Source organism: Eleutherodactylus coqui, chromosome 2, assembly GCF_035609145.1.
Source record: "Eleutherodactylus coqui strain aEleCoq1 chromosome 2, aEleCoq1.hap1, whole genome shotgun sequence".
Lineage (NCBI taxonomy): Eukaryota > Metazoa > Chordata > Amphibia > Anura > Eleutherodactylidae > Eleutherodactylus > Eleutherodactylus coqui.
The window spans coordinates 9846773-9990951 of record NC_089838.1 but is presented as its reverse complement, the minus strand read 5'-3'; the positions used below and the strand labels follow the sequence as shown (position 1 = coordinate 9990951).

General features: G+C 46.9%; 6 protein-coding genes and 1 long non-coding RNA gene across 12 annotated transcripts; 5 read left to right on the top strand and 2 right to left on the bottom strand.

Annotated features, from left to right (window-relative positions):
* Nucleotides 1-16149: 16149 nt before the first annotated feature.
* LOC136611077 (uncharacterized) lies at nucleotides 16150-20523 on the bottom strand. Its single transcript, XM_066590326.1, has 2 exons — nucleotides 19569-20523; nucleotides 16150-16465 (listed from the first exon to the last, which is right to left on the bottom strand). Exons 1-2 carry the CDS (start codon nucleotides 20408-20410, stop codon nucleotides 16447-16449), a joined length of 861 nt encoding a protein of 286 aa, XP_066446423.1. The 5' UTR covers nucleotides 20411-20523; the 3' UTR covers nucleotides 16150-16446.
* A 9834-nt stretch (nucleotides 20524-30357) lies between these two features.
* Nucleotides 30358-32720, top strand: LOC136611075 (E3 ubiquitin/ISG15 ligase TRIM25-like). The gene has a single exon (XM_066590324.1). The coding sequence runs from the start codon at nucleotides 30361-30363 to the stop codon at nucleotides 31993-31995; it is 1635 nt and encodes a 544-aa protein (XP_066446421.1). The 5' UTR covers nucleotides 30358-30360; the 3' UTR covers nucleotides 31996-32720.
* An 18787-nt stretch (nucleotides 32721-51507) lies between these two features.
* LOC136611071 (E3 ubiquitin/ISG15 ligase TRIM25-like) lies at nucleotides 51508-54743 on the top strand. The gene has a single exon (XM_066590316.1). It carries the CDS (start codon nucleotides 51508-51510, stop codon nucleotides 53110-53112), a length of 1605 nt encoding a protein of 534 aa, XP_066446413.1. The 3' UTR covers nucleotides 53113-54743.
* A 12677-nt stretch (nucleotides 54744-67420) lies between these two features.
* LOC136611072 (E3 ubiquitin/ISG15 ligase TRIM25-like) lies at nucleotides 67421-97861 on the top strand. 3 transcript variants are annotated; one of them, XM_066590320.1, is made up of 3 exons: nucleotides 67421-68674; nucleotides 92866-94441; nucleotides 97004-97861. In XM_066590320.1, exons 1-2 carry the CDS (start codon nucleotides 67421-67423, stop codon nucleotides 92893-92895), a joined length of 1284 nt encoding a protein of 427 aa, XP_066446417.1. In that variant the 3' UTR covers nucleotides 92896-94441; nucleotides 97004-97861. The 3 variants fall into 3 exon arrangements, with proteins under 3 accessions (XP_066446417.1, XP_066446414.1, XP_066446416.1); XM_066590317.1 differs by lacking the exon at nucleotides 67421-68674 and adding an exon at nucleotides 82587-82738; XM_066590319.1 differs by lacking the exon at nucleotides 67421-68674 and adding an exon at nucleotides 82814-82982.
* Nucleotides 97862-104547: 6686 nt separating this feature from the next.
* LOC136611074 (uncharacterized) lies at nucleotides 104548-115834 on the top strand. Of its 4 annotated transcripts, none has more exons than XR_010790215.1 (3): nucleotides 104548-104767; nucleotides 106179-106340; nucleotides 106425-106524. XR_010790215.1 is itself a non-coding variant. In XM_066590322.1 (3 exons), the coding sequence occupies exon 3, from the start codon at nucleotides 114035-114037 to the stop codon at nucleotides 115340-115342; it is 1308 nt and encodes a 435-aa protein (XP_066446419.1). In that variant the 5' UTR covers nucleotides 104557-104767; nucleotides 106179-106340; nucleotides 114007-114034; the 3' UTR covers nucleotides 115343-115834. The 4 variants fall into 4 exon arrangements, 3 of the variants coding, with proteins under 3 accessions (XP_066446418.1, XP_066446419.1, XP_066446420.1); XM_066590322.1 differs by lacking the exon at nucleotides 106425-106524 and adding an exon at nucleotides 114007-115834 and having other exon boundaries at nucleotides 104557-104767; XM_066590323.1 differs by lacking the exons at nucleotides 104548-104767; nucleotides 106425-106524 and adding exons at nucleotides 105874-105893; nucleotides 114007-115834.
* A 4381-nt stretch (nucleotides 115835-120215) lies between these two features.
* On the top strand, nucleotides 120216-129994 carry LOC136611081 (uncharacterized). The gene is made up of 3 exons (XR_010790216.1): nucleotides 120216-121309; nucleotides 121391-121497; nucleotides 126620-129994. It is a non-coding gene; the product is annotated as an uncharacterized lncRNA (long non-coding RNA).
* A 3020-nt stretch (nucleotides 129995-133014) lies between these two features.
* LOC136611076 (E3 ubiquitin/ISG15 ligase TRIM25-like) lies at nucleotides 133015-135201 on the bottom strand. The gene has a single exon (XM_066590325.1). The coding sequence runs from the start codon at nucleotides 135196-135198 to the stop codon at nucleotides 133591-133593; it is 1608 nt and encodes a 535-aa protein (XP_066446422.1). The 5' UTR covers nucleotides 135199-135201; the 3' UTR covers nucleotides 133015-133590.
* Nucleotides 135202-144179: the final 8978 nt, after the last annotated feature.

The window sequence follows — 144179 nt, the reverse complement described above, 5'->3', positions numbered from 1 at the left end:
TTCAGAGAGGGGAGGGCAGCAGTGAATTATAGGCTGCAAGCTTCCCTGAAGTACTCCTTCCTTCTAGTGGCATAGCAAAGTCAGGTGGTACCCGGCGCAGAAATTTTTTTTTTGTCACCCCCATCAGCACATGGGGCAGCCAGCACCTGCCGCACCCCCCTTCTCACACAGCAGTGAGAACAGTGCTGTCTGCTTCCTGCACACATCAGTGCACTGATCCAGCGAACGGCAATCAGCACAGTTACTGCCTGCAGAACCTGTTGATCTGCTATCCTGTGGAAGGGCCGTCAATAGTTTTACAACGGCACGACCGCTTTAAGTCGCATCAGTAATGTCAGGTAGCCGCTTATCTTCCAACCTTGCTGAATCTGCAGGCATGCTTATGGGGCAGTTGTTGACTATCGCGGGCAGTCTATCACTAAGGGCTCTTACCCACTGGCGATAGGTATTCTTGCGATCTGAGAGTAAGTAAAAACACATGATTATGAAAATGATTTTCAATGGTTTCATTCTCATTTGTGATGTGTTCACTCAAGCCTCGCTGCGATACAAAAAAGCTGCTACATCGCTCATTGTTTTCAATGGGGCCGGGGCATTGTCTCTGTTCTGGCTTTTGGTGTGTCGCCAGTTAGGCATACAATTGTCTTTTTTGTCTGCTTACCATCCTGAGACAAATGTCCAGATGGAGAGATGTAACCAGAGTCTCGAGCAGTACCTGCAATCTTTTTTTTTTTTTTGGAGAATCAAGATCGTTGGTCTGGGTATTTACCTCTAGCAGAATTTGCTCTGAACAACAGATCTTTAGAGTCTACAGACACATCTCCTTTCTTTTGCAATTATGGGTTCCATCCGTGTTTTGGTTCATTTACTAAAAATTCGTCGGAGGTACCTGAAGAGAGTGAATTTTCGTCCAGCCTCAAAGCAGTTTTGGAGGAAGTGCAGAGAAATCTCAAGAGATCAGTAAGGAGCTATAAGAGGGTTGCGGATAACAGTCTGTCAGAGGGGGTTAGCCTTCAGGTGGGTGACTTGGTCTGGTTGTCCACAAGGAACATCAAGCTTAAACAACCATCCTTTAAGCTGGGTCCACGGTTTATTGGACCTTTTAAGATCACTGAGAGCATTAACCCGGTGTCCTTCAGATTGGAGATTCCCAGATGACTAATGATCACGGATATGTTCCACAAGTTGTTACTTAAGAGAGTAGTAAATGCCGGGCTTGGGTCGTCATCTCCTTCACCAGTGTTGGTTGACAGGAATCTGCAGTTTGAGGTCAGCCGCATCATCGACTCTCATCGAGTCAGGAACTTACTGCAGTATCTGGTGCATTGGCAGGAGTATGGTCCTGAGGGGAGGACATGGGTTTCAGCGGCTGAGGTCAACGCAGACTGTTTACTTGAAAGTTTTCATAAGTGGAATCATGGTAAACTAGGATCTAAGGGCCCAGGGGCGCCTCCTCAGAGGGGAAGTACTGTCGCAGCTTGTCGATCACGACAGCGTCGTGGCATGGTGGCCTCGATGCAGGCCAAGACCTGTCGCCTTTGTTATCTTTATTATATTGCTTTGTGGTGTCAGTTCATCTCTCCAGGGGTTCCTATAGGGATAGTCAGGGCCCAGAATGAAAACAGTGGGGGTGCCTTTATCAAGGCGATGACTCCGCTTTTAGGCATGGACACTTCACTTCCCGGTTAGGTTAGGGACAGGCTTCTATCTTCCTGGAGTGGTACTTACTGCCCAGCATAGCGTGGTGTACTATTATTACCATAAGTGTGTACATTATCTTGCTCCCATGCTGAGCGTGGTGCTTGTGTGCTGCACGAACATGACAGTACGTATGTATGTGTGTGTGTATTTGTGTACGTACGTGTATGTGTGTGTGTGTGAGTGAGTGTATGTGTGTGAGTGTGTGTAAGAGTAAGTGATATGTGGTGTCTGAAGGTGGGGGTGCAGATGTTCTTACTGACTACATAGAGAATGTCGTGTAAAATAGCAGAAATACCATAGAAGTGACTGAGTGACCCCAATGTAGGAAGAGTTCTGTAACAGCAACCATATACATATAGCTATAGAGCACTGTGCATACACACACAGTCACAGTCACACACATACACTCACATGTACAGTCCCACACATAGTCACACACACTCACATGTACACTCACACACATACGCTCACATGTACAGTAACATAGTCACACACTCACATGTACAGTCATACACAGTCACACACAAATAGTCGCACAAATACAATCACATGTACAGTCTCAGAGTTACATAGTCACACACATAACAAGTGGCATGGAGCTCCACCTACTGCTATCAGGTAGTATGCAGCACTTCACACTGACTGCGCCACTGGCTGCCACCTCCTCAGAGGGGATATGAGGAGCCTCTGCAGGACCTTGGTTACATGACTGTGATGTCATGTAAGGTCCTGGCTGCACCCCATTTGGACGGGTGAGATAGGGATGTACTAAAGAGCCACAGAGGCTGTCAGAGGAGGTGAACCCAGCTCTGTCCGTCCAGCAGCAGCCGCAACTTGTAGGGAACTGTAGCTCTTCTAAAAAGTTGCATAGCAAGATCACCTGGTGCGGAAATTGTTTTTGTCACTCCCTTAGTGATCATACCTGGGGCAACCCGCAACTCCCTTCCTATGCCACTGCTCCCTCCCGCTGAGAGACTGCAGTTGCGATTGGTCACAACTGCAGTCTATCAGTGCACTGCAGGCTGTGTGATTGGTCTGGCCAGCGATGAACAGACCAATCACGCGTCCAGCAGTGGCGGGGAGCGAAGTTAGAGACCGGAGGAGGTGGTAAGTACTGTACATACTCAAATCTATACAGCTGTACATTATAATTATATACAGGAGCTACCCAGGTTATACCAGCATGCTCCATGTAACTATGTACAGGGATATGTACATCTCTAGTATATAGTGATATGCAAAGTTGAATTCCCGCGCATGGGCACATCGCACAACAGTCAGTGAACTGGCAGCTGGAAGCGCTGTTGCAGTGTCCTGAGGGTGGTAGCATCTGTGGTGGACTTTCTGAAATGTGCGCACACGCGACGCACCTTGCTGAGCAGCTCAGACAAATTGGGGTCATTTTTAAGAAAGTGCTGAACCACCAGATTGAACACATGGGTCAGGCATGGCACATCTGTTAGTCTGCCAAGCTGCACAGCCGTCACCAGGTTACGCCCATTGTCACACATGACCATGCCTGGTTGGAGGTTCAGTGGCGAAAGCCACAGATCTGTCTACTCCGTCAAACCCTGTAACAGCTCTTGTCACCTAGGCTCAGGAGTTTCAGCACAGCCTGTTGACACTTCCCCACGGCAGTGCTGCCGCACCTCGAGCTACCGACTGAAGGCGACGTGCTCACAGATCGTAATTGAGAGGCGGAGGAGGAGGAGGAAGGGTTGGAGGAGGTGGCATAATAAGCCGGAGAAACCATGACTGAGGTAGGACCCACAATCCTCGGTGTGGGTAGCACGTGAGCGGACCCAGGGTCAGACTCAGTCCCAGCCTCCACCAGGTTAACCCAATGTGCCGTCAGGGAGATGTAGTGTTTCTGCCCACCAGCACTTGTCCACATGTCGGTGGTTAAGTGGACCTTCCAGTAACCGCATTGGTGATGGCACGTTGCTGGTGTAGGGCGGGGACGGCACAGCGGGAAAAATAGTGGCGACTGGGGACCGAGTAGTGAGGGACGGCCGCCGCCATGAGGTTTCGGAAAGCCTCAGTTTCTACCAGCCTATATTGCAGCATCTCCAGGCTTAGCAGTTTGAAGATATGCACGTTTAGCGATTGTGCATGCGGGTGGGGGGCTGCATATTTGCGCTTGCGCTCTAATGTTTGTGTGATGGACAGCTGAATACTGTGCTGGAACACATTGGTGGAGGCAGTGGAGGACCGTGCAGGTGAAGGGGTGGATGCAGGGTGGAAGACGCTCGTGCCTGCACCCTGGGAGGGGGATTGCATCTCAGTGCCAGCATGTGACACAAGGGAAGAGGCAGTGGTGTGACCCGCAGGCGGTGAATGTCCTTCGTTCCACCTCGTTGGGTGCTTAGCTATCATATGCCTGCTTATGCTGGTGGTGGTCAGGCTGGTAGTGGAGACTCCCTGCTGATCTTGGTGCGGCACAGGTTGCACACCACTGTTCGTCGGTCGTCCGCGCTCTCATTAAAAAAACCTTCAGACCTTAGAACACCTAGCCCTCTGCACGGGAGCTTGCTGCGTGGACGTACTGTGGGGAACAGTTAGGAGATCACTTGCTTTGGCCCTCCTTCTCCCTCTGGCCACCCCACTGCCTCTTCCAACCTGTTCTGGTGCTGCACTTGCCTCCCCCTCTGAAGCCCTGTCTTCAATAGGCTTACCAACCCATGTCGGGTCAGTCGCCTCATCATCCAGCAGCTCTTCCTCTGAATCCTCAGTCTGCTCCTCCCTCAGACTTACTGCCCTCACTGACAGACAACTGTGTCTCATCATCATCATCAACAAATACCTCTTGAGACACTACTTGGAAGTCCCAGCCCTCATCACCCTGAGACTGTGAAAGGTCCAAATTTTGGGTATCGGTCAAGACAAACTCCTCAGGTTGCTCATGAACCGTTGTTTGCGACTCAGGGAAGGGACCTGAGAACAGTTCCTGTGAGTATACCTGTTCTGAATCTCTTCTTTTCCTGGAGTGACCAGCTGGGAGGAAGGAGGGTCAGCGTGAGGATTGACAGGTCCAGTCCCTTGGCTAGCGTGAGTGGACTCTGTTGAAAAGACTTGGTGGTGGATAAATTACTGGACGCGTTATCCGCTATCCACGTCATCACCTGATTGCACTGTTGTGATTTTAATAATGGTGTACCACGTGGACTTGCAAACTGTGAGATGAAGCTAGGGAGCGTAGATACGCAGCGTTCTACTTTTCCCTCTGCAGCAGGCACTGTTTCACCCCGCCCAGGACCTCGGCCTCTGCCCGCACCCTCATTCAGACTCCCACGTCCACGTCCTCGACCCTTACCCCTAGTGTTGATCATGTTGTATAATGCACGGTGTCAAAATGCTACGCAAACTGCAAGGTATTTTGCGTATGCTTTAAGCCAAAAATAGACAGTATAAAATGAGTACAGCCTTGTTATATAGTGCGGATCGACAGGACATACACTTGGACCTACTATACAAATGCTTTCAGCAAAAAACAAATAAAAAACGAAAAATGAGAGGAGTTTTGTTAGTTCCTATATAGTCTGTGTACAACAATAGCAGTATACTGAATAGAACTGGTAACAGTATGCAGTATACAGCCGGGATGCTTGTAAATGCTTTGTGCGCACTACTGGTCCCAGGCAGCCAAACTGATGATGCACAAAAGTGGAGTTGTAGTCCTAAAAAGGACTGTTGAGTTCTTTGAAGATGGATCCCTGCCTAAACGCTCCTTCTAACCTACACTAACGCTCTCCCTCATTCACAGCAGCTCTGTCCCTCAGCTAATCCAGCCTCCGTGTGAGGCGAGCATCAGGTGACCTGAGTTTTTATGATCCTAGGTCACCTGATCCGGCCAGCCAATCACTGCTATACATCAGCTCTGAAAATAAGAATAAACTTACCCGCAGCGGACTGTGCAGATCTTCTCTTCTTCGCGGCCGAATCTTCTTCCTCCGGCCCGGCGGATGTGCCCGGCGCATGCGTGCGGCATGCCGAGCACATCCGCGGCCGAAAAAAGAAGATCTGCACGGTCCGCTGCGGGTAAGTTTATTCTTATTTTCAGCGCTGATGTCCGTGGGGCAGGAGGGACCCGCTACGGATTCTCCATTCCTTTTTGTAATAAGCCCCCCTCCTCTTCAAGTTGTTGTAAGTCCAATAAGGCCATCACCTCCTTAAATGATTTGTTCTCAAACTCATTGCAGGAAGCTTTTTCTTTTAATTCTTTCTCAGAATTATCATAATTATCATTTCTATTCAGAGAAAAATGTCTTTTGACCGTAAAGTTTCGTAGGAATTTTTTTATATCCATTAAGGTGTTAAATAGATCAAATCCATTATTGGGGACAAAGTTCCAGACTTTTTTCAGTATTTTCAGTTGATTTTCTGTGATAATAAAGGGAGTTAATATTATTACATTGTTGGTTAATGCCTCCTGTTCCGATTTGGGTATCTCTTAGAGATGAGCAAACCTACTCGGCCACGCCCCTTTTTCACCCGAGCGACGCGATTGTCGAGTACTTCCGTACTCGGGCGAAAAGATTCGGGGGGCGCCGTGGGTGAGTGGGTGGTTGCAGCGTGGAGTGGGGGGGGGGGGGGGAGAGGGAGAGAAAGAGGGCTCCCCCCTGTTCCCCGCTGCTACCCCCCACTCCGCCACACCTCCCCCCGGCGCCCCCCAAATCTTTTTACCCGAGTAGTGAAGTACTCGAAAATTGCGGTGCTTGATCGAGTAATTACTCGAAACTAGTAGGTTCGCTCATCTCTAGTATCTCTTTAAGTCCCCGACAGTTCGCTTTTTTGTTGTATTTTATGTCGGTTATCTCTATTGGGTAATTCCGGGCTAGATAAATTACAGCTGGACGAATTTTTCTCAGCTGTATAATCCTCCGTATCAGTTCCAAAAAATGTAACTTGGTTTTGCTTTTTATCATGTTGTTTTTTCTTGAGGATTGGCCTGAATTCCCTGTTAGATCTTCTTTTAAACCAGCTATACACCTCCTTTCTTTCATAATCTTTTTCATCCCGTTCAAATTTTCTTCTTTTAATATCCATTATTCCCTCCTCCATTTTAGTTTAAATAATCTTTAATCTTTTTATATATTTTATCATATTCCTCTGATTTTGTGGCTTTTAATAATTCCTTTTCTGTGCTGTGAATATTCTTCTTTAACTCTTTCAGTTTTTCTTCCTGATATTCCGCTATAAGACTCATCAGTTTTAGTGAGCAGTCTGTCAGTATGTCTTCCCATTTTTCCTTATTGTCATTCCACTGTTATTAATATAATTAGCAAGTTTAATATTTGAAACTCTATATAATACTGAATGTTATCAAGGTCATTATAATCTGAAAAGCAATACATATAGGTGGCAACTCCCATCGGAGCGGGGAGACCATGTTCTTGTGCTTGCGCTCAGGGATATGTATGGGTTAATTAACAGGTGAAAATGTTAATCCCCCTGGCCGAATTTGATGCCAAGTACTTTTGCTGAAGTTTGGGGCACCGGAAGGGTGTCCGGGGGATCAAACGCAGGATCCCCTCTTCCTAACCAGAGACTTTCACACTTATCCCAGTTGACCACAGACCCGGAAGCTTCCGAGTAGCGATCCACCTCCGACACCACAAACTCCGCCTCCTCGCTTGAGGACACAAAGAGTGTGACATCATTGTCATACGCCACTGCCCTCAGAGTAGCCTCCGGCATCGCCTGGTCCATCCCAACCCCTGCTATAGGTCCACAATCAACCCTCCTAAGGAAGGGATCTATCCCAAACGCATACAATAGGGGACTTAGAGGACAGCCCTGACGGACGCCGGACCCCACCTCAAAAGGGCGGCCGGGCCAACCATTCACCAGCGGGAACGTCTCAGCCCCTGCATATAATGTTCGCAGCCAATCAACAAACCCCACTGGCAGGCCGTATCTCACAAAGACTGACCAGAGGTACTCATGATTAACCCGATCAAATGCTTTGGCCTGATCCAAGGACAGCAAGTACCCCTCCCAGAGACCAGCCCTACCCTGCTCCACTGCCTGCCAGACACCGAAAACTGTACTAAAGGTGCTACGGCCTGGAACAGAGCAGTGCTGGGCGCCCGAGAGGAGCCGGGGTGCAAACTTCACCAGCCGATTAAACAGCACTTCCTGTCCGTATTGAGAAGCGCTATGGGACGCCAGTTCTCAATACGGCTCGAACCTTTACCCTTTGACAGAATGATCAAACCTGACCTCCTCATTGACTTTGGCAGAGTGCCCGAGGAAAGACACTCATTGAATACCTCAGTCAAGAGGGGACTCAAGAGGTCCTTGAAGGTCTTATAATACTCGGATGTTAGTCCATCCGGACCTGGCAACTTTTTGAGCTGGAGCCCATCAATCGCCAGTCTAACTTCCTCTACTCTGATCTCTTCTGTCAAAACACCAAGAGAGGTGTTTACCCCCGCCTCAGGGACAGTTTCAGCCAGGAAAGCCGACATCACTTCTGAATCTAGATCCCTCTTTCCCAAGAGTTGCGAGTAGTAGGATCTGATGACCTCCAGAATCCCTGATCTGGATCGATTCTGGGACCCTGTACTGTCAATCAGTCCAATTATCACTTTACTATTCACTGACATCCTACAGTTTCTGTAAGGGTTGGGCGAGCGGTACTTCCTGAAATCCCTCTAAAAAACCAAGGATGTGTGTCTGTCATACTGGCACGTCATAAGTAAAGATTTCACTCTGGAGAACTCCTCGCGGCTACCTCCAGTCGAAACGAGATGTTCGAGTTTCCTCCTCAGGTCGTTGTACAGGCGGTACCTGTCCAGGCATCTGAGGTTGGAGAGCTCACGGAAGAACCTCGCCGCCCTCCTCTTGAACATCTCCCACCACTCTGACTTACTGCTACAGAGATCCAGTAATGGTACCTGGCTCTGCAGAAAATCCTCAAAGGACTGTCTTATCTCTGCTCCCTCCAGGAGTGACGAATTCAGTCTCCACAAACCTCTACCCATCCGGGGGGTCTCTGCAACATTCAGAGAAAACAATATTAGACAGTGGTCGGAGAATTCCACCTCAACAACGGACACTTGTGAAGAGATGGCGTCCTCCTTCAAATAAAACCTGTCTATTCTAGACCTGCTCTGACCCCTATAAAAGGTGAATCCCTCATGGCCTGGGGTGTGCCGGATGTGGACATCCACCAGGCGAGCCTCGCTAGCTATGCTGTTAAGTGTGATGCCATCAAAAAGCCAACCGCCTGTCTCCAGAGCCTCCTATCACGGGCTCTTGTGACTGTATTAAAGTCACCTCCAAAGACAACTTGGCGGCTGGTAAAAAGGTAGGGCTTGATCCTCATAAAGAGACTCTTCCTTTCCTTTTTTAATTGGGGACCATAGATGTTAACAAGTCTCTTCATGAGGACATCTAAGATCAGGCACCTTTCCATTTCTAATTCAATTACTCGTTGGCATTTAACCGCTGCGGTAAAAAGTACCACCACTCCGCTATACGGCTCGGCCGCAAGAGACCAGTAGGAAGGGCCTGACCTACTCCCTTTTTGCTTTATGTAAGGCTGCCACATCGGACAGCCTGGTCTCCTGCAAAAATAAAATGTCAGCTTCAACGTGGCCAAGAAAATCAAAGGCCGCAAATCTAGCCGTATCCGACTTAATGCTTGCAATATTAATTGATGCCAGCGTCAGCGGAGTGGGTGCCGCCATCATGAGTGATTAAATTTGATGGCTTTCTTCCTCACACCCGCTTCTTCGGGGTCGGAGGAAAGCCCCTTGCTTCTTTTTTTTTTTTACACGGATGTGTCCATAGCAGGGGATCCCCTGACCCCATCGTCCTTGTTTCCAGGCTCCAGAGTAGCCCCCTCCCCTGAAGGAACTATGCCTCCACGAGGAAGAGACTCAGCACCCCCCGTTGACCCTTTCTTTGCCCCAGGCACCTTGCCCTTCGCTTCCCCCTCAGAGGAGGAAGAGATGTCTTGAAGGGCCCGGTACCTATTGGAGAGTCCAACTGGAGGCGAGCTGGCTTCTCCTTCCAGTACTTGGCCCGGGGTGGGAGAAGATCTTGAATCCCCCCTTCGCCTTCTCCTAGTGGCACCTAGCTTACGCCGTATCGCTAACCACCTCTGTCCTTCCTTACCCACACTCTCATAGTGGGAGGAATCTGAAGAGTTGGTCTTTCCCTCCTCCCTCTGGATCCTCCTGTCCTCTTCATCCACTTCGCTGTCCCTCAAAGCCTCAGCCGCAAAATTTGCTTCAGGAACAGGGGCCACCATTGATCCACCTGCCACGTGGGCTCCTGTCAGCTCCCTGCTCCGTCTGCATTTGTCCTGACGCCTTTGCTCAGCAGGCGTCTTTTGCTGGTTCTTCCCTGGCTCCTGAGCTCCTCCACCTCTGCTAGTCCCCTCACCCCCAGAGGCCGCACCATGGCTCCCATCCATAGGGGCTGAGACCGCATTGGCAAAGGAGCGTGGACAGCGACTGAATGGGTGACCAAGATCACCACACAGGTTACACCTAATCTCCGAACAGGAGGCGGCTAGATGACCCACACCCTCACACAGAGCGCACTTCAAGGTCTTACAAGCGCCGCTCAAGTGTGAGCGGTCGCCGCACCTGTGGCAGAGCTTCGGCTGTCCCTGGTAAAAGACCAGGATATGATCCCTGCCGAGAAAGGCTTCAGATGGAATGTGAGCCATTGAGTTACTTGAATGCTTCAGCTTAACCATAAACGTCCAGGCCCTGGACCAAATGCCGTGCTCGTCCCTGTTCTTTCTGGGCATGTCCGTCACCTCTCCATATCGACCAAGCCTCATCATAATATCAAAACAAGAAAGCAACTCGTTACGAGTCAAAATGGTCACTTTCTTGATATCGTTCTGGCGAGACACCACCTGGACGGCAAAGTATCGCCAGCCTGGCTTGCTTTTCATCAGCTTGTAATTCCCCCAAAAGAGTTCTAGACCCTCCGGGCGAACGAAACTGATGTCAAACTCAGACGCGCCGTAGGGATGGATCAGGGCAAAGATATCAACCGCCCTGAAGCCCATCTTCAGTAGAAGCTCCACTACCCTCGCCCTCGGGGGGCATGTATCATTGCCTTTCCAGCAAAGACGGACCACATTCCTATGACCTACGTCCTGCCCGGGTGTCGGTAGGGACCATACGGTCTCCCCCTTTTCTCTCGGAAGGCCCCTAAGCCGTGTCTCTCTGTCCAAAGAGATAGGTTCACCTCTCTTCCTCCAACTGTGATTGTACTCTCCCCCTTCTGTAGAGCCCTCAGGAGGCGCTGTTGCAAAACGTCCTCTCTAGAACCTGGAGACAAGGAGGACCCCTCCCCTCCAGCGGCGACACTGGCATAACTCCTACCAGCTGTTGTCGCCGCCGGAGGGGTGACTGGAACCTGTGATACACCCAGACTATTCGCAGAACCTGTGCCTATTTGTACAGTAGGTGTCCCTGTGCTGGGAACACTAGCTGCAACCCGTACCTCCGAGTGCATCGGAGCATCAAACACACGGGCCGCACCAAAAAATCCACACCTTTCACACCAAGACCCTCTGGACCAGACTTGGGGTTACAAGCGGGTTTTGTTTTGGCTTTGGTAGACCTGGGGGGTGGCACCACTGTCCCATCTTGTGCAGCTGCAACAACCGTAATGACCCCCATGGTCCGCACTCTGCATTCCGGCGCTTTTAGTATTTTTATTTTTGCTTTTTCCTTTACTTTTACTAGCAGCCTCCACATCACTGGGTGCCTGGGACCTAGACTGGGACCTAAACTGAGGGACCCCTGCAGACCGACCTGTCACACAGGGGACCCCCGTTCCCGATCCTACAGCACCCTCCCCATCACTGGCCTTACTGGCGCTGGCAGTTCCGCCACTGCCAAAATCTTTTGCCACCTTGCCTTGTCCTGTGCTGGCCGCCCTGCTGGCTGTTTCTGTCACTGCACTAACTGAAACAGGGACAGAGGACCCGGCCAGTTTATCTCCTTTATCCCTGTTCCCATGTTCAAAACCCACTGCAGAGTCATAAACCGGGGGTTCTCAGGGTGGGGGTGCCCTGATTTGACTTTGCAGCCAAATCAGAGCCCCCCGTCACATACACATATTTTTCCTGTACCAGATTCTTTTTTCCCTTTTTTCACCTTGATCTTTACATCCTCCTCTGGTAAATCACTACCAAACTGAAGGCCGCTTATATTGGGGGGAGGGGGGTGATTCCAGCAGCTGTATCTGCTGCATTATCAAAGCACCCCCATCGCTTTTATCTTCCTCTGGCTCCGAATCCCCGGAGGTTGGAGGCAGCGCTACCTGCTCCGGCCGGAGGCTGCTGGTGGTTGTAGTGCCACTCTGAGTCTGCTCTCCTGAGCAGACAGGCTGCTCCCTCAGACTATCCTGGTAGGTGTCCTCATCAGAAGTGTCACCACTGCTGTCTCCATCGCTGGAGTGATTAGCCTTCTTGTGACCACTGTGTCCTGACGCCATTTTGGAAAATCTGTCAGTGTTTATTAATTTTTCCCTAAAAGGACCACTTTGCTCAAGAATCCTGTCCCTCTGCTCCTTGCACCTTTGTATACAGTCCTTACAGTCCTGTATGGTCCTGCTGACTGCATCTTTCTTCCCTTTAGAGGTGATCTGCTCCTTCAGTGACCTGGCCAACTGCAGCTTCTCCTTCTGCAGTTGCGGGACTCCATAGAAAAAGAAGCCCAGCTACGTGCACTGGTCCTGGAATCCAAAACAAGCTTCCAGCTGGGACTGCAACCACACCCTGGTTCTCTGAGGAGCTCAAACACACCACACATACTCCAGGGCTGCACTCACTATTCTGCTGGTGGAGTCACTGTGTACATACATTACTTATCCTGTACCGATCCTGAGTTACATCCAGTATTATCCCCCAGATCTGCACTCACTATTCTGCTGGTGGAGTCACTGTGTAAATATATTACTTATCCTGTACTGACCCTGAGTTACATCCTGTAGATCTTTTTTATTATAAAAGTGAAAAACATAACAATAAACAGAACATAAATATCGCTCACTTGGCATAAGACAAACATAAAACAAAACCAAATCATCACTTGTGTTATCTGTACTTTGCCTTACGTCAGGACAAAGGGGACAAAAGCAAAAGGTCCATCTGGTCCAAATAATACACACAGCACACTACACCAACCTGCACTCCAAACTACACTCACTCATCCTCACCAATACATATACGCTACATACTACATATAACACATGTAAGAAAACATCCTTAACTCACAGGATCCAGCCTGAGATCCCAAAAAAAGAAGAAAGAAAACGACTAATAACCGAAGCAATTGTATAATAAAAATAATGCAAACAATAACAAAAGTAATAATAATAAGAACAACGCAATACCTTTTTTTTTTTTTTTATATATATATTTTTTTTTTTTTTTTTTTTTTTTTTTAATGCCCACCACCTAAAGAATAAAACCTTACATAATCCTAAACTAACCCTATATCCAGACCAAACCACCACACACCCCAAACAACCCCCTACGGTGCAGCCTGGGAGCCACGCCTGCATCCCAAGTCCGTGCTCAATGTCTATGTCCAGGACGAGCCGAGCTGCACCGCATACACACACCCTGCCCGCCGCAGCCTGAGGGCCACGCCCGCACCAACAGTCCGTGCCCAGTGTTCATTGTCCGGGACGTGTCAAGCTACGGCTGAGGCATAAATCCCCCCTCCCCCCAATAAGCCCCCACCCAACCTATCTATAACCCCTAACCCTATATACAAAACAAAACATATAACATATCTTATATTACATACCTACAAACCAACACTACATATTAATACCCGAAAGCCTAAGGTTCAGTTACCTGCAGCCGTACATACTTCATCTTTGACCGAAAACAAAAACTCTACTAGTGGCACACACAGCCCTCCACAAGGACTGGATATGATAAGCCGGGCACCGACCAGGTAGAGAAAAAACTATCCCTATAGTTGATCTGTCCCTACAATGTCCTTACTCCTTCCCTAAAACTTACCCTCAGAGAAACTGTCCCTACCTCTCCCTATTCTGTCCCTACAAAGACCCTAACAATAAGAAGACTGTCCCTAACGAAATACAAACCCTCTCCATAGGAGAGAGGCCTTAGTCGTGCCCAACCTCTCATAATCCAAAGAGCGCACCTTCACCAGGTCACCCAGGATGTTCCTATTCACCTCATCCACGGGGAGGATTTTCTCTTCCGTCGAAACTAGACACCGTGCGTTCCAAATGTGAAACCTGACCACTAGGCTGACTAAGAATAAAGTGCACCGGTCCCTGCCACCAAGGTCCCTGAATGCCCCATAGACCCATTCCGCATACGAGAGGCGTGCCAACCTGGGCCAACCAATGGAGGCTCCCACCCGATTGTATACCTCTGTATTAAAGGGACACTGAAGCAGGAAATGCTCCATGCTTTCCAGCACATCGCTGCACTCCTGGCGGGGACAGCCCCTATCCACCAGCGGCCTGCTCTTCAAGTTGCCCCTTACATACAGTCTCCCGTGGAAACAGCGCCAAGTCAAGTCCCAAAACTTCAAGGGGATCCTGTCAGAATTCAATAAACGTAACCCTCCCTCCAGGTCCCGACTTGGGCAGTCCTTGAGCGCCAGGGGCTTCTGGAAATGGGTCAACAGAATCCTCTTATCGAGGAGTTTCCTCGACAGAGTTCTGATCTCCCACATCCCCAGACCCCACCGACGTATCATCTTCAGAACCACGGTAGCGTAAGCCGGAAGATGCCCGTGCGGCGTGCGAAGATCCTTCACTCGCCCTCCAGTCTCCCATTCCTGGAAGAAAGGCCGAAGCCATCCCCAACAGGAGAATACCCACGGAGGAGCCCTCTCTTGCCAGAGGTTGCCTATATTGATCTTAACAAAGGTGTTTACGAGAAACACCACGGGGTTGACCATAGATAACCCCCCTAATCTCCTCGTGCGGTATGTGACATCTCTCCTAATTAGGTTCAACCTGTTCCCCCACAACATTAGGAAGAACAGGTTGTAGACCCGGGTCCAGAGAGGCTCTGGCAAAATGCATACGCTGCCCAGGTAGATGAATAAAGGGAGCAGGTATGTTTTGATCAGGTTAACCCTTTCCCGAAGGGTCAAAGACCAACCCTTCCACTGGGCCACCTTCTGAGTGGCACCATCGAGCCTGACCACCCAATTTTGCATGGGGTAATCTCCCCGGCCAAATTTGATGCCGAGAACTTTAGCCGAGTCCTGGGGCACTGGAAGGGTGTCCGGGAGACCAAATGTAGGATCTCCCCTTCCTAACCAGAGACTTTCGCACTTATCCCAGTTGATGCCGGACCCGGATGCTTCCGAGTAGCGATCCACCTCTGACATCACGTACTCTGCCTCCCCCCTCGAGGACACAAAGACGGTGACGTCATCAGCGTACGCTGCCACCCTGAGGGTGGCTTCCGGCACCGTCCGATCCATCCCGACCCCCGCCATAGGCCCACCATCAATCCTCCTAAGGAAGGGATCAATGGCAAACACGTACAGCAAGGGGCTCAGAGGACAACCCTGACGGACGCCAGACCCAACCTCAAATGGGTGACCGACCCAACCGTTCACTAGCGGGAAAGTCTCAGCCCCCGCGTACAATGTCCTGAGCCAATTGACAAACCCCACTGGCAGGCCATATCTCAGAAGAACAGACCAGAGGTACTCGTGATTAACCCGATCAAACGCTTTGGCCTGATCCAAGGACAGCAGGTACCCCTCCCAGTGACCAGCCCTACCCTGCTCCACTGCCTCCCTGACACCTAGAACAGCACTAAAGGTGCTACGGCCTGGAACAGAGCAATGCTGGGCGCCCGAGAGGAGCCGGGGTGCAAACTTGACCAGCCGATTAAACAGCACTTTTGCCAGAACCTTCCTGTCCGTATTGAGAAGCGCTATGGGACGCCAGTTCTCAATACGGCTCGAGTCTTTACCCTTTGACAGAAGGATCAAAGCCGACCTCCTCATTGACTTTGGGAGAGTGTCCGAGGAAAGACACTCATTGAAAACCTCAGTCAAGAGGGGACTCAAGAGGTCCTTAAAGGTTTTATAATACTCGGATGTTAAGCCATCCGGTCCTGGCGATTTTTTGAGCGCAAGCCCATCAATCGCCAGTTTAACTTCCTCTATGTTGATCTCCTCTGTCAAAACATCAAGGGAGATGTCATCCCCTGGCTCAGGAACAGCTTCAGCCAGGAAAGCCGACATCACATCTCGATCTAGATCCCTCTTTCTCAAAAGGTGCGAGTAGAAGGATCTGATGACTTCCAGAATCCCTGATCTGGACCTGTTCAGAGATCCCGTACCGTCGATCAGTCCAGTGACAACTTTACGATTCACTGACATCTTGCAGTTTCTGTAAGGGTCGGGCGAGTGGTACTTCCCGAAGTCCCTCTCAAAAACCAAAGATGCATGCCTATTATACTGACACCCTTTGAGCAAAGACTTCACTCTGGAGATCTCCTCGCGGCTACCTCCAGTCGAGACGAGATGTTCGAGTTTCCTCCTCAGGCCCTGATAAAGACGGTACTTACTCAGGCTCCTGAGGCTAGAGAGCTGGCGGAAGAACCTTGCCGCCCTGATCTTGAGCATCTCCCACCACTCTGACTTACTGCTACAAAGATCCAGTAATGGTACCTGGCTCTGCAGAAAATCCTCAAAGGACTGTCTTATCTCTGCTTCCTCCAGGAGTGATGAATTCAGCCTCCATAAGCCTCTACCCATCCGGGGGGTCTCTGCAACATTCAGGGAAAACAAAATCAGACAGTGGTCGGAGAATTCAACCTCAACAGCAGAAACTGGTGAAGAGATGGCTTCCTCCTTCAAATAAAACCTATCTATTCTAGACCTGCACTCGCCTCTATAATAGGTGAAACCCGCGTGGCCTGGGGTGTGCCGGATGTGGACATCCACCAGGCGAGCTTCGCTAGCTATGCTATTAAGCGCGACGCTATCATAAGTCAGCTTGCCTAGGGAGCCTCCCCTGTCACGGGTCCTCGTGACTGCGTTAAAGTCACCCCCAAAGATCACCTGCCGACTGGTAAAAAGGTACGGCTTGATCCTCATAAAGAGATCCTTGCGGTCCCGCTTGGTTTGGGGACCGTAGATGTTGATTAGCCGAAGCTCTTGTCCCTTCATGAGAACATCCAGGATCAGGCACCTCCCTATTTCTAACTCAATAACCCGTCGGCATTCAACCGCTGCGGTAAAAAGAACCGCCACTCCGCTATATGGCTCGGCCGCAAGAGACCAGTAGGATGGTCCGGACCTCCACTCCCTCTTTGCTTTATGTATAGCTGCTAAATTTGGCAGCCTGGTCTCTTGCAAAAACAAAATGTCGGCTTCAACACGGCCGAGAAAATCAAAGGCCGCAAATCTCGCCATATCTGACTTAATGCTGGCAACGTTAATTGATGCCAGAGTCAACGGAGCGGGTGCCGCCATCTTTGATGATTGAGTTAAATGGCTTTCTTCTTCCCACCCCTTTTCACTTCAGGGTCTGAGGAAGACCCCTTGCCACGTTTTTTTGATACCGAAAGGTCCATGGCAAGGGGCTCCTCAACCTCGTCGTCCTTGTCACCGGGCCCCGGGCCAGCCCTCCCCTTGGAGGTTACTGTACGCTCACAAGAGGAAGACTCGGCGCCCCCTGTAGGCCGCACACTTGCTCCCGGATCCTCACCCTCCACCTCCTCCTCTGAAGAGGAGAGAGCTTGGAACCTGTTGGAGAGCTCAACAAGAGGCGAGTTTGGTTTACCTTCCTGCACCTGGGCCAGTATAGGGGAAGTTCTTCTTTCCCGCATTTTTTTCTTTTTTTCCCCGGTGCCCTGCTTTCGCTTTTTCTGTCGCCACTTCTTGCCATCCTCATCCACACTTTCATAGCGGGAGGAATCTGAAGAAGTGGCAGCCTCCTCCCTCTGGATCCTTCTGACCTCCTCATCCAACTCGCCCTCCCCTGGAGCCTCAGCCACACGAGTCGCATCCAGAACAGGTGCCAGCATTGACCCACCTGCCACCTGGGTCTCCACCAGTTCTCTGTTCTTTCTGCGCTTCTCTTGGCGCCTTAGTGCAGCAGCCCCAACATGTTTGTTCTTCACAGGCTCCTGGACTCCTCCGCCTCTGCTGGTCCCTTCCCCTGCAGAGGCAACCTCATGGCTCTCCTCCGTTGGGGCCATGACCGCATTGGCGAAAGAGCGTGGACAGCGGCTGAATGGGTGACCGAGGTCACCACACAGGTGACACCTAATCTCCGCACAAGATGCCGCAAGATGACCTACCTCGCCACACAGAGCGCACTTGATGACATTACAGGCGGCACTCAAATGTGTGGGGTCGCCGCACTTGTGACAGAGCTTCGGTTGCCCCTGGTAGAAGGCCAGAATGCGATCCCTACCGAGGAAAGCCGCGGATGGTATGTGGGCCACCGAGTTCCCTGAACGCTTTAGTTTTACCATGAATGTCCAGGCTCCGGACCAGATGCCGTGCTCATCTCTGTTTTTTTGCGGCATATCCACTACCTCACCGTAGCGACTGAGCCAAGTCATGATGTCATAACAAGAGAGTGACTCATTACGGGTCAGAACAGTCACTCTCTTCACTCCAGTTTGGCGGGTTACCACTTGCGCAGCAAAACCACGCCAGCCGGGCTCGTCCTTCATCAGCTCATAGTTCCCCCAGAAGAGCTCAAGGCCCTCTGGGCGAGCAAAGCTGATGTCGAACTCAGACGAGCCGCAGGGGTGGATAAGGGCATAGATGTCCTGCGCCCTAAAACCCATCCTCAGCAGAAGCTCAACCACTTTGCCCCTCGATGGGCATGCATCACTGCCTCTCCACTGAAGACGAGCCACGTTCCTACGGCCAATGTCCTGCCCGGTTGTCGGCAGGGACCATACGGTCTCCCCCCTTTGCTCTCGGAAGGCTCCAAGTCCATGTCTCTCTACCCAAAGAGACAAGTCCACAACTCTACCTCCTACAGTCATTGAGCTCTCCCCTCTCCTCAAAGCCTCCAGGAGACGCCGCTGTAAGACACCGTCCCCGGAGCCCGAAGACAAGGAGGACGCCTCTCCCCTCCCCCCAGCGGCGACACTGGCATAACTTCTGCCAGATGTTGTCGCCGCTGGAGGGCCAACTGGATCCTGTCCCACCCCCCGACCATCTACTGAAACTGTACCTGCTTGATCAGCAGGCAATGAACCTGGGGGTTTGGGGACATTTGGAGGTACAGAAACAACAGCAGCAGTAGCGGGGGTAGCAGGGCTACTCACATTCACACCCTTCTCCTGACCAGGACCTGTCTTCTGTTTAGTTAATTTTTCCCCAGAGGGCAAGTCCCCAACCTCAGCAGCCGACAGAGGCTGCAAAACCGTATTCGCCCTGCGCAATTTAGATGGATTTTTTGTTGTTAAAGCTCCGCCCACACCAGTGACTCTGGGATCTACAGCGGGACATACGGGATGGGTGGGAGGATTGGCCGACCCGACCACCACCCACTGCGGCCCCTCAGCCCCCGACAGGCACTTCAGGGACACAGGGGGGACAGCCAAGCCGCCATCTTTACTTATGCCACCTGGCGCTAAATCGCCTCCCCCTCCCACTGGGTTGCGACTAACAGCGTCAGTGCCTCCGGTCTGGCCACGACCCTTCATTTTAACCTTTTCTGCCTCCTTAACTCCTCCAGTCCCACTACTGGCACAAGCGGGCTTGGAGTTTTGGGTCGCATTAACCCTCTCTTCCCTGGTCCCCTGCACCGGACTCACAACAGAGGCCGGGTCTAGGAGCCCAGGGCTAGCCCCCTGTCCTGACTTTGCAATCAGGCCAGGGTGCTTGGTTACGTAAACGAACCTCTCCTGGATGTAAGCTTGATTCTTCTTTTTCTTTGCCTTTTTTCCCCCCGCTGCTGTTTCCGGTGGTAGTTCATCCCCAAAGTGCATAGCCTGCATCCTTGCAGGGGACTCCTGCAGCATGATCTGCTGCAACAACAGCGCCCCCTGTCCGCTGCTGCTGCTCCCGTACTCACTGCCATCCGAGTCATCTGATGATGAGGGCAGGCCGATCTGCTCCGCAGGGATGCTGGTGCCCGTTCCTGGTTGCAGCGAGGACTGCTGCTCAGCAGAGCATGCCGCCCGCCCCTCCAGAGCTTCCGATTCTTCTGTGCTGCTGGGTTGGTATTTACGTGCAGTTTTTCTGCTGCCAGGGCTCCTGGCTGCCATCTGGGAGAACCGCCTGTCATTTAGCAACTTTTCCCTGAAGGGACCGCTGGTCTCCAGGATCCTCTCCCTTTCCTCCTCATACATTTCAATAGCCTCCTCACAGATTTTAATTTTCTGGCTTATTGCGACCTTTTTACCACGGGAGGCTCGCTCCATGTCACAGCGGGCTGCTTGTAGCTCTCTGCGCTGTTTCACCAGCTCTTTCCCAGCCTCTTCATAATCCCGCATATGTGTGGCGATGCGGGATGCCAGCTCCTCCACAGACTCTCCCTTTTGGCGTTCGCCCCAACTGATAGGCTGTTTTTTAGCACTGACCTGCTTTTCTTTAGCTTGGGATCTTGTCCTCCTGGACTCTGTATCCAACCGGGGAGTCGGGGTAACATTGCTGCTGCCCCGACTAGCTCGCCTTCCCTCCTGGGATTCAACCCTCCCTCCCCCCGACCGAAGCCGGAGGGAGGAGGCCAGGGGCTCCATTGTTGCTGGAAGCCCCAGAAACAGCACGCCTTGCTGGGCCAAAACTCTGGAGCTGTGCCTTAGACGACCACACCCTCTGGATCTCAGCAGAGCTCACCAGCACACACCCTTCTCCAGAGATGCACTCACTATTCTGCTGGTGGAGTCACTGTGTACATACATTACTTATCCTGTACTGATCCTGAGTTACATCCTGTATTATACTGCAGAGCTGCACTCACTATTCTGCTGGTGTAGTCACTGTGTACATACATTACTTATCCTGTACTGCTCCTGGGTTACATCCTGTATTATACTCCAGAGCTGCACTCACTATTCTGCTGGTGGGGTCACTATGTACATACATTACTTATCCTGTACTGATCCTGAGTTACATCCTGTATTATACTCCAGAGCTGCACTCACTATTCTGCTGATGGAGTCACTGTGTACATACATTACTTATCCTGTACTGATCCTGAGTTACATCCAGTATTATCCCCCAGAGCTGCACTCACTATTCTGCTGGTGGAGTCACTGTGTAAATATATTACTTATCCTGTACTGACCCTGAGTTACATCCTGTATTATACTCCAGAGCTGCTCTCACTATTCTGCTGGTGGAGTCACTGTGTACATACATTACTTATCCTGTACTGATCCTGAGTTACATCCTGTATTATACTGCAGAGCTGCACTCACTATTCTGCTGGTGTAGTCACTGTGTACATACATTACTTATCCTGTACTGCTCCTGGGTTACATCCTGTATTATACTCCAGAGCTGCACTCACTATTCTGCTGGTGGGGTCACTATGTACATACATTACTTATCCTGTACTGATCCTGAGTTACATCCTGTATTATACTCCAGAGCTGCACTCACTATTCTGCTGATGGAGTCACTGTGTACATACATTACTTATCCTGTACTGATCCTGAGTTACATCCAGTATTATCCCCCAGAGCTGCACTCACTATTCTGCTGGTGGAGTCACTGTGTAAATATATTACTTATCCTGTACTGACCCTGAGTTACATCCTGTATTATACTCCAGAGCTGCTCTCACTATTCTGCTGGTGGAGTCACTGTGTACATACATTACTTATCCTGTACTGATCCTGAGTTACATCCTGTATTATACTGCAGAGCTGCACTCACTATTCTGCTGGTGGAGTCACTGTGTACATATATTACTTATCCTGTACTGCTCCTGGGTTACATCCTGTTCTATACTCCAGAGCTGCACTCACTATTCTGCTGGTGGAGTCACTGTGTATACACATTACTTATCCTGTACTGATCCTGAGTTACATCCTTTATTATACTCCAGTGCTGCACTCACTATTCTGCTGGTGGAGTCACTGTGTACATACATTACTTATCCTGTACTGATCCTGAGTTACATCCTGTAGATTTTTTTTATTATAAAATTGAAAAACACAATAATAAATAGAACATAAATCTCGCTCACTTGGCATAAGACATAAACACAAAACAAAAACAAATTATTACTTATATTATCTGGACTTTGCCTTACTGCAAGACACAGGGGACAAAAGCCAAAGGTCCATCTGGTCCAAATAATACATACAGCACACTACACCAACCTGCACTCCAAAACTACACTCACTCATACTCACCAATACATATACACTACATACTATATATAACAATAAACCCACATGTAAGAAAACATATCCATAACTCACAGGATCCAGCCTGAAATCCCCCCAAAAAGAAGAAAGAAATCTTGACTAGCAACCAAAATTCCAAACCAAAACAATTACATCGTAATAATAATAATGACCGAATACCCTTTTTTTGGGTACTTTTTTGGATTATATACATATATATATATATATATATATATATATATATATATATATATATATATATATATATTAATGCCCACCGCCTAGAGACTAAAACCTCAATAATCCTAAACTAACCCTATAACTAAACCAAACCACCGCACACCCCACACAAAACCCCTACGGTGCAGCCTGGGAGCCACGCCTGCATCCCTATCTATAACCCCTAACCCTATATACAAAACATTGAACATCTCTTACCTACTGCATAACCACAACCCAACACTACACATTAATACCCAAAAGCCAAAGCTCAGTTATCTGCAGCTGTACATACTTCATCTTTGACCTAAAACAAAAACTCTACTAGTGTCACACACAGCCATCCACAAGGACTGGATATGATAAGCCGGGCACCGACCAAATAGAGAAAAACTATCCCTATAGTTAATCTGTCCCTAAAATGTCCCTACTCCTTCCCTAAAACTTACCCTCAGAGAAACTGTCCCTACCCCTCCCTATTCTGTCCCTAAAAAGGCCCTAACAATAAGAAAACTGTCCCTAACGAAAAACCAACCCTCTCCATAGGAGAGAAGCCTCAGTCGTGCCCAACCTCTCATAATCCAGAGAGCGCACCTTCACCAGGTCACCAAGGATGTTTCTATTCACCTCATCCGCGGGGAGGATTTTCTCTTCCGTCGACACTAAACACCATGCATTCCAAATGTGAAACCTGACCACTAAGCTGACTAGGAATAAAGTGCACAGGTCCCTACCACCAAGGTCCCTGAATGCCCCATAGACCCATTCTGGATACGAGAGGTGTGCCAACCTGGGCCAACCAATGGAGGCTCCCACCCGATTGTACACCTCTGTATTAAATTAACACTGAAGCAGGAAATGCTCCATGCTTTCCAGCGTATCGGTGCACTCCTGACGGGGGCAACCCCTATCCACCAGAGGTCTGCTCTTCAAGTTGCCCCTTACATACAGTCTCCCATGGAAACAGTGCCAAGTCAAGTCCCAAAACTTTAAGAGGATCCTGTCAGAATTCAATAAACGTAACCCTCCCTCCAGGTCCCGACTTGGGCAGTCCTTGAGCGCCAGGGGCTTCTGGAAATAAGTCAACAGAACCCTCTTGTCGAGAAGCTTCCTTGACTGAGTCCTGATCTCCCACATTCCCAGACCCCACCAACATATCATCTTCAGAACCACGGGAACGTAAGCCGGAACATGCCCGTGTGGCGTGCAAAGATCATTCACTTGCCCTCCTGTCTCCCATTCCTGGAAGAACGGTCGAAGCCATCCCCAACAGGAGAATACCCACGGAGGAGCCCTCTCCTGCCAGAGGTTGCCTATGTTAATCTTAACAAAGGTGTTTACGAGAAACACCACGGGGTTGACCATAGATAACCCCCCTAGTCTGCTCGTGAGGTACGTGACATCTCTCCTAATTAGGTTCAACCTATTCCCCCACAACATCAGGAAGAACAGGTTGTAGACCCGAGTCCAAAGAGGCTCTGGCAAAATGCATATGCTGCCCAGGTAGATGAATACAGGGAGCAGGTATGCTTTGATCAGATTAACCCTTTCCTGAAGGGTCAAAGACCAACCCTTCCACTGGGCCACCTTCTGAGTGGCACCATCAAGCCTGACCACCCAATTTTGCATGAGGCAATCTCCCCGGCCAAATTCAATGCCGAGAACTTTAGCCGAGTCCTAAGGCACTGGAACGATGTCCAGGAGACCAAATGTAGGATCTTCTCTTCCTAACCAGAGACTTTCACATTTATCCCAGTTGATGCCGGACCAGGATGCTTCGAATAGCGATCCATCTCCATCATCACGTACTCTGCCTCCCCCCTCAAGGACACAAAGACGGTGACATCATCAGCGTATGCTGCCACCCTGAGGATTGCTTCCGGCACCGCCCGATCGATCCCAACCCCTGCCATAGGCCCACCATCAATCCTCCTAAGGAAAGGATCAATGGCATACATGTACAGCAAGGGTCTCAGAGGACAACCCTGACGGACGCCAGACCCAATCTCAAATGGGTGACCGACCCAATCATTCACTAGCTGGAATGTCTCAGCCCCCACATACAATGTCCTGAGCCAATTGACAAACCCCACTGGTAGGCCATAGCTCAGATGAACAGACCAGAGGTACTCATGGTTAACCCGATCAAACGCTTTTGCCTGATCCAGGGACAGTAAGTATCCCTCCGAGTGACCCACCCTACTCTGCCTCACTGCCTCTCGGACACCAAGAACAGCACTAAAGGTGCTGCAGCCTGGAACAGAGCAATGCTGGGCGCCCGAGAGGAGCCGGGGCGCAAACTTGCCCAGACGATTAAACAGCACTTTTGCCAGAACCTTCCTGTCCATATTAAGAAGCACTACGGGACGCCAGTTCTCAATACGGCTCGGATCCTTACCTTTTGACAGAATGATCAAGGCTGACCTCCTCATTGACTTTGGGGGGAGTGTCCGAGGAAAGACACTCATTGAAAACCTCAGTCAAGAGGGGACTCAAGAGGTCCTTGAAGGTCTTATAGTACTCAGATGTTAAGCCATCTGGACCTGGCGATTTTTTAACTTCATCTACATTAATCTTCTCTGTCAAAACATTAAGGGAGATGTCATCCCCTGGCTCAGGAACAGCTTCAGCCAGGAAAGCCGACATCACATCCCGATCTAGATCCCTCTTTCCCAAAAGGTGCGAGTAAAAGGATCTGACGACTTTCAAAATTCCTGATCTAACCTGTTTAAAGATCCCGTACCGTCGATCAGTCCAGTGACAACTTTATGATTCACTGACATCTTACAGTTTCTGTAAGGGTCGGGCGAGTGGTACTTCTCGAAATCCCTCTCAAAAACCAACAATGCGTGCCTATTATACTGGCACCCTTTGAGCAAAGACGTCACTCTGGAGATCTCCTTGCACCTACCTCCAGTCAAAATGAGATGTTCGAGTTTCCTCCACAAGCCCTGATAAAGACAGTACTTACTCAGGCTCCTGAGGCTAGAGAACTGGTGGAAGAACCTCGCTGTCTTGATCTTGAGCATCTCCCACCACTCTGGCTGAGGGCTCCCACACACTTGCGTTTGCATTTTTGGTATGTTGCGTTGCGTTTTTAACATTGGAAAGTCCCATTCACAAACGCGTTAACAAAAAAAACGCAAACGCAAGTGTGTGGGAGCCCTCACTGCTACAAAGAGTAATGGTACCTGGCTCTGCGGAAAATCCTCAAAGGACTGTCTTATCTCTGCTTCCTCCAGGAGTGCTAAATTCAGTCTCCATAAGCCTCTCCCCATCCGAGGGGTCTCTTCAACATTCAGGGAAAACAAAATCAGACAGTGGTTGGAGAATTCCACCTAAACAACAGAAACTGGTGACGAGATGGCTTCCTCCTTAAAATAAAACCTGTCTATTCTAGATCTGCTCTGACCTTTATAATAGGTGAACCCTTCGTGGCCTGGGGTTTGCCATATGTGGACATCCACCAGGCAAGCTTCACTAGCTATGCTATTAAGTGCGACGCTATCATAAGGTAGCTTACCTAGGGATCCTCCCCTGTCACGGGTCCTTGAGACTGCGTTAAAGTCACCCCCAAAGATCAGCTGCCGACTGGTAAAAAGGTAAGGCTTGATCCTCATAAAGCGATCCATGCGGTCCCGCTTGGTTTGGGGACTGAAGATGTTAATTAGCTGAAGTTCTTGTCCCTTTATGAGAACATCCAGGATCAGGCACCTCCCTATTTCTTACTGAATAACCCGTCGGCATTCGACCGCTGCAGTAAAAAGGACCGCCACTCCGCTATATGGCTCGGCCGCAAGAGACCAGTAAATAGGACCTGACCTTCCCCCCCCCCCCCCCCCCGCCTTATATATAATTAGGCAGCCTGGTCTCTTGCAAAAGCAAAATGTCGGCTTCAATGTGGCCAAGGAAATCAAAGGCCTCGAATCTCACCATATCAAACTTAATGCTGGCAACATTAATGGATGCCAGCGTCAACGGAGTCTGGGTCTGAGGATGACCCTTTGCCATGTTTTTTGGACACTAAAAGGTCCATGGCAAGGGGCTCCTCGACCTCGTCCTCCTTGCTGCCAGGCTCTAGGCCAGCCCTCCCCCTGGAGGTCACCAAACCCACACAAGAGGAAGACTCAGCACCCCCTGTAGGCCTCATGCTTACTCTATACATCTCTCCCTCTGCCTCCTCCGAAGAGGAGAGAGCTTGGTAACTGTTGGAGAGCCCAACAAGAGGAGAGTTTGGATTGCCCTACTGCAATTGGCCCATTGTAGGGGAAGATCTCCCTTCCCTTTTTTTTCCTTTCTTGGTGCCATGCTTGCGCTTTTTCTTTTGCCACTCATCTTTGACCTCACCCACACTTTCATAGTGGGAAGAATCTGAAAAAGTGTCATCCTCTTCCCTTCGGATCCTCCTGACCTCCCCATCCAGCTCCCTGTCCCCTGGAGCCTCAGCCACATGATGTGTGTCTGGAGCAGGGGCCAGCATTGACTCACCTGCCACCTGGGTTTGCAACCAGCTCCCTGCCCCTTCCGTGCTTCTCTTGGCGCCTCAGCTTGGCTGCCCCAGCAAGTTTGTTCTTCCTTGGCTCCCGGGCTCCATCGCCTCTGCTGGTCCCTTCCCCCACAGAGGCAACCTCATGGCTCTCCTCCACTGGGGCGATGACCGCATTGGTGAAAGAGCGTGGACAGCGACTGAATGGATGACCGAGGTCACCACACACGTGACACCTAATCTCTGCACAATATGCCGCAAGATGACCTACCTCGCCACACAGAGCGCACTTGATGACATTACAGGCAGCACTCAAATGTGTGGGGTCGCCGCACTTGTGACAGAGCTTTGGCTGCCCCTGGTTGAAGGCTAAGATATGATCCCTGCCAAGGAAGGCTGCAGATAGTATGTAGGCCACCGAATTCCCGGAACACTGTAGTTTCACCATAAACGTCCAGGCTCCAGACCAGATGCCATGTTCATCCCGATTCTTATTGGGCATATCCACCACCTCTTTATACCGACTAAGCCAAATCACAATACCAGTAACAAGAGAGTGACTCATTACGAGTCAAAACGGTCACCCTCTTGACTCCAGTCTGGCGGGTTACAACTTAAGCAGCAAAACCGAGCCAGCCGGGCTCGTCCTTGATCAACTCATAGTTCCCCCAAAAGAGCTCAGGGCCCTCTGGGGGAACAAAGCTGATGTCGAACTGAGACGTGCCATAAGGATGAATTAGGGCATATATGTCATTTGCCCTGAAACCTATCTTCAGCAGAAGCTCCACCACCTTACCCCTGGACAGGCATGCATCATCGCCTCTCCACTGAAGACAAGCCACATTCCTACGGCCAATGCCCTGCCCGGTTGTCGGCAGGGACCAGACGGTCTCCCCCCTTTGTTCTCGGAAGGCACCAAGACTGTGTCTCTCCACTCAAAGAGACAAATCCACAACTCTACCCCCAACATTAATCGAGCTCTCCCCCCTCCTCAAGGCCTCCAGGAGGCGCCGTTGCAAAACGCATCCCCCCACCCTCCAGCGGCGACACTGGCATAACTTCTACCAGATGTTGTCGCCGCTGGTGGGGCGACTGTATCCTGGCCCGTCCTTTGACTATTACCCAAAGCCTGTTCAGCCAATGGCATATCTCCCAGGGTATTGGGGGCATCCGAGGTTCACGGAGCCTCCGCGGGAGCAGGGGCAGTGGTAGCACTAGCAGTTGTATCCATCAAATCATTCATACATTTCTACCCTTTTGCTGGACCAGGACCTGTTTCACCTTTGTTTTTAATGTTACACTTTCCAGATGGTATGTCCAGGGAGCTTCCAGCTGGCTGAGGCTTGAGACTGGTACTGACAGAATCATCCCTACGTCCCGCATTATTCTTTGTAGGAGCTGTCTCTGCAGCCCAAGCTACTCCCATTTTCACATCCATTCTGGGACTTGCGGTTCTTTTTACTTGCTTAGTTGTTACTGCAATACCATTATGATAGGTGGGAGGATCGGCAGACTTGGCCACCACCCACTTCGCCCCCTCTACACCTGACAGGTGTTTTAGGGACACAGGAGGGACAGCCAAACCGCCACTGGCAGGAACTGATGCTGGACTGCCCCCCCTCCACTGGGGGGCAACCATCAGCACCAGCGCCTCATTCCATCTTTCCCATAGACCTTCTCTGCCTCCTTATCGCCTCCATTCCCACTACTGGTACAAGCAGGAACGGAGTTTTGGGATGCATTAACCCTCTCTTCCCCAGTCCCCTGCTCCGGACCCACTGCAGAGCCAAGGACTAGGAATATACCAGGGCTAGCACCCCGATCTGACTTTGCAGCCATACCGGAGTGCTTGGGGATGTACACAACCCTCTCTTGTATGGTGGTTTTCATCTCTTTTTTTTTTTTTGTTCCTTCAGGCAGGTCTTCACCAAAATACATATTGCGCATTCTTTCGGGGGACTCCTGTAGCATAATTTGTTGCATTATCAAGGCCCCTCTCACCACTGCTGCTGTCGCTGTCGAGCACTGGACTCCTCAGATGTGGGGGGGCAGGCTAACCTGCTCAGCAGGAATGCTGCTCTCTGCAGTTCCCTTCTGCTGTAAGAACTGCTGCTCCCTTAAATATACGGCCATCACGTCCTGCGCATCCTCTGACTCGTCTGAGCTGCTGTCACTGCTCAAGTACGCCATTCCGGAGAATTGCTCGTTGTTTAGGAGCTTTTCTCTGAACGGGCCACTGGATTGCAATATCCTGTATCTCTCCTCTTTGTAGTAGTCTACAGCCTCCTTGCAGGATTTAACTTTTTCTGCTGCAGTAATCTTTTTCTTCCCCCGCGGGGCTTTATCCAGATCGCTGAAGGCCGTCTGCAGTTCCCTGTGATATTTCCAAAGCTGCTTACTGACCTCCCCATAGTCTCTTCAACTGGCTGCTATCCGAGATGCCATGTCAGTCACAGATTCACCCTTGTTGCGCTCCCCCAGCTGACATTTGTAGGTGCCTTTGCAGCACTGACCTTGCCTTTAATTTGGCTACGGGTCTTCCTGTGCTCCACGTCCTCCCGGGGAGTCTGGGTGATGCTGCTCAAACCCCAACTGAATCATCTTCCATCCAGGGGTTCATTCCTTCCCCTCCCGACCAGAGCCGGGGGGAAAAAACACGGGACTCCATAGAAGATGGAACCCAGGAACTGTGCTCTATTCCTGGGATCCAGTAAGAGCTTCACCTGCCTCTCTGACCACACCCTGGAACTAGCAGAGCTCAGCACACACACAGCCTTACTCCAGAGCTGCACTCACTATTCTGCTGGTGGAGTCACTGTGTACAAGCATTATTTAACCTGCACTGATCCTGAGTTACATCCTGAATTATGGCTTAAACAGACGAGCACATGCACAAATACGCTCATCACTACGTAGTGTATTTGCACATGAACAAGTCAAATTCTATCTTTTACCGCTTAAATTTTATGCTATTGCATACAGTAAAAAGAAAGCAGGAAGGTAGGCTCTGCCTTATCTTTTCTCGCAGGTAGTAAGGTCATGCAAGAATCACTCAAGTCAAAACGTAATAATTGAAATCAATGGTTTTGTTTCATCACGTTCTGCGGCTGTCATACTCCAGAGCTGCACCCACTAATGGGCTGAGGGAATTACTTTGTAAATACAATATGTAACTTAAGGAGTTGTCAGGCTTTAATTTTTATTTTATAGTCATGTTCCCCCTGCTAAAAGATTAGCTGTCCATACTTGCCCTTTAATGCTGCTGCATCCTTCATCACATGCTCATCAATTTGAACATAAAATGCTTAATTTCACTAATTTCTTTGCCAAGTTTTCTCTGTGATTCACAATCTTCTCAGACTTTCTGATTCCTTCATGAATTTGGATCATGGTGAATCTCTTCACTTATCTCTGCTGTACTTTACTGCCAGTAGCAACCCAACTCTTTATATCTGACCACAATGTAGGATCCAAATATACAGCAGAAAGGATCTATTATGACAACTGTCCATTTACAGGTTAATAGTGACTGACTGTGCCATACAGCCCCGCCTTGTAGTCAACAGAAGAAAACCCGCCCATGGATCTATGAGCCTCAGGAAGTAGTTTCTCTCTTCCTCTGTCAACCATGGCGTCTGCTGCTGTGAGAGACGAGCTGCTCTGCTCCATCTGTCTGAGCACTTATACAGATCCTGTAATGCTGAGATGTGGACACAACTTCTGCCGGGTCTGTATTCATCGTGTGCTGGATACACAGGAGGAGTCAGGAGTTTATTCCTGTCCTGAATGCAGAGAAAGGTCTCGGAGGCGGCCAGAACTGATGAGATGCTTAGCTCTGTGTAACATCATGGAGAACTTTCTGATTACTCCTCCGACACAGATGGAAACTGGGATCTTCTGCACTTACTGTGTGGACTCTCCTGTATCGGCCACTAAATCCTGTCTGCATTGTGAAGCTTCTCTGTGCAAGAAACACCTTAGAGTTCACAGCAAGTCAGCAGAACACGTCTTATGTGAGCCCAGTGACAACCTGGAGGACAGGAAATGTTCTGTCCATAAGAAGATCCTAGAATATTACTGCACTGAGGATGCCATCTGTATCTGTGTGTCCTGCAGTCTGGCTGGAGAACATCGGGGTCATCAGGTGGAGTTGCTGGATGAGGCCTCTGAGAAAAAGGGGAAGCTGAGAAATGTTCTTCAGAAACTGACCACAAAGAGGGAGGAAACTGAGGAAAGAGTCCGGAGTCTGGAGGAGAGCAGGAGAAAAGATCAAGAAAAAGCATCTGGAGAAGCGGAGAGAGTCACTGCCCTGTGTAGAGACATCAGGAGACAGCTGGACGATCTGGAGAAGAGGGTCCTCAGCGAGATCTCCAGGCAAGAGAAGGAAGAGTCCCTCTTAGTCTCTGCTCTGATCCAGAAGCTGGAAATACAGAAGGACGAGCTGTCCAGGAAGATGAGACACATGGAGGAGCTGTGTAACATGACTGATCCACTGACTGTCTTACAGGAACCAGACACCGGGGACTTGTATGATCCTGAGGAGGAGGGAGGTGATGAGGGCACGGGGGGACATGACGAAGGTGATGAGGACACAGGGGGACATGAAAAAATGCTCAATAATGTAGATGGTCCAGATGTGGCTGTGATCTCAGATACATTACACACATTATGTGACATAGTAACAGGTATAAGGAGGGGGATCTATGTGGAGGGTCCTGCAGACATATTACTGGATGTAAACACAGCTGGTAATAATATCCATATATCATATGACCAGAAAACTGCAACCAGCATACATGGAATGCAAACTTCTCCAGAAACAGTAGAGAGATTCCAGTATTATCAGGTGATGAGCAGGAGGAGATTCTCCTCAGGACGACATTACTGGGATGTGGAGATCAGTAGATCAGAGTGGTGGAGGGTGGGGATGTGTTACCCCAGTATACACAGGAGGGGGCAGCAGTCATCCATTGGAGATAATAACAAATCATGGTGTTTGAGGAGGTATAATAATCAGTATTCAGTGATCCATGACAGTGAAGAGATCCTGTTACCTCGCAAGATCTCCAGTAATAGATTCAGGATCTATCTGGATATTGAGGCCGGGCGGTTGTCCTTTTATGAGCTGTGTAATCCTATCAGACACTTACACACCTTCACTGCCGCCTTTTCCGAAACTCTTCATGCTGCATTACGTGTATATGCTGGTTCTATAACTATATTGAAAGAAGCAACAAGTGGGAGAAACCATAATAGAAACTGACCAGAGACAGGACTGAAATACAAATCTGATTGGTAGATAAAACAGCCAATGGGATGAATGAGGTGTGGCTATTGGTGATGGCTCCCATATGGTCCTTATGACTAGATTACATGTGGAGGATCCACTGTGCAGGTACCTGATGACTGTTTTCTGGATGTGATCCCTGTGTCTCCTTATGAATAATCCTCCGTGTGTCATTGCTGTTTATCCCAATGATGTCTGATCTACTACATCACATGAACCAGCAGTCCCATTTTCGAAGGATTGTTCCCAAAAGAGAGCGCTAAGTGGGTGAAGCCCATGAAATTCTGGATAAGAGCAGGCTCACACGAGCAAAAGTTCACTGCATATAATATTCGCATAAAAAAAGAATGCAGCATGCTGTATTTTACAGCGTATTACGTGTCAGCGAGCCCTATTATTCTCTGTGGGTGCATATTAAGTGCTGTATATACACAGTTGCATTGCGTATGTTCGGCGTTTATATACAACATCGTTAAGCGACAGTGGGAAATTTAAAAAACATGAAACCAGGAGGACAGAACAGTGTGTGTGAGATATGTAGTCATGTGTTGTGTAAAATTGCTGCCATACACAGTAAAACGCTCGTATGAGCCCGGCTTAAAGGTGGCATCCTGACATGTTTGTGGGGTTCCCCGGTAGATCAGGTCAGGTGTTGTGAATGATAAAACATTGGAGATGTGAATAAACCTTTCTGCTTCTAATTTGCCTTGTTTTAATAATGTTAAATACAAATAACGCTCCACATACACGGAGATCGCTGTGCGCAGCTCGTCCGTGGAGCCGTCCTACGGATGAGCGTGTGTAGAGCGCCGGACACTTCCTGTGTAGCACCAGGCCCTGGGATCTTGTCTTATGGACACATCAGATGTATTTGTTATGGTGACATTCTAACCAAAGGGGAACGCTGAAGTCACGTGGATGATTTACCGCAGTCTTAATGCTTATCACATGTAACTTCTTGTGTAGCCCGATCCCTGTTGAACTGCATGATCCCAGATGTTTGTAGTCACCTTTAAATGGACCCGTCACCAGATTTCAGCTCCATAAACTACAGTATTGGGATCAAAGGTGAGAGAACGGGGAGTCCGGGGAGCTGTGTTCAATACTCACCGGGTGCCCCGCTCCAGCGCTGCGTCCCCGCGCACACATAGTGTGACTCTACAGCCGACTCCATGCTCACGCTCTCCCAGAGAGATGAATGGAAGAGCATGTGCAGTGCGGGCTGAAGAGAGTCACTGTGTGCGCACAAACTTCATGGAGACACTGGAACAAGGCACCCAGCGAGCATCAAACACAACTTCCCAGACTCCCCAATTTCTCACCGATAATGTAGTTTATGAGGCTGAAAGGTGGTCATGAGTTCCCTTTAAGATGGCTGCAAACAATGTCCTCTCAATCAAAGTCCCCAAGTATTTCTAAATTTCTCATGGGATCTGTTGGACCAGCTTGTTAACTCATCAAATCCACGTATTTCATTTACCTTAGACATCCATTGGGTGGTTGTAGTTGCCAGGGGCTGGCGCCACATTAGGGGGATTAAGGATTTGGCTGCTGAAATAAGGTGTGGGATGAGGTTGGTCTTAGAGGGTCTATAGTCTGCGAAGGGTTTGGACAGGAACACATGCTCCGGAAAGAGATTGAAAGAGCTGTCAATTGCGTCTCGTATTGTTCCTTCAGTCTGGTTCCAATAAGGGCGCAATACCGGGCAAGACCACCAGATGTGTGTTAGGGAGCCCACATGGCCATCGTATCACCAGCACAGGTTAGGGTCTGATAGCTTATAGGTGAAGAGCCATTCAGGAGACTCGTACCATCTGGTCAGCAGTTTATAGTGGTTTTGTTGTAATCCGACGCATCTAGAGTGACTATGTGAACTGTCCAAGAACAACCATACCTCTCTATCCATCAGTTTGATGTTAAGTTCCCCTTTCCAGGAGAGAATATATGTTGACCTAGAGGTGTCCAGTGGGGCAATGAATTCTTTATGCACTGAGCCATAATAATGTGCTCCAATTCAGTTAGTGGACAAGAAGACGAGTTGAGGGGGGGGGGGGGGGGGCTTGTTGCCTGAGATAGTAATTTTTCGGTAAGTTTTGTGCCTTTAAATGTGCATTGAGACCGGAGATAAGCTATAGTAAAGCCACTAAGGAGTGACCGAACCTGTTTAGTGTGAATGTCCAGTTTTAATCCCAAATATTCTGGAAGAAGGTTCAGAGAGGCTGTAGGTGATGGGTATGGAGCTAGATCCCCTTGGAGAAAATTCCAGATCTCGCAAGCACCCCTCAAAAGAGGGTCACAGGAAGAACTCTTATAAATTTTCTGTAAAGGGTGCCAAAGGTCTGTTACTACAGTTGCTCCATATGATACCTGGGCCAAGAAGCTCACAATTCGATTTTTCGAGGATTTTATCAACTCCAGCCATCTATTTAATTGGATTGACTTGTAGTACTGAGACATGACCGGAAGGTTGATACCTCCACTCTCCCACTTTGCGGGATGAGTTGTATTTTTCAATGATACTATTTACTGTACCATATAATGTACTGAAAAACTTAAAAAAAATTCTAAGTGGAGTAAAATGAAAAGAATTGACATTCCGCCATTTTTCAGTGCGTCTTGTTTCTATGGCGCACAAACTGCATCAAAAAGGACATGATAACTTTATTCTTATGGGTCAGAACGATTAGTATGATACCAAACTTGTATAGCTTTTTTTTTTTTTTGCTGTGCTACATTTATTTTTTTCAAAGACCTTTAACTTTTTACAATTATTTTTTGCCGCCATCTTCTGCGCACAATAACTTTTTTATTTTTCCGTCGATGTTGTTGTGTGAGGGCTCATTTTTTGTGGGACATCCTGTAGTTTGCGATGGTACCATGTTGGAATACAACTTTTTGATCACTTTTTATTGCATTTTTTCTGGGCGACAGGGTGACTGAAAAGTACTTTCTCACCACCGGAAGCTAGGGGTTTGAGAGGGCTTGCATGGAGGAACGCCCCTGTCACGCCCCTAGCTCCCGATTGGCTGAATTCCTAAAGGTCCTTGAAGGCCCTAGCAGCGTCTGTATAGATTTTTGCCTGGCCTGGAGGGTTAAGGTTGGTTTTTGTGTTAGGTTATGAGTTACATTATGAGTTCTAAATGCTTTCATGTTACAGCTGTAACATGGATGCATTTAGAGATAAAAATCTAAGCATAGCAGGAAAACTAAGCCTAATTCGCAAGCCCAGGCAAAAATCACTACAGACGCTGCTGTTATCACTGTCCCCGGAGCAGGCGTCCCCCTTCCATCTCCCCTGGGCAACTGCTACCTGTACATAGTTGCAGGGCAGCTGACCGCCGGCGGTGCAGAATGTCCTCAGCAGAGGAGCAGTGCACTTTGCCAAGCAAGGAGCAGAGGAGTTGGCGATTGGTGGCAAGACAGACGTGGCACTTTGGCAAGTGAGGAGCGGACCACAGAACTACAGCTGATTACAAACTGAACAGAACCAGCGCAGCACTTCGGCCATCGACTGTGAGACGGACGCCACTTGCAGTTCCTGGGGCCATGTAGTTAGCACAGGTGAGTGGCCTGGTGTCTTCACTCTGTTCAGCAGAGGACCGCTGTACTTTGGCAACGTGCTCAGCCAAAGTATCTTCCCGGCCGACCGGACAACAATACAGCCAATGGGGAGCTAGGGGCGTGACAGGGGCATTCCTGCATGTAATGGCTGTCAAACCCCCAGCTCCCCATTGGCTGTATTGTTGTATCCTAACACACCCCCTACATACAGTACATAAACACCACATACAGTATATACACTCCACATACATGTAGTATATACACACACCACATGCATAACAGTATATACACACCACATGCTGTACACACTCCACATACACACCCCATACATACAGTATATACACCCCACATACGTACAGTATATACACACCACATGCATACAGTATATACACCCCACATACGTACAGTATATACACCTCACATAATACAGTATATACACATCACATACAGTATACACTCCACATACACACAGTATATAAACACTACATACATACAGTACATAAACACTACATACATACAGTACATAAACACTACATACATACAGTATATACACTCCACATACATACAGTATATACACACCACATAAAGTATATACACGCCACATACACACAGTATATACACATCACAAACAGTATACACACACTACATGCATAATAGTATATACACGACATACATACAGTATATACACGCCACATACGTGCAGTATATGCAAACACCACATGCATACAGTATATACACTCCACATGCATACAGTATATACACTCAACATACATACAGTATATACACTACATACAGTATATAAACACTACATACATACAGTATATACACACCACATACATACAGTATATACACATCACAAACAGTATATACACACCACATACAGTATATACACTCCACATACATACAGTATATACACTCCGCATACATATAGTATATACACACACCTCATGCATAATAGTATATACACGACACATACATACACCACATACATACAGTATATACACCCCACATATGTACAGTAAATGCACACACCACATACAGTATATACACTCCACATGCATACAGTATAGACACTCCACATACATACAGTATATACACTACATACAGTATATAAACACTACATACATACAGTATACACACACCTTTAGAGGTGCATACCACAGAAGGGCCTGTAAAGTTCTGCAGACAGGACCTCTGCTGCTAGGGTTAACACCAAGGGGTGGAGCAGGAACCAGATAAAAGCCAGTTCCTGCCAAAAGTTGGAGAGAGGACCAGTGCAGCAGTGCTGAGGTGCTGCAGGCTGGTGGCCTAGCAGAGGCCAGAGTCCGACAGGGGCGACAACCCTGGACTCACACCCAAGTGGGGTGCGTACGGACGTTGTATATTGACGTTGGATGATAGTGCTGTGTTTTGTGATTATAGTGCTGACGAATAAAGGCTGGCAGGAGCCAGATACAGGAATCCACATCTGCTGGGCAGTTTCTACACGTGTGATGTGTCATTTACATGTGCAAGAGGTCGGCGGTCCGCAGACAAGTGTACCCCAACTTGCTACAACACCCCATACAGTATATACTCTCCACATACATACAGTATATACTCTCCACATACAATACAGTATATACACACCACATAGAGTATATACACTCCACATACATACAGTATATACATATCACATACAGTATATACACACCACATACGGTATATACACTCCACATACATACAATATACACACACCACATACAGTATATACATATCACATACAGTATATACACACCACATACATACAGTATATACATATCACATACATACACTATATACACACCACATAGAGTATATACACTCCACATACATACAATATACACACACCACATACATACAGTATATACACTCCACATACATACAGTATATACACACCACATAGGGTATATACACTCCACATACATACAATATACACACACCACATACATACAGTATATACTCTCCACATACACTACAGTATATACATATCACATAGAGTATATACACTCCACATACATACAATATACACACACCACATACATACAGTATATACTCTCCACATACACTACAGTATATACACACCACATAGAGAATATACACTCCACATACATACTGTATATACTCTCCACATACACTACAGTATATACACACCACATAGAGTATATACACTCCACATACATACTGTATATACTCTCCACAACACTACAGTATATACACACCACATAGAGTATATACACTCCACACACATACAGTATATACACATCACATACATACAGTATATACACACCCCATACAGTATATACTCTCCACATACAATACAGTATATACATATCACATAGAGTATATGCACTCCACATACATACAGTATATACACATCACATACGCACAGTATATAAACACCACATACATACAGTATATACTCTCCACATACATACAGTATATAAACACCACATACATACAGTATATACTCTCCACATACAATACAGTATATACACACCACATAGAGTATATACACTCCACATACATACAGTATATACATATCACATATCGTATATACACACCACATACAGTATATACACTCCCTATACATACAACATACACACACCACATACATGCAGTATATACACTCCATATATAGTATATACACGTATAAAACAGTCGAAGTTTACCTCAGTAACATGCATCACTATACCCGTGCGTTACGCAGCGGTCCTGGAATATATAAAGTGTGCCACAACAATGAGCCGAGCACCGCACTGTTATGGAAGCTGTCCAAAAGAAAATTTGTGTTGCCCGTAGCAACCAATCACAGCGCAGCTTTCATGTTACCTCAGCATCAAGGGTGTAACTATAGGGGATGCGGGGGATGCGGCTGCTCCCGAGCCCAGGAGCCTGAAGGGGCCCATAAGGCCTCTCCTCTCCATATTTACTATGAATACAGCATGATATTTGGGGGCCCTGCTGCACATTTTGTATTAGGGCCCAGAAGCTTCAAGTAACGCCTCTGCTCAGCAGTATAAGAAATAGCAACCAATCACAGCGGAGCTTTCATGTTACCTCAGCAGTATAATATATAACAACCAATCACAGCGGAGCTTTCATGTTACCTCAGCAGTATAATATATAACAACCAATCACAGCGGAGCTTTCATGTTACCTCAGCAGTATAATATATAACAACCAATCACAGCGCAGCTTTCACGTTACCTCAGCAGTATAATATATAACAACCAATCACAGCGCAGCTTTCACGTTACCTCAGCAGAATAGGAAATAGCAACCAATTACAGCACAGCTTTCATGTTATCTCAGCAGTATAATATATAATAGTGATGGCGAACCTTTTAGAGACCGAGTGCCCAAACTGCAACCCAAAACCCACTTATTCATCGCAAAGTGCAAATACATCTGGGGGCGGGGCTTATCACAATGTATCATTTTATCCCCGTCGTTCTTAAAGGCAAGGGCCGCTTCAAACTAGACAGCATGCAGATTTTGACTGGTTTTTGGATGCAGAAATGCTGCAGAATGTCCTCAGCGGAAATTTCTGTGGAAAATTCTGCAGCATTTCTGCATCCAAAAAGCAGTCAAAATCTGCACCCTGTCTATTTTGAAACAGCCCTGCCCATTTCCGCCACATGTAAACATACCTCAGCTGTAATAGTGACCCTCCCCCACCACAGCGGCCCCCACTAATAATAGTGACCCTCCCTCCCCAGCCACAGCGGCCCCAACTACTGTTGGTGACCCTCCCCCACAGCGGCCCCCACTAGAAATGGTGACCCCCCACAGCGGCTCCCACTAGAAATGGTGACCCCCCCCCCCACAGCGGCCCCCACTAGTAATGGTGACCACCCCACCACCACCCACAGTGTAATAGTGACATTCCACAGCAGCCCCATACTTACCCCCCCTCGTGAAAGCTCCGCTCCTCCTCTGCTCGTTAATTAACCCAGTGCACACTGGGACTTCAGCGTGCTGCCGGACGCCTCCTCCCCCTGCTCTCACGAAACCTAAAAGAAGATGTCAGGAGAGGAGGATCCTGGCAGCACACTGACGTCACAGTGTGCGCCGGGATCAGCACAGTAAGTGAATTCCGGCAGGGGAGATGCAGCCCCTGCCGGTATTCACTAAAGTGGTGAGCGGCTGATGGTGGCGCATGCCAGCTGAGAGGTCTCTGTGTGACACCTCTGGCACGAGTGCCATAGGTTTGCTACCCCTGATATATAACAACCAATCACAGTGCAGCTTTGATGTTACCTCAGCAGTATAATATATAACAACCAATCACAGTGCAGCTTACATGTTACCTCAGTGGTATAATATATAACAACCAATCACAGCGCAGCTTTCATGTTATCTCAGCGGTATAATATATAACAACCAATCACAGCGCAGCTTTCATGTTAAGGGTGACAACCCACTAGCGTTTTTTTTTCTGCTGCGAATTTGCTGCTATTTTTTCTTCCAATTGTCAATGGGACTTTCTAATGTTAAAAACGCAAAGTTGCGCTGTGTTGCAGTTTTAACATTAGGAAGGCCCATAGGCATCTGTAAAAAAAAAAAATGCAGCAAATTAGCAGCGGAAAAAAACACTAGTGGGTAGTCGCCCTAACTCAGCAATATAATATATAACAACCAATCACAGCGCAGCTTTCATGTTACCTGAGCGGTATAATATATAACAACCAATCACAGCGCAGCTTTCATGTTACCTCAGCAGTATAACATATAAAAACCAATCACAGCGCAGCTTTCATGTTACCTCAGCAGTATAATATATAACAACCAATCACAGCGCAGCTTTCATGTTACCTCAGCAGTATAATATATAACAACCAATCACAGCGCAGCTTTCATCTTACCTCAGCAGAATAATATGTAGCAACCAATCATAGCGCAGTTTTCATGATACCTTAGCGGAATATTGTATAATAACCAATCACAGCGGAGCTTTCATGTTATCTCAGCAGTATAATATATAACAACCAATCACAGCACAGCTTTCATTTTACCTCAGCAGTATAATATATAACAACTACAGATGAGCGAGCACCAAAATGCTCTGGTGCTCGTTGCTCGAGTCGAACTTTTCGTAATGCTCGAGAGCTCGTTTTGAGTAACGAACCCCATTGAAGTCAATGGTCAACTCGAGCATTATTGTATATCGCCGATGCTCCGCATAGGTGATGACTTGTGAAACACCATAAAACATCAGAAAGTCATGGAAACACCAAAGAAACAGATAGGGAAGGGCAGGGGCAGCATGCATGGCTGCATCTGAGGCTCCCAGGTCCCACTATTAACCCTTTCCAATCCAATGTCGGGCCTGCTCCGACATCATAATTTCCCTCCACAGCTCCGATGTCAGGACAGGCCCGACACTGCAGTGCAGGAGTGCATCTGCACCCGATCATCAGACACATCGGGTGCAGATACACTTCTGCACTGGTCCTCATCGAGGACCCCCGAGGAGAAGACAGAAAGGGTTTTTAACCCTTTCTGCCTTCTCCTTTACACATTACATAGCGCTCAATTAGCGATATATAATGCAGGAGATTCCGGCCGGCGATCATGTGACCTCCGGTGTCACCTGACCCCCAGCGGTCATATGAACGCCGAGCCGGGAGCCTGCACCGTGGAGGGGCCTGCTTACCTGTCCGGCATCTTCCGCATTCTCCCTTCTGCCTCCTGGCGATCATGTGACCGCTGGGTGCCACCTGACCCCAGCGGTCATGTGATCGCTGAGTCGGGAGGCAGAGGGAGAATTCAGAAGACGCCGGACAGGTAAGCAGTGAGCATCTGCACCCTTCTGAACTCTGTCAGCTCAGGAGGGTGCAGGGAAATGTATTTTTTCTCATCCATTCTCACCAGCTCCAATTTATTTGGAGCTGGGGAGAATGAAAGAGAAAAAATAATTGGATTGGAAAGGGTTAAGCCAAAATGAGGGCAAGAGTCTGGCGTCACCCCCCTAACAATTTACTTCGGACAAACCCTCATTAGCAAGCCACACTCGCTGGCACATCTTAGCTAAGCACCACACTATCTGCAACCAAGGACAATCACTGCCTGCGGGTGACACCGCTGCCTCTTCTCCTGGGTTACATGCTGGCATTGCTGTCCACCCCCCTCCCCCCCCCCGTCCGCATGACCCTGCATCCACAGCGCACACACAAGTTTCCCTGCGCAGCGTTCAGCTGCCCTCATGCAACACGCTCGCTCATAGACACCCCACCCTCATGTCTATTTATAAGTGCGTACTTGATAAAGAGGAACCGCAGGCATACACTGCAGAGGCTTGGCAGGGCCAAGCAGCGACCCTCTTTGAAAGTGTGGGCGATAGCCCACATTGCTGTTGAGAATTGCTGATAAATTGACGTACGATCATCATTCCAATCCCATGCCACCTCCATCACAAAATTGTCAGGATGTTACCGTGCAGTGCGGCGCGGGGTCCCGCGGTCAGCGTGCGCCGCTCCGGCTTTGCCTTTGGCGTCCTGGAGCTCTGACGTCAGGGCTCCCCCGGCGACATGGGCCGGCGGCGTGGGCGTGTCCGCCCGTAGGGTGCCGGCTGCACTCCTCCCTCTCTCTTGTACCGTGGGTGGGGAAGTTGGCTCCTCCCACTCTCCGCCCCTGGGCAGAGTCTTGTAGTCATAAGGCTGGCAGTGACCTGAGCTCACTGCCAGTTATTGGTTCTGTCAGCTCCTAGTAAGTCCTGTCTGCAGTTCTCTCAGTCAGTAGCCTAGTTTGCTCGTCAGCTTCCTCTTCCAGCTTTGCCTTGTGCTCTGTATTTCCTGTTTGGTCACTCCATCTGCCTTTCCTTGTCGGTACTCTGTCCCCCGTTAGTTAGCTTCATCTCTTGCAGTCGCCAGGTCCCTAGCCAGGGTAGGGACCGCCGTCCAGTTGTCCGCCTGGGGTCAGCCAGGGTCGAGGCAAGTAGGCAGGGACAGTGGGGTGTGGTAAGTTCAGGGCACCCCACCTGGCGCCCGGGGGTCAGGGTGCCGTAACACAGGAGCTGCAATCGTGGGCATAAAGGGGACTCAGTTGCCAGCGCTTCTACACATCTCCACAATGCAGCAATACTCTGTGTGGGAAGCACGTGAGCAGGCCCAGGGTCGGGCTCGGTCCCAGCCTCCACCTTGTATGACCCAAGGTGCCGCGAGTTACATAGCAATGGGAAATCCATGTGTCCCCACACAATTCATTCTGTGTAGGTGTCAGATAGCTTAACACCGCAATGGGAAGTCTTTGAGTTCCTTGGGCTTGCCTATGCTGTCGGTGCACAAAGATGGTATTACACAGGAAGAAATCAGAGTGCCCAAACATGGAGTTTCACCCCGCCAAGAACCTCGGCCCACATTTCTACCCTAGTCAGTCAGTGTATTTGTGCCAGACAGGTAAAACACCACAATGGGAAGTCTTTGTGCACCCACAGCATAGGCAAGCCCCTGGAACCCAAGGAAAGTATTACACATAAAGAAATCAGAGCGCCCAAACAGGCAGAGTTTCACCCCTCCAAGGACCTCGGCCCACATTTCTACTCTAGTCAGTCAGTGTATTTGTGCCAGACAGGTAAAACACCGCTATGGGAAGTCTTTGTGCACCCACAGCATAGGCAAGCCCAAGGATCTTAAAGATGGTATTACACATAAAGAAATCAGAGCGCCCAAACATGGCAGAGTTTCACTACGCCAAGGACCTCGGCCCACATTTCCACCCTAGTCAGTCAGTGTATTTGTGCCAGATAGGTAAAACACTGTGATGGGAAGTCTTTGTGCACCCACAGCAAAGGCAGAGCCGAGTAACATTTCTGTAGCAAGAGTATAGGCGGACCCCAGTAACATTTTTAATAGCAAGAGCATAGGCGGACCCCAGTAACATTTCTGTAGCAAGAGTATAGGCGGACCCCAGTAACATTTCTGTAGCAAGAGTATAGGCGAACCCCTGAAACCATTCAGTAGAAAAGGTATAGGCAGACCCCAGTAACATTTCTGTAGCAAAAGTATAGGCAGACCCCTGTAACATTTCTGTAGCAAGAGTATAGGCAGACCACAGTAACATTTCTGTAGCAAGAGTATAGGCGGACCCCAGTAACATTTTTTATAGCAAGAGTATAGGCGGACCCCAGTAACATTTCTGTAGCAAGAGCATAGGCGGACCTCAGTAACATTTCCGTAGCAAAAGTATAGGTGAAGCCCTGTAACATTTCTGTAGCAAGAATATAGGTGAACCCCTCAAACCATTCAGTAGAAAAGGTATATGCAGACCCCAGTAATATTTCTGTAGCAAGAGTATAGGCGGACCCCTGTAACATTTCTGTAGCAAAAGTATAGGTGAAGCCCTGTAACATTTCTGTAGCAAGAATATAGGCGAACCCCTCAAACCATTCAGTAGAAAAGGTATATGCAGACCCCAGTAACATTTCTGTAGCAAGAGTATAGGCGGACCCCTGTAACATTTCTGTAGCAAAAGTATAGGCAGACCACAGTAACATTTCTGTAGCAAGAGTATAGGCGGACCCCAGTAACATTTCTGTAGCAAGAGCATAGGCGGACCTCAGTAACATTTCCATAGCAAAAGTATAGGTGAACCCCTGTAACATTTCTGTAGCAAGAGTATAGGCTAGCAGCAGGGCAGGCCAGCACCTCCAGGGCGTACAGGGCAAGTTTGTGCCACGTGTCCAGCTTTGACACCCAATAGGTGTATGGAGCAGAGGCATCACGGAGGACGATGGTACGATTGACTACGTACTCCCTCACCATCCTTTTACAGTGCTCCCTCTGACTCAGCCTTGACTGGGGAGTGGTGACACAGCCTTGCTGGAGAGCCATAAAGCTGGCAAAGGCCTTGGAGAGTGTTCCCATGCCTGCACTGGACATGCTGCCTGATCCCCGGGCCTCTGCTGCTAGTTGGCCCTCTGAAATGCATCTTCTGCCACTAGCACTGTCAGATGGGAACTTTAGCATCACTTTTTCCACCAGGGCTCTGTGGTATTGTATCAGTATCGTACCCCTTTTCTCTTCGGGAATGAGAGTGGATCAAAAAGGGTGTACACCCAGTAATCCATGTTGGCCAGAATGCGTCTATCGCGAGGGTCACGGGAAAGGCAGCCTAACATGAAGTTAGCCATGTGTACCAGGGTCCCAGTACACAACACATCACTGTCCTCACTAGGAAGATGACTTTCAGGAGTGAGGAGGCTGAGAGGAAGGAGGAGCAGCAGCCAGAGGATTCAGAGTTGCAGTCCCTAGGCCAGGAGTAGTGGACTGCGTAGAAGACTGGGTGGTCGATACATTGCTGGACGCGTTTTCTGCCATCCACGACAGGACCTGCTCGCTCTGCTTGTAATAAAGTTCTACCACACTGACCCGCAAATTGTGATATGAAGCTGGGGAGCCCAGAAACTTGCCTCTCTCCTAATCCCGCATTAGCCGGCTGTGATTCACCTGGACCAGGAACTCGGCTTGTGCCCACACCCTCATCATGGCGGATTAAGAATAGAGCAGGGCCCAAATAAATTACCCCACTGTATAGCACTGACAACTGTGACTAATTCACCGCACACAGAGACTTGTGGATAGCGGAGGCTCTATGCTGTGACTTGAAAAAATAAACCCGCTGCCTTGCGCTGATACCTAGGGGTAATTTACCGCTCGCAGACTTGTAGCTAAAAGAAGCTGTATGGAGTAGGAGAAGACTCTAAAGCCAGTGGATAGTGCTGGTAACTGCGGCTATCTCAACCCCACCAAGGAAAGGGTATTGTGAGACGCTCTGCACAGTGGCCCAGGAAATATTACAGTACTGTTTAGCGGTGAGACCTCTGTCTAATGCACTGCAGACACAGAACAATATAACTGAACTACCGGTACTTTGCAGTAGGGTAGGAAATGTTAGTGTGCAGTTTCATGGTGAGAGCTGGTTGTACGGCACTGCAGGCTGAGATCGCTATTAGTGAAAGGTCGGGAACAGGCCTAGATGTGTAATACAAAGGTTGGTGCACTACTGCTCCCAGCCAGCCTCAACTGTAAAGCACACGGTCAGATATAGCCCTAAGCAGGACCGTTGGGGGTTCTTGTACGGAGAATCAGGACTGTATAACTTTCCCTATAGAAGCAGCTCTGTCCCTAAACTCTGCGTTATGCACTGCAGGCTGAGAACGCTATAACTGCAAGGCTGGGATTAGGTCTAGATGTGTAATACAAAAATTAATGCACTACTGCTCCCAGCCAGCCACAACTGTAAAGCACATGGTCAGATGTAGCCCTAAGAAGGACCGTTGGGGTTCTTGCACAGATGATCAGGAGTCCTATCAAGCTTTCCCTATAGAAGCAGCTCTTTCCCTAAACTCTGCATAATACACTGCAGACTGAGAACGCTATAGTTGAAATGGCCTGCACAGCTCGAGATGCTTAAAAAAACCAATTTGGTGCACAACTGCTCCCAGCCAGCAACAACAGTAATGCACACGATGTGGAGTAGCCCTAAGAAGGACCGTTGGGGTTCTTGAAGACAGGATCCTACGCTAGCACTTCCCCTGTATATGCATCAGCACTTTCCCTAACCACTGCCAGCATGCGTCTGAGGCGAGCCACGGGCGGGATGACTTTAAATACTCGGCGGTCACCTGATCGGCCCAGCCACTCACTACTGTGGGGGGGAGAGGGCTGGCACATCACAACAGGAAGTAGTAATGCCTTCCCCGCATGTTTATTGGCTAGAAAATGACGCTAAACATGCAGGGAAGGAAATGGAATTGACTTGAGTACAGCGTGGTGTTCGTCTCGAGTAACGAGCATCTCGAGTACCCTAATGCTCGAACGAACATCAAGCTCGGACGGGTGTGCTCGCTCATCTCTAATCCTGTTACCTTTAAATTATTTGCATCTTGTATAGGTCATATGCTATGATTAAGGCCTTCTGCACACGGGTGATCGGACCCCGCATGCAGGATTCCCACACCGGAGTTCGACATGTGCCCGGCTGGTGACCCCTGCGTTTGGTGTGTTCTGTCAGCACTGCGGATGTGCCGGCCAGCACTTTGTCACGCATGCGCAGTAGCTGCCGGCGCTAGGTGATGACACGGATCTCGTGATACTTCCGCAGTGCTCAATGCAGAAGTGCCGCGGGATGGACGGCTTCCATTGATATTAATGAAAGCCGTCTGTGCATAGCCCTCAGTGGAAAATCGCAATTGATTTCTGCTCCTGGAGATGAAATCGTGATTTGCCATAGCCTGCAATGGGGTGGCATTTGCTGCAGAGTCCGGAGCTGGACGCCCACCACGGACTCTGCAATGCAAATCTATCCATGCGCAGGCGGCCTTAAGCTTAGTTTTTTCTGTAACATGTAGGTCGCTGATCCCACATGTGAGTTTTTACCTTCTATGGATATATTCTAATAAAGATTCATTTTTTAGGAGAAGTGCTGGAGCTATATACATCGCTTTTTCCACTTTGCATTCCTGAGAAACCAGCTTTGTGTTCTTCTCTGTGCGCTCCCCTTATTGGAAGTTGGCTGTTTAGCATAATGCTGCGGATCTAGATTTTTGGTGAGCTGTATTCAATCTTTTTACTGTTTATACAAAGGAAGGAAATGCCCTAAAGCACCCATTACTCAGCTGATAAATGCTTTACTGCACCAGTGGCGGCAGGAGGGGTCTATGCACTGACATTCCACCTGTCGATAACACAGGTGGAATGTCAGAATGGATTTTTTTTTTCACAGATTCTGAAAATGACCTTCAAATTTCTGTGTTATGTCAGGTTTTTTCACAAATCACAAAAATGCAAAAATTACAAAAAACTAAATTTTTTAATGGCATTTATATATGATAACGTTTGCAACCTAACATTTACCACTGCCCCTGAAATTTGCCCTTTTTGGATTTTCTTCAGTGCTCGTCCGTAGAGTCTCTTTTCAACATTCAACAATAGCACTGTCCAACGATGATCTTGTTTTGGGCTCAAAATTAGCATATTCTTATGTATTTCTATCTGCTGAATTAAAAAAATCACCATAAAAATGACCATAATAGCTCTTGCTTTGGAGATACAGTGAGATGTCACTTTTTAAAGCTTACATATTTATTTTGTGGGAATTTTTTTTTTGGGGGGGGGGAGGGGGCGGGGATTATCACACCTCTCAACTGACATAACACAACGTCCTCCATAGGTTGCAGGTTATAAACATAATACATGTTGCTATGACTTTATGAGTTTAATATTGTTTCTGTTTTTCTTTTTTTCAGAATTTCTGGTTTTGGAGTGTTTTTGAAGTGTAAATTTGCTATATCAAAATGCCACAAAATCTGTAAATTTAGTGAATAATTTTTGTTATATCTGTGGTGAAATAACATTTTCGTCACTGAAACGCAATCTGACGCCTCTTGTGAAGACTGCCTATTATCATTATTTTGGTATGAAGGTAGGGGACCAGGACAATTTATGGGCTCCACATATATGTTGCAACTCTTGTTCAGTTTAACTACGAGAATGGCTGAAAACTAAATAACGATCTATGGTTTTTGCTGCGCCTATGGTTTGGCCGGGACCTACAAACCATACAGATGACTGCTATTTCTGCTTGACTTTGTCTATAAAGGCAGGATTGTCAATGAAGAAAACAGAAACAGTTCACTACCCGAATCTTCCATCTGCTATTCGACCTATTCCACATTCAGGTAGGTTACCAGTTCCTACTCCACACCAACATTTATGAGCTTGAAGTAGAAAATGAAGAAAGTGTGGAAAAAGAAGAACCCAACAAGCCTGCCACAGCCCATGACCCTGACTTTGAGGTAAAAGATGATACACCAGACTGAGTCAAGCAGAATTGAGTGATCTCATTCGAGACCATGACTTGTCAAAGGAGAAGGCAGAACTTCTAGGGTCAAGACTACAGCAATGGAATCTTCTCCAACGTGATGTCAGGGTCTCACAGTACAGAGAACATCAGAGGGATCTGCTTCCCTTTTTTAAGAAGAAAAACAATCTGGTTGTTTGCTGCAACATTAATGGCTTGATGAAATGTTTGAATTTGACCCATGATCCAACTGAATGGAGGCCATTCATAGACTCCTCCAAGCTTAGTTTGAAAGCTGTATTACTTCACAACGGCAACCGTCTTCCTTCTATTCCTGTTGATCATGCAGTTCACATGAAGGAGACTTATGCAAACATGACAGCCCTCCTCGACTCAATCAAATATGCTGAACACAAGTGGAAAATCTGTGGCGATCTACAAGTCATCGCTGTACTCTTAGGAATGCAACTGGGTTACGCTAAATACTGTTGCTTTTTATGTATGTGGGACGGTCCACTTTCCCTGATATCTCTTTTCAATCACTTTAATATCCTAATGAAAGCGGTCACTATGTTCTTCCGTAAAATCACCAAGAATATCAGTAAAGTAATTTAGATGAGCATGAAGAAAGTGAACTTTGATGTTCATGTTTCAATCAAGCAGTTTATAGGATTCCAACATCTCATCTACTAAAATGGTGTAATTTGCAGCCTTCGTGTTCCACAAATCGTTTTGTACCACATTTCTGAATGTGGTCCATGCTCACAATTCGCACTCACTCATGGTTTTCTCGAATATCTTGTCTGCCATTAATTTTCAAACTTGTGGGCCTATAAAAATGCCAGCTTTGATTTTTTCAAAAGTGATTGATGGAAACCTAACACCAAGGTACTGAAAGCATTTACTGTCCCTGCTTAGGGCCTCATCCCCACGGCCAGGTTAAGATTCCGAATATGGAAGCGGAATCAGACCCAGTGCCCCCCAGAAACCCTATACTCACTTGTCCAGATCCGCCGCGAGTGTCTTGGCCGGCAAGCCAGCCCACATTCGCAATGTAGTGCCGGCAATGGGCAGTGGCATGGATTCCTGCGATACTTCAACATTGCTCACTGCGGAAGTATGGCGGGATGGATGGCTTCCATTGACTGCAATGGAAGCTGTCCATGTGATTTTCCGCACAAAATAGAACATGCTGCGATTCTTCCCAATGAGCGGAAAATCGCAGTTGATTTCTGCTCATGGGCAGGGGAGAACCTTTTATGATTGCATGTCTGGGAACGGACATTGCTGTGGAATTCGTGGCAGGCATCTGGCCATGAGTTCTGCAGCCACAATCCGTCCGTTGGCATTGGGCCTAAAGCTGTTACAAATTGCTTCATTTACCCTAGTTTTATGTGTAACGGTGGCAACAGTATTTTTGAGAGATCAACCAGTGATCGTGAAACAATGTTTTTTTCACCAGGTGTGAAGGTACTTCTGACTGGACACTGTTTCCGAACCCAATGTTCAATCCTTGCTCTGAAGTCCCATTCACAGAAAAGTAATGGAATTTGGTGTAGTCTGCTTGTTGGCCGAGCAATATTGCAATCACCTTGCCATCCCTGCACACAGACGATTCATGAAGCTAGTACTACACACTTTCTTTCCAGCAGCAATGTAAGGTTTCGTATGTCTCTTTCATAGTCGCAGAATGTGCTACTGGAATGGATGGATGTTAGTATTGTGTAATAAAACACTGTTTAAACTGGATTTGCTGGCATCTATGAACAACCTTCACTCTCCTGAATTGTAATTAATGTTGAAGTATTTCATGACTGCCGAATGTCTCGACAATATACCAAACTGCCTTCCTCAGCAAAAAATAGAAGCGATTCTGCTTCTTGGTGTCTGTACCAGGAGAATCTTGTATTAGGACACAGTAAATTCTTTTCATCAAGTCGTGATCCTAATAACTCTGATGTATCTTTAGGCAAATTCAGATCGCAAACCAAATCATTCAGTTGATGCTGGGTAAATGGCACTGGGGTTTCATCCTCCATACTGTCCGGTTGGTACAACTCATCACTTCTATCACTGCCGGAATTGGTGTCTGTTGGGGGCTTGACATTGGACGGGGATGGATTTACTGTAGAGCACTGGCCTCATGGCAGATGGCATATTCGCATACACAATATTACACTTACTGGTACTGGTATGGCCCACGATCTTCATTGTGCAACAGTAGCAGTTGTCACTGTGATTTCTTGACTCACGCCACACCATGGATACACCAAATGGCATTGATTCAATTTTTCCACTTTTCTAGTTCCTCAACGCCTCCACACATGCATGGCATACTTTGTGAGTAGCCCACGCTTTGTTCTGATCTGCTAGTTTAATCCCGAAGTATTGAAAATAAGCATTTTTCACAAAAGGCATAATATTTTGCCTGTGTTTTACTGTTGTATAACAGCAACAGATGTAGCAAAATATGTCTGGATGATTTACACAACCATGGGAAGCCATTGTGCATGCCACAAAGAAACAACCGAACGGTCACTATAAAGGAAGAAGGAAGAGGTGGCGTGATGTATGAGTCATACTGGCGTGCCAAGATTACTTTCTCTCATGTTTAGGCTTTGTGAGGGCAGCAAATCTTGATGCAATACAGATAAATCCATTTCATTTTCGTAATCGGCTATGTATCTGTGTTTATCTATTCCTTGCACATTCATTCCATTCCTTCAGAGAACATTTTCCCACGTTACAAATATTGTCATATATCAATGTCATTAAATATTAGTTTTTTTTTTAATTTTCACATTTTTTATTTTTTGTGAAAAAACCGGACGCAATACGAAATTTTAAAGCTCATTTTTGAAATCTGCTGAAAAAAATCCATTATGATACACCTCTTTAGCTAAAAAACAGACATTGCTGCCTTAGCTCAAGCTCCAACTTCCTGCTGCCTGTTACTTCCTATCATACAGGTCTGTCACAGAGCCTAGTGTGATTATTATGTATCCATTAACAGGTTAATAGAGACTGCTGATATTGTACTCTTTAGCCCTGCCCTGTGGCAGGAAGTATAGATCCTGCCTTCTGCATTCACTTCTTCTGTCAGCCATGGCGTCTGCTGATCTGAGAGACGGGCTGCTCTGCTCCATCTGTCTGAGCACTTATACAGATCCAGTAATCCTGAGATGTGGACACAACTTCTGCCGGGTCTGTATTCATCGTGTGCTGGATACACAGGACGAGGCTGGAGTTTATTCCTGTCCTGAATGCAGAGAAGAGTCTCAGGAGCGGCCGGTACTAATAAGGAACTTTGCTCTGCGAAATATATTGGAGAACTTCCTGATTACTCCTCCGACACAGACGGAAGCCGGGATCTTCTGCACTTACTGTGTGGACTCTCCTGTACCGGCTGCTAAATCCTGTCTGCACTGTGAAGCTTCTCTGTGCAAGAAACACCTGAGAGTTCACAGCAAGTCAGCAGAACACGTCTTATGTGAGCCCAGCGCCAACCTGGAGGACAGGAAATGTTCTGTCCATAAGAAGATCCTGGAATATTACTGCACTGAGGACGCTGCTTGTATCTGTGTGACCTGCAGTTTGGCTGGAGAACATCGGGGTCATCGGGTGGAGATTTTGCAAGAGACCTATGAAAAGAAAATGAAGAAACTAAAACATGCTCTTCAGAAAATGAAAACAAAGAGAGAGGAAACTGACAAAAGAATCCAGAATCTTGACGACCACTGGAAAAAAGCTCAAGAAAAAGCAGCTGGAGATGCAGAGAGAGTCACTGCCCTGTGTAAAGACATCAGGAGACGGCTGGACGACCTGGAGAAGGAGGTTCTGAGCAAGATCTCCAGGCAAGAAAAGGAAGAATTACTATCAATCTTTGCTCTGTTCCATCAATTGGAAATACAGAAGGACGAGCTGTCCAGGAAGATGAGACACATGGAGGAGCTGTGTAACATGACTGATCCACTGACTGTCTTACAGGAACCAGACACCGAGGACTTGTGTAATCCTGAGAAGCAGGAAGGACATGATGGAGGTGATGAGGACAAGGCGGGACATGATAAACTGCTCCATGTAGATGATCTGGATGTGGTCTCAGACACATTATACACATTATATGACATGATAACAGATATACGGAGAGGGATCTATGTGGACGTTCCTGCACACATATTGTTAGACATAAAAACAGCTGCTAATAATATACAAATCTCAGACGACCTAAAAGCTGTAACCATAACACATAAGCAGAACCGTCCAGAAACAGCAGAGAGATTCCAGTATAATCAGGTGATGAGCAGCAGGAGATTTTGCTCTGGGCGACATTACTGGGATGTAGAGAGCAGTAAATCAGGGGATTGGAGGGTGGGGATGTGTTACCCCAGTATAGACAGGAGGGGAGATCAGTCATATATTGGAAATAATAATAAGTCCTGGAGTTTGTGGAGGTATTGGTATAATAAACAGTATTCAGTGAGACATGACAGGAAGGAGATTGTGTTACCTGAAACAATTTCCAGTAATAGATTCAGGATCTGTCTGGATTATGAGGCCGGGCGGCTGTCCTTTTATGAGCTGTGTGACCCCATCAGACACTTACACACCTTCACTGCCTCCTTCACCGAGCCTCTTCATGCTGCATTATGGGTGGGTCATGGTTCTATTAAGATATTAGGTCAGAGCAACGACTTGGAAAATCCGTAATAGAAACCTGATGAGGAATTGGTCAAAGAAAGCAGAATCAGATTAGTTGACCATTCCCTCAATGTGACGAAAGAGGAAGCCAGGCTATAGGGAGGCTTTCAACATGGTAGCTGTCCCACCCTGTGAGTTATTCTATGGTTACAATCCATAGTTCAAGTTTTCTCACAATCCGTGAGATCTTGCCATAGGTCTTTATTTGCTGTGAGGTCTTTGGAGAAAGAAACGTTTCACCATATTTATGTAACATCTGTCCACCGTCTTTCTCACAACTTTAGGATTGATAAGGAAATTTTTGCAAATATTTTTTCAATGTCAGTAAACACAGTAGAAGACAAGACGAGGCACATCCACTTAATGGTGGAGCCACAACCTCTCAGAGATTGTTGTGCCAAACCCACACAATGAGAGAAAACAGAATTAGTAATAGCAAGGAAGGATCATTTTGTACAGAAACAATATTAGTATGCTGTGGGGCTTTAATGCTTGCTAAAATTTCAAGAACACCCAAGAGTGCTTGCCAAAACAAGGCCTAGAGACACTTTCAAAACAGTCAGTGTATGTGGAATGTCCCAACCTCACAATGTGCAACCAAGTTAAAAGTCATCTATCTGCAAAGATAAATCACTTAAACAGCCGAATGACTGAACAAATTGAAGACATTTTTGCATCAAATTACACATACAGCTAATGGCCTGAAATCATCTCTATGTATTCAGAAATAGAACTAGTTTGCTTAGGTAGGTGTGTTTATGCGAGGGATTAACTGGCCAGCAGGATTCCATTGTCTTCAAACAATGTACTCATTGTGCATGCAAGTAATAAACAATAAGTATATTGTTTACTCCCCTCAAGTCATCAAGTCGCTTAAAAGACTGAATGATTTCCATTTAAATGGAATGAATTTTTGAACAGGCTAATGACTATTTTTATGCAGGCTAAACCAGCGCTAAACGACAAGTGAAGAAATAGTGCACAACTGCTGACTTTTACATGTAATGATTATCGCTCATTTTTGGTTGTTTGAACAAATTTTGAGTGATATGTTGCATGTAAAAGGGCCTTTAGCAACACATAGCACATAAAAATAACTTTCTACAAAGAAAGGAAATAAGAGAGAGAGAGAGAGAGATCAGGCATGTCGCTTGCAGGCAAAGTTTACTGAAGTAATAAATCAATAAATAGCTATCATTTTGCTGGGTTTTGTTTTGACTAGTGTGATTCTCATGCGTTATTACTATGGGCAAGAAAAGATAGGGCAGGACCTATCTGTGTGCTTTTTTTTCTACCCGCGCAATTTAAACCGTCAAAACCAAAAAGGATTTGACTGGTTCATGTGCCTATATGCTCCAAAGTGCGGAGCGTATTTGTCCATGTGCCCATCTGTTTAAGCCCTAATGGTGCAGAAGTTCTAAAGTAATGTGCATTACTGTACCTGTGAAGAGTTATGTGATTGGTCCCAGTCTCCTGAGGAGTCTTCCACAGGCTGGGATACGTCATTACAAGCCAGTTATGGCAGCATGTACAGATCAAGCCAAGGCCAGTACTCTGTATTTTACTGTGCATGCGCTATAATATATATATATATAAAATTATTCCTGTGTTTACCTATATTACGCTACTGTTTTAATATATTACCTCTATTAAAATGTAAAGTGTTCTGCAGCATTTTTTACTGCATTTTTGTTGGCATAGTAACACCGTGTATAAGGGCGACTACCCACTACAGTTCTTAGTCACTGCGAAATTCGCAACGTTTTTTTTTTTTCCTCCAGGGGTTTATGGGACTTGTTATGTAAAGGCCGGCTTCCCACGACAGTGACGGGCTCCGCCGCGGAATTCCGCGGCAGAGCCTGTCACGGTGCCCCCAGAGACCCCAATACTTACCTCCGAATCCGGCGTCCTCCGTCCCGCATGACGCTTTGGCGCGCATGCGCAATAGAGTGCATGATGCACCGGCCGCGTGATAGGACACGCCCACAGCATCATATGACGCGGCTGGCGGTGGGCGGGGAAGCGGTTTCACGCTATCTTCCGCTGTGCTACAGCGGAAGATAGAGTGACGGACGGCTTCCATTGACTGCAATGGAAGCCGTCCGCGCATACACGCAGCAAATAGAGCATGCTGCGGGTGAGGATGGGTGATTTCACGGTGCGGAATTTCGCGATGGAATTCCGCACCGTGAGCATTGAGCTATTAGGTTCAATAGAACCTAATAGCTGCGGGCAACGCGGCGGAAATCCGTCCGTGGGAAGGAGCCCTAAAATCTAGCGTGGGGAGGTGAGATACCCAAAAGCTGAAACCCAGTCCAGGGGTAAGAACTAGGGTAGATACCTAGCCCTGAGCTAGTATGATGGAGAAGGAAGACCCTGCATATAAGTAGGTCTGATGTCCTGATAATAATCACCCCGTGTTGGTGCTCTGGGAAGCAGTGGGAAGGACCTGGACCGAACCTGCTGGGTAAGTAAAATAAGACATTCCCTGAAAATAAGCCTCTTTTGGGGCAAAAATTAATAAGACCCTGTCTTATTTTTGCGGAAATAGGTTGCCCCACATACCTCTTTATTCTAAACAACACAACTCTAATTTTAATATTACTTTTGGATACTTTTGTACCCACAATTCCATTCCACTTTTGTCAGGCTAGTGATTTGTAAAGTGACATAACTCCAGTACCACTCAAAAGTTTAGACGCGTCTTTTTATATTGTGAATATTTTTTTTACATTTTCCATATTTTAGGTTTGTGGTTTGTTTAACACTTTTTTGTTTATTACTTAATTCTATATACTTTTCTTCAAAGTTTTTATGTCTTCAATATGTTTTACATTTTAAGATTCTTCAAAGTAGCCCCCTCTTGCTTTGATGATAGCTTTGCACACTTTTGAAATTTTCTCAATCTGTTTCATGAGGTAGGCCCCTGGAATGGTGTTCAATTAACAGGTAAGTATACCTTGTCTAGAGTTAAAGGGGTTGTCCCGCGGCAGCAAGTGGGTCTATACACTTCTGTATGGCCATATTAATGCACTTTGTAATATACATTGTGCATTAATTATGAGCCATACAGAAGTTATAAAAAGTTTTATACTTACCTGCTCCGTTGCTAGCGTCCTCGTCTCCATGGTGCCGACTAATTTTCGCCCTCCGATGGCCAAATTAGCCGCGCTTGCGCAGTCCAGGTCTTCTCCTGTTCTCTATGGGGCTCCGTGTAGCTCCGTGTAGCTCCGCCCCGTCACGTGCCGATTCCAGCCAATCAGGAGGCTGGAATCGGCAGTGGACCGCACAGAAGAGCTGCGGTCCACGGAGGCAGAGGATCCCGGCGGCCATCTTCACAGGTAAGTATAGAAGTCACCGGAGCGCGGGGATTAAGGTAAGCGCTCCGGTGAGCTTTCTGTACGTCCCTGCATCGGGGTTGTCTCGCGCCGAACGGGGGGGGGGGGTTGAAAAAAAAAAAAACCCGTTTCGGCGCGGGACAACCCCTTTAAATTTGTGGAATTTCTTCCCTTCTTATTCTGTTTGAGACCATCAATTGTGTTGTGCAGAGGTTGGTATACAGTTTCATACAGAGTTTAGCCCTATTCGACTACTGTTCTTATCCATTTTGTGGTAAGAGCCACTCAACTAAGGCCAGCTATCCACGGCCATGACAGAATATCGTTAGCGATATTCTGCCATGGGGGAGGAGGGGGGGGGCACTAAAAGGTCTCTACGATGAGCCTATAATAACGATAGGCTCACCATGGAGAATGGCGGGGAAACCATGGCATGCCGCGATTTTAATCACGCTCTTTGAGTTCCGTGTATGCGGTCTGAGTTTTGTCTGTATTCCTATATCTGAGTTTGTTCTGAATTCCTGGCTACAGTCCCTCTACCTGAGGAGTCAGCTGCCTACCTCTCCAGGACAGGTCTCAGCCTGGTTGGTTGGTCCAGTGAATCCACATTCTGTTGATCCGTAACAGTATTCTGAGGGCATGGATCCCAGTGATCTCCTCAGTGGGAAAGATATAACACTCTTATAGTTGGGAAGTATGGGATATGCATTTTTGAGTGGATAAGAAATCCCAGTAAATGGATGCATATTGGACCTTTTCCCATTGGATCCTGTTCTATGGCAGGCCAGCTACTCGTTTGGGTAGGATTACCCAAAGTTCTAAGATGATGCAACCGAATGGCATTATGGTAGGCTGTAGGGTTGCATAGACCCATTTACCCCTGGGATTTGTGTTTCTGCATGCTAGAGGCTACCAACCTAGGTTTTTTTTTTTTGCCCCCATACAAAACCCTGTAATTGAAATTTTTAGAAAGTAGATTTGGGAATGGGACAGGAAGAGTGCGGAGAAAATATAAAGTTTTCGGAAGGATGATCATTGTGTACAATACAATTTGTTCTAGCCAGGAGGGCTCAGTATTGGAAAAATGTGTCAATTCTTCTAATGTTTTTTAAAAGTGGGGAGAAATTTATTTCCGCCGATCTCGATGTTGGGAAACAGGGATTAATACCCAGATAGAGTATACTATTCTTGGCCCATTGGAAGGCAAATTCAGCTATTTTATCCTTTCGTAAATCTGATGGGATAAAGCGTCCTAGTATATGCGACTTGTGGAAATTAACTTTATAGTAGGAAACTCTTCCAAAATTTTCCAAGATTTGAGAGGTTGCTCTCAAAGATTGAAGGGGATTAGTAAAGTAATGATGACATCATCTGCAAAAAGGCTTATTTTATGTTGTTTGAGACCTGCATGTATGAAGAGGATAAGGGGGGTGGTTCGAATGTCCTCTGCCAAAGGTTTCATTATCCATTATTCAATAGCTCCAGAAAGCATCCCATTCACCAGAACCCTAGCTGAGGTGGACGAGTATAAGGCTTGAATAGCTTTCATAATGTTTCCTTCAAAGCCAAATCAGCATAGAGCTGCGAATGCGAAACCTCAGTGAATTCTGCCAAAACTCCTTCTTTGCGTCCAGGGTCAGAAGCAGAAAAGGCATTCGATCTCCCTCTAGCAGACATCAAGCAATTTGGGGCCTGTCTACACTTGACAAACCTCACCTAATCTGAATGAATCAGGTTTGGGAGTATGTTAATTAGTCGCATGGCTATGATTTTGTCGTAGAGTTTTGAATCACAATTGAACAGAGAAATGGGCTTAAAGTTTGCTGGACAATCTGGATCTTTTTCTTGTATAGGGATAGTCACTATAGTGGCTTGTAAGATTTCTGGGAGGAGATTTCCAATCTGGGCTGCTTCATTGAAGTTCTCTACCAGGAAGGGTGAGAGAAAAGGAAAAAAATAGTGGTAATTTTCAATCAAGAACCTATCTAGGCATGGCCCTTTCCCCAGTTTAGAGAGTTTGATAACTTTGTAATCCTCAGTGGGAGAAATAGGACTATTGAGTGCCTCCAATTCATCACTGGGGATTTTGGGAAGATTGATTTTCTTAAGAAATTCATTAATCTCTGCTTCTGCTGGATGATTAATAAAAGAATCTTGGCTCAGGTTGTAGAGCCGCCTATAATAATCACTAAACGTATTTGCTATTTCCTGACGATTAGTCATTTTGTGTGTTTGATCTTTTGACCAAACATAGGGGATTCTAGCCTTTAGTCGGATTTGTTTGACCCTTTGCACCATGAGTTTACTCGCCTTGTTGTAGGACGAACAGTACATCATTCACAAAGTGGTGAGACTTTTCTCATATTCAGTTATGAGATGAGTTCTCAGTTGTTGCCTCATCATGGATAAAGTGTTATGTACTTGTTGGGATGGGTCCCTTTGTAGTCGGGCTTCTGCCTCTTTTATCTGTTGAAGCAGAATCGTTACTTGCTTTTCCTTTTGTCTTTTTTATTGGGAATTTTGTTGTATCGGGATACCTCTGATGTAGGCCTTATGGTTGTTCCAGACTGTGAAGATAGAGGTGTCTGAGGGGCTACTATTAGCAAAATATTCTTTTATATGGATCTCTAGTGTCTCTTTAAATGTTGGGGGATTCATTAGAAAGGTGCTGTTTCTCCAAAGCTAGCAGGAAGTGTAAAAGGTGAAAGTTGTAGAGTTAAATGTATAGGTATGCTTTTTTAGCTAATTGCAATGTCCATCTGTCTAAAATAAAAAGATCTGTCCTAGAAAATGTCCTATGTCTGTTAGAATAAAAGGAATGTTCTCTTGAAAACACATTGAGACATCTGAATGCGTCAAATAAATCCTCTTTTTGGAGACAGGGCAGTAGGGTTAGAGGGTTAGGGAGAGTTTTGTTGGATGTGTCTAAAGAGTTATCAGGATTCAGGTTGAACTCCCCCCCCCCCCACCCCCACCCCACCCCACACACACACAAAATCGGGAGGCCTTGTTGGATTTGTTTTATTTTCTTGAGAACTTTGTTTAAAAAACGTATTTGAGAGACGTTAGGGAGATATGAGTTAACTAGTTTTATTAAGGTGTTATTGATCTTACATATTAAGATAAAGTATCTACCCCTGGTGTCTTTCACGCATTCAATTAGTTGAAAAGCCACGGAATCTTTGATAGCTATTAAAACCCCCACGGTTTTTGAGCTTGCATTCGCCATAAAGATGTTTGGAAATCATTTATTTTGGAATCTTCAGGGATTATGAAGGGAAGAATGTGTCTCTTGTAAACCCAGAATGTCTGTATGATCTGTCAAGGAGTCTTTCCAAGCTGATGACCTTCTAAAAGTACTATTTAAGCCATTGGTATTTAGTGGGGAAATTCTAATTCACATGTTTGTATTTGGGTCGAGCCTTTGAGCAGCTCAGAATTACTATTAAAATCAGGACAAGGCCATACCCAAGGCACGTTGGGAAACAATGCAAAGTACTCATGTAGCAAGGTGACCAAATCAGACCTGCGGAAGGGGATATAAACAACAGTGCAAACCAGAAATACCATAACTGAATGTTAAAGTGAACAAATAAACATTCAGTAAGCAGCATTATGCTACTAAAATTTGGGGAAAATTCGACCTGAAAGTGAGATCATCCTCCTATATAAGACAAGCAGGAGAGTCAGGAGATATTGAAACCTCTGGACTGATCCAGGTTATTTATCTGGTGATTAGAGATGAGCGAACGCGTTCTTCCGAGCTTGATATTCGTGCGAATATTAGGGTGTTCGGGATGTTCGTTATTCGTAACGAGTACCATGCGGTGTTCTGGTTATTTTCACTTCCTTCCCTGAGACGTTAGCGCGCTTTTTTTGGCCAATTGAAAGCCAGGGAAGGCATTACAACTTCCCCCTGTGACGTTCAAGCCCTATACCACCCCCCTGCTGTGAGTGGCTGGGGCGATCAGATGTCACCCGAGTATAAAAGTCGGCCCCTCCCGCGGTTCGCCTCAGATGCCGTGTGAGTTAGATGAGGGACAGTGCTGTTTGTACCGGAGCTGCTGTAGGGAAAGAATTGGTAGTTAGTGTAGGCTTCAAGACCCCCCAAAGGTCCTTATTAGGGCCACTGATAGCTGTGTGTTGGCTGCTGTTAGCAGTGCCATTTTTTTTTTCTCAAAATCGGCTCTGCAGAGCATTGCACCCGGCATTAGGGACAGAAGTGCTGCATAGGCAGGGAGAGTGTTAGGAGTGAGTGTAGCCTTCAAGAACCTCAACGGTCCTTTCTAGGGCCATATTTATCCGTGTGCAGTACTGTCCAGGCTGCTGTTAGCTGTGCTGCATTTTTTTTTGCTTCTCAAAATCGCCTCTGCAGAGCATTCCACCCTCCATTGATACTGCAGGGAAAGAATTGTATAGGCAGGGCCACAACACAGTTATTATTCATAGAATATACGCAGTGCTGCCTTTTGCTTGTAAAACAAGTGAAAATAATTCTATTTGTCCTGCCTCTGTCCGTCCTAAGGGCGGTGGACACGTGTCGGCTGCGTGTGCAACCTGTAAAAATCATACGCACCCAGCTACGTTTTACTCCTGGCTTCGCCATTTGCTTTCCTTAATTGGGAAAAAAAATACCTGCTCTGCCACAGTTAATAACTCTGCTACCCTCACGTTCTGTGACACATTAGCAGGAAAACAGCACAGTTATTAAACTTCTCATGTTCATAGAATATACGCAGTGCTGCCTTTTGGTGCAAAAAAACGGAAAATAATTCTATTTGTCCTGCCTCTGTCCGTCCTAACGCCGGTGGACACGTGTCGGCTGCGTGTGCAACCTGTAAAAATCATACGCACCCAGCTACGTTTTACTCCTGGCTTCGCCATTTGCTTTCCTTAATTGGGAAAAAAAATACCTGCTCTGCCACAGTTAATAACTCTGCTACCCTCACGTTCTGTGACACATTAGCAGGAAAACAGCACAGTTATTAAACTTAGATTATTCATTCACTAGAGGCAGTGGGGCCTTTCGTTTTCAAAAAAGGGAAAAAATTATATTTGGCCTGCAGTCTTGCGCCAATTTATTTCCTGCCTGTGAAATCAAATCACTGGTAATACAGCATGCTGAGGGGTAGGCCTAGAGGACGTGGACGCGGGCGAGGACGCGGAGGCCCAAGTCAGGGTGTGGGCACAGGCCAAGCTCCTGATCCAGGTGTGTCGCAGCTGACTGCTGCGCGATTAGGAGAGAGGCGCGTTTTTGGTGTCCCCACATTCATCGCCCAATTAATGGGTCCACGCGGGAGACGGTTATTAGAAAATGAGCAGTGTGAGCAGGTCCTGTCCTGGATGGCAGAAAGTGCTTCGAGCAACCTATCGTCTACCCGCAGTTCTGCGCCGTCCACTGCTGCCAATCCGAATCCTCTGTCTGCTGCTCCTCCTTCCTTCCAGCCTCCTCACTCCACTACAATAACACCTGCTCAGGAGCGGGAACACTCCCAGGAACTGTTCTCGGGCCCCTGCTTAGATTGGGCAGCAGCGGTTCCTCTCCCACCAGAGGATATCGTCACTGATGCCCAACCATTCGAAAGTTCCCGGGGTCCGGGGGAAGAGGCTGGGGACTTCCGCCTCCGGTTTGCACCCCTGCCTCTCCCCCTGTGCCCCAACCTGCCACTGAGATGCAACCCCCCTCTCAGGACACAGGCACTACCGCCTCATGGCCTGCACCCACACCCTCACCTCCGCTGTCCTCGGCCCCATCCAGCAGTGTAGTTCAGCGCACCGTCCAGCCGTCGCTTGCGCAACTGTTGGAGCGCAAGCGCAAGTACGCCGCCACGCACCCGCATGCTCAAACGTTAACCGTCCGCATAGCAAAATTCATCAGCCTTGAGATGCTGCCGTATAGGGTTGTGGAAACGGAGTCCTTCAAAAGTATCATGGAGGCGGCGGCCCCGCGCTACTCAGTTCCCAGTCGCCACTACTTTTCCCGATGTGCCGTCCCAGCCCTGCACGACCACGTCTCCCGCAACATTGTACGCGCCCTCACCAACGCGGTTACTGCCACGGTCCACTTAACTACGGACACGTGGACAAGCACAGGCGGGCAGGGCCACTACATCTCCCTGACGGCACATTGGGTGAATTTAGTGGAGGCTGGGACAGAGTCAGAGCCTGGGACCGCTCACGTCCTACCCACCCCCAGAATTGCGGGCCCCAGCTCGGTGGTGGTATCTGCGGAGGTGTATGCTTCCTCCACTAAAGCACCCTCCTCCTCCTCCTCTGTCTCGCAATCAAGATGTGTTAGCAGCAGCATGTCGCCAGCAGTCGGTGTCGCGCGGTGTGGCAGCACAGCGGTGGGCAAGCGTCAGCAGGCCGTGCTGAAACTACTCAGCTTAGGCGATAAGAGGCACACGGCCCACGAACTGCTGCAGGGTATGACACAGCAGACCGACCGCTGGCTTGCGCCGCTGAGCCTCCAACCGGGCATGGTCGTGTGTGACAACGGCCGTAACCTGGTGGCGGCTCTGCAGCTCGGCAGCCTCATGCACGTGCCATGCCTGGCCCACGTCTTTAATTTGGTGGTTCAGCGCTTTCTGAAAAGCTACCCACGCTTGTCAGACCTGCTCGTAAAGGCGCGCCGGCTCTGCGCACATTTCCGCAAGTCCCACACGGACGCTGCCACCCTGCGCACCCTGCAACATCACTTTAAGCTGCCAGTGCACCGACTGCTGTGCGACGTGCCCACACGGTGGAACTCTACGCTCCACATGTTGGCCAGGCTCTATGAACAACGTAGAGCTATAGTCGAATACCAACTCCAACATGGGCGGCGCAGTGGGAGTCAGCCTCCTCAATTCCTTTCAGAAGAGTGGGCCTGGTTGGCAGACATCTGCCATGTCCTTGGTAATTTTGAGGAGTCTACCCAGGTGGTGAGCGGCGATGCTACAATCATTAGCGTCACCATTCCTCTGCTATGCATCTTGAGAAATTCCCTGCAAACCATAAAGGCAGCTGCTTTGCGCTCGGAAACGGGGGCGGGGGAAGACAGTATGCCGCTGGATAGTCAGGGCACCCTCCTGTCTATTTCTCAGCGCGTACAGGAGGAGGAGGAGGAGCATGAGGAGGATGAGGAGGAGGGGGAAGAGACAGCTTGGGCCGCTGCTGACGGTACACCGGCTGATTGCCTGTCATCCTTTCAGCGTGTATGGCCTGAGGAGGAGGAGGAGGAGGAGGAGGATCCTGAAAGTGATCTTCCTAGTGAAGACAGCCATGTGTTGCGTACAGGTACCCTGGCACACATGGCTGACTTCATGTTAGGATGCCTTTCTCGTGACCCTCGCGTTGCACGCATTCTGGCCACGACGGATTACTGGGTGTACACACTGCTCGATCCACGGTATAAGGAGAACCTGCCCACTCTGATTCCCGAAGAGGAAAGGGGTTCGAGAGTGTTGCTATACCACAGGACCCTTGCGGACAAGCTGATGGTAAAATTCCCAGCCGACAGCGCTAGTGGCAGAAGGCGCAGTACCGAGGGCAAGGTAGCAGGGGATGTGCGTAGATCGAGCAGCATGTACATCCCAGGCAGTGCAACAGTCTTTAAGGGCCTGGCCAGCTTTTTGGCTCCCCACCAAGACTGTGTCACCGCTCTCCAGTCACGGCTGAGTCGGCGGGAGCACTGTAAAAGGATGGTGAGGGAGTACGTAGCGGATCGCACGACCATCCTTGGTGACGCCTCTGCCCCCTACAACTACTGGGTGTCGAAGCTGGACACGTGGCCTGAACTAGCGCTGTATGCCCTGGAGGTGCTTGCTTGTCCTGCGGCTAGCGTCTTGTCGGAGAGGGTGTTTAGTGCGGCTGGGGGAATCATCACAGATAAGCGTAGCCGCTTGTCAACCGACAGTGCCGACAGGCTTACACTCATCAAGATGAACAAAGGCTGGATTTCCCCAGACTTCTGTTCTCCACCAGCGGACAGCAGCGATACCTAAGCAATACGTAGGCTGCACCCGCGGATGGAAGCTACGTTCTCTCTCACCATCCAAAACGGGGACATTTCTGCTTCATCAATCTGTGTCTAATATTCCTCCTCCTCCTCCTGCTCCTCCTCCTGAAACCTCACGTAATCACGCTGAACGGGCAATTTTTCTTAGGGCCACAAGGCTCACTCAAATAATTTTTCTGAACAATTTTTATAAGTTTCAATGCGCTTAAAAGCGTTGGAACTTTAACTTGAACCAATTTTTCGTTACACTGGGCTGCCTCCAGGCCTAGTTACCACTTAAGCCACATTAACCAAAGCGATAAATGGGTTTCACCTGCCCTCTTGGCTGGCCATGGCCAATTTTTGGGATGTACATTAGTACTGTTGATACAGCAATTTTTGTGGGCCCTCACCTACAGTGTAATCAAATTAATTTTTAGCCCACCTGCATTACAGCTGACGTTACCTCAGCTGTGTTGGGCAATGCAATGGGATATTTTTGTGTACCGCTGGTGGGTTCCAGGGAGCCACCCATGCTGTAGGTGCACACGGAGTTTTTAACACATCTGTATACTTGTAAAGAACCCCAGTCTGACTGGGGCATGCAGTGTGGGCCGAAGCCCACCTGTATTACGCACGACATTACTACCTCAGCTGTGTTGGGCAATGCAATGGGATATTTCTATGTACCGCCGGTGGCTTCCTGGCACCCACCCATGCTGTCGGTCCACAGGGACTTCACAATAGGGAGTTGTACCTGCCTGTGTCTATGAATTAAAAAGCCCGGTCTAACTGGGGCATGCAGACACCTTGACAGAATGAATAGTGTGTGGCACATAGGTTCCCCATTGCTATGCCTACGTGTGCAGCTCCTGATGGCGGTGGCACAGGATTCTATTTCTCATTGCTTCTGTACAGCATTGTGGGCTATCGACCCGCCCCTTTTAAAGAGGGTCGCTGCCTAGCCGTGCCAACCCTCTGCAGTGTGTGCCTGCGGTTCCTCCTCATGGCAGACGCACTTCTAAATAGACATGAGGCTGGTGTGGCATGAGGGCAGCTGAAGGCTGCGCAGGGACAGTTTGGTGTGTGCTGTGGGGGGGAGGGGGGGCGGTTGGTCAGCATGTAACCCAGGAGAAGTGGCAGCGGAGTGTCACCCAGGCAGTGATTGTGCTTTGTTGGAGGTAGTGTGGTGCTTAGCTAAGGTATGCCATGCTAATGAGGGCTTTTCAGAAGTAAAAGTTGTTGGGAGGGGGGGGGCCCACTCTTGCCGGTATTGTGGCTTAATAGTGGGACCTGTGAACTTGAGATGCAGCCCAACATGTAGCCCCTCGCCTACCCTATCCGTTTCTGTGTCATTCCCATCACTTTGTTGAATTGCCCAGATTTTCACACATGAAAACCTTAGCGAGCATCGGCGAAATACAAAAATGCTCTGGTCGCCCATTGACTTCAATGGGGTTCGTTGTTCGAAACGAACCCTCGAGCATCGCGGGAAGTTCGTTCCGAATAACGAGCACCCGAACATTTTGGTGTTCGCTCATCTCTACTGGTGATCCATTCTGGGGGGAAAGGCATCAAGGAGGGGATTTGCTTTTAGTAATGGTGGAGATAGGAGCCATCGGTTGGAGATTCCATAGGTTGAGGATAGTTAGGTCTTCCTCGTCTTGTTTATCACATGCATTTTCCCGTCCTTAAGGGTAAAATCACATGAACGTATATCGGCTCGGTTTTTACGCCGAGCCGATATACGTTGTCCTCGTGTGCAGGGGGGGGGAGGATGAAAGAGCCAGGAGCAGGAACTGAGCTCCCGGCCCCCTCTCCGCCTCCTCTCCGCCCCGCTGCACTATTTGTAATGGGAAGAGGCGGGGCGGGGCTAAGTTCTGAGAATTAGCCCCGCCCCGTCCCACCTCTCCCCATTGCAAATAGTGCAGAGGGGCGGAGAGGAGGCAGAGAGGGGGGCGGGAGCTTAGTTCCTGCACTTGGCTCTTCCATCCTCCCCCCCTGCACATGAGGACAACATATATCGGCTCGGCGTGAAAACCGAGCCGATATACGTTCGTGTGACTTCACCCTAAAGATGAGTAATTTGGTCAGAAAAGCCTATCTATAGGTAATCTTCTGATGCCAAAAAAGGTTGTGATGGGTGAGAAACTCTTTCTGTATTGTTCCGGGAGAGAAGTCATATTCCTTGATGTCTCGCGGGATATCAGCTGGCAGACCATTTGGTTTGAGCAGCCTAAATGCTGTGTCTAGTAGCAGGTTGGCTGGAGGAGAGGACTGTTTATTAGGTTTTGTAGGTAATCAACAAGATCCAAATTTTGGACTTCTTTCTGGAATGCCTCTAAACTTAACATTGTTTCACCTGCTATGGTCCTCTATGTCAGCAAATTTTTATTTCAGAGTTTACACTTCAGATTCAAGAGCATAGTGTGTGTCGACCCCATTGTGGGCTTGCAATAACTCTTCCTTTTTGGATTCAATCTGATCTAATCTCCCTCCCAAGTCCTCAATGACATTGTTCACTTCAGTAATAAAGATATAGATCTTGCTGTAATGATGCTCTGAGAGCTAACATAGTCTCTTTCACAGATACTTCAAGAGTTGCCTATGTGTTTCTAGGCATATTTTTGATAGGATCACTCTCCTCTTCTTGCATAGTGCAGACACTGCCTGCGCTGTTCAGATTCTCTTCCATTCTGGGTTTTTCGTTTTACAGGACTAGAGGAAGGGGTGTTATATGATCTGCAACTGGAAACACTGCAAGGGTTAACCTGCCTAGTTGTCTCTCATGTGTTATCTGGAATTGCTCATGTAGCAACAGGGGGCTCAGATACTTGTAAGGCAGGGGGCTCAGATACTTGTGAGGCAGTGGGCTCAGATACTTGTGAGGCTGCTGTACTGTGCTGTGCAGCCCGGCCCTGTAGTCAATAGAAGAAAACCCGCCCTTGGGTCTATGAGTCTCAGGAAGTAGTAGTTTTGTTTCTCTCTTCCTTTGTCAGCCATGGCGTCTGCTGCTGTGATAGACGAGCTGCTCTGCTCCATCTGTCTGAGCACTTATACAGATCCTGTAATGCTGAGATGTGGACACAACTTCTGCCGGGTCTGTATTCATCAGGTGCTGGATACACAGGACGAGGCTGGAGTTTATTCCTGTCCTGAATGCAGAGAGGAGTCTCAGGAGCGGCCGACACTGATGAGATGCTTAGCTCTGCGTAACATCATGGAGAACTTCCTGACTACTCCTCCGACACAGGCGGAAGCTGGGATCTTCTGCACTCACTGTGTGGACTCTCCTGTACTGGCTGCTAAATCCTGTCTGCATTGTGAAGCTTCTCTGTGCGAGAAACACCTGAGAGTTCACAGCAAGTCAGCAGAACACGTCTTATGTGAGCCCAGCGCCAACCTGGGGAGCAGGAAATGTTCTGTCCATAAGGAACTTTTAAAGTACTTCTGTACTAAGGACGCCATCTGTATCTGTGTGTCCTGCAGTTTGGCCGGAGAACATCGGGGTCATCAGGTGGAGATGCTGGATGAGGCCTCTGAGAAAAAGAAGGAAAGACTGAGAAACGTTCTACAGAAACTGATCACAAGGAGGGAGGAGACTGAGGAAAGAGTCCGGAGTCTGGAGGGGAGCAGGTGGAAAGCTCAAGAAAAAGCAGCTGGAAGAGCGGAGAGAGTCACTGCCCTGTGTAGAGACATCAGAAGACAGCTGGACGATCTGGAGAAGAGGGTCCTGAGCGAGATCTCCAGGCAGGAGAAGGAAGAGTCACTCTTATCCTCTACTCTGATCCAGAAGCTGGAAATACAGAAGGCCGAGCTGTCCAGGAAGATGAGACACATTGAGGAGCTGTGTAACATGACTGATCCACTGACTGTCTTACAGGAACCAGACACCGGGGACTTGTGTGATCCTGAAGACACGGGGGGACATGATGGAGGTGATGGGGATACAAGGGGACATGGTAAACTGCTCCGTGATGTAGATGGTCCGGATGTGGCTGTGATCTCAGACACATTACATACATTATGTGACATAATAAGAGGTATAAGGAGGGGGATCTATGTGGAGGGTCCTGCAGACATATTACTGAATGTAAACACTGCTGCTAATAATATCCGTATATCACATGACCTGAAAACTGCAACCCGGACAAAAGAGAAGCAGAACCGTCCAGAAACAGCAGAGAGATTCCAGTATAATCAGGTGATGAGCAGGAGGGGATTCTCCTCAGGACGACATTACTGGGATGTGAAGGTCAGTAGATCAGGGACGTGGGGGGTGGGGATGTGTTACCCTAGTATAGACAGGAGGGGATGTCAGTTATTAATTGGAGATAATAACAAGTCCTGGTGTTTGAGGAGGTATAATTATCAGTATTTGATGATACATAATAGTAAAGTGATCTGGTTACCTCACAAGATCTCCAGTAATAGATTCAGGATCTGTCTGGATTATGGGGCCGGGCGGCTGTCCTTTTATGAGCTGTGTGACCCCATCAGACACTTACACACCTTCACTGCCGCCTTCACCGAGCCGCTTCATGCTGTATTATGTGTATATGCCGATTCGATAACGATATCAGGAGAAGCAATAGCTGGGAGAAACCATAATAGAAATTGACCAGAGACAGGTGACTGAAAGACAAACTGATTGGTAGATAAGACAGCCAATGGAATGATTGCTAACTGGCAGCTGTTCTTTTTTCACGCCGTGATAGTTTGTGCTCCTGGGTCTTGTAGTGCTTTCAGGAGCACACCTCTGCATGTGTGGGGTAATTGCATTGCTCCAGCCAGCCAATCACCTGGGATCTGTGCACATAAATGCCATCGCTCTTGCTAGAGGATGCTGGTCATTATATCTCATCATCTCCTTTCAGCACCCCGGTGATTGTATGGCTGCTGTTCTGTTCAGTGTCCCCTCCGTCTGTAGGTGTGCAGACGCCTGGTGTGAATTATGTCCAGTCTGTAGTTTGTTGTGTGAAGCTGCTCTGACCTGTCTGGTGTTCTCTGCCTCCTTTTCTATTTCCACCTAGGGAGAGTCAGGTTTAGCCTAGATTCCTGTGTGTGGTCGTCCTTATAGGGACAATCGCTTCATTTTTAGGCAGAGTTCCCCTACTTCTGTGCTGTAGGGTCAGCCTTCCTCTTTTCCCTTATTCTGCTTTCCCTGTTGTTGTATTTGTATTCTACTTGCCTTGCCTAATAAAACCATTATGTTTTCTCCATTCGAATTGTGTCCATTTATGTGCGTTCTGGCTTGCAAAGGGAATAAGACCTGCAGGTGAACTTAACACTTAGGACTAGATCACATGTGGAGGATCCGCTGTGCAGGTACCTGGAGATTGTATTCTGGGTGTGATCCCTGTGTCTCCTTATGGATAATCCTCCGTGTGTCATTGCTGTTTATCCCAATGATGTCTGATCTACTACATCACATGAACCAACTTTTCTATTTTCCCAGGATTGCCCCCCAAAAGAGAACATTAAGTTGGTGAACTCCATGAAAATCTGCATAAAGGTGGCACCCTGACATGTTTGTGGGGTTCCCGGGTAGATCAGGTCGGTTGTGAATGATGAAACATTGCGAGATGTGAATAAACCTTTCTGCTTCTAATTTGCCGTACTTTAATAGTGTTAAATACAAATAACGCTCCACATACACGCAGATCGCTGTGCGCAGCTCGTCCGTGGAGCCGTCCTACGGATGAGCGTGTGTAGAGCGCCGGACACTTCCTGTGTAGCACCCGGCCCTGGGATCTTGTCTTATGGACACATCAGATGTATTTGTTATGGTGGCTTGTGACATTCTACCCAAATTAAACACTGAAGTCCTGCGGACCCCCCCCCCTACTGAATTGCATCATCCCAGATGTTTGCAGCCACCTTTAAAGGGAACCCGTCACCAGCTTTCAGCCCCATAAACCTCATTATCAGGCTCAAAGGTGAGAGAACAGGAAAGAAGAGGGGGAGCTGTGTTCAATACTCACTGGGTGCCCCGTTCCAGTGCTGTGTCCCTGCGAAGTTGGCGAGCGCACATAGCATGACTCTTCAGCTGGCTCTGTGCTCATGAGTAGTGTGCCCATGAGCGAGCGGGCTGAAAAGAATCGCTGTGTGGGCATATACATCGCGGAGACACAGTGCTGGAACGGGGCACCCAGTGAGTATTGAACACAGCTTCCCAGACTCCCCTTCTATCTTTGAGTCCCGTAATGTAGTTTATAAGGCTGACAGGTGGTGACCGGTTCCCTTTAACCTGACTGTGGGAGTAGATCAAGAAAGTCAGAATATTACCACAGATCCATCCCGTATAAAATGCTGCTGGTCTGGACATAACAGGAAACTTAGTGTAACTATACTTTATTTAGCGATCGGTGGAGATCTCAGCAGTTGTACCTCCAACAATCAAAACTTTTCTAGCGTTGGTGTTCAACGGAGCAATGGGTAATGGCTCTTTCCTGTCTGAGGTGCTGCAGGCCATGATTGTCACCATACCTAAACCAGAAAAGAAGAATTGCTTGTATTTTTATGAATAGATGTGATTTGAAAAAGGTACCAGGCTGGAGGTACCGAAACGCGTTGCCCGTTGGGTCTATGCATGTATGTTTGGTGCATACTGTATACTTTATTAAAGAAAGAAAAATAAACCTGTTTTTTTTTGGTACATCGGCTGAGAGAAGAACTGTTAAAACCATTTGGAGTCTTCACTGCAAGGAGGGGGATTCTGCATCTTATACCCCCCTCCTACTGAGTAAGTGCCTGATTGCTATTCTATTCATAAAAATACAAGCAATTCTCTATTTCATCATCTCAGGCAGCACAGGGCCTTTTTGTATTAATAGTTTATTGTTTTTTTGTCCTTGGGGGCTCTTCGTGTATATACACATACAGGTGAGGGAGATTCTCCTCAGTATATACACACAGAGCTGAGGTAGATTCACCTCAGTGTATATACACATAGAGGTGAGGTAGATTCTCCTCAGTATATACACACAGAGGTGAGGGAGATTCTCCTCAGTATATACACACAGAGCTGAGGTAGATTCACCTCAGTGTATATACACATAGAGGTGAGGTAGATTCTCCTCAGTATATACACATACAGGTGAGGGAGATTCTCCTCAGTATATACACACAGAGCTGAGGTAGATTCACCTCAGTGTATATACACATAGAGGTGAGGTAGATTCTCCTCAGTATATACACACAGAGGTGAGGTAGATTCTCCTCAGTGTATACGCATAGAGGTGAGGTAGATTCTCCTCAGTATATACACACAGTGGTGAGCTAGATTCTCCTCAGTATATACACATAGAGGTGAGGTAGATTCCCCTCACTGTATACACATAGAGGTTAGGTAGATTCTCCTCAGTATATACACATAGAGGTGAGGTGGATTCTCCTCAGTATATACACATAGAGGTGAGGTGGATTCTCCTCAGTATATATACATAGAGGTGAGGTAGATTCTCTTCAGTATATACACATAGAGGAGAGGTAGATTCTCCTCAGTATATACACATAGAGGTGAGGTAGATTCTCCTCAGTATATACACATAGAGGTAAGGTAGATTCTCCTCAGTATATACACATAGAGGTGAGATAGATTCTCCTCAGTATATACACATAGAGATGGGGTAGATTCTCCTCAGTATATACACACAGAGCTGAGGTAGATTCACCTCAGTGTATATACACATAGAGGTGAGGTAGATTTTCCTCAGTATATACACATAGAGGTGAGGGAGATTCTCCTCAGTATATACACATAGAGGTGAGGTGGATTCTTCTCAGTATATACACATAGAGGTGAGGTGGATTCTCCTCAGTATATACACATAGAGGTGAGGGAGATTCTCCTCAGTATATACACACAGAGGTGAGGTAGATTCACCTCAGTATATACACATAGAGGTGAGGTAGATTCTCCTCAGTATATACACATAGAGGTGAGGGAGATTCTCCTCAGTATATACACACACAGGTGAGGTAGATTCACCTCAGTATATACACATAGAGGTGAGGGAGATTCTCCTCAATATATACAAACAAAAGCGAGGTAGATTCTCTTCAGTATATACACGTAAGGTGAAGTAGATTTTTCTCAGTATACACGCATAGTGGTGAGGTAGATTTTTCTCAGTATATACACATAGAGGTGAGGTAGATTCTCCTCAGTATATACACACAGAGGTGAGGTAGATTCTTCTCAGTATATACACACAGAGGTGAGGTAGAGTCTCCTCAGTATATACACATAGAGATGAGGTAGATTCTCCTCAGTATATACACATAGAGGTCAGTTATATTCTCCTCAGTATATACACATAGAGATGAGGTAGATTCTCCTCAGTATATACACATAGAGGTGAGGCAGATTCTTCTGCGCAAGCGCGTCTAAAAAAGCAAGAAGACTCCGAAATTAGACGGAGCCATGGAGACGGGGACGCCAGCAACGGAGAAGGTAAGTGAATAACTTCTGTATGGCTCATATTTAATGCACCATGTATATTACAAAGTGCATTAATATGGCCATACAGAAGTGTATAACCCCACTTGCTGCCGCGAGACAACCCCTTTAATATATACACATAGAGGGGAGGGGGATTCTCCTTAGTATATACATATAGAGGTGAGGTAGATTCTCCTCAGTATATATGCTCAGAGGTGAGGTAGATTCTTCTCAGTATATACACATAGAGGTGAGGTAGATTCTCCTCAGTATATACACATAGAGGTGAGGTAGATTCCCCTCAGTATATACACATACAGGTGAGGTAGATTCTCCTCAGTATATGCACATAGAGGTGAGGTAGATTCTCCTTAGTATATACACAGAGCTGAGGGAGATTCTCCTCAGTATATACACACAGAGCTGAGGGAGATTCTCCTCAGTATATACACATAGAGGTTAGGTAGATTCTCCTCAGTATATACACATACAGGTGAGGTAGATTCTCCTCAGTATATACACATAGAGGTGAGGTAGATTCTCCTCAGTATATACACATACAGGTGAGGGGGATTCTCCTTAGTATATACATATAGAGGTGAGGTAGATTCTCCTCAGTATATACACATAGAGGTGAGTTAGATTCTCCTCAGTATATACACAGAGAGCTGAGGCAGCTTTTCCTTAATATATGCATACAGAGGAGATGTAGATTCCCCTCAGTATATACGCTCAGAGGTGAGGTAGATTCTTCTCAGTATACACATAGAGGTGAGGTAGATTCCCCTCAGTATATACACATAGAGGTGAGGTAGATTCTCCTCAATATATACACATACAGGTGAGGTAGATTCTCCTCAGTATATACACATAGAGGGGAGGTAGATTCTCCTCAATATATACACATAGAGGTGAGGTAGATTCTCCTCAGTATATACACATAGAGGTGAGGCAGATTCCCCTCACTGTATACACATAGAGGTTAGGTAGATTCTCCTCAGCATATACACATAGAGGTGAGGTAGATTGTTCTCAGTATATACACATAGAGGTGAGATAGATTCTCCTCAGTATATACACATAGAGGTGAGGTAGATTCTCCTCAGTATATACACATACAGGTGAGGTAGATTCTCCTCAGTATATACACATAGAGGTGAGGTAGATTCTCCTCAGTATATACACATAGAGGTGAGGTAGATTCTCCTCAGTATATACACATAGAGGTGAGGGGGATTCTCCTTAGTATATACATATAGAGGTGAGGTAGATTCTCCTCAGTATATACACATAGAGGTGAGTTAGATTCTCCTCAGTATATACACATAGAGGTGAGGTAGATTCTCTTCAGTATATACACATAGAGGAGAGGTAGATTCTCCTCAGTATATACACATAGAGGTGAGGTAGAGTCTCCTCAGTATATACACACAGAGGTGAGGTAGATTCTCCTCATTATATACTCACAGAGTTGAGGTAGATTCTGCTCATTATATACACACAGAGGTGAGGTAGATTCTCCTCAGTATATACACATAGAGGTGAGGTAGAGTCTCCTCAGTATACACATAGAAGTGAGTTAGATTCTCCTCAGTATATACACACAGAGCTGAGGCAGCTTTTCCTTAATATATGCATACAGAGGAGATGTAGATTCCCCTCAGTATATACGCTCAGAGGTGAGGTAGATTCTACTCAATATATACACATACAGGTGAGGTAGATTCTCCTCAGTATATACACATAGAGGTGAGGTGGATTCTCCTCAGTATATACACATAGAGGTGAGGTGGATTCTCCTCAGTATATACACATAGAGGTGAGGTGGATTCTCCTCAGTATATACACATAGAGGTGAGGTGGATTCTCCTCAGTATATACACATAGAGGTGAGGTAGATTCTCTTCAGTATATACACATAGAGGAGAGGTAGATTCTCCTCAGTATATACACATAGAGGTGAGGTAGACTCTCTTCAGTATATACACATAGAGGTGAGGTGGATTTTCCTCAGTATATACACTTAGAGGTGAGGTGGATTCTCCTCAGTATATACACATAGAGGTGAGGTAGATTCTCCTCAGTTTATACACATACAGGTGAGGGGGATTCTCCTTAGTATATACATATAGAGGTGAGGTAGATTCTCCTCAGTATATACACACAGAGGTGAGGTAGATTCTCCTCAGTATATACACATAGAGGTGAGTTAGATTCTCCTTAGTATATACACACAGAGCTTAGGCAGCTTTTCCTTAATATATGCATACTGAGGAGATGTAGATTCCCCTCAGTATATACGCTCAGAGGTGAGGTAGATTCTCCTCAATATATACACATACAGGTGAGGTAGATTCTCCTCAGTATATACACATAGAGGCGAGGGAGATTCTCCTCAGTATATACACATAGAGGAGAGGTAGATTCTCCTCAGTATATACACATAGAGGTGAGGTAGACTCTCTTCAGTATATACACATAGAGGTGAGGTGGATTCTCCTCAGTATATACACATAGAGGTGAGGTAGATTCTCCTCAGTATATACAGAGAGAGCGGAGGTAGATTCTCCTCAGTATATACACATAGAGGTGAGGTAGATTCTCCTCAGTATATACAGAGAGAGGGGAGGTAGATTCTCCTCAGTATATACACATAGAGGAGAGGTAGATTCTTCTAAATTACTGTTAGGTTGTGCATCTGGGACCTGTTGTTCTACAGGCTTCCTTGTGTACAACTTCACGGGTAGGGGTTAGTTGAGCTGGCTGGGTGTGTTTTTCTGCGCCAGTCAATCCCCTTTAGGGTGAACACCCACTTGCGGTTTTTTAAGGGCTCAGTCACACGGGCGCATTGGCGCCCGTGTTACTGCAGCCAGAAGACGGATGTACCTGAAGACGGCCGTCTCTGCAGCGCCGGGAGGAAGAACATGTGACCGGCTCCATTGCCGGTCATGTGTTCTATCATCAGCGCTGGAGAGAGACGGCCGTCTGCAGGTACGGCCGCCTTCTAAATGTCAGTCACACGGGCGCATCGGCGCCGGTGTTCGGGTGCCGATGCGCCCGTGTGACTGAGCCCTTACCCTGCGATATCGCTGCGTTTTTTTAAACGCGATTTTCAATGGGACTTTATAATGTTATAAACGCATCACTAGGTTGTGCTTTGCAATTTTTGTGCGATGCGTTTTTAACATAAAAAGTCCCACTGACAATCGTGTTAAAAAAAAAGAACCAAATTGCAGCAAAAAAAAAATGCAAGTGGGTAAGAGCCCTTAGTCTGCAGCATATAAAAGCCAGCATCTCTTAAGGTCCATTCATGGCTCAAAAATCGGTAAAAAGCAACCGTTTGAGCGATAATTGTTGCATCTAAACGCGCGGCCATCGGCCACTTTTCGTGCACTGCTAGCTGATCATTAAATGCCGGCCAACCTAAAAATCATTGTGCGGTCTTATCAGGACCGCATGCTGAGTTCTCTATGGGGAGTGCTGGTAGCATTGTAACCCATGGGAGAACAAAGGCGCTGAATGCAGATAAGAGCCCTCCAGCTATTAACTGCATTCAGCTAAAGGCTTCATTTGCATGCTAATAAGCTATTAAGTAGCTACCTAATAGTTCATGCAAAAGGATCGTTCAAAGCTGTCACTGTCGTCTGAGCGATCTTTGAGCAATCATTGCACCGTGTGAATGGGCCTTTAGTAGTTGCTGCTGGTCATTTTAGTGCTTGGATATCACTGTCTTGTGCCCACTCAGAGCTGTGTTTGCATGTCTGTCTGTGTCTCTCTGCTTCCCTAAAGACAGTGTGGACACCTGTAGTCCTTGTCTGTAACATATGCAGACCCCCTCTTCCCTTCCCCTGACAGGTGCGGCCTCCAGACGTCTTATGTCTCGTTTGTGTGTCAAATCATTGAGGTCCTCCCTATGTCAGCATGGTGGCTGACTGTCTATCCCCCTGGTGTGAGGACACTTAGGCTGCGGTCACACAGGGCAGAATCCCAACTGAAATCCTGCGGTTCTGCCGGGAAAGCGCAGCTTCAAACCCCGTGGCACTTAGCTGCGGGTTTTGGAGCAGCTTGGCCGCATGCTTTCCCATTGTGGACGGCGCTCTCATAGAGAGGAGTGCGGCCGCAACGGAAAAAAATAGACATGCTGCGGCCGGGGAATCTCCGCGGCAAATCTGCCCTGTGTGAACCCAGCGATAGACTTGCTGGGGTATTTTGTTTGCATGTGAGCTCTGGGTGGGGTTCCTGGTGTATGCACTATCTGTTGTATGTTTGGTGTGAACAGCGACATCTGGGATAATGTTGATCCTTAACATTCGCTGCTTCCATAAAAGACAAAACCAGCGAGACGGCAGCAGTGAGAGTTCATACGAAGACCAGCAGGGACTGCTCAGAGGAGGAGAACTCACACGTATGTATCTGAGTCATCTTATGTAAAGATGCAGAGACAACCCCAGGGTTCCCTTTAAACTCAGAGTCTATGATCTGCAATCACCTCTCCCCTCCTTAGGCTCTTCTACAATGTAGTCATCCCCCACAAGGCCTTGAAATTACTTGGCTGGAAGCTGCAAACAACAGGAAAGAAGAGCTCTGTGAACTCAAATATATTTAACCCTTTCACTTCCAGCCAGATATGGACTGCAAATATGCGTTTGCTTTCAAGAAACTGTTATCATCTGTAAAAACCTATATACACTCATTGTAAGATCAACCCCCCCCCCCCCCCCCACACACACACCTAGAAGAAGTTGTAGGAAAGCAATGGAAAGAAACTTTCTCTGTGTGATTGTAACATTTATGTAAATAAGGGATTACAATATCAGAGCAAAAGGATCATCTATTGTGGAAAACTGAACATTTGAGGGGAGGCTCTAGTACCCTGTTGTACTGCCTTTAGCTTGGATACAAGATGTGGTACGGGCGGGCATGGAGGCTCTAGTACCCTGTTGTACCGCCTATAGCTTGGATTTAAGATGTGATACAGGTGGGCATAGAGGCTTTAGTACCCTGTTGTACCGCCCCTAGCTTGGATACAAGATGTGATACAGGTGGGCATGGAGGCTCTAGTACCCTGTTGTACCGCCTATAGCTTGGATTTAAGATGTGATACAGTTGGGCATAGAGGCTTTAGTACCCTGTTGTACCGCCCCTAGCTTGGATACAAGATGTGATACAGGTGGGCATGGAGGCTCTAGTACCCTGTTGTACCGCCTCTAGCTTGGATACAAGATGTGATACAGGCGGGCATGGAGGCTCTAGTATCCTGTTATACCACCTCTAGCTTGGATATAAGATGTGATATGGGGGGCATGGAGGCTCTAGGATCCTGTTGTACCGCCTCTAGTTAGGATACAAGATGTGATATGGGCAGCATGGAGATTCTAGTACTCTGTTGTACTGCCTCTAGCTTGGATACAAGATGTAATACATGGGGGCATGGAGGCTCTAGTACCCTGTTGTACCGCCTCTAGCTTGGATACAGGATGTGATACGGGTAGCATGGAGGCTCTAGTACCCTGTTGTACCGCCTCTAGCTTGGATACAGGATGTGATACGGGTAGCATGGAGGCTCTAGTACCCTGTTGTACTGCCTCTAGCTTGGATACAGGATGTGATACGGGTAGCATGGAGGCTCTAGTACCCTGTTGTACCGCCTCTAGCTTGGACACAGGATGTGATACAGGCAGGCATGGAGATTCTAGTAGCCAGTTGTACCACCTCTAGCTTGTATACAAGATGTAATACGGGGGCATGGAGGCTCTAGTACCCTGTTGTACCACATCTAGCTTAGATACTTGATGTGGTATGGGGAGCATGGAGGCTCTAGTACCCTGTTGTACCACCTCTAGCTTAAATACAAGATGTAATACAGGTGGGCATGGAGAATCTAGTACCCTGTTGTACCACCTCTAGCTTAAATACAAGATGTAATACAGGTGGGCATGGAGAATCTAGTACCCTGTTGTACCACATCTAGCTTAGATACTTGATGTGGTATGGGGAGCATGGAGGCTCTAGTACCACTGTACTACCTCTAGCTTGGATACAAGATGTGATACAGGTGGGCATGGAGGCTCTAGTACCCTGTTGTACCGCTTCTAGCTTGGATACTTGATGTGGTATGGGGGGCATGGAGGCTCTAGTACCTTATTGTACTGCCTCTAGCTTGGATACTTGATGTGGTATGGGGGGCATGGAGGCTCTAGTACCCTGTTGTACCGCCCCTAGCTTGGATACAAGATGTGATACAGGTGGGCATGGAGGCTCTAGTACCCTGTTGTACCGCCCCTAGCTTGGATACAAGATGTGATACTGGTGGGCATGGAGGCTCTAGTACCCTGTTGTACCACCTCTAGCTTGGATACAAGATGTGATACAGCCGAGCATGGAGGCTCTAGTACCTTGTTGTACCGCCTATAGCTTGGATTCAAGATGTGATACGGGCGGGCATGGAGGCTCTAGGATCCTGTTGTACTGCCTCTAGTTAGGATACAAGATGTGATATGGGCAGCATGGAGATTCTAGTACCCTGTTGTACTGCCTCTAGCTTGGATACAAGATTTGATACAGGCAGGCATGTAGACTCTAGTACCCTGTTGTACCGCCTCTAGCTTGGATGCAGGATGTCATACAGGCAGGCATGGAGGCTCTAGTACCCTGTTGTACCACCTCTAGCTTGGATACAAGATGTGATACAGGGGCATGGAGGCTCTAGTACCCTATTGTACCGCTTCTAGCTTGGATACAAGATGTGATACAGGGGCATGGAGGCTCTAGTACCCTGTTGTACCGCCTCTAGCTTGGATACAAGATGTGATACGGGACCATGGAGGTCTAGTATCCTGTTGTACTGCCTCTAGCTTGCATATGTCATGGAAATATCCCTAGTATGTCATTCTGCGTCCAAATTGAAGTGAATCTGCAGATTCAAAAGAAGAATTAAGTACCAGCTGGTAGAGAGAAAATGGCCCTTCGCCCTCTGATCATAGTCTACAGACGATCTCTGGGTTTATGGCATCTTAAACAGCTCAACACATTACAATTAAAGTGACGATGATTCCATGCCAAATATTACATACATGTTTATATTCCAAGTCTGTTCCTTATCTGTCAGTTCAAAGTCTACTCTCAGTATGGGACTTTCCCTATTTGTCAACTCATTTTTATTTTATTTTATTTATCACCTGCAGCTTTATCATATCCGCCTCCGTATTCAATATCAGCTGTTGTTTATTAGAATATGAGGTTATCCTGCCCAGTTCTTGTAGGATACGGTTACAGCAGCCCACAGGTATCATTCTAATGGGTATTACAAGAAAATGAACACTCATTTAAAGGGAATAGAATGTAAAGGTAATATCACACAAATGGAATCATGAACAATTTCCCTCACAATCCCCCCATTTAAAATAGTCCATGCGAGGAGACGGTGCGGTACTTCAAGGAGGGTGGAGCCCTCCGAGACGGACTTTTCCTATCTATCTTCTTTTTTTTCTCCTTCGGGTCAGATTCCTCGGGATGACTGTTTTAAGTCATTTGAAGATCATCATAGTCCTTTGATTCTTTACATTCTTTAAGTTGATCAGGCTGATGCTTTAGTTCATTGATGTGAATGTCTGCGTTTTTGTACTGATCAATTCCTCAGATATGAACACACACAAACATTAGTTCTCATATAAACGTAGTGGCATTTCTATGTTATCCTCATCATAGGACGGTCTTCCTTTTGGGAAACAATTTAAACACAGTTAATTTTTGTCTAACCCTTTTGTCTCTCTCCTTGTTCTATTTTGTAATTCTGGTTTCTGATACATAAAAACACTCAAACGGGACAAAGTACACGGCCCTCCTGTGATATCTGCAGGTATATACGTGTATGTGATATCTCCACAGGAAAAGACCCAACCAGTCGGTAATTTAACCTAAAATGATTAGGACATCTCGCTTGTTACTTTCTTACATTGATTTACGGTCGGGTTACAGAGTATCTGAGAATCACTAGTAGTATCTTCAGGATGTATTCTAATCTGCTGACATTTCCCAATCTCATCTAGATTACAGGTGAAATTATAGCATACTTCAGCCGCTGCTCCATACTTGACCTGAAACTTGGTCATATTAGTCCATTCAGTTCTACTGCCTCACAATCTGGGCAGTATTTGTATACATTTAGAAAAGTATTCATGCTGGTTACATCAAGCTCTTCTACAAAAACTATCATTGTGATACGGGCAGCATGGAGGCTCTAGTACCCTGTTGTACCGCCTCTAGCTTGGATACAAGATGTGATAGGGGGGCATGGAGGCTCTAGTACCCTGTTGTACTGCTTCTGGCTTGCATACAAGATGTGGTATGGGGGGCATGGAGGCTCTAGTACCCTGTTGTACCACCTCTAGCTTGGATACAAGATGTGATAGGGGGGCATGGAGGCTCTAGTACCCTGTTGTACTGCTTCTGGCTTGCATACAGGATGTGGTATGGGGGGCATGGAGGCTCTAGTACCCTGTTGTACCGCCTCTAGCTTAAATACAAGATGTAATACAGGTGGGCATGGAGAATCTAGTACCCTGTTGTACCACATCTAGCTTAGATACTTGATGTGGTATGGGGAGCATGGAGGCTCTAGTACCCTGTTGTACCACCTCTAGCTTAAATACAAGATGTAATACAGGTGGGCATGGAGAATCTAGTACCCTGTTGTACCACATCTAGCTTAGATACTTGATGTGGTATGGGGAGCATGGAGGCTCTAGTACCACTGTACTACCTCTAGCTTGGATACAAGATGTGATACAGGTGGGCATGGAGGCTCTAGTACCCTGTTGTACCGCCTCTAGCTTGGATATTTGATGTGGTATGGGGGGCATGGAGGCTCTAGTACCTTATTGTACTGCCTCTAGCTTGGATACTTGATATGGTATAGGGGCATAGAGGCTCTAGTACCCTGTTGTGGAGACATTACTGTGACCCCCTGTGTGTGCGGCCAAGCATTATCCTGCTGGAAGAACACATGTGGCTGCAGGATGTCCTGAACATATCGCTGAGCTATCATTGTCCCTCGTACCACTACTAGGGGTGACCAACTGCAGCATACGATGGCCCCCTAGATCTGCTGTCAAAATTCACAACATACTTTACAGGGGTTTTAAATGATGCATTATGAAACTATTGATGAGGATAGGTCATCAGCAGTTGATCCAAGGTGGTTGACCCCCCACCGATCACCTGATTGAACAGTGGAGCACTGCAGCCTCTTCACAGGGCAGTGACATCAGAACCACTCATCATGTGGCGCGAGTCAATGGGATAGAGCCGCAATACCAGGCATGGCCACTGTACAATGTACGGCGCTGTGCCTGGCATGGATTGAAGTGACAGCAGCGCTCACCCAAGCACGGCTATCACTTCAATCAGCTGATCAGTGGGGAGCAATACCACTCAACGATTGATGACCCATCCTGACCAACATATTTTTCATTACCATAATCATAACAATCAGTTGGAGTTGCCCAGCAGAGGATCCGCCAGCGGGCCGGGACTCTGACTAGACAATCTGCACTAAAACAGCTTCTAAAAACCACATAAAACAGACCCCTTTTCTGTTACATAAAAAACAAATGTTACAGCTGTGTTAATGCGGGGAAGTGGAAGGAAGTGAAAATAGACAACAACCTCAATCGGTAGCAACAGCCAAAAATGGTGTTTGACATTAAGGGGTTAAGAAAAGTTCTTTAGTGTTTTGCATGAGAGGAAGAGTAGGAGGGGCGCAGTGGACATAACCCAATGCTTTGTGCTTCTCCCTGCAAATATAGTCCTCTGTGCACTGATATACAACAGGACATTGGAGACCACCCAGTGACCCCCCAGCTGGAGGAGAAGGTAAATAATAACCATGGGGGGCAAACCCAGTGGGCTGGAGGGTGCAGAGTGTTGCTTCTGCCTTAATATTCAAACCTGTAAACTTTAGGGAGAGGGGCCCTTTAAGAAAATCGTAGAGGGGCGCGTTACCTGCCCCCTCTCCCCAGTTCTGGCCCTGGTGCAGGGATCCACACCTTTTGCCAGGTATTGCATGCGAAGAGCTGACCTCTGATGATGATTCTGGAATGTGCTGCTCAAGTATTTGGTAAGGCACAACCAGATGGTGCGTTCTAGTAAAAATGGCGCTGACGAAGTTTGCTATATGCGACGTAGGTTGGCAGATGTACACAAACCTGACACGTCCCTTTAAGGCCGGAGGTTTTACCGACCTCTATTATTGCATATTGCGATGAAAGTGCGACATTGTGTATGACCGCCACAGCTGATATCCTATGGGGGCTGCATGCGAATGCGCAATTTCCAGGCTGTGATAAGGAGCAGCGTAGTCGGGTGGTGATAAATCTAACCAGATCACAGTCTGATATTGTAGCTGATGAGCTCTATGGGGCTGCATGAAGCTGCAAAAATGCAAGAATGTTGCAATTTGCAAAAGTCACATGATCATGATTTTATTCGCTATCGCAAGGCGGTTTTCATATCAATACCTGTGAATATACCCTCAAAGGGAGAGTCGGCCTCGCTGCATCGCCCTGCGGAGAGTCTGAGGGTGCATTCACACAGGCGATAGCGATACGGACAGAACTTGTGTGTGCAAATAACACCCTGACTTCACAGGACGTGCTGTGAGATGGAGAAATCGCAGCAGGTCTGATTTTTGGGTGCTTTCTCGTGAGGAATCGCCTATTATTTCATATGCAATTTCTTTTTTTTTTTATCGCTGCGCACACACATGCCGTGTGATTTACATGGGAGTGACTTCTACCGCTGAAACTATTGGAAGCTCTTGCAATTTTTTTTTTTTTTTGCGTGTGAATACCATAGATGTGATGTTTGTTACGGGAAAATGCCTCACGCTCGCACCAAGAATCACAAGTTGAAGAGTCTGCTATTAGTCTGAGTTTCTCGGACCGCCATCGCGCTCGCCCGTGTGAACGCACCAGGAGGCGTGTCTGAGGAATTCCCCCCTTTCCGATCGGATCTACTTTCGTTACCGGATACATTGATTGTAATCCCCTCTGCCGTAGTGAGGCTGGTGGCTGAGAGCGCCTTCTGCCGAGCCCCTCTTATCAGATTTTAGGAGAGCTGTATGCAGGTTCCGCTGTTTTATGTTTTTAACCCCTTAGTGATGTGGCTTATTTTGGACCTAGGAAGCTACAATTTTTGGGGAGATTTTCATCTCCACTTTCATAACTTTTATTTTTCTATTGACATACCCTTATGACGGCGTGTTCTCTGCGCAGCGAGCTGTAGTTTTTATTGGGACCACTTCTGGGTGCATATAATGTATTGTAAAACATTTTTTGGGGAGAAAAAACAAATCAATTCTGACATCTGTTAACCCTTCCCTGCCACGATCTACGTAGATGTCATCGGAATGTCGTGATGAAAGTCCAATGCGTTGCCATGGCAACAGGACACCAGATGCATTCATCTTGTATTGCCATTATAGCAAGCAATAAGGCATTGCAGGACAGAAGTCCTGCAATGCCTCATCATAGCAACCATAGGTGCTATAGTGCAAGTCCCCCACAGGGACATAGAACGTGTAAAAACAAGATTAAAATATTGTAATAAAAATGTTTAAAAATCCTTTTATGCACCTTTTACTATCTTGGCATAAAAGATTTTTTTTTTTAACTAAAAACCTACATATTTGGTATCATCTTATCCGTAACGACGCGTACTGTAAACTGAACACACTTTTTATCCTGCACAGCAAAAAGCGTAAAAAAAAACAAACTTAAAAAACTAAGGCAAAATGCCTATTTTTTTATTTTACCTCCCAAAAAAGCAATGAAAACCTGTTTTAAAAAGCCGTATGTGCCCCTAAGTGGTACAAATAAAAGCTACAGCTCATCTCGCAAAATATAAGCCGTTGCAGAGCTCCGTTCATGGAAAAATAAAAAAGTTATAGGACTTTAAATGCAGTGATTTTAGAAAAAAAAATTATTTCCAAAAAAGTAAAAAAAATATAAGAATTTTGGAATTGTTGTAATCGTACCGACCTGCAGAAAAAATGTATTGTGTCATTTATGCTGCAAGATTAGCGCTGTAAAAAAATAGGGCAGAATAGATGTGTTTTCTCTCCTTGCTGTCATAAAGAAATTAATAACAGTTTTACAATATGGTCAATGTACCCAAAAATGGCACCAATAAAACTACAGTTCGGTGCATTTAGACTGAAAGATAATCACTCAAGCGTCAGTTTGAGGGACAGTTTTGAGCGATCATGTGGTATTAGTGTATCTTGACGCCACCGGAAGTTGTAGTGGAGTCAAAAAACTGAGTGTTTGACAGGGGGTTGCCGCCCCCTGTTCTTGATTGGCTGTCTCCCTGTCCTGCCCCTCACAGGTACTGTAGCCAGCGGCGTCCGGTGTGCAGGAGCAGCTGTCTCTCTGTCCTGGCCCTGACAGCTGCTGTAGGCCCATTTAGCTACTTAAGGCCCATTTAGACCCGACTATTCTCGCTCCAAAAATCACTCAAAGCTTTTGAGCAAGAATCGTTGGGTCTAACTGCACTGACATCGTGTAGTTTTAGTTAACGAGTCGCTGATCGTTCTCTTTCAGCATGCTGAAAGAGAACGATCAGCCTTATCAGTTCATAGCGGGACACAGGTAATACTATTGTTTCAGCTGTATCCCGCTCCCTGAACACAACTGGGATATAAAGAACACAGCGGTCCAGCTGTATTCTGCATACCCAGCTTGGAGCGCTGAGATGTATACCAGCTCAGCGCTCCAAGCAGAGAACAGCTGGATGCAGAAGACAAGCAGCCCCACTTGTCTTCTGCATATCCTGCTTGGAGCACTCAGCTGTATATACAAAACAGCTGCTTTTTTCTATGAGTTATCAGCGGTGTCCTGCTGAGCTGATGGCTCTGAGAAACAGCAAGAGTGCTGACAGCTGCTTTGTTATTGGAGCCTTTATCTGGTATCCCGCTGAAACAATATTATCAGCTGTATCCCGTTGTGAATCCCTGATAAGGCTCATCGTTGTCTGTCAGCACACTGAAAGACGACAATGAGCGACGGTTTAACGAAAACTGCACAATGTCAGTGCAGGTACACGCAACGATTTGAGACGTCTTTTGAGTGAATTTTGAGCGATAATTGTTGTGTCTAAATGGGCCTTAACACTGGTGTACACCCACCACTTCCTGTGGCTTCAAGGTACAATAGTACCTAAAAGGTCTTTGCTTACTGTCAGTAAAATGACACCTTTACCTTTTTATAATCCTTCTAAATGCAGCTACATGGTTTGTTACAAAGAGAACTCCAATGCGACGCATTCTGATACACTGTAGTGTACATGCAGCTGTTGGGCTATGTCCACACAGGACAGATTTGCTGCAGAAGGTGAGCGCCGAAGCAAGACCCACAGGGCTGTAGGCGGAGGATCAGTGGCATGCCGGGGCTAACAGGGAAGTGGAATGTCAGATTAATGTCAGAAGAAAAGGTGGAGCTGGCACAAGAAAAAGGTGGAGCTGGTACTATTGTACCTTGTCACCACTGAAGCTAGGGGTTTGGCAGGGCTTGGATGTAGGCACGCCCCCGGTCATGTCCCTAGCTCCTGATTGGCAGAATTATGGAAGGTCCTTGTAGCATGTATTTTGTTTTTGTGCTTGGCCTGGAGGGTTAGGGTTTGTTTTCCTGTTAGGCTTACATTATTAGCTGTAAATGCAGAAGTCTTTACAGCTATAAATGTAAGCCTAATAAGAAAAGGAACCCTAACTCTCCAGCCCAGGTACAAAAGCAATACACATGCTGCAGCTATCCCAGAGCAGCCGTCCCCCTTCCATCTCACCTGGGCAAACACTAGTCCTTCACTTCCAGTGTGATGCTGGCGGCGCAGGAGGAATCCCCCTCCAGTAAGGCTGTGGCTCCACTCCCTCACTGTCTGTGCAGCCACTTATTTGTAGCCGATGTGCCAGCTGTCTGCTCAGTCCCGCCTGGCAATTGGCCCTGTCACTCACAGTCCACTGTCCCTCTCCTCCTGCCGCCGCTGCAGCTTCCAGTTTTGCCGCTGTCCTGCAAGTGTCAGAATGGCACTTCAGCAGAGAGGTAACATCAGGGTCAGGGAAGACAACAGACAGCGGGGAGGAAGGGGGAGAGAAGGGAGACGGACAGCGGGTAGGTAACATCAGGGCTGGGGAAAACGTGGAGAGCGCGGAGACAGGGAAAGTGACAGCAGCAGCGGTGCTGTGAAATCAAGGCCAGGAGCCGAGAACGAGCGCAGCGCTGAGTCACACACCAGGGACCCTGTGAGAGGCTTCACGGGAAGCAGCTCTGCAGCCAACCACGAACAGGGGGCATCACCGGCCTGTCACTCTTGTCTCCACCACTACTTCCGGTGGTGACAAGATACAATAGTACCAGTAGAGCTATTGCTAAGAAAGGGGCTGAGCCAAAAAAGTGCATGGACACGAAGAACTGTTGGTGACATCAGTCATGAGGAAATCGCAACCAGAGAAGAAGCAAGTCCCAAGCTACGAAAATCCTAAGCGATGAACATGATAGAACTATTTTGGCTGGAGTGATCAGGAAAAGGTGCCGAAAAAATTGTTCAGCACTTTTCTGATACGCTGATTCTATTGGGAAGGCATATAGGGTGTTATGGAGGACAAATGTGGCTGCGCTATGATGAACAGTTTGGGCAGAGAGAAGCGGTGTGGCCTAGTATAAGATGGAATCGTAAAGTCAGAGGCCTGTGGTTTAGGGTGATGGCACTGGTGAGGTACAGGCAACCCCTTCAGGGGGGGTGCTGGGGGAGAGATCACCAGTGGAAGTTTGGTGTCTGGGAGCCAGCAGGGACAAATGGAGAGTAATAAGTTTGGAGTATGCTGGCAATTTAATAAGGGCCAGTGCAAATTTGGGGGAAATTGTGGATTTAAACACGCTTGTACTTTAAGAAAGATAAGGCAAAGGGACCATCCAGTTCTGGAAAAAGGGAAGATGCCAGTGAGACTCTTAGAGATGGTGTCGCACCTGGATAGGGTTAAAGCAGCAGGTAGTTTGGGATTTTGGGTGCTTATTTTCAAGGATGATGCTGTGTGGGAGTTTGGCCAGATGAGTGGAAAGAGGCTGGCTTGGTCAGGAACCTGGTGGTACTAGAGCTATTTCCTGTTACTGTTGCGATGACTTTATGGGGTGACAGCTTAAGGAAGAAGTGCGATTTCATTGTGACAATATGGGGGTAGTAAAGGCCATCAATACCCTAACAGCTTCTTCTCCCCCAGTGGTAAGCTTGTTGCGTCAATTGGTGTTACAAGCTTTGTCTTTGAACATGTGGGTGGTGGTGGTGCACATATCGAATGTGAAGAACTCAATAGCGGATGGTTTCTCTCAGTTTCAGTTGGACCGTTTTTGAGAATTGGCTCAGGGAGCAGAAGAGGGGACTACATGCGTGGCTCGGCTTTGGAACTTGGTCAAGAAGCAGCAGATCACCTGATCAGTGCTTCATTGGTGCCGGGTACAGTGGTGGTGTACGTGGCTGCATGGCAGGAGTGGATGAATTGGGCAGAGTCCTTGGGTAACATAAGGACAGATGAAGACAGAGAAGGAACATTATTGTATTGGTTATGGAATGCATCTACGGAGGCTATGTCCGTTATTAAGGTGAATTGGTTCATGGCAGGACTGGCTAATGGTTTTAAATTGAGGCGGAAGAAGGATGTGCCTAAAAGTTTTTTAGAGGGCTAAGCCCTAAAAGGTTTTAGGAGAGGAAAGAAAGGGCAGGATAAAAGGAGACCGATTTCATATACCAACTAATACTGAGCTACTAGTAACTGAGAAATAGAAGATTTGAGCCTGGTACCCCAGCACTGCAAGGCAACAGTGTCAACCACGCAAATGAGAAAGCTAGTATGAATGAGCCCTTAATTATTTTTTAGTCCCACTAGGAGTCTTCACAATGCGGTCTAGGCTTGTTAAGACAACATTCCTGAAGCTGCATGGCCGAGAGGGATCACCTGACTGACTTCTGCATTAGAAACCATGGAGCAGATCAGACTACAATGCTAATAATAATAATCGTTATTTGTATATATTCCAACATATTCCGCAGCACTTACAAAGACAGGGAGAATACAGAAGGACAAAAATTACAGAACCACGGTTACATATAGTAATCAGTTGATGAAAATAATAGGGGTGAGGGTCCTGCTCCAACGAGCTTACACACTACAAGTAATGGGGTGATACAGAAGGTAAAGGGCTGGAGATGGGCACAGTATGGGGAGGTGGAGAGTGAGGGATGCTATACACATAAAGAATGGCCAGACGTTCAGCCAGGTGCCGGCAGAATCGGTATGACTGCAGGGGCAGTTTATGGTGGCTAGCAGGGATTGCAGTCAGTAGGTCAGGGAGCATGTTATCAGGGGGGTACAGAGGGGTTTGGTTTAAGAGATGCAGTATGCCTCCCTGAAGAGGTGCGTTTTTTGAGCTCACCTGAAGTTTTGCGAGTCCTGGATTAACCGGATAGCTTTTGGTAGTGCGTTCCAGAGGACCGGTGCTGCTCTGGAGAAGTCTTTGAGGCGGGAATGAGAAGTTTGAATTAAAGGGGCGCTCAGTCTGGTTTCGTTAGCAGCGCAGAGAGCCCTGGCTGGGTGATGGCTTGAGATGAGGGAGGCAATGTAGGGGGGCGCTGCGCTGTGGAGGGCTTTATGGATGAAGGTAGCGAGTTTAAATTGAATTCTGTATTTGACGGGCAGCCAGTGCAGTGACCGGCACAGGGTAGAGGCGTCCGAGGAGCGGCTGGACAGGAAGATGAGCCTGGCTGCCGCATTTAGGACGGATTGGAGGGGGTAGAGTCTGGTGCAGGGGAGGCCGATCAGCAGCGATTTGCAATAAACGAGGCAGGAGTGGATGAGGGCAGCAGTGAGCGTTTTTAGTGTGTCCACAGTGAGAAAAGAGCGGATTCTTGCGATGACAGAGATTTGTTGTAGGGGGTAAAGGAGAGATCGGCATTGAATGTGACCCCAAGGCAGCGGGCATGTTGTCTAGGAGTTATGGTGGCGCCACACACTGAGATGGAGAAGTCAGGATGAAGGCGGTTAGTGGAGGGCGGAAATACCAGTAGGTCAGTTTTAGAGAGGTTTAGTTTTAGGTAGAAAGAGGACATAGTGTAAGAGACAATCGGTGATGTTTTGGAGGAAATGTGCAGAGATCTCATGGGAGGTGGTGTATCGCTAGCTATAAAGATAATAACCTTGGTGAAGCACATTCCCCACCAACAAAGAAACTGTTTATAAGAACGTGAGCTGCGCCATACTCTGTCCTTGGATGGGATCTGTGGGGAAGGCAGACTGAGTTATAGTACAAATATGGGAAGGTCATGTCACAATAACAAACTGGAGTAAAAGAAGTGAGGACGGATAAGGCCGTATGTACATGGCCAGCCTGATATCACGCTTGTGTTCCTGATACAGGATATGATGAGTACAGCGCCTGGTGGACTGGACGGATACACGGAAAAATCTCTGGTCCTCTTATAATCCACAGTACATGGAGAGCAGCATATGCAAATGAAACAAACAACCCCCCAAAATGCACGAAAACGGGGGTGAAAATATAGTTAGAAGAGCTCTTGCTGTGCGCTTAAAATAAGAGAACGATGATGGTAAAATGGGGGTACTCCCTCTGAAGGGGAGGTTCCTCGGTGCTTTGGGGTGTTACCTCCTCCCTTCGGGTCCCAAGATGGCCTATCAATATGAAGAAGTGGTCCCCCGTCAAGATAAGTTCTCACCCAGAAGTGGTAAAATCTTCTTTATTCCGTGATCACACGTGAATCAGTCACCACATGTTCTCCCTCACTGAGGAGGTCTAACAGCGGATACTCAAATGCAATGCGTTTCGGCCACTAAATGGCCCTTGTCAAGCATAAAAGTAACTGTACATTACAGGTATATAAAGAGAGCGGCATAAACTCACCAAGTTTGTACGTGACCTCGTGTTGTGTCGCTCCAAAATGACGCTGAGAGCGGGGATGCGTCATCACGTCCAAGATGGCGGCACCTGCGTGCGTTCCAATGAAGCCTGATGACGTCATTCCGCTTTCCTTCATGCTGATTTCATTCAATTGTAAAAACTTTATAAAGACTTTATTGGTAACACTTTCAAGACTGGAAAACTTTAGTCATAATGAACCGTATCGCTCAGAAATGGATTCTTCTAACGGTTTAGGATTTATTTTTAAAATTAGAATTGGAGCGAAAACAAAAATATTTGGGGTGATATTATGATTATAAAAAAAAAATGAATAAATATTACTAAAATCAATAGTTATGCACCGATTGTGTGATCATTGTTTCCTATCTCTTATTTAGAAATTTGATATCCGCATGAAGAAGAGTCGGATATAAACCCCTAATTTATCTTTTTACAAAACAATATATTAAAATGCATGTATACAGATGTGGTCTACATTAGAGATGGGCGAGCGTACTCGTTTAGGGCATTTTTGCACTCGAGCACCGCTTTTTCCGAGTAACCGACTACTCAGGCGATAAGATTCGGGGGGCGCCGGGGGTGAGTGGGGGGTTGCAGAGGGGAATGGGGGGGGGGGGGAGAGAGAGAGAGAGAGAGAGCTCCCCCCTGTTCCCCACTGCTACCCCCCGCTCCACCACGCCGCCCCCCGGCGCCCCCCGAATCTTTTCATCCGAGTAGTCAGTTACTCGGAAAAAGCGGTGCTCGAGTGCAAAAACGCCCTTAACGAGTACGTTCGCTCATCTCTAGTCTACATCCTTCTGATATCAACTCAATTTCAATCTCATATATTCATATAGACGACTGTACATATAAACTATATGGTATTTTATATCTCTAGTCCAAATACAACAATAAGAGCTCAACAATAACAATTCTACAAGGTGGGCGGATATACCCTATGCCACCATAATTATGTATATAGGGAAAGGAGAAAAAATACATATACATATCGCGGAACTAATTGGTGATGTAATCATGTCACCCTATCCTGAGTACGCTCATTTCTAGGTACAGTTTGGTTTCGGTTCTTGGTCACCTGGAAATTTCGCAAAATAATATCATGTTATTAATCAAATTATTACAGAACTTTTTAAAACTTTTTCCAATATTTTATTTAAACCAAAGGGCACCGGAGTGTTCATACTAAAGATCCAAAACATTTCACGCGTTTTTAAGCCGCTTAAAACCGGGTGGATTTGCCGCAGATTTTCCATGCATGTAAAATCCGCGGCATTAACAGTAACAGCAAAGTGATGAGATTTTGAAAGTCTCATCCGCAAGCTGTAGAAAAAAATCTGCACAAAACCCGTGCGGAAATTGACATACAGTGTGGAATTTAATTCTGCAGCAAGTCATTTGTATCGTCATCTATGGCTGCGGAATTCAGCTCTCCTCAATGAGGGGGTAATTCTGCAGCAACATTCACGCTAAACTATCACCGATTAGTGCGGGTTTTGAGGTAGACTTTCCGCTGTGGATCTGTTGCCTCCCGTATGACACTGTGTGCTATCTCACAAAGCGGGACTTCACATCTCCCCCGGCTCCAGTGCTCACTGTACTCGGAGTGCTGAAGCTGGATCTCCATCCCATCGAGCATCTTTGGGACAAACTAAAACACCGTATCCATGCATGCCCAATACGTCCATCAACCCCCCATCACTAATTGAAGCTTACCTCGTGGAATGAAAGCAACTCCCTCCACGCTTTGGTGGGAAGTGGTCTAGGAGGGTTACTGCAGTCATTGAGGCCAAAGGGGCCCAACCCTGTATTGAATAATGTAAATAAAATGGAATTTCATCACCTAATGCGTGTCCCAATACTTTTGTCAACATAGTGTATGTCTCTTTCCATATCTATCCATCTGTTACTTTCAAGCTTTTCTTCTCTCTATTGTATCTATTTCTTTCCATACCTGTGTATTCTCAAACGTATCTATGTAAATTGTGTATTTACATTGATAAATGTTCTTTCTTCCCTTCTTAGAAAAAATCTTCAAATCTCAACTGCCTTTAAAACTGCCTTTATGGAAACTCTAAGAAACGTGTTTCATAGGAGAGAGCATCCTTCTTGGAGAAAACTGTGTGACGCGTGGACCAAACTGACACATTCTGCTTTCTTTCTAAACCGTGAACATTCTTCTTTGGAATACAAAGAATGGAACCCTTGGAAGGATTGGTGTAAATCCTGGGAAGAAATTAACTATTCCCTAGACAAAACTCCTAAATCTGAAATGTCGAGAGCAAATTTGTTTTTCGAGCTGTCTATTTTGGCAAAGCTGACCCGAGACAAATTGGAAGAAGCCAAAACCACAGCCCAAGAGAACCAAAGTTTGATAAAGCAGAATTTTGCTTTGCAGAAAAAGTGTGATGAGCTTCAATCCCAATTGTATGCCGAAAAGCAGATGAGACTGGAAAATGACTCCTTGATCAAGTACAATCTGGAGAAGGAAGTCCAACTCAAAAAAACACTTGAGGTTCAGAAGGAGTTCTTCGCATCTGAGGTCAAGAAGAAGGAAGAACTTGAGCAAGCCCTAACTAAGTGTAACGAACTGGTGAACACACTCAAGTACAATCTGGAGAAGGAAGTCCAACTCAAAAAAACACTTGAGGTTCAGAAGGAGTTCTTCGCATCTCAGGTCAAGAAGAAGGAAGAAGAACTTGAGCAAGCCCTTACCAAGTGTAACAAACTGGTGAACACACTTTCAGACTATGGGAGTCAATTGGCAAAATATGATCCAAGAATTAGCTACCAGGTCAACATTCAAAATGACATAATTGTTACCGGCCCCAAAGCAAGCTCATCTCTTCCTCAGCTCAAAAATGGAGAGGAAGAGAGAGGGTTAGATTCAGATAGTTTAAAGGAGACCGTTGATTGGCTTGGAAAGGTTCACAGCTTAAATGTTTTTGATTGGCTGTATAGATTCGAGGAGCAATACATAGTTTCAGTTTGGAGTAGAAAAGACCGTGAACAGATCCTACGTGGGTGTCTGGATCCAAGCGTCTTTACTTTAGTACTTCCCGTACTGAAAATGGATCATACCATTTGGCTGGATATCCGCAAATGCATCGTGGAAAGCTTCATTCCTGAGTTGGACAACCTACTGAAGAACGAAAAAATGAGGGAGGATGACACAGTATTGCAATATTTTCAACGTATGTGGATGATATACAGATTTACAGAATGTTACAGTTACCCATCTAAGGATGATCCCGAATATATAAAAGCTATCCTGGAGGGCTTGCTTCCTCATTTATATGAACGGGTCGAACATTACTTTGAAAGTGATTATGAGTCTACTGAACATGCTGTGCGCTCGGCTGAGTATTCGTGGCTGCAATCCGAAAACAAGAGGCAGAATTGGTATGAGATGACGCTGAAAGCAGGACCCGGGTGTCCTTCGCGCAGGAGTATATGGAAGAGGTTAGAAAAGTACCTGTATGCTGTTCCTTACGAAGAAATTAACGGTGCCCCCTACTGGAAACTTCTGGCGTATTTAAGCAGATATGAAGATCTTTAAACAATGGAGCCAAGATAAACAGAGTAGAGAAAACCCCAAAAGGTAATATACAAGCCTACCAATAACCAAAACTATGCAATCTTGTGAATTCAGACATATCTTGCATCCACATGTAGATCCAACATGTTTGGAGAAAATGATGGTGGGGCGGATTAATGAGTCCTGAGCGTCACCAAATCCTGGGATTAAAGAACTCTGGAGAGCTTAGGTTTCCAGCACCACTGGTTTCAATGACGCTTTATCAAAAGTGTTGATTTCAGACATAGTTGACTTGCGTGATGTCTTGACACTCAAATCTCTGTGAAAGATTCTGCATCACCCTTGGGGTTCAAATGTGATTGTTCTCAGCAAGAGAAACCACGTAATCTTGTAGATATGATACCTTTTAATGGCTAACAAAAATACATGATGTTCTAGCGAGCTTGCGAACCTCTCGTGGTCTTCGTCAGGCTAAAATGGAATAGATCTGAAGAGGCATGAATATTTATACACACTTATAACATACATACTTAAGACAAGGCACAGATATGGATGGGATTGGATCACACTTAAAAGAAATACTGCAACAGAAACATAAACCTTTTTAACTAGGCACTGATAAGGGAGAGAAAGTTTTGTGAATTTCGGGATATAAATTTAGAACAACTTTTGACACATTCAATGATTAAATTATTGCTGAGGTTTTATGGGTGAATGGGAGGTATAAGACATCTATAACACAGATAGGACTGCTGGCCTGGTGAACCCCTCCAACAGCAATTCAGGGACCATAAACTCGCTATTACATCATGGTCTCATATCTACAAGATTATGTGGTTTCTCTTGCTGGAAACAATCACATTTGACTCTACAGGCTAACACGGTACCAAACCTTTGTTTTCATTATACCTTGGGGCTCACTAACACCCACCACCAATGTCACCTTTTTCAATGTCTATGGTAAATATTAGGTAACATTGGCATGATAGGGGGTGTTCCCTCACTTGGGACTCCACCTTGAGTCAAAGCAGAGACTCGCTCACAATAGGAAGCTTTGGTAGACTCTATTGGCCATTCATCGGGAAAAACAAGCAGTCGGAAACGTTGGCTGTTTCTGCGTTTCTCAGGGAGCTGGGACTGTGACACTCGTCACTGCAACAGCTCTCGCGTTAAAGGGAATCTGTAAGGTCCCTTATGGTGACCCGGCTGTGGGCATTACAGTATAATGATCGGCACACTGATTTTAGCGGTCACGTCACATGTTTTGGAAAACTTTCATTTCAAAGTTTGCAGCAAGTGGCAGAGAGGAGTTCGCTGCACCTCATTAATCATATATTCACTGCTCACCCCACTGTCACTAATCGCTTATTAGCTAATTTCTCTATATTACTGTTCATAAGGAGGGACCTGTCAATCTGCTTCGGGGTGAACAGTGAATATATGAATATTAATAAGCTGCACCAGATTCCTCTTTGCGGCATGCTGCAAACTTTGAAATATAAGTTCTCAAAAACTCCTGAAGCGATCAGTATAGGAGACAGACCGCTGAAATCAGAGTGTCTGTCATTCTACAGTATTGCCGGCACTCAGGACACCATTAGGAACCTGACAGGTTCCCTTACCGCTCCCCCCCCCCCCCCCATGCCCCAAGGCATACATTTACGTACTAGGTTTATATGCAGCGGTATAGGCTCCCAATCCCACTTAATACAAGGCGGTTTTACGTCTGTCTTTGACAGTAGGCACCCACCCATAACAGCCGTCATCCTCACTCATGCTGGATACAGCTGTTAACCCTTTGAATGCCACTGCAAATTCTCACAATGGCATTTAAATGCCTCGAGCAGTGTTCAGGGGTCTCAAATATGGCTTCTCACAACCCCATCCATGGAAAAGAAAAAGAAAAATTTATGGCTGTCAGAAGATGGCGGCAGAAAATAATTTTATTATATTCCCAAGTTTTTATTTTTTTACCAATTGTATAGCAAAACTAAAACTGTATGATTTTGATATCATCGTAATTGTACTGACCCGCAGAATAAAGTTAGCCTTTCATTTTTGCCACGATGTGTACACTGTAAAAACAAGACCCCCATAGGTGGTGGAATTTCATTTTTTCCCACACTACTCAACTTAAAAAAAAGTTCTAAAATTTTTGAAAAAAGTAAGTTATGTATGTGACGTTTCATTCAGAGGTACTTATGGCGATGGGTGATGCGGGCACAGGATTATATCACAAGGTCGCTGAACCAATATCCTATAGATGATATGAATGGGCAATCATGTAAAGCATGGCGACACCAAGTTCTCCAGAGTTGGAGCTAGTTTCTGCTATTGTTAGCGTAGGGGGCCATGAGCACGGGGCCCCTCCATGAGGTCTGTATACCCTAATAGATATTTGCAACAGATTCAACACATTGGAGGGTTAGGAGAGCACCAGTGACATACCAGAGGGTTCTCCAAAGCTAACAGGACCTCTAGCTTACAGTACGGTGATGTCATGGGGCGTGAAGAACAGAAGAAATGACTCCGTACTAAATGTTTGTCCAGAGTTTATTAATTAACCTTCCAAACCAGATTATGAGAATTGGAAATTAATTGCTATGTCTTGGTATTGTTTTGCAGAGATTTTCCTGCTGCTGCGGACTCTTGTCCTTTTTTGATCTACAAGAACCAACCTCCACTCAAGAAGAACGCGGACAAACATTTATGAAATCCAGGGGCAAATTAGATTATGACCTTAGCCTAAATCAGGAGGCAGATTATGACAACACGATGCACGAGCAATGTCTCTTGGCCGCGGAGACTTCTAAATTAGTCTTTACCAATTATGGAGACCGAGCCACCCAGCTGTAGATACTGCTTAGAACCTACTGCACCACAGCCAAGTACTCCTGATCTCAGCCCGAAATGTCATTCGGCTCCTGGTTTATTCTTCCACTTAATTTGGGAGGGTCAGAAAATTAGGGGCTTTTAGTCCAAAATCATTCCTTTCCCACATGATAGGATGGGAACATCTGTCAGGGAAAACCCTAAAAGTTATCTTTGTTTCTTAAAACCAAATGCATTCCAATACCTCAGACTGAAGTTTTCTATTGGAATCCCTGTTTATAGCCGGAAATCCATTACCAAATATTTGTATAACGCTTTATTGTCCCATTGATGCATCAATTTGTATCTGGATGTCTATAATCACAAAGTAAAGTGTTTATTGAAGTGTTTTTGTTTTTTTTTATTAATTTTATATTTTTTACTGTTTTATATCACCCTTTGTGGCTTTATAAGTACGAGAGGCTACAACAGGCCTTTGCATACGCCAGGGTGATAGTTTCATAGTCTATTTCTACTATAGTTCCTTTCCCCCCTTCAGTATGTTCCTTTGTAGTTCATGTTCTTCCCCTTTTACTCTTCTCTGGCTTCATATAATCAATACTTTGTGACTTCTTTATTTGTGCTCCTAATTTTACATCAATAAACTTTTATCTGCAAACGTCGGTCTGTGATTTGTTGACTGTCTGTGGCTGTCGTGTCCCCGGGAGAACACCCGTGTGGCCCAAATCTTGTACCTTCATTGCACTGCTCATTCAATCAGAGCAGATTCTGTTCTGCATCCACACGATTAGCAACATTCACATGAAGAAACCCTGAATGGTGCTGGATTAAAACCTCTGCTGCTGCAATCAGCTGAGACCCCAGAGGAGAAGGTAGATGTGTTTTTTAACCCCCTCTACTTCTTCTCCTTTCCCAAGTACACAGCACTCAATGAGTGTTATGTACTTAAAAGGGAACGTGTTTCTTCCACTAGGCGAACCGGCGGTCATGTGACCGCTGGGTTTCCCTGTTACCGCAGAGCTGCAGGGTCCTAGCAGACCCAGATCAGCTCTATTTGTGACTACTGTCACTACAGGGGGATGTTTTCCCTGCAACTGGGGCTCCTATGGATGCGGCTCCTATGGATGATCCAGCTACAGTGAAAAAGTGTGTAATAAAAAAGAAACAAAAACATGTGAATGCCCCTCAGAGGTCTTGTATGATGTCATGGGGGACACAGAAGATGAAAGAAAAAAGTTACAAAAATAAGGAAGAAATAATTACAGAATAAAATGAAAAAATATATACATAAAGAAATTGACCCAAACCATACATATTATATATCAAAACGCCTGAAAGAAAATGAGGAACCCGTTCCCATACTTTACTTTAGCGTAAATCTACTAATTTAAGAAAACAACTATAAATGTTAAAATCCTATTTCTAGCTTTTTACTCCCAATAAAACTAAAAAAAACAGAAAAAAAAGTCAGTGAAAAAATAAAAAAACTAGCCTTAGGGCGCCCACCCACTGGCGATTTTTTTTTCCCCTGCGAAATTCACAGCATTTTTTTCTCTGCAGGGGTCTATGGGACTTGTAATGTTAAAATCGCAATTTCGCGGTAAATTGCGATTTTGCGCGATCGCGATTTTAAGATTACAAGTCCCATAGACCCCTGCAGAGAAAAAAATGCTGCGAATTTCGCAGGCAAAAAAAATCGCCAGTGGGTGGGCGCCCTTAGGGTGCCCACCCACTAGCGTTTTTTTACTGCGAAATTCGCAGCGGTTTTTTTTTTTCTGCAGGGGTCTTTGGGCTATGGGACATGCAAAGCTAAAATCGCAATATCGCGGTAAATTGCGATTTTGCGCGATCGCAATTTTTACATTACAAGTCCCATAGACCCCCTGCAGAAAAAAAAAACCTGCGAATTTCGCAGTGAAAAAAAACGCCAGTGGGTGGGCGCCCTTAAATGTCATGGGGAAAAGAACTGAAAAAATAACTGACAGCTGAAGGAAAAAATAGGGTAGTAAAACCATCACATGGATAAAATCCATAAGGTGTCTGCTCCTCAGGGTACAAAACAGCCTGGTCCCTAACCCCTTCCAGCACGAGGGGGTAAGTTTACATCTTGGCAGCAGGGTACTTCCTGCAACAGGGCATACACTTATGTCCTGTGGATAGCGCAAGATCAGAAGAGATCCTGCGCTATCCGGCAGCGGGCACTGGCTGTCACTGGTAGCCAGCCGCCCGCTGCAACAATGGGGATGCATCGGAGCAGCAATCCTCGCTGTTAACCCCTTCCCTGCCACAATCTTTGTAGATCGCAGCATGGGAAGGGTTCACAGAGAAAGTAGTCTGGTTATAATGACAGACTCCCGGTATAATGACAGACTCGTGGAATATCGGAGCCGTCCGATGGAGAGATAAATGAGTTTGTGCTTATCCCATCAAACCAGGAAACTTTTCCACCTAGGGTCAGTTGGAGAGGCTACCCTAGGGGAGGATTGCTCCTCTCCTAGGCTGAGCTTACCTGTAACCTTGGTTCTTTCTGGTATCCAAGTGTCAGTGGCAGCCTTCCTGGATTCCGGCTCTGCCAGCAACTTCGTCCAACAAGCTTCGGTGGACCGTTACTGGATTCCTGTTCGTCATCTTGAGAGACCACTCGTGGTCATCACGGTTAGTGGTAGTACCCTCTGTGAGATGATCCAGTTTGTTACGGAGCCGGTGGAGTTGAGAATTAGCGCTCTCCATTCTGAGAAGATTTCCATGCTGGTGCTGCCTGCGGCAGGTATTTCATCCACTTGCATGTGAGCTCCGGGTGGGGTTCTTGTTGCATGCACTATCTGTTGTATGTTTGGTGTGAACAGTGTTTTGAATATGTCTGTGCTGGTTGCCAGACATGTTTCCTATGTCTAGTCCTGTTCTGTGTTTGGTATGTCAATACAGTGCCGTGTCCTGTGTGTCTGTTTAATGCATCTCTCTAGCTCCCTGATCAGGGATAGCTAGGTCATTAGAAGAAAACAGTGGAGGCACCTTTATCGAGGCGATGACTCCGCTTTTAGCCAGGGGTTTCCCTCTTTCCCTGATCAGTTAGGGAAAGTTGTCCATTCATCCTCCTGGAGAGATGAGATGCAATTGATCCGTGCAAGCACCATATGTGTGGGTTAGTGTTTTTTTTTATGGACACTGTTGTAGTAATAATAATATAAATGTGTCTCTTATATCAGCCTAGGCATATATATATATATATATATATGTATCCACCTTTATAGGAAATAGCTAGCAGTTAAATGGTTAATGAGCTCAATATCATGCCTTGGTATGTACAAGTATAATGTTAAAGCTAACCCCTCCGCATTTTCCCAGCGCTAGCTATCAAGGGGAGGAACTTTTTATTTCTGACTGCATTCCTTCTCTCGGATTGGAATATTCATAAAGTCTATGCTACTTGGGTATATAGGAATTACATGTTCATATAACGACATACACCTGGGACATAAACATATTTTAATTATTAGCGGCATTACATACTGGGCCAATCATTAGTTGTTATGATGTTGGGGGGGCGTGCATGTAATTGGTGCATCACGATCCATTATATTTTATTGTGCTTCCTTTGAATAAATCAGAAGAGTATTGGGGGCTGACGGATAACAGCTGTCAGTTCAAATACATATATTCATGCATGAAGCTTCTCATTATTACCAATCTGGAGGAAATCAGTGAAATTTTCTGGAATATGATTTATTCCCATAGCAACTCGTTTGCGTCCCACTTGTGGAGTTGCGCTTTTGTGTGCCAAGCGGACGTAACAATTACCTCCTTGTTTATGTTGAAAAATACACTCTTGCTATCACATCTCTTGGTACTTTTTCGGGATATTTTTAGGCTTAGGGAGCCTGTGGATTCTGTCCCATGTAAGCTCAGCAGGGCTAGATTTTGGCAACAAGGTTTTTAAGAGGTTCTGAACAAAAGTGTGCAATTCTTCGCGTCTCACAGATTCCTCAATTCCTCTGAATTTAAGGTTGTTTTGCCTGTTGTGGTCTTCAAGATCTGCCAGTTTATATCTAAGAGCCTCAAAGTCCTCTGTCAGCTTGTAGTGAGCGTCTATCAGCTCGTTATGGGAGCTCGTTATTTCACTAGTTTTTACCTCTACGTGATAAACTCTTCCTCCTAATCCTGATATGTCAGAGATGACCCTGTTGTTCATTGCAGCAATATCACTCTTCAGTGATCCCCTTAATGCCAGCACCATGTTCCTAATGAAAAACTCAGAGGCTGCCTGGCTGGAGCATTCTATGTTGATAATGCGGTCAATCCCCTCCTCTTCTTCTCCATCTTCCTGTGCAATAGAGTCCTGTGGCTATTCTCCTCTCTTCTAGGCTTCCTTTTCTCTGGGCTTTGTCTTGGAGAAGGTGAATCCTCTCCTTCTCCCCTCTGTGCAGCTTGTAGGAATGATGGGCAATCGGTCCCCCTTCTTCTACTTCCCATGCTTTGCAGCACAGACTTCTCTTCTTTCCCTGCTTGCAGCACTGAGCATGCCTTCTCTGGAGACTGAGCCTTGGAGTTTTTTAGGAGATGAGGGACAGGGGGAAGCCCTCTTACCACTTCTTCTGACCTGGAGGCCTCCTCGATCTGGTGCCTCTGGCTCCTGTTGGCACTCTGTAGTGGCCATGGCTTGCATTTCCTGATCTCCCTCACCCCCATGTGCCAGAAAGAAGTCCGTCAGCCTCTTTTGTCCTGCTTTTAAAGCTTCTTGTCAGCTTACTGATCAGGTTGCCCTCCGGTTTTCTTCAGGCAAGTTTACCGGTCCTCAGAAGTTGCTGAGAGTTGCTTTAGGTTACTGTTGAACAGAGCCGCACTTCTATGCGTCCGCCATTACCAACATCCAGGCCACGCCCCCGACTCATGTTTTTTAAGCGTGCATAAATACACACAAAAATACGCAGGCAGGGCCGTATTACGCACGGAATTATGCAGAGCATTCATAGACCAAAATCTGCATTCGCCTGTGTGGCTTCATCTGGAAAGTCGCTTGAAATAGTCGTTAAAGTGCACTGGGAGATTGTTGTCCACTTGTCCAATTTTGCGATTGCTCAAAGAATTGTTGGTAGCGTTCACACGGGCCAGAATATCGGTCATAGGCTAAATAGGCACATTAATTTTTTTTTGTGGGAATGTATTTGAAATTTTGACCCCCCCCCCTTCCAAAGTGCGCTCATTGGTTGCCGAGTCCACTGAGCGCTCATTGGTTTTGCACACACATAAATATGTGCAGGTAATTCTTAACATTCGCTGCTTCCACCAAAGACAAAACCAGCGAGACGGCAGCAGTGAGAGTTCATTCGAAGACCGGCAGGGACTGTTCAGAGGAGGAGAACTCGCAGGTATTTATCTGCGTCATCTTATGTAAAGATGCAGAGACAACCCCAGGGTTCACTTTAAACTCAGAGTCTATGATCTGCAATCACCTCTCCCCTCCTTAGGCTCTTCTACAATGTAGTCATCCCCCACAAGGCCTTGAAATTACTTGGCTGGAAGCTGCAAACAACAGGAAAGAAGAGCTCTGTAAGAACAAAAAGATGGTGGCAAATATGTGTTTGCTTTCAAGAAACTGTTATCATTTGGTAAAAACCTATATACACTCTGTTGCGGTAAAATGCCACCAGACTGCACAAGCGTGGTGTTACCAGAGAATGACGTCATATGATGGAGGAATGAAATAACAGAGCCCACACAAGTATGGCTTCAGTAAAATATTCCTACCTGACCGCAATCAGGCAGCTTTACTTACAGCCCCCATACATTGGGGTATTAAAACATCATTGGATGCTTTTCAGTCCCACATCTGATTGGTTACTTTAGACATTAAATTGCATTCATTGGATACATTCTGACCTTCTTGACAGAAGTCCAAGTAGCGCATCTTATCTCATCTCAACATATGTGTCCCTGCTCGTGGCTAAAAGCTCACCGTCACGTGGTTTATCTAGTACATTCCATGCCTACTCTGTGGCGTAGGTAATAATTCAAACATCACTTAAATAAATATATATATATCATTCAGTCCATGACCCTGTTGTACCACCTCTAGCTTGGATACAAGATGTGATACAGGTGGGCATGGAGGCTCTAGTACCCTGCTGGGCCCCCTCTAGTTTGGATACAAGATGTGATACGGGAGGCATGGAGGCTCTAGTACCCTGCTGGGCCCCCTCTAGTTTGGATACAAGCCCTGTTGGGTTGCCTCTAGCTGGGTTAAAAGATGTAATTCGGGTGGGCATGGAGGCTCTACTACCCTGTTGTTGTTCCACCTCTAGCTTGGATACAAGATGTGATACAGGGTGCATGGATGCTCTAGTACCCTGTTGTACCGCCCTTTAGCTTGGATACAAGATGTGATACAGGGGGCATGGAGGTTCTAGTACCCTGTTGTACCGCCCTTTAGCTTGGATACAAGATGTGATACGGGCAGTTATGGAGGCATACAGGTTCTGTATGGTATCCTGCGGCATATCGCTCCACATTTACTGTAACAGAGCCTCTAGATCGTGAAAATTATTAGGCTGTAGAAGTTCCCATATATGTTCTATTGGTGATAAGTATGGTGACCGGGCAGCCACGGGAGTTGTGGAGACATTCCTGTGACCCCCTTGTGTGTACGGGTGAGAAATATCCTGCTGGGAAATGCCTCTTGGAAGCCGCCATGAGAGGAACACATGTGGCTGCAGGATGTCCTGAACATATCGCTGAGCTGTCATTGTCCCTCGTACCACCACTAGGGGGACCGACTGCAGCATACGATGGCCCCCTAGATCTGCTGTCAGAATTCACAACATAATTTAAAGGGGTTTAAAATGATGCATTATGAAACTATTGATGAGGATAGGTCATCAGCAGTTGATCCAAAGTGGCTGACCTCCACCGATCACCTGATTGAACAGTGGAGCACTGCAGCCTCTTCACAGGGCAGTGACAACAGAACCACTCATCATGTGGCGCGAGTCAATGGGATAGAACCGCAATACCAGGCATGGCCACTATAGAATGTACGGCGCTGTGCCTGGCATGGACTGAAGTGACAGCAGCGCTCGACCCAAGCACCACTATCACTTCAATCAGCTGATCAGTGGGGAGCAATACCACTCAACGATTGATGACCCATCCTGATCAACATATTTTATATTACCATAATCATAACAATCAGTTGGAGTTGCCCAGCAGAGGATCCGCCAGCGGGCCGGGACTCTGACTAGACAATCTGCACTAAAACAGCTTCTAAAAACCACATAAAACAGACCCCTTTTCTGTTACCTAAAAAAAAAGTTACAGCTGTGTTAATGCGGGGAGCGGAAGGAAGTGAAAATAAACAACTTTAATCGGTAGCAACAGACAAAAATGGTGTGACATTAAGGGGTTAAGCAAAGTTATTTAGTGTTTTGCATGAGAGGAAGAGTAGGAGGGGCGCAGTGGAAATAACCCAATGCTTTGTGCTTCTCCCTGCAAATATAGTCCTCTGTGCACTTATATACAACAGGACATTGGAGACCACCCAGTGACCCCCAGCTGGAGGAGAAGGTAAATAATAACCATGGGGGGCAAACCCAGTGGGCTGGAGGGTGCAGAGTGTTTGCTTCTGCCTTAATATTGAAGCCTGTAAACTTTAGGGAGAGGGGCCCTTTAAGAAAATCGTAGAGGGGCGCGTTACCTGCCCCCTCTCCCCAGTTCTGGCCCTGTTGCAGCGATCCACACCTTTTGCCAGGTATTGCATGCGAAGAGCCGACCTCTGATGATGATTCTGGAATGTGCTGCTCAAGTATTTGGTAAGGCACAACCAGATGGTGCGTTCTAGTAAAAATGGCGCTGACGAAGTTTGCTGTATGCGATGTAGGTTGGCAGATGTACACAAATCTGACACATCCCTTTAAGGCCGGAGGTTTTACCGACCTCTATTATTGCATGCTGCGATGAAAGTGTGACATTGTGTATGACCGCCACAGCTGATATCCTATGGGGGCTGCATGCGAATGCACAATTTCCAGGCTGTGATAAGGAGCAGCGTAGTCGGGTGGTGATAAATCTAACCCGATCACAGTGTGATATTGTAGCTGATGAGCTCTATGGGGCTGCATGAAGCTGCAAAAATGCAAGAATGTTGCAATTTGCAAAAGTCACATGATCATGATTTTATTCGATATCGCAAGGCGGTTTTCATATCAATACCTGTGAGTATACCCTCAAAGGGAGAGTCGGCCTCGCTGCATCGCCCTGCGGAGAGTCTGAGGGTGCATTCACACGGGCGATAGCGATACGGACAGAACTTGTGTGTGCAAATAACACCCTGACTTCACAGGACGTGCTGTGAGATGGAGAAATCGCAGCAGGTCTGATTTTTGGGCGCTTTCTCGTGAGGAATCGCCTATTATGTCATATGGGATTTTTTCTTAATCGCAGCGCACACACATGCCGTGTGTTTTACATATCAGTGACTTCTACTGCTGTGTGAGGGAAATTGTTGATGATTCCATGTGTGTGATATTACCTTTACATTCTATTACCTTTAAATGAGTGTCCATTTTCTTGTAATACCCATTAGAATGATACCTGTGGGCTGCTGTAACCATATCCTACAAGAACTGGGCAGGATAACCTCATGTACTAATAAACAGCTGAGAATTATGAGGCGGATATGATAAAGCTGCAGGTGATACATGAGATACAATATATATAACTATGATAACAATATAGAAATGAGTTGACAAATAGGGAAAGTCCCATACTGAGAGTAGACTGTGAACTGACAGGTAAGGAACAGACTTGGAATATAAACATGTATGTAATATTTGGCATGGAATCAACATCCCTTTAATTATGTGTTGAGCTGTTTAAGATGCAATTAACCCAGAGATAGTCTGTAGACTATGATCAGAGGGCGAAGGGCCATTTTCTCTCTACCAGCTGGTACCTAATTCTTCTTTTGAATCTGCAGATTCACTCCGATTTGGGCGCCTGATGACATACTAGGGATATTTCACTGACAAAATTGGTGCCGAGGACTCAAGCCTAAAAGACCACCGCCAACCTCCGGACCAAGAAGTGGGAGAGCGAGGGCGCAAGTAAAACCACAGCTTCACAAAAGCAGCTGTTGCAGGTAAGACCTTTCTATCTTACCACCCATCTGACTTACTCCTCTTCACGTCTGGAGCTAATGTGTGAATCATTTTCCTTTTGTAAGGCTTTGAGTCCCAAAGAACCCGTAAAAAGGATCCGGTATGCCATTTGGGCAGGAAGAATACTGCATGTTAATAGGCTTACTACTGTACTCAGTTCTCTTCAGTTGGGTGAGTCCTATAAACGGCATGATCAGGGTCGGCCCGAGTAGCCGTTCTGTAGCCAACCCACCTTTACCTTAAAAATGACTCAACACAAAAGTCTTCGGATAATTTGGCCACAGCAGCCATTTATTAATCTTTTAACATTAAGAAAACCTTCCTTTTTTAACCACTGAGACGGATGGGGGGGGGGGTGGGGGGGGGGGGGGGGGGGGAAGCCTTGGAGCCACAAAATCTGGTACTTAAATAATTTCTTGATGGAAAATCGGACCTTGCCCACAATCATCCTACCCAGTGGCTTAAAGAATATATAACATGAGGCCGGGAGCGATAACCGCCCCGACTAGCCAAATCCCACAGCACCAGACGTTAAACCTATACCAGAGATGGGAGTATAAACACAACCCTCGGGAGGGAGGGTGGGCTCCTCAAACTGCCTGTAACTGTCCTAAAATGGTGCTCCCGCTCAAGCTACCCCCTTTTAACCCCTTCTATCACTCTCCGTTTCCTACGTCACCCCACCAATCACCTTCTTTCCCAACTCAACCCTCTCACTGTCTGGCCATCCTGATCATGCAGGGCTTCCACTCAAAGGGGTAAGTATATAACTTCTGTATGGCTCATTTACAATGCACATAGTATATTACAAAGTGCATTGTAATGGCCATACAGAAGTGCATACATACACTTGTCACAACGGGACAACCCCTTTAACCTGTAGTGCCAACCCAGGCCACTGCGCAATGTACAGACGCCAGGGAAATACTGAATGTATAATTATATAGATTCAATTTCATTTCAATTCCTTCCGTCAGGAATAGACTGAATGTAATTATTTCTGAGATGACCTTTGAACCATCATTGTTCTGGACAGAGAGCTAAAGGTAAACAGTCATTTCTGGGGGAAAAGTATTTATCGGTGTATGCACCCAACTGCAACATCCTAAATGTGGATGGACTTAAGATATATCTTATCTTGGGCAGAAAGTTGAGCTTATTTCTGGGAAGAGGCATTTTAAAGGGGTTTTCCAGGGAGAATACTATTGACGACCTATTCTTAGGATAGGTTATCAATAGTTGATCGTCTGGGGTCTGCCGCTTGGGATGCCGACCAATCAGCTGAGTGGACGCATGCGGTTAGTGCCGCAAATACAAAGAGGGTTGGAGCTAAAGCAGTGGAAGTCTCTGTGCCGACCTTCGTGTAGTGGCCGGCACTTGTATCTGCAGGCACGGCTCTTATTGAAATCAACGCGAGCTGCGCCTGCAGTTACAAGCGCCGGCCACTACACAAAGGTTGTATAGTAGTGTTGAACCCCCTAGAAGTGAGGAGAACCTTTGATCATGGGATGAGGAGGAGTCATGGCTGGCGGTCTACTGGAGAAGATACTCTGTCTTAGCACTTCTTGGCCTCCTCCCTTGTTAGTTCAGAGTCGATTTCCCAGTGATGTTCCTGGTAACTTGTAAACTGTAACCTCTTAGCTAATGATGTGATATAAGATGTAACCCTTATACTTGGCTAATGATTGATGGAACTTGTAATCCTTATACAGTGGTACCTCGGCTTCCGAGTGCCTCAGCTTGCGAGTTTTTTTGACTTGTGAGCAGGCTCTTTCTCAAATTTGGTTTACGAGCAAAAATTCGGGGTACAAGCTTGCTTGCAAGTCAAAAAACTCGCAAGCTGAGGCTCAGGGAGGATCTATACTCACCTGTCGCTGGTATTTCGTCCTTGTGATGTTCTGCGGCGCTGCTGCAGGCTGTTGCTCTCTCCTCCACCCTGACCCAGAGCATTTGCTTTCTGTAAGCTAATGCTCTGATTGGTTAACTCAGCGCTGTGTCAGCCAATGAAAGGCGGAGCTGGAATAATCAATCAGAACATTAGCTTGCTGGAGGCGGGGCACTCAAGCCCCGCATCCAGAAAGCAATGCTCTGTCGACGTGGAGGAGGGAGCGACAGCCTGCAGCAGCACTGCAAATCATCGGGGAATGCCGGCGGTAGGTGAGTATTGATATATTTTTTTTTTTGTTAACTTGCAGTTAGTTTCCCCATTGGCACGCATTAATGGCGTTTCAATGCATTTCAACGGGGAAAACTGCCTTGACATACGCGTTTTGCGGCTTAAGAGCTCCGCCTCGGAACGGATTAAACTGTTATGTCAAGGCACCACTGTACTTTGGGATGTAAGCTGCAACCTTTATCCTTTGTATATAGATATAATAACTTACAGAAGTAGGACAATTATTAAGCACTGTGCTTGATTATCACTTAATTTAAATAAATTATTATTGTTGAACCTACCATATTGTCGTGCTTTCTTTAAAGCATAATCTGAACTGATCTTGCTCCTTGACAATACAACTAAGCAGTCTGCAAAACAGCTAGAAGGGGGATCAACCCCTTTAAGGTCTTTATTTACTGTCAGCGAATGCACACCTTTACCGTTTCATAATCCTTCTAAATGCAGGTACATGGTTTGTTACAAAGAGAACTCCAATACGAGTCACTCTGATACACTGTAGTGTACATGCAGCTGTTAGACTATGTCTACACAGGACAGATTTGCTGCGGAAAGTGAGCGCCAAAGCAAGACCCACAGGGCTGTAGGCGGAGGATTAGGGGCATGCTGGGGTTAACAGGGAAGTGGAATGTAAGACTGATGAAAAGGTGGAGCAGGTACTATTGCACCTTGTCACCACCGGAAGCTAGGGGTTTGACAGGGCTTGAATGTAGGAACACCCCTAGCTCCCGATTGGCAGAATTAGGAAAGGTCATAGTAGCATATGTATTGCTTTTGTGCCTGGGCTGGAGGGTTAGGGTTCGTTTTCCTATTAGACTTACATTATTAGCTGTAAATGTAGAAGCCTAACAGGAAAAGGAACCCTAACCCTCCAGCCCAGGCACAAAAACAATACACACGCAGCAGCTACCCTGGAGCAGCCATCCCCCATCCGCTTCCAGTGTGATGTTGGTGGCGCAGGAGGAATCCCCCTGCAGTAATGCTGTGGCTCCGCTCTCTCACTGGTCCGTGCAGCCACTTCTTTGCAGCTAGTATGCCGGCTGTCTGCTAAGTCCCCCTGGCTATTGGCCCTGAAGAAAGGGGCTCAGCCTAAACAGTGCGTGGAGACGAAGAGCCGTTTGTGACATCAGTCATGAGTAGATCGCAACCAGAGAAGAAGCAAGTCCCGAGGGAAAAGGTGCTGGAAAATTGTTCAGCACTTTTCTGATACTTGGATTCTATTGGGGAGGCATATAGGGTGTATAGAGGACAAACGTGGCTGCGCTATGATGAACAGTTTAGGCAGAGAGAAGCAGTGTGGCCTAGTATAAGATGGGATTATAAGGACATAGGCCTGTGGTTGAGGGTGATGGCACTGGTGAGGTACGGGCAGCCCTTTCACAGGGGTGCTGGGGGAGCGAGCACCAGTGGACGTTTGGTGTCTGGGAGCCCGCAGGGGCAAACGGAGAGTGCAAATTTGGGGGAAATTGTAGATTTAAGCACACTTGAACTTAAAGAGAGATAAGGCAAAGGGACCATCTACTTCTAGAAAAAGAGAAGATGCCAGTAAGGCTGTAAGAGATGGTGTCGTACCTAAATAGGTACCTGGATAGGGTTAAAGCGGAATTGTTAAATTGTTAGTGTGAGTGGCGGATCTGGAGATAAGTATGGGGTCTCTGGAGGGGGGGGGGGGGAGGGTGCCGTGACGGGCTCCGCTGTGGAATTCCGTTTGCGGAGCCCGTCACGGCCGTGGGCACTAGGCCTTACTGTTGCGGTGAATTTATTCGGTGACAGCCTAAGGAAGAAGAAAGTGTGATTTCAATGTGACAATATGGAGGTAGTACAGGCCATCAATAGCTTAACAGCTTCTCCCCCCCAGTGGTAAGCTTGTTACGTCAATTGGTGTTACAAGCTTTGTCTTTGAACATGTGGGTGGTGGCGGTTCACCGAGTGTGAAGAACTCAATAGCGGATGCTTTCTCTCAGTTTCAGTGGGACAGTTTTCGAGAATTGGCTCTGGGAGCAGAAGAGGGGACTACATGCCTGTCTCGGCTTTGGAACTTGGTCAAGAAGCAGCAGATCACCTGATCAGTGCTTCATTGATGCCGGGTACAGTGGTGGTGTACGTGGCTGCATGGCAGGAGTGGATGAATTGGGCAGAGTCCTTAGGTAACATAAGGACAGATAAAGACAGAGAAGGAACATTATTTTATTGGTTGTGGAATGCATCTATGGAGGCTATGTCCGTTATTAAGGTGAATTGGTTCATGGCGGGACTGACTAATGGTTTTAAATTGAGGCGGAAGAAGGATGTGACTAAAAGTTTTTTTAGAGGGCCAAGCCCTACAAGGTTTTAGGAGAGGAAACAAAGGGCAGGATAAAAGGAAACAGGTTTCATATACCAACTAATAACTGAGCTACTAGTAACTGAGAAATAGAAGAGCAAAAAGAATAAACACAAAGAGAACGTACAACCTCCATGCAGATGTCTATAGACAGACATGAACCTAGAACCCTAGTGTTACAAGGTGTGGTGGCTCAGTTGTTAGCTAGCACTGCTGGACTTGTAGGTTCAAATCTGACCAAGGATAATGGCAGTATGGAGTTTTTCAAATTTGATGTTACCCTAAAAGAGATTTGAGCCTAGTACCCCAGCACTGCAAGGCAACAGTGTCAACCATGGAAAGGAGAAAGCTAGTATGAATGAGCCCTTAAAGGGGTTGTCCCGCGCCGAAACGGGTTTTTTTTTTTCAACCTCCCCCCCCCCACACCCGTTCGGCCCGAGACAACCCCGATGCAGGGGTTAAAAAAGAACACCGCACAGCGCTTACCTGAATCCCCGCGCTCCGGTGACTTCTTACTTACCGGCTGAAGATGGCCGCCGGCATCTTCTCCCTCGGTGGACCGCAGGGCTTCTGTGCGGTCCATTGCCGATTCCAGCCTCCTGATTGGCTGGAATCGGCACGTGACGGGGCGGAGCTACACAGAGCCGGCATCCTGCACGAGCGGCCCCATTGAGAAAAGAAGAAGACCCGGACTGCGCAAGCGCGTCTAATTTGGCCATTAGATGCCGAAAATTAGACGGGCTCCATGGAAACGAGGACGCTAGCAACGGAGCAGGTAAGTGAAAAACTTCTTATAACTTCTGTATGGCTCATAATTAATGCACAATGTACATTACAAAGTGCATTAATATGGCCATACAGAAGTGTATACCCCCCACTTGCTGCCGCGGGACAACCCCTTTAATTATTTTTCAGTCCCACTAGCAGTCTTCACAATGCGGCCTAGGCTTGTTAACACAACATTCCTGAAGCTGCATGGCCAAGAGGGATCACCTGACTGACTTCTGCATTGGAAAGGTTTCATGGAGCAGATCAGGCTATAAAGATAATAACCTTGGTGAAGCACAAAGAAACTGTTTATAAGAACGTGAGCTGCGCCATACTCTGTCCTTGGGTGGGATCTGTGGGGAAGGCAGACTGAGTTATAGTACAAATATGGGAAGGTCATGTCACAATAACAAACTGGAGTAAAAGAAGTGATAAGGCCGTATGTACACGGCCAGCCTGATATCACGCTTGTATTCCTGCAATTTTTTTTCCCTGCAAGCGCAATGCATTTTATAAGAAAAACGTATCGCATCGCGGAAGATGCGTTTTTGTGAAAATGATATATTATCTCTATAGGAAAAACAAGAATCGCATGTACTTCCATGAAAAAAAAGCACCTGCATGCGAGTGCGATGCAAACTTTATTTATTTTTTACTTCCATGGGAAATAATTGCCGATATTGCCCTAAAAAATAGGACCTGCTGCAAGTCTTCTCTCACAGCATCACTGTGGGAGAAAAATCTCACTTATAAGTAGACCCGTTTTAATTAATGGTTTATATTTTCATGTGCGTTTTCTGCACCTCGCAATATGCAATAAAATCATCCGTGTTTAGTACAACCGAAGGGTGGATTCAGACGACTGTATATCGGCTCGGTTTTCACGCTGAGCCGATATGCGGTGTCCTCCTCTTCAGGGGGGGAGGATGGAAGAGCCAGGAGCCGAAACTGAGCTCCCGCCTCCTCTCTGCCTCCTCTCCGCCCCTGCACTATTTGCAATGAAAGAAGGTGGGACGAGGGCGGGGCTAAGTCCTGAGAATTAGCCCCACCTCTCCTCATTGCAAATAGTGCAGAGGGGAGAAAAAGAGGCAGAGAGGGGGCGGGAGCTCAGAGCACTGCTCCCGGCTCTTCCAGCCTCCCCCCCCCCCCTCCCTGCAGAGAGAGACGACGTATATCGGCTGGGCGTGAAAACCCAGCCGATATACATTCATCTGAATCCAGCCTTAGACTTAGGACATTTAAAAAAACATTTTTCTGCTAGGTCTGCTGTAGTTTGAGTCTGTGTAATCCTTTCATCCTGGCCCTTTAACACTTTCCAATCCACTGTCTGACATCTGAAGACATTATGATTTAAGGCTGTACAGCTCCGATGTTGGAAGACGTCCGTCGGGGTTCTCTTACTGTATATTGCCAGCCTCTCTGCTGTCGGAGCCTATCTAATGTGTTACCTCATGCAGTACTGGTTTTAGCCAGCAGATAGCGCCGTTGTATAACGGCAGAAAAAAGAGTAAGCCCCCAAGAAAGCCAGGATACAAATTGGATTGGAAAGGGTTAAACCAATGATTGTCTATTACATAAACTGTAAGGATGGGTTCGCCGTGGATTTTCCATGCATGTAAAATCCGCAGCATTTACAGTAACAGCGAAGTGATGAGATTTTGAAAGTCTCATCCGCAAGCTGTGGAAAAAATCTGCACAAAACCCGTGCGGAAATTGACATACAGTGTGGAATTTATTTCTGCAGCAAGTCACTTGTATCATCATCTATGGCTGCGGAATTCAGCTCTCCTCAATGAGGGGGTAATTCTGCAGCAACATTCACGCTAAACTATCACCAAGTAGTGCGGGTTTTGAGGCAGACTTTCCGCTGTGGATCTGTTGCCTCCCGTATGACACTGTGTGCTATCTCACAAAGCGGGACTTCACATCTCCCCCGGCTCCAGTGCTCACTGTACTCGGAGTGCTGAAGCTGGATCTCCATCCCATCGAGCATCTTTGGGACAAACTAAAACACCGTATTCATGCATGCCCAATACGTCCATCAACCCCCATCACTAATTGAAGCTTACCTCGTGGAATGAAGGCAACTCCGTCCACGCTTTGGTGGGAAGCGGCCTAGGAGGGTTACTGCAGTCATTGAGGCCAAGGGGGCCCAACCCTGTATTGAAAAATGTGAATAAAATGGAATTTCATCACCTAATGCGTGTCCCAATACTTTTGTCAACATAGTGTATGTCTCTTTCCATATCTATCCATCTGTTACTTTCAAGCTTTTCTTCTCTCTCTATTGTATCTATTTCTTTCCATACCTGTGTATTCTCATACGTATCTATGTAAATTGTGTATTCACATTGATAAATGTTCTTTCTTCCCTTCTTAGAAAAAATCTTCAAGTCTCACCTGCCTTTATGGAAACTCTAAGAAACGTGTTTCATAGGAGAGCGCATCCTTCTTGGAGAAACCTGTGTGACGCGTGGACCAAACTGACACATTCTGCTTTCCTTCTAAAATGTGAATGTTCTTCTTTGGAATACAAAGAATGGAACCCTTGGAAGGATTGGTGTAACTCCTGGGAAGAAATTAACTATTCCCTAGACAAAACTCCTAAATCTGAAATGTCGAGAGCAAATTTGTTTTTCGAACTGTCTACCTTAGCAGAGCTGACCAGAGACAAATTGGAAGAAGCCAAAACCACAGCCCAAGAGAACCAAAGGTTGATGTGGCAGAATTTTGCTTTGCAGAAAAAGTGTGACGAGCTTCAATCACAATTGTATGCCGAAAAGCAGATGAGACTGGAAAATGACCTCTCGATCAAGTACAATCTGGAGAAGGAAGTCCAACTCAAAAATACACTTGAGGATCAGGAGGTCTTGACATTTCATGTCAAGAAGAAGGAAACAGAACTTGAGCAAGCCCTAACCAAGTGTAATGAACTGGTGAACACACTTTCAGACTATGGGGGTCAATTGGAAAAATATGATCAAAGAATTGGTTACCAGGTCAACATTAAAAATGACATAATTGTTGTTCCCAGCCCCAACATGGGGGAGAACAGACCATGGACTCCCCAGGAACAGATGTCACTGATTGAGCAGTTGCCGGACCCCGTTGCCAGACCTATACCATATTACAGACAAATGTCACAGATACAAAGCGTTTACAATGCAACCTGGCAGGACCTGACACCCCTGACTGCCCTAAAGGTTGGAAAGGCTGTTGGTGAAATCATTAATGACCATGTGAAAAGGCATTGCGGACAGGACTTTGACCAGATAAATGTCCTTGATTGGGGATCCGGCCAGCTATACATGACAGGATTGCAGCATTGGGCTAAAACTAAACTACAGGAGTCTTCTCTGTCCCTAACTAACGTAGTACAGGAAAAGGGAGAGACTATTGAGTCTTTCTTTGCCAAACTCCAGACCAGGTGGGCCGATTTGGAATATAATGGAATTGGTGAAATGGGTGACACCGTGCTTGCTTTAGCATTTGTGAACGGTCTTAAACCATCTGTCAAGAAGAAACTACAAGATTGTAAGCCAGAGTGGCGACAAGCTGCGGTGTCCTTTTTACTCAAGGTGGCCAAAGGTATAGAATTGAATGAGAGATCAGAGAAAGCCGCCGGTAGACTCAAGCAACGTAATCTCAAGTGTTACTTTTGCGGTAAACCAGGTCACATCAAACGTGAATGTAGAAAATTTTTGAGACAAAAATAGTCCAAAGTCATGCCTTCTCCTCCCCCTCCGGAGGGCCAGGCATGAAAAACAGGTGACTCCCTGCCCCTGTTCCATTTATATACGTAGAAGCAACCCAGAAAAAAATTACCAAAATGTAGAGCAGGTGGGTGGACTCCCCCCATACCTTGGGCACACGCCCGTAGCTGTAGAACGCTTTATTGTCCCATTGATGCATCGATTTGCACCACTTGATCTGGATGTCTTTATAATCAGTAAGTGTTTTTGTTTTGTTTTTTGTTTTATATCACCCTTTATGGCTTTATAAGTACGAGAGGCTACAACAGGCCTTTGCATACGCCAGGGTGATAGACTATGAAACTATTTCTACTATAGTTCCTTTCACCCCTTCAGTATGGTCCTTTGTAGTTCCTGTTCTTCCCCTTTTACTCTTCTCTGGCTACATATAATCAATACTTCGCGACTTCTTTATTTGGGCTCCTAATTTTTCAGCAATAAACTTTAATCTGCAAACGTCGGTCTGTGATTTGTTGACTGTCTGTGGCTGTCGTGTCCCCGGGTGAACACCCGTGTGGCCCAAACCTTGTACCTTCATTGCTCTGCTCATTCAATCAGAGCAGATTCTGTTCTGCATCCACAGGATTAGCAACATTCGCACAAAGAAACCCTAAATTATTTTTATTTATTATTTTTTTAATTCCGACTTTCCATTCTGAAGGTGCAATTCAGACCCGCTACAGTTCCAGATTAAACACTCTAAAACGGCACCCAGTATATTTCACAGATCTTCCACATTACCTTTTAACCCCTTAAGAACCAAGCGCTGTACAGCGCTTGGCCTGGGCTTTAATCCCACCTAAATGCAAAAATGCAGCGCGGGATTAAAATCTCTCCTGCTGCAATCAGGAGCAGATCAGATCCTTAGCTGTTAGTCACAGCTGAGACCCCAGAGGAGAAGGTAACAGCGTTTTTTAACCCCTTCTACCTTCTCCTCCTTTCTCGAGTACATAGCACTCAATGAGCGCTATGTACTTGAAAGGGAAAGTGCTTCTTCCACTACGCAAGTCCATGGTCATGTGACTGCCTGGTTCCCCTGCTACCGCAGGGCTGCTGGGTCCTAGCAGACCCAGATCAGCTCTGTTAGTGAACATTGGCACTACAGGGGGATGTTTTCCCTGTAACTGAGGCTCCTATGGATGCGGCTTCCATGGATGATCCAGCTACAGTGGAGAAGAGTGTATTAAAGAAAAAACAAAAACATGTGAATGCCCCTCAGAGGTCTTATATAATGTCATGGGGGACATAGAAGATGAAAAAAAAAAATAGTTACGAAAATAAGTAAGAAAAAAATTTACAGAATAAAATTTAAAAAATATACATAGAAAAGAAACGGACCCAAAGCTGCCGCCAACCGAAACCGTCGCCGTATGCACCCTGTAATTCTAAACCATACATATCATATATCAAAACATCTGAAACAAATTGAGTAACCCGTTCCCAGACTTTATTTTAGCGTAAATATACTAATATTAAAAAAAAACTATACATTTTAAAATCATTTTTGTAGCTTTTTACCCCCAATAAAACTAAAAAACAGGGAAAAAGTCAAACATTTAAAAACTAGTCTTTGGATAGTCTCTCTGGGTATTTCAGTCCTCTCATTCCATGAATTAGTTTAGTTGCCCTTCTTTGAATCCCATCAAGCACTGCAACATCTTTCCTGAGCACCGGTGTCCAGAACTGTACACAGTATTCCATGTGATGCCTGACAAGTGCCTTATATAATGGAAGGATAATGTTCTCGTCCTTCGCCCCTATACCTCTTTTAATGCACCCCAACACTTAATTAGCCTTTGCAGCTGCTGACTGGCATTGGTTGCTCCAGTTAAGCCTACAGTCCACTAGTACCCCCAGGTCTTTTTACATATCACTTTTCTCTAGCAGTACCCCATTTAGTGTATATTGGTGACATCCGTTTCTTCTGCCCATGTGCAGAACCTTACATTTATCAACATTGAACTTCATTTGCCATTTTTAAACCCAAGCCCCCAGCTTATCTCGGTTCGTTTGTAGCCGCACATTGTCCTCTGTTTTATTAATTATCTTGTATAATTTTGTATCATCTGCAAATATTGATATTTTACTCCGCAGTTCATCCTTCAGGTAATTAATAAATATGTTGAACAGAATGGAACCTAATAGTGAATCCTGTGGCACTCCACTGGCAATGGTGGCCCAATCAGAGTATGAACCGTTTATTACCACCCTCTGCTTTCTATCTGTGAGCCAGTTCTTTACCCAGATACACACGTTTTCACCCAATCCGAGCTTCTCATTTTATATATCAGCCTATTATGCGGCACTGTGTCAAATGCTTTAGAGAAGTCCAGATATATGAAATCAATAGAGTCTCACTGGTCCAACCTAGAACTTACTTCATCATACAAGCTGATCAAATTGGTCTGACATGATCGACCCCCTCATGAACCAGTGCTGATAAGGAGTTATGCCATTATTTTCCTTGAGGTATTCTAAGATGGCGTCTCCCAGAAACCCCTCGAATATTTTTCCAATTATTGAAGTCAGACTTACCAGCCTGTAGTTACCAGGCTCCCTTTTGTATATTGGAACCACATTGGCAATACGCCAATCCAGCGGTACAATAGTGTCCATAAATATAAGAAATAGTGGTATAGCTATCATGTCACTCAGTTCCCTTAGAACCCTTGGGTGTTTATTTCATCCGGGCCTGGCGATTTAACAATTTTGATCCTCTTTAACCGGTTCTCCACTTCCTCCTGTGTTAGGCATGCAATATTAAGTGGGGGGCTCGTTTTATTCCTCTGCATCTTGTGTGGCATTTCATTTTTATTTGTGAAGACATTAGAAAACTATTTAATAGATTTGCCTCCCCCCCCCCCCCCCCCCATCGTCTTCTATGGTTTCTCCTGCATTATTTGTTAGCGGGGCAGTGCTCTCAGTGCAAATCCTTTTACTGTTTACATAATTGAAGAATAGTTTAGGACTATTTTTGCTCTCTCTGGCGATTAGTCTTTCTGCCTCCTCTTTAGCAATTTTGATCTTTTCTTTACATATTGTTTTTTTTTTCCCTGTATGATTTTAGCACTTCTTCGCTGCCTTCTTGCTTTAGTAGTTTAAACACTTCCTTTTTTTCATTTATCGCCCCCCCACCCCTCTTACAGTCTTTTCGAGCCACATTGGACTCCTTCTACTTGTAGTTCTTTTGTTTTTAAGGGGTATGGACAGCTCAAAAATCGCTCAAAGCCGTCTTTTCAGCAAGAATCGTTTAGTTGAGCATCCTGAAAGAGAACAATCAACCTTATCAGGAATTCACAGCGGGATACAGCTGATACTATAGTTTAAGCTATATCCAGCTCCCTGAATATAGGCGGGGTATGAAGAACACCGAGATCCAGCTGTGTTCTGCATACCCCGCTTGGAGTGCTCAGCTGTATAACAGCTGGGTGCTCCCAGCACAGTACAGCTGGATGGAGAAGACAAGCGGCCCCGCTTGTCTTCTGCATACTCTGCTCGGAGCGCTCAGCTGTATAAAAGCTGGGTGCTCCGAGCAGAGAACAGCTGAAGGAAGAAGACAAGTGGCCCCGCTTGTCTTCTGCATACCCCGCTGGGAGTGCAAAATGATCGTTCAATGTTTGAGCGATCACCTTGCACTGTAAAGACACACAACGATTATGTCTTATAGATGTCTTTTGAGTGATAATTGTTGTGTCTAAAGCAGGCTTAATGTGGCTCGTGGTGCAGGTAGTATTTCCGAGAAAACTACCTTTTGAGGTCTTCGCCCTATGCTTGGAACCTAGGTCCCTGAAATCATTTTTGAGGGCCCTCTATTCACCTTTAATTTGTTCATTGGTGCCGATGTGCACCATGACCACTAGATCCTCACCAGCCCCTCCCAGTAATCTGTCAACTTGATCCGTGACGTGTCGCACTCGAGCACCAGGAAGACAACTCACCGTTCGACGATCCTGGTCTTTATGGCAGATCGGCCTATCTGTCCCCCTTATAATTGAATCCCCCACCACTAGGACCTGTCTAACCTGCCCTGCGCTCCTTGTCCCCATCTCCCTGGCGTTCAGAGGGCATGTCATGCTGCAGCGGTGCTGGCTCTGTAATGGCATACCCCTCATCTGCCAATTTTGTAAACTTTTTGGGTTGTGCCAGTTCAGGACTAGCCTCCCTGGTTCTTTTCGCTCTACGTCTCTTTCTATCAGTCACCCAGCTAGCTGCCTGCTGCCCCTGCTCTTCCGTACTACCATCCAAACTCACCTTTACCCCAGCGAGCGCCTGCTCAGTGAGCAGCATACTCCTTTCTATGTTGTCAATGGATCTCAGTGTTGCCAGTTGCTCATTTAGATCCAGGATTTGGGCCTTCAAATGTGCGACGAGCACGCATCTTATGCAACAGTATGCACCCTCAATCGGCTGATCAAGGACCGCATACATTGCACAGGTAGCACACTGGATGGTATTGTCAGGCATGGAGCTCATCCTAATGGGGATCTACAATTTATTTACAGAAGTAGTGAAGATTGATTAGATCACACTCCAAACAAGCCTCCGCCAGTTCGCAGCCTCTCACTTTTTTTTTTTCCCGCTCACACACTTATTGCTTGCCCACACTCAGTCACTCAATCTACTTCAGTTGCACCTCGCTTAAACTTACACGCAGGCACTAACTCACAAACAGTTACACTCAGACACGTAGGCCTAATTCCCACGGCCGGATTTTACTGGAAACCTAATAGCTCAATGTACATGCTGCAGAATTCCACTGTGGAATTCCGCAGCATGTCCTATTTGCCGCGGGTATACGCGCGGACGACTACCTTTGTAGTCAATGGAAGCCGCCCGTCACGCTATACTTTCGCTGTAGCACAGCAGAAGTATAGCGTGAATACGTGCCCTATAGAGTGGAGCGAACATACTCTGCCAAGCTTGATGCTCGTTCGAGTATTAGCGTACTCGATGGTGCTCGTTACTCGAACGAGCATCAAGTCGTGTTCGACCCCGCCCCAGTTTTTGGGTCCTCCCGGCTGTGACGTGCCTGTTTTGGCCCTTCCCCGCCGCGAGTCATTAGAGAGAGGAGAGGAGGGGAGAGAGAGACGAACCTAGGAAAAAAAAAAGCTCGGCACCCGGTGTCCCACATACAAAAATGCTTGAGTCTCCCATTGTAGTCAATGGGGTTCGTTACTCGAGTAGAGCTCCCGAATTTTACGAAAAGCTCGACTCGAATAACGCGGACCCGAGCATTTGGGCGCGCGCTCATCTCTAGTGCCCTGCCCACCGCCGAGCACGTCATATGACGCTGCCAGCGGGTCATGTGACATCGCTGGCGCATCATATGACACTGCCGGGGCGTCATGCACTGTACTGCGCATGCGCACCGGGGCATCATGTGGGACTTCGTGCAGCAGATCCGGAGGTAAGTATGGGGTCTTTGGGGGGCGCCGTGATGGACTCCACTGCGGTATTCCACTTGCAGAGCCCGTCACGGCCGTGTGCATAAGGCCTTACACGCAAGCACTTACCCACAGACACTTACACGCAGGCACTTACCCACAGACACTTACACGCAGGCACTTACCCACAGACACTTACTGACCCTTACACACAGGCACTTACTGGCACTTACACGCAAGCAATTACCCACAGCCACTTACTGACACACACACACAGAATATACTTAACAGCCCTTGTCAGCAGCAGCCGCTGTCTCCTCTCCAGCAGTCGATGACATCAGCAGCTCAGCAGCGGGACCTTTCCCTAGGCGATCTCACCCTCCGACCTTCTGCAGCTCCGGGACCTGCTCCTCCTCCTTCACCCTGCTGGACGGATCCTCCAGCGGCATCCTCACGGTCTCCTGGCGGCGACTCCGGTACTTCGTGATGTCCCCTTTTGCTCTGCTCTCAGCTCCCGGCTAGCGTCTGTCGTCACTTCCGTTCACAGGTACTAAATGCATGTGTGGTGGCAGTTCATGTCTCTGGGGTGGAGAATTCTATAGCTGACTCACTTTCTCGGTTTCAGTAGGACCACTTTCTGACATTGGTGCCAGAGGCAGAGAAGGAAGGAAAACAGTGCCCTCAAGAATTATGGAGTCCAGTCCGGTCGACGTGCGGCGGAGCACATTATTCAAGGTTCATTGGTGGTTGGCACATGGAAGGTGTATGAGTCAGCATGGAAGGAATGGGAGCAATGGTTAGAGATTATAGGCGATCTGAGGACAGATGAGGATATGATTGGGGCGTTATTATGGTTGTTGAGCGAAGCTTCAAGCGGGGGTTGGTCTGTGGCAAAGGTTAATCGGGTAATAGCGGGTTTGTCAGTCAGTTTAAAGTTACGGGGGATGCCGGAGTTACTAAGGATTTCATGGTTAGGCAGGCATTGAAGGGTTTCCAAAAAGGTAGATCCTTGAAGGTTAAGAGGAGGCCAATTTCGTGGGCACTTTTGGGGCAATTGGGCAAGGTGTTGGAAAAGGTTTGTCATAATAGATCGGAGGTGATTTTATTTCAATTGTTTTTTCATGGGCCTTTTTTGGGGGCTTTTTAGTGAACTGGTGTCTCCCAGTACAAAAATGGGGGGAGGTTTGATGGGAGTAGATGTACAATAATGGGAGATAAGGTTGAAATTAGGTTGACACGGTTTAAGACAGATCAATTCAGGAAGGAAAACAGGATTATTTTAGTGATAATGCCAGGGGCAGTAATGTGTCCGGTGGAGTGTGTTAACAGGTTTATTTCAGGTTCTCCAACTGTTGAAGGTCCCTTATTGAGACATGGGGATGTTTTTTTAATCCAAATTTCAATTTGGGGCAGTGTTGAAAAAAAATTGGGCGTTGAAAATCAAATACATCAAAAATCAAAGGTTGTATGTACGGCCAGAAGGGTGGTTCAATGTGCGATTTAAGAGTCATGATTAGTAGGTAGTGGCAGTATGGAGGGTTCGGGGTTGTTGCAAGGTTACATTGTAGTGTCACAGTTTTATTTTTTGTCTAACAGGTCAAGGTGTAGCTGTAGTATGGCTCATGGGACATTAATTCATCTTCTGGGAAGCTGAGCGAGCGAAGGTTCGACCAGAAGGCCATCAGCTCATTTTTTCTCGGAGGGATGCCATAGTTTGATGGATGGGTGTTAGGGAAATGTTGTGGGGAAGGATTTTGTCGGAAGTGACATCATATGCGGATTGGGACAGGGTTTTACATGTAGGGGGCAATGATTTGGGTGGACAACCTGCAAGAGAAGTACGCAGGGACATCCAACATGATTTTTTGAGCCTGTGCAGACCGTTTCTGGCGATGGTCATAGTGTGGTCAGAGATGTTCCCAAGAAAAGGGATGGCCAGGTCCGTAAAAAAAGATTAACAAAGTTCGGATCAAGATAAATAGGCAGTTTCTGGCTAAGGGATGGGGTACACTTAAATGATGTGGGAACTGATATGTGGACGCTGGCAATACAAGAGGGGATTGAGAAAGCGCTGCAGTTATGCGGGGCTGCGCAGACTTGGGGGGTAAGTCGTGCTGGCTGTGGCGGGTTGGGGGTCCTTGGATTAGATTACAAAACACTGTTGTCTTCTCAACAGTAGATGTTTGACTCTAGTGATAGGACAAATAAGTAATGGTCCCTGAGGAACTACCGTATTGGTAGGGAAACGCGTTGAACCAAATATACATCCATTAGAACCAAAAACCATCGAAGAGAATCAAATAATACCCGTTGAAATAAACTCTAATTATCCCAATTTGTTAAATCTTCATTGGGAGACAAAATGATACCAAATCTACGAGGAAACTAGCTCAGTTCGCTTGTAGACACGTACCTGAATGGTAATCAAGGATTTACGCCTGGAGGTGAGTCTAGCACACTCTGGTCATGGATTTTAGACTTTTTGATGTTTTTAAAAAATGTAATAATGAAATCCATAATCCATCTGAAAGCAATCGGCTAATCTTGAAACCAATGAAACTAGAGGTAATTATTTTGTTCTAGACATTCCAAAAAACACACCAAACCACACTTTTGTACAGCGTTTACGCTGCTTTTTCAGCGCAGTGCTAAATGCAGTACAACCCTCCCATTCATTTTAATGGGGCTGCTCACACAAGCGTTTCCGGCCCTGCGTCTCCCATTGAAATGAATGGGCAGTGGTTTCAGCGCTGCTGAAAATGCACCACAACTTGGAGAGGGAGATAAGTCGTAGCCAGACACCTCCGGCAGCTGCTCATATCACAGTAGCAAAAGAGAAGACATAATGAAATCCAACATCCTCTCTGCCCCCCAAAGGCAGATGTTGGGAAAGTCAAGTGGCCCCCATACATAGATTGCTAGCAGGGTCCACCAATGTTAAAGGGGTATTCCCACATTAGCCAGTTATCCCCCATCCCCAGGATAGGATATAACTTGTGATCAGTGGGGGTCCAACCGCTGGGACCCCATACTGACAAGTGCTTGACAATCTCCAGCAGTTGAAGTGAATGGAGCAGCCACTGCTGGCAAAGTTTAGGGACGCAATGTGAAGCTATCTCTAGATCGGTGAGGGTCCCAGCGGTCAAGTTACGGATAGGGGGTAACTAGCCATGATGGCAGGCATTTTTTCTACACTGCCTGAGAGAAAAAAATCAATATACTCACCTAGCAGGTGCCATTGGTGTCCCGGGGGGGGTGCTCTCCATAGCTCTGTGCAGGCTTGTCAAGCTGGAAGAGCATCTTGCTAGTGACGGGGCATTGAAATCCCCCGCCTCCAGGAAGAAATTGCACTGATTTGGCTGAGTCTCTCTCTGTCTCTTTCTCTGTGTGTCTGTCTCTCTCTGTCTCTGTCTGTCTCTCTCTCTCTTACTGTCTCTCTCTATGTCTCCATCTCTCATAAAAAAAATAGTCCTATATGTCACGGAAAAAAAACCGCAGCAAAAATGATTTCGGTAGCTAAAGGAAAAAAATAGAGCAGTAAAACCGCCACATGGGTATAATCCCTAAAAAGTGTCTGGTCCTTAAAGGGGTTGTCCCGCGACAGCAAGTGGGGTTATACACTTCTGTATGGCCATATTAATGCACTTTGTAATATACATCGTGCATTAAATATTCGCCATACAGAAGTTATTCACTTACCCCCTCCGATGCTGGCGTCCCCGTCTCCATGGCGACGATCAAACTTATCCTCTGGTCACCGCAACAGTCGCGCTTGCGCAGACAGGAATCCTCTTCTGGAGGGTCTAGGCTCACGAGCTGTGTCCCCTTCTCAGCGTCATCACGTAGCTCCGCCCCTGTCACATGGTGCCGATCAGCCAATAAGGTGGCTGTAATCGGCAGTGGAGCTCAGACTGGAGAAGAACATCCACGGTGCACCATGGGAGAAGACCCGCAGTGCACCATGGGAGAAGACCAGCGGTGCACCATGGGAAATGACGGCGGCTATCTTGGAAGAAGATTTTTATAACTTCATGGAACAGCTTCATGGTGAGTAGAAACGCTCTAAAAAACCGATTTACATGGGTAGTTTGTGATGCTTGCTGAACATGGGGGACTGGGGTGTGAAAATTTTTTCGTTTTGGCCGCAGGACAACCCCTTTAACCCCTTGAGTGGCACGCCCGGAAAAGTTCCGTGACGAGCTCCACTGCCCATAGTGATATAGCCCGGAAGATTTCCGGGCTATGTATCACTATGGGAGCTGCAGAGCACAATGCCACAAGCTGTGACAGTGTGCTCTGCCTGCACAGCCCCACAGAGAACAAAGCAAGGGCTTTGAAAAACCAGCAGAAGATATTGCCGATCTGCCGGCAATGTCCTGCTTTGTTTACAGGTTGCCATAGAGACCATCGGCTTGTCAGAAGCAAGCCGATGGTCTCTGTGGCAGGGAGAGCTGGTTGTTAGCTGTCAGAGGACAGCTAGGTACCAGCTCTTACAGCAGAGATCAGAGAAAACCTCCGATCTCTGCTGTGTTAACCCTTTACATGCTGCAGTCTATGTGACTGCAGCATGTAAAGGGCTGTCACTGCAGCAAGTAAAGGGCTGTCACCATCGGACCCCTGGAATGTGATCAGGGGTCCTGATGGGTCCCTGTGGAAGTCCCCTAAAGGGACAAAAAAAAATAAATTTTTTTTTAAATTTAAAAAAAAAAAGTAAAAAAATTATTAAAAAAATAAAAAAAAACACTTGTCTCCCTTTACTTTGTAAAAAATCAAAAATACAATCACACATGTGGTATCCATGTGCGTCGTAATGACCCAGAGAAGGAAGTTAATACATTATTTAACCCCTTAATGACATGGCCCCTTTTTTCTTTTTTCCCCATTTCTTTTTTTCCTCCCCCCTGTTTAAAAAATCACAACTTGTCCCGCAAAAAACAAGCCCTCACATGGCCGTGTCAATGGAAAAATGAAAAAGTTATGGCTCTTGAGACGCAACTGCAAAACTAGTTGAAATTCAATGATTAGACCATTTTAAAAAACCTGCCCTGGTGGGCACGACAGGGTGGTAGGAAACCCGCCACTCAAGGGGTTAAGGGGTTAAGGATATTATTAGTGATATCAAGTCAAGAAAATGGAAGATGGCCAGATTATCGATCGAGTTTGAGAAAGCATTTTATGTTTTTTAGGTTGAGTGTACCGGAAGGGTTTTTATTGTTTCTCAGAGCTTTTTATAATAATTGCACAAGTAAATGGTTTGAAGACGCAGGATGTCCTTTTAAACTCCGGAGTGAAGCAGGGGTGTCCCTCGTCCCCGCTACTTTTTATCTGTGTATTAGAGCCTCTGTTGTACATATTGCGTAGAGACAAAGAAATCTGTGGAATCCCCCTGGCCGGTGGAGGGGGCATTGAGGCCAAGTTAGTGGGGATGTTGTAGTTTTTGTAGGGGCAGCTCTTATTGGAAACTGTTGCACAATGATCTTTGTACAGGGAAACGAAAAGGGGATGTAAGATATATATAGTTCTGCTGAGTTGCTATTCTAACTTTTGCTCACAGCCTTAGGGCGCATCCAGATGACCGTATATCGGCTGGGTTTTCACACCGGCCAATAAACGGCGTCTCTCTCTGCAGGGGGAGGAGGCTGGAAGAGCCGGGAGCAGTGCACTGAGCTCCCGCCTCCTCTCCTCCCCTCGCCACTATTTGCAATGTGAGGGGGCAGGACGTGGGCGGAGCTAAGTTTTTTTGGATAAAAAATATAGAAGAAACTGTTTTTATTGTCCCTGTTAGTAATTTTAATGAGGAAAAAAGCAAAAAAAAAAAGTTTGGGAGATGATAAATATTTATCTTTTTAATTCACAGAAAGATCTGTTCTGGAGCTGTGGAGATGAATGTCTTCTATGCCGGGCATTCCAGCATCAAAAAGGATCGACGAACTCTGCTGCGTGTCCAAGAGAAAGATGCAAGAAAGAAGAAACGGTGCAACATCTGATGTGGACTTGTTATTTTGCAAGACATGTATGGACAAAAATAATTCCTCTGGCAAAGAAAACTACTGGACTTCACCAACCTGCTGTACGGATGTCTGGAATGCCCAACATTGCCGGGCTTCCAGTACTGGTGGACCCTCCTTCCTATTGCAGTATCCAAAAGCAGAAACTACAAGGAAGAGTTCTATTTCACCTAACATTTAGTTTATACTTGGCTTGGAATGGATTATTCTAGGGGCTTTTCCTGCTCGAAACATTCTTTCTACTGAGTGCGGTACCATTACAAACAAAACCAGAGATATGCCAACTACACTCCACATTGCTGGCGAATTTGTTTCCAAGTTGGACACATTGGTCAGTCACAACATCAATGTACTTTTTAGTTACCGTGTATCCTGGTCCCTTGCGGTCCAGGTATCGTTCATGCTAAGCCATTTCACCCAACCTGTGTGGGCATAGTCACTGCTAGTTGGTAAGTGGCGGGCCCTGATACATCCTTCAGAGCAAACAATCATCAGCAAAAGCACAGCCTGCATGCAGAAAGGTCATGGTATGGGCTGTGCCATCCTGCCATTTCATGCGCCACCAGTCATACCCGATGCAATTCCCCAATCTGGAAGTAATGAACCTACCGATTTCCCTCCCTGGAGGAATTGAACCTACCTCAAAAAATTTCAGCAGTAGAAGCGTCTAATTTAAATTTTGTAGGCTGCTGTCTCCCCCTTGTGGGAGGAATAAAAATGTAAGTCCATTGAACAGACAAACCATCCGGCTCCTCGGGGAAGATAGGGGAGGACATGTCTGCCCACTTCCAGCTCCAGTGGTAGTCCTGGGGTTCTGTACCACGAGTAACACCATAGAACCTTGATCACATCATAAAGCAGTCTCAACTGCCAGACAGCCAGGCTTATGGTATACTGTCTGTCTGTGTGTATATGGATATATAGATCAATATATATCTACATCTAGATATAGCTATCTGTCTGTGTATATATTGTAAGCAAGTTGGGGTCACTCCCCTTCGGATCCCTTCTTGGTTCGAAAATGGTCACCACACACATGCAAATAGGCTCCAGCAGACTTACGTTTCTTTATAGCCAGCTTTATTCCAAGGCACATCGAATCAAATGGATACAGCATACCACAGTCCATAAGCACCCCAGCTGGGTGTGAGTTTAGGGCCACCTTTCCCTGTCAAACTCAAGGCCTTTTAATGTCCATACTGGACCCATGCTTGTAGCCCTTCCAGCGTTGGTAAGCTGTCACATCCTCTCTGATTCTGGCAGGAACTGGCTTTTATATATTTATCATTTCCTGCCCACTCAGGTATTAACCCGCTCTACTCCTTTTTCAGGTATCAGAATACCTGTATAGCACCCTCTGCAGGCCATCCTGATACTACACGACTACAGTATATACAATTATATATAATTGCCCAGTTTTTACCATTACCATTCAATGGCAGCGCATTATCAACCATGACTAGACCATTGCACATTTGTGTCCATTATGTCCTCTTATCTTGTAAACATTTTCCTACGTCATCCACAATGATGTCTAAACCTTAAGCATGTGCAGCATGCGAGTCTGGCATTTCCGAAATCGATCGTAGTATAATTTCCCCCTGGTGTAGGATGCACCTAATACATGAAGAGGCAATATTAATCTTTATTTATATAGCACCAACATATATTCCACAGCGGCCGATAGCGGCTATTGCCCGCGGGTGTTAGCTGTATTAAACAGCTGACGCCCGCGCTGTATGCAGAGAGGTCATCCCGCAACCTCTCTGCATACATACCCCGCCGCTCCATGACGTACCTATACGTTATGGAGCGGGAAGGGGTTAAGATGCAGTGAAGATTATTTTTTTGCAGTACCTCCACCCCGACTTGCAGACGCGTGGGTTTGACTAATAAAGGGTGTACGCCTATGCGGTGATCCTGGCTCTGGACGGCCGCGTAGGAAACGCAGGCAATTAAAGAGAGAGTACCTGTGCACTGGCCTTGTCAGAAGAAGTAGTTACTTACAATTGCTCTCTCACTATTGGGGGCTCACTCCACTCACATCCAGAATACAGTCAGCACGGGAAATCTCTCCTCCTCTTCCATCTGCACCACAAGGAGACTGAAGGTGCCTCCAGGTGGCTCTGTGTTTTAGGCTCTCTCAGCAGACAAGATAGAACTCCTTTCCTGCTCTCAAGCACTCCTATTTATACTCTCACTCATACCACATGACATGACAGGCTTGATACATTTACATGCAAACTATGATTTTATAAGGGTTAACCTCTAAAGCGCTGCAGCTGTGCAACACACACTGGAAATGACAGGACAGATTTTGCACAGTGCATCAACCAAGGACAAACACGTATGACATTTATGGAGGGAACCAAGATGGTGTACTGGGCCACTCCAGTTGGATATAGGGGGTAAAGGAGAGATCGGAGTCAAACATGACCCCAAGACAGCGGGCATGTTGTCTGGGAGTTATGGAGGTGCCACATACTGAGATGGAGATGTCAGGATGAGGTCGGTTAGAGGAGGGCGGAAACAGGAGAAGGTCAGTTTTAGAGAGGTTCAGTTTTCGGCAGAGAGAGAATATAGTATTAGGGAAAGTGGACAGACAGCCAGTGGCGTACTGGAGGAACGATGCTGTGATGTTACGGGAAGAAGTGTATAACTGGGTGTCATCAGCGTAAAGATGGTACTGAAAGCCAAATCTCCTGATGGTTTGTCCATTAGGACTCTGTACACAGAAATGTATGACAGGTCTCATTTATAATACATTTCTGGCATAAATTGTACATAATCTGTAGATCTGAGGTTACCATGCCCCCTCGCAAAAGCCCCACCCACTTTTTGAAAAAGTGGTGAGGCTGGCACAAAAAGAAAAAAAGTCACACATTTTTGTGCAAGTCGGACCTGTGCATGAAGTGGCGAGTATTTATGCTGTAATTCTGTCACATGTTAAAATGTGACATTGAGGCAAAAACTAAAATAAAGACAGAGGCGCCCATCAGTTATATTCAAATAAATCTTTATTAACCCTCAAAATGCCCAGCAGTTACCTACACAGATCTGGTGACCCCAAAATGATCACAGTAGTGAAAAAAAAGGCGCATTTCATGTGATTGGGCTATTATAACAATAGTAAGCAAGAAACAAGCAGAAATTAACCTAAGGCTGGATTCAGACAACCGTATATCGGCTGGGTTTTCACGCCGAGCTGATATACAGTGTCCTCATCTGCGGGGGGGGGGGGGGGGGAGGATGGAAGAGCCAGGAGCAGGAACTGAGCTCCCGCCCCCTCTTCGCCTCCTCTCCACCCATCTGCACTATTTGCAATGAAAGGAGGCGGGACGGGCCGGGGCTAAATTTCACGATTAGCCCTGCCCCTGTCCCGCCTCTCCTCATTGCAAATAGTGCAGAGGGGCGGAGAGGAGGCAGAGAGGGGGCGGGAGCTCAGTTCCTGCTCCTGGCTCTTCCAGCCTCTTCTCCCCTGCAGATGAGGAAGACATATATCGGCTCGGCGTGAAAACCGAGCTGATATACGTTCGTGTGAATCCAGCCTAAAACCCAAACTGCTGAAGATGAAAATAATTAAACTGTTAAATTTCTTTAGTCCGACATTAACAGGCTCTGATGCCGGATTATCAGATGTTCTGAGTTATTGAACTGGCAGAAAACTTTATAAAACTTTCTGGTAGAGAAGCTGAAGGAAGATGAAATGCTCATACATAATCTGCTGCTGTCACATAATGCTCCGTCTTCTGGTTCTGTGCTGGAAACAAGGGCCGGATTATCAGAATCTCTGGATTATCAGGTACCAGATTAAAGGAATTTCACCATATGGGTTCTATTTGCTGCTAAGTAATATATTTATCACCCTAGTATGGAAAATAATTAGATAATAGTAAAGGTTAAAGTGTAACTGTGCCTTCTTAAAACTTACAAATAAGGGAGATGGAACAATTCCTGTGCAGCGCCATCTATTGGAAGGCAGCATTCCTGCAAGTCAATGTTAGACTCTTTATACAAGCCTTGTAACAATGACTGGGAATTGAAAGCCAAGCCAGAATCCATACACAGACTAAAAACATTTGACAGATCATTTGAGGATGTAAAAAGTTTGGATTGCTGGAGGTACAACTGCTGAGATCCCCACCGATCACTAGAAAGCACAGTTACACTAAGTCTCCCGTTATGTCTGGATCGGCAGCGTTCTATATGAGATGCTTCTGTGGTAATATTCTGGCTTTTTTTAATATACCGTATATACCGGCGTATAAGACGACTTTTGAACCCCGAAAAATCTGCTCTGCAGTCGGGGGTCGTCTTATGCGCCGGTAATACAAAAAAAAAAAAGTGTAAAAAAAAAAAAGTTTATTACTCACCTCCCACGGCGTTCTGTCGCGCTCCGGCAGGATGTCGCTCGCTCCGGCAGGCTGTCGCTCGCTCCTCGTCCCCGCCGCAGCATAGCTTTCTGAATGCGGGGCTTGAAATCCCCGCTTCCAGAAAGCTAATACACACGCCGGCAGCCATGACAGCATTGAATGGCTGTGATTGGCTAAAGCACACGTGGCTTCAGCCAATCACACTATTCAATGACATCATTGAATGGCTGTGATTGGCTGAAGGTGCACGTGTGTTAGCAATCACACCCATTCAATGATGTCATTGAATAGTGTGATTGGCTGAAGCCACGTGCGCCTTCAGCCAATCACAGCCATTCAATGCTGTCATGGCTGCCGGCGTGTGTATTAGCTTTCTGGAAGCGGGGATTTCAAGCCCCGCATTCAGAAAGCAACGCTGCGCCGGGGACGAGGAGCGAGCGACATCCTGCCGGAGCGCGACAGAACGCCGGGGCAGGTGAGTAAGGATTTTTTTTTTCTCCTCTGTATACCGGCGTATAAGGTGAAAGTTGGGGGGTCGTCTTATACGCCCCGTCGCCTTATACGCCGGTATATACGGTACCCCCACAGTCAGGTTAAGGGGGACCTCGTCAACACCTGTCAGCCTCATAAACTACATTAAGGTGCTCAAAATTTAGAGAACGGGGGGGTCTCAGAAGTTGTGTTTGACACTCACTGCGCGCCTTGTTTCAGCGCTGTTTCCTCGTGAAGCTCGTGCGCACACAGTGACTCTTTTCAGCCCGCTCTACGCACGCTTTTCGAATCCTCTATTTGGGAGAGCATGAGCACAGATCCGGCTGAAGAGTCATACTATGTGCGCGGGGACGCAGCGCTGGAGCGGGGCACCCGGTGAGAATTGAACACAGCTCCCCGTTCTCTTATCTTAGTGCCTGATAATGTAGTTTATGGAGCTGACAGCTGGTGACGGGTCCCTTTAAGGTGGCTACAAACATCTGGGATGATGTAATTCAGTAGGGATCGGGGACCACAGTCACAAGACGTTACATGTGATAAGCAGTAAGACTGCGGTAAATCATCCGCGTGACTTCAGCGTTCCCCTTTGGTTAGAATGTCACCATAACAAATACATCTGATGTGTCCATAAGACAAGATCCCAGGGCCGGGTGCTACACAGGAAGTGTCCGGCGCTCTACACACGCTCATCCGTATGACGGCTCCACGGACGAGCTGCGCACAGCGATCTCCGTGTATGTGGAGCGTTATTTGTATTCAAGGGTTTAAACAGATGCGCACATGCGCAAATACGCTCCCCGCTAAGAGTGCATTTACACATGAACAATTCAAAAAAAATTTTTTTTTAACATTTAAATTTCGTATTATTGCTTACAGTAAAAAAAATAAAATAAAAAAAATTATATATTTATTTATATATTTTGCAGGAGAATTCCACTAGACAAAGCAAAATCAATGTTTGCGTAATGCCATGTATTGCGGCCGTGATTTCCACTGCTGCAAAACCTGACAAGATCATGTTCAACTGTGTAACACTTAAAGGGGTTGTCCCGCGGCAGCAAGTGGGTCTATACACTTCTGTATGGCCATAATAATGCACTTTGTAATGTACATTGTACATTAATTATGAGCCATACAGAAGTTATAAAAAGTTTTATACTTACCTGCTCCGTTGCTGGCGTCCTCGTCTCCATGGTGCCGACTAATTTTCGCCCTCCGATGGCCAAATTAGCCGCGCTTGCGCAGTCCGGGTCTTCTGCTGTCTTCAATGGGGCCGCTCGTGCAGAATGCCGGCTCCGTGTAGCTCCGCCCCGTCACGTGCCGATTCCAGCCAATCAGGAGGCTGGAATCGGCAATGGACCGCACAGAAGAGCTGCGGTCCACGGAGGGAGCAGACCCCGGCGGCCATCTTCAGCAGGTGAGTATGAAGACGCCGGACCGCCGGGATTCAGGTAAGCACTCTCCGGTTTGTTTTTTAAACCCCTGCATCGGGGTTGTCTCGCGCCGAACGGGGGGGGGGGGGGGAAACCCCGTTTCGGCGCGGGACAACCCCTTTAAGTCCGACCTGACCTGCCTTGGAACCCCACAAACATATCGGGTTGCCACCTGTAGGCCGGACTCACACGAGCGTTTGGTAAAATGCGGCATGTATAACGCAGCAATTCACCACTGTGTGACCTGGTGGTGAGCAGGCGATTTCTTGCGTTTGGCAGCGATTTTGCACTGCGCATGACCGCGTATCTCACGCACACTATCATCCGCAGTCTTCCTGGTTTCATGTTGAGGAGACACAAGGATTACACCCAGAAAACAGTCACCAGGTACCTGCACAGTGGATACTCTACATGTGATCTAGTCATAAGGACCATATGGCAATCATCACCTATAGCCCCACCTCATTCATCCCATTGGCTGTCTTATCTACCAATCAGTTTGTCTTTCAGTCCTGTCTCTGGTCAGTTTCTATTATGGTTTCTCCGAGTTGTTGCTTCTCCCAATATCGTTATAGAACCAGCATATACATGTAATACATCATGAAGCGGCTCAGAGAAGGTGGCAGTGAAGGTGTGTAAGTGTCTGATGGGGTCACACAGCTCATAAAAGGACAGCCGCCCGGCCTCATAATCCAGATAAATCCTGAATCTATCACTGGAGATCTTGTCAGCTAACCGGATCTCTTTACTGTCATGTATCACTGAATACTGATTATAAGACCTCCTCAAACACCAGGACTTGTTATTATAGCCAATGTATGACTGCTGCCCCCTCCTGTCTATACTGGGGTAACACATCCCCACCATCCACCACACTGATCTACTGCCATCAACATCCCAGTAATGTCGTCCTGAGGAGAATCTCCGGCTTCTCATCACCTGATAATCCTGGAATCTCTCTGCTGTATCTGGACGATTCTGGTTCTCTTGTGTGCTGGTTGCAGTTTTCAGGTCATCTGATATACGGATATAATTACCAGCTGTGTTTACATCCAGTAATATGTCTACAGGATCCTCCATATAGATCCCCCTCCTTATACCTCTTATTATGTCACATAATGTGTGTAATGTGTCTGAGATCACAACCACATCCAGATCATCTACATCATGGAGCGGTTCATTATGTCCCCCTGTGTCCTCCTCACCTCCCTCCTCCTCAGGATCACACAAGTCCCCAGTGTCTGGTTCCTGTAAGACAGTCAGTGGATCAGTCATGTTACACAGCTCCTCAATGTGTCTCATCTTCCTGGACAGTTCATCCTTCTGTATTTCTAGCTTCTGGATCAGAGCAGAGAGTGAGAGTGACTCTTCCTTCTCCTGCCTGGAGATCTCGCTCAGGGCCCTCTTCTCCAGGTCATCCAGTCGTCTCCTGATGTCTCTACACAGGGCAGTGACTCTCTCCACTTCTCCAGATGCTTTTTCTTGAACATTTCTCCTGCTCTCCTCCAGACTCCGGAATCTTTCCTCAGTCTCCTCCCTCCTTATGATCAGTCTCTGGAGAACATTTCTCAGTCTCTTCTTCTTCTTCTCAGAGGCCTCATCCAGCATCTCCACCCGATGACCCCGATGTTCTCCAGCCAGACTGCAGGACACACAGATACAGATGGCGTCCTTAGTACAGAAGTACTTTAAAAGTTCCTTATGGACAGAACATTTCCTGTTCCCCAGGTTGGCGCTGGGCTCACATAAGACGTGTTCTGCTGACTTGCTGTGAACTCTCAGGTGTTTCTCACACAGAGAAGCTTCACAGTGCAGACAGGATTTAGCGGCCGGTACAGGAGAGTCCACACAGTAAGTGCAGAAGATCCCGGCTTCTGTCTGTGTCGGAGGAGTAATCAGGAAGCCCTCTATGATGTTACGTAGAGCCAAGTTCCTCATCAATGCAGGCCGCTCCCGAGACCTTTCTCTGCATTCAGGACAGGAATAAACTCCAGCCTCGTCTTGTGTATCCAGCACACGATGAATACAGACCCGGCAGAAGTTGTGTCCACATCTCAGCATTACAGGATCTGTATAAGTGCTCAGACAGATGGAGCAGAGCAGCTCGTCTCTCACAGCAGCAGCCGCCATGGCTGACAGAGGAAGAGAGAAACTACTTCCTGAGGCTCATAGATCCATGGGCGGGTTTTCTTCTGATGACTAGAGGGTGGGGCTGCACGGCACAAGATCACTATTAACCTCTTAATGGGCAGTTGTCATAATGATAGATTCTTTCGGCTGTGTATTTAGGGCCTCCATTGTGGTCACAAGTGTTGGGTTGTTACTGTTATCTCTTGTCTGTTCTACTCTTTTAAGCAGACATTCAATAGAAAGCTAGTGGAAATAACAAATTACTAAAGATAAGAATAGAGATTCACCAAAATTGAAATTCATGAAGGAATTGGAAAGTCTGAGAGGTTTGTGAATCACGTAGAAAACTTGCAGAGCAATGAGAGTGAAAATAAGTTTTCAGCATTTTATGATCACAATGATGGACATGTGATGCAAGATACAGCCCCATTTAGACGAGACGAATGTCGGGCACTTGTTCCTGCACATACATGTTCCAGTGCTTGTATCGCTAGCTCGCAGAGGGGCCGACGGAGCAGATTTCAGTTGCAGACATATTACACATGATCTGCTTAGATATGTCTGCAGAGCTGCTGTATGTAAGCAGATCTTGTGGATCCAGACAGTATCACACATGGTAGTTCCCAAGCAGTAATGGTGACCCTCAACAGTTGCCCCAGCAGTAATACTAACCCCCCACAGTTGCCCCAGCAGTAATACTGACCCTCCACAGTTGCCCTAGTAGCAATAATGACCCCCAATAGTTGCCCAAGTAAAAATAGTGACCTCCAATAGTTGCCCCAAGTAGTAATAGTGACACCCAGAAGTTGCCTCAGCAGTATTACTGACCCCTGGTAGTTGCCTCAGCAGTAATGCAGACCCCCAGTAGTTTCCCCAGCAGTAATAGTGACCCCCAATAGTTGCCCCAGCACCAATAGTGACCCCAATAGTTGCCCAGCACAAATCATGACCCCCAATAATTGCCCCAGCACAAATAGTGACCCACAATAGTTGCCCACACAGTAAAAGTGACCCCAATAGTTGCCTCAGCAGTGATGGTGACCCCCAATAGTTGCCCAAGCAGTAATACTGACCCCCCCACAGTTCCCAAGCAGTAATACTGACCCCTTCACAGTTGCCCCATCAGCAATAATGACCCCCAATAATTGCCCAAGCAAAAATAGTGACCCCCAATAGTTGCCCCAGCAGTGATAGTGACCCCAATAGTTGCTCCAGCAGTAAAAGTGACCCCAGTAGTTGCCTCAGCAGTAATGCAGACCGCCAGTAGTTGCCCCAGCAATAATAGTGACCCCCAATAGTTGCCCAGGCACAAATAGTGACCCCCAATAGTTTCTCCAGCAGTAATAGTGACCCTCGTTAGTTGCCACAGCAGTCATTGTGACCCCAATAGTTGCCCCAGCAGTAATGGTGACTCCGAACAGTTGCCCCAGCAGTAATAGTGACCCCTAGTGGTAGCCCCGGCAGTATTGCAGACCCCCAGTAGTTGCGACAGCAGTAATAGAGACCCCCCAATAGTTGCCCCAGCAGTAATGCAGACCCCCAGTAGTTGCCCCAACAGTAATAGTGACCCCAAGTTGTTGCCCCAGCATTAATAGTGACCCCCAATAGCTGCCCCAGCAGTAATAGTGACCCCTAGTAGTTGCCCCAGCAGTAATGCAGACCACGAGTAGTTGCCCCATCAGTAATGCAGACTCACAGTAGTTGCCCCAGCAGTAATGGTGACCCGCAATAGTTGCCCCAGCAGTAATGGTGACCCCCAGTAGTTGCTCCAGCAGTAATAGTGACCCCCAGTAGCTGCATCGGCAGTAATGCAGACCCCCAGTATTTGCTGTAGCAGTAACAGTGACCCCCAATAGTTGCCCCAGCACAAATAGTGACCCACAATAGTTGCTCCAGCACAAATAGTGACCCCCAATAGTTGCCCCAGCACAAATAGTGACCCCCAATAATTGCCCCAGCAGTAATAGTGACCCCTAGTAGTTGCCCCAGCAGTAATGCAGACCCACAGTAGTTGCCCCAGCAGTAGTAGTGACCCCCCCAAACAGCTTCCCCAACAGTAATAGTGACCCCTAGTAGTTGCCCCGGCAGTAATGCAGACCCCCAGTAGTTGCCCCAACAGTAATAGTGACCCCAAGTAGTTGCCCCAGCATGAATAGTGACCCCCAATAGCTGCCCCAGCAGTAATAGTGACCCCTAGTAGTTGCCCCAGCAGTAAAAGTGACCCCCCCAAACAGCTTCCCCAACAGTAATAGTGACCCCTAGTAGTTGCCCCGGCAGTATTGCAGACCCCCAGTAGTTGCGACAGCAGTAATAGAGACCCCCCAATAGTTGCCCCAGCAGTAATGCAGACCCCCAGTAGTTGCCCCAACAGTAATAGTGACCCCAAGTTGTTGCCCCAGCATTAATAGTGACCCCCAATAGCTGCCCCAGCAGTAATAGTGACCCCTAGTAGTTGCCCCAGCAGTAATGCAGACCACGAGTAGTTGCCCCATCAGTAATGCAGACTCACAGTAGTTGCCCCAGCAGTAATGGTGACCCGCAATAGTTGCCCCAGCAGTAATGGTGACCCCCAGTAGTTGCTCCAGCAGTAATAGTGACCCCCAGTAGCTGCATCGGCAGTAATGCAGACCCCCAGTATTTGCTGTAGCAGTAACAGTGACCCCCAATAGTTGCCCCAGCACAAATAGTGACCCACAATAGTTGCTCCAGCACAAATAGTGACCCCCAATAGTTGCCCCAGCACAAATAGTGACCCCCAATAATTGCCCCAGCAGTAATAGTGACCCCTAGTAGTTGCCCCAGCAGTAATGCAGACCCACAGTAGTTGCCCCAGCAGTAGTAGTGACCCCCCCAAACAGCTTCCCCAACAGTAATAGTGACCCCTAGTAGTTGCCCCGGCAGTAATGCAGACCCCCAGTAGTTGCCCCAACAGTAATAGTGACCCCAAGTAGTTGCCCCAGCATGAATAGTGACCCCCAATAGCTGCCCCAGCAGTAATAGTGACCCCTAGTAGTTGCCCCAGCAGTAAAAGTGACCCCCCCCAAACAGCTTCCCCAACAGTAATAGTGACCCCTAGTAGTTGCCCCGGCAGTAATGCAGACCACCAGTAGCTGCATCGGCAGTAATGCAGACCCCCAGTATTTGCTGTAGCAGTAATAGTGACCCCCAATAGTTGCCCCAGCACAAATAGTGACCCACAATAGTTGCTCCAGCACAAATAGTGACTCCCAATAATTGCCCCAGTAGTAATAGTGACCCCTAGTAGTTGCCCCAGCAGTAATGCAGACCCCCAGTAGTTGCCCCAGCAGTAATAGTGACCCCCCCAAACAGCTTCCCCAACAGTAATAGTGACCCCTAGTAGTTGCGCCGGCAGTAATGCAGACCCCCAGTATTTGCTGTAGCAGTAGTCCCAACAGTAATAGTGACCCCAAGTAGTTGCCCCAGCATGAATAGTGACCCCCAATAGCTGCCCCAGCAGTAATAGTGACCCCTAGTAGTTGCCCCAGCAGTAATGCAGACCCCCAGTAGTTGCCCCATCAGTAATGCAGACTCACAGTAGTTGCCCCAGCAGTAATGGTGACCTGCAATAGTTGCCCCAACAGTAATGGTGACCCCCAGTAGTTGCTCCAGCAGTAATAGTGACCCCCCAGTAGCTGCATCGGCAGTAATGCAGACCCCCAGTATTTGCCGTAGCAGTAATAGTGACCCCCAATAGTTGCCCCAGCACAAATAGTGACTCACAAGAGTTGCTCCAGCACAAATAGTGACCCCCAATAGTTGCCCCAGCACAAATAGTGACCCACAATAATTGCCCCAGCAGTAATAGTGACCCCTAGTAGTTGCCCCAGCAGTAATAGTGACCCCCCCCAAACAGCTTCCCCAACAGTAATAGTGACCCCTAGTAGTTGCCCCGGCAGTAATGCAGACCACCAGTAGCTGCATCGGCAGTAATGCAGACCCCCAGTATTTGCTGTAGCAGTAATAGTGACCCCCAATAGTTGCCCCAGCACAAATAGTGACCCACAATAGTTGCTCCAGCACAAATAGTGACTCCCAATAATTGCCCCAGCAGTAATAGTGACCCCTAGTAGTTGCCCCAGCAGTAATGCAGACCCCCAGTAGTTGCCCCAGCAGTAATAGTGACCCCCCCAAACAGCTTCCCCAACAGTAATAGTGACCCCTAGTAGTTGCCCCGGCAGTAATGCAGACCCCCAGTATTTGCTGTAGCAGTAACAGTGACCCCCAATAGTTGCCCCAGCACAAATAGTGACCCACAATAGTTGCTCCAGCACAAATAGTGACCCCCAATAGTTGCCCCAGCACAAATAGTGACCCACAATAATTGCCCCAGCAGTAATAGTGACCCCTAGTAGTTGCCCCAGCAGTAATGCAGACCCCCAGTAGTTGCCCCAGCAGTAATAGTGACCCCCCCAATCCGTGCCACAGCGCTGGCTTCTGTCGGCTTTGCAGCGACAAAATAGCTGTCCCATGTGGACAAGATTTCTGAGAAATCTCGTCCACATGGCTGGTGATCCCGGGAGCGCTGGTGCTAGGCGTGGGTGCGCTGGCCTTCCCAGTGCCGCCAACAGTCTTGCGGTCATCTCTGCTCAGGGTTCCCCCATGCTGGTGGTCGCCCGGGCTGGTCAGCGGTGCAGATCCTGCCACGTGCGGGGGCGCGTCTGTCCCGGCCGGGCTCGTGGTTTTCCTGTTAGGAGGTGTGACAGGAGGGGGGGCCGGTTTTATCACATTACTGGCCAGCGCATCATCACGCTCCGCCCAGTTCTAGGTGGGGACTTCTGTATTTAGCCTGTCTGACACTGGATCCCAGTGCCAGTGTTTGATTTGGTCTTGTCCAGCTAACACCCGCGATATCAGTTCTGCCTCTAGTTGTCTCACTCGGCTATTCCCTGACTCTGAGCTTGTCTTTTCCCTCGGTCTGACGTTCCTGGTTGGTTTGACCCTGCTATTCCCTGACTCAGAGGTTCTGTGTTTTTGTCTGTTGTTTTTTGTTAGTTGGTCTTCACTATCTCTTCCCTTACGGGGTCCTTCTTAGTGTGGAGTAGGGTCCGTCGCCCAGTTGTCACCCTGGGGTTTAGCCCAGGGGGGCAAGTAGGCAGGGACAGGGGAGAGGGTTGGCGTAGGGACTTCCATGCCCCCTGGTTCCTAGCCAGTCCTGACAGAAACACTGGCCCTACAATTTTCGAGTTTTGTATTTTCTGGCTCTAAGTATTCCTGGCTATGGAGGCTGTGTCTGAATTGGTTAACCAGGTGCAAACTTTGACCGAGGTGGTACAGGATTTGTCGACCTGCCTCCAGCACCAGAAGCAAGTTGTTACTCTTGCTGGAGGCTGTGGCTTTCCGTGGTCCTGTATCGGTATGCGAACCTAAAGCTACACTTTCCGACTTCTTTTTTGGTGACGGGAAGGCGTTTTTTGCTTTCCGTGAAGGATGTAGATTATACTTTAGTTTGCATCCACACTCTTCTGGGTCGGATTACCAGAATGGGGGTATTGTTATCTCTCGTTTAAGGGGTGATCCACATAATTGGCCTTTTCATTGCCACTTGAATCACCCTCTCGTCAGACCGTGGATGCTTTCTTCGCAGCTTTGGGTCAGATATATGATGAACCAGACCGAGCAGGCTATGCTGTGTCCAAGTTGTTAAGTCTCCGTCAGGGCAAGAGTTCAGCCGAAGGTTTTTGTTCTCAGTTCCAACAGTTCTGTGTAGATTCTGGGTGGAATGACCGGGCCTTAAAAGATTTATTTCTCACCGGCTTGTCTGAGGCAGTAAAGAACCTGCTGTTGTCTCATCCTGAGCCTAAGACATTAGAAACTGCCATGACTTTAGCAGTTAGGGCAAACCGTTTCCTAGGGCCAGACTTAACCCTAGATCTATTAGTTCCTATCCGCACTGAAGGAGCAGAATTCCGTTCTACCCAACAACCATACTGAAGCCATGGAACTGGGGTACATGTCATCTCCAGATCCTAAGGCATTCCGCCAAAAGAACGGGCTGTGTTTCTACTGCGGGGATCCTGGACATCGGGTCGCTACCTGTGACAAGAGACACCTGTAGGAAAACGTCAGCTCCTAGGCGATGTCCGGAGGGATCAATTGGAGCTCAGGTACTTCCAGGTATTTCTAAGTTGCTTCTTCCTTGTTCCATTACATTTGGTTCCTGTCAGATTTTCGGTCATGCATTTATTGACTCAGGGGCAGCTGCCAATTTAGTAAATTTGGAGTATGTCAAGTCCTTTGCATCTGAAATGCGGGACGCGAGTCCTCCCATACAGGTCTCTGGAATTGACTCCATCCCGTTGACTGCGGGGCTAGTTAAGAAGATTACACCCGAACTAACGTTCTCAGTGTGAGCCCTACATACAGAGACCTATACTTTTCTAGGCATGGAGAATTTATCAGTTGATATAGTTTTGGGGTTACTGTGGTTACGTCTTCACAACCCCGTTATTAATTGGGCAGCCTCTGAGTTGATACAGTGGGGAGCGGGCTGTGGAGATCATTTAACATCTGTCCAACTGCATTCTTCCAGCTGTGAGGTTCCTGGCCTGCCGAAATACTTAGAGGAGTTCGCTGATGTATTTTCTAAGCAACTCTCAGAAGTGTTGCCCCCACACAGGGAATGGGATTGCAAAATTGACCTTGTTCCTGGGGGTAAGATTCCCAAGGGAAGGATTTACAATGTTATAGTCCCCGAATGGGAGGCCATAAGGAAGTATGTAACCGAGAGTTTGGCCAAGGGGCATATACGTCTTTCCGAGTCTCCTGCAGGGGCCGGGCTCTTCCAGCCTTCTATTGATTTTTGAGCATTAAACAAAATTACTGTGAAGAATCAATACTCACTTCCGCTGATACCTGATCTCCTTAACCCTTTCCAATCCATTTATTTTTTCTCACCCATTCTCCCCAGCTCCAAATAAATTGGAGCTGGGAGAATGGGTGAGAAAAAATACATTTTCCCTGCACCCCCCTGATCTGACAGAGTTCAGGAGGGTGCAGGGAGGGACCTGCTTACCTGACCGGCGTCTTGTGCATTCTCCTTCTGCCTCCCGGCTCGGCGATCATGTGACTGCTGGGGTCAGGTGACACCTGGCGGTCACATGATCGCCGGGTCGGGAGACAGAAGGAGAATGCACAAGACGCCGGTCAGGTAAGCAGGTCCTTGCACGGTGCAGGCTCCCGGCTCGGCGTTCATGTGACCGCCGGCGGTCAGGTAACATCGGCGGTCACATGATCGCCGTCCGGAATCTATGCATTGCATAGCGCTAATTGAGCGCAATGTAATGTGTAAAGGAGTGGGCAGAAAGGGTTAAAAACCCTTTCTGCCTTCTCCTCGGGGGTCCTCGATGAGGACCAGTAAAGGAGTGCATCTGCACCCGATGTGCCTGACGATCGGGTGCAGATCCACTCCTGCACTGCAGTGTCGGGCCTGCCCCGACATCGGAGCTGTGGAGGAAAATGATGATGTCGGGGCAGGCCCGACATTGGACTGGAAAGGGTTAATCAGGTTGTGGGAGCTAGATGGTTCTCCAAACTCGACCTCAGGGGAGCATGCAACCTGATTAGAATTAGAGAAGAGGATGAATGGAAGACTGCATTTAATACTCCTTTCGGGCATTTTGAGTGTTTAGTGATGCCGTTTGGATTATGCAATGCTCCGGACGTTTTTCAGGGATTCATGAATGCTATTTTTCATGATATTCTGGGTACTGTTGTGGTAGTGTATTTGGATGATATTTTGATCTTTTCCCCCGATTGAGAGATGCATCTGAGTCATTTATGTGTTGTGCTCTCTCGTCTTCGAGAGCATCATTTGTTCACCAAGCTGGAGAAATGCAAATTTGGGGTCCAAAAGATCTCTTTTTTGGGGTATGTCATAACGTCTTCTGCTATTCAGATGGATTCAGATAAGGTCTGGGCCATAACTGAATGGTGCCAACCCACTAACTTAAAAGCGTTGCAACGCTTTCTAGGCTTTGCAAATTTTTACCGTAAATTCATTAGGAATTTTTCAGTTATGGCGAAACCTCTGACGGACCTTACCAAGAAGGGCACTGAGGTAAACGTCTGGTCACCTGAGGCTAAGGAAGCCTTTGCACGCCTAAAGAAAGCATTCTCTACTGCCCCGGTATTGGTACAACCTAATCTCAATTGTCCATTTGTTGTGGAGATGGATGCTTCTGAGCATGGTGTAGGTGCTGTCCTATCCTAGGGATCTGCCTCTCTCTCGAATCTTCAGCCTTGTGCCTTCTTCTTTAGGAAGTTTATTCCGGCTGAACGGAATTATGATATTGGCAATAGAGAATTGCTGGTTATCAAATGGGCCTTTAAGGAGTGGAGGCATTTCCTGGAGGGGGCCAGACATCAATTTACTGTTTTCACGGATCACAAGAATTTAATTTATCTAGAGTCCACTAAGCGCCTAAACGCCCGACAAGCCCGGTGGGCTTCATTTATTTCACGTTTTAATTTTGTAGTTACGTATGTACCAGGGTCAACGAACGTCAGAGCCAATGCTCTTTCCCGCAGTTTTGGGGTGCCTGAACAAAGGATTCTCAACCCGAGAGGATCCTATCTCCGGGGTTGGTGGCGGCGGCTTTGTCGTCTGACATCTCCGGCCAAATTCTTGCGGCCTAACCGGGTGCTCTGAGTGCCGTTCCTGAAGTCAGGTTGTTTGTACCCAGTGCCTTGTGCTTACTTGTCCTAGAGGAGGTTCATGCATTTGTTTTGGCGGGCCACCCTGGTATTCGGGGCACGTTGGAATTATGCAGACGTCTGTACTGGTGGCCGCAGATGGCCCGGTATGTTCAGTTTGTGCTCGAGAGAAGAATGTCAGGAGACGGCCTGAGGGGCCCATTCTGCCACTCCCGGTTCCATCCAGACCATGGTCGCATTTATCCATGGATTTTGTCACGGACCTTCCAGTGTCTCAGGGACACTCGGTTATATAGGTGGTAGTTGAC

Excerpts from the sequence above, each read along its gene's own strand:
- LOC136611077 (XM_066590326.1), bottom strand. The coding sequence starts at position 20,410 with ATGGAGCCCCTGGCCTCCTCCCTCCGGCTTCGGTCGGGGGGAGGGAGG.
- LOC136611075 (XM_066590324.1), top strand. The coding sequence starts at position 30,361 with ATGGCGTCTGCTGCTGTGAGAGACGAGCTGCTCTGCTCCATCTGTCTG.
- LOC136611071 (XM_066590316.1), top strand. The coding sequence starts at position 51,508 with ATGGCGTCTGCTGATCTGAGAGACGGGCTGCTCTGCTCCATCTGTCTG.
- LOC136611072 (XM_066590317.1), top strand. The coding sequence starts at position 92,906 with ATGGAAACTCTAAGAAACGTGTTTCATAGGAGAGAGCATCCTTCTTGG.
- LOC136611074 (XM_066590321.1), top strand. The coding sequence starts at position 104,673 with ATGCTTTGTGCTTCTCCCTGCAAATATAGTCCTCTGTGCACTTATATA. Across the intron at positions 104,768-114,006 it reads ACCCCCAGCTGGAGGAGAAG|AAAAAATCTTCAAGTCTCAC; the intron begins GTAAATAATAAC and ends TTCCCTTCTTAG.
- LOC136611076 (XM_066590325.1), bottom strand. The coding sequence starts at position 135,198 with ATGGCGGCTGCTGCTGTGAGAGACGAGCTGCTCTGCTCCATCTGTCTG.